Source organism: Quercus robur, chromosome 4 (assembly GCF_932294415.1).
Source record: "Quercus robur chromosome 4, dhQueRobu3.1, whole genome shotgun sequence".
Classification (NCBI taxonomy): Eukaryota; Viridiplantae; Streptophyta; class Magnoliopsida; order Fagales; family Fagaceae; genus Quercus; species Quercus robur.
In genome coordinates, this window is record NC_065537.1 from 25,002,878 (window position 1) to 25,124,773 (window position 121,896).

The window sequence follows — 121,896 nt, forward strand, 5'->3', positions numbered from 1 at the left end:
ATGTTCCTAATTGACACCTTACTCCAACAGCATGGTAACTCCCATTTGATAATCTAATGCATACTCTTTTGTTAAATTTGTTTAAGCTATTCTTAAGAAAAATTGACTAATAAATAATAGTTGAAAATTTGAAATTGTTACTTACATATAAGTTGTAGATGATGATTCTGAATCATCCCTCAGACTGAGTGAAGCCAATGATTCTGGTAGTGACAGCAGAGGATCAACTTCAAGATAACTACACGAGTCAATTGACCATCTCATTGATGTTAAACTACCTTTCCAACCAGATGATGAAACTTATGTAGTATGCTAACTCGATTATCAAGGAATATATCGAGGAAATTATGGCAATCCAGAATCTTCATTCGCTTCCCATTTCCAAAGAAAACCACATCTCCAAGCCCATAAGTATTCAAGTGACTCGATTTGTCACATTCTTTAGAAGCCTCTGTGTCACTTCCAAAACAACAGTATTAGTTGGGGCACATGTAAGTGTTTTCATTTCATTCTAAGCAGAGAATAAGAGCACATCAACTGTCTTGGTTTTCCCATTTCCCAGAGGGCCCCATATTAGTTTGACAGTATTCTGATGATTGCATTCCCTAGTTACCAAGCAGCTAAGAACTGCATCTTCTTGGGATTCATTTAAATCAGAAGAGCAGATTCTGGAACTAATAGCTGCAAAGGCAGCACTGCAATTTTCTTCAATAAGGAAGGTAGTACAATTTGTAGCATCCTACATATAAATAAAGGGAGGTAAAAAAAAAAAAAAATTATTGCCAATAAAAATAGCAAGGCCAAAATAACTGTTGTCCCAAAACTTTAGTTTAAGACCAATTTTAGTCCCTAAAGTTTGAAGTGATCACTTTTAGTCCCAAAAAAATTTCAAGTGGTCAATTTTAGTCCTTAACAAGCTTAAAGTGACCACTTTTAGTCCCTATGGACTGATTTCGTGTTAGTTTTTAATTTGGACACATCATCTAAAGGACTAAAAGTGATCACTTTAAAATTCAGGAATTAAAATTGCTAATGTACTAAAAGTTTAGGGACCAACAACAGCGAATTTAAGCCTAATATTAATATGCCATATGAAATAAGCAATCACCAAAATTCTTACCATAGAACTAGATTGCAGCACATTCTGAATGATGTTTAAGTTCCCACCTTCCAACTTAGAGTTCAAGGCCCTCCATATACGAATATTTGTGGTCATGTTTATCAAGGGAAGCATAAATAGTCTGTCTCTTCTTGTTCTTGTCATGTTCAAACAAGATAGGCTTTGAGGATAATATTGTCAAATACCTTTTGTATCTCATGCTCAGAACAATAGCAACAAGATAGGACCTGTTTGGTTTTTCTAAATCATCAATGCATTTTGGTCTTACATCTATTATGGCAATAATATCTCTAACTTCAAGTTCATAATTAACATGATTCTCAAATTTTTTCAACTTTCAAGTGTAACATGGTAAAAGAGGTCTTTGGGTGGTTTACATTTCACAGATTGCCTGACAGAAAATATTGCACGCATAGGTGCTTGGGATACTGTTGACATACTTCACAACAAGTCAGCATGAGTTTCTTCAACAAGTGGATCACAGAATGAGGTCAAGTACTCTGTGGTTGAGGTGAATGTCTCTGGGATCTTTCTTACCTAAGTGAAAAATTTTAATCAGAGGAAAGATAAGCACATGTAGAAATGTGATAAACATTACATGATATGAAAATAATTGCAGCACTATATCTCTTTATTAAAAATGGTAACATACAGAATAAATAGGTAACCAAAATTTTGTATCAAATTAGTTAAATCAAATCATAATAATTCAACTATTTGGTAAGGCTAACAGCTTGATGTCATACTATTTAGTCATAGCATGTTCTCCTTTCCTATCAAGATTTACTTGACAAGATATAAGGAACTAAATACAAAATTTGAATAAAAATGACCTATCTCACTCTTAGACTTAGTGTTCTACTTTATACTCCACCAACTAGGTCACTTTAGTCTTCTTTTTTCTTTTTTTCTTCTCATTTAAAACTTTAATTACTTTAGAAGGAAAAAAAAATCCTAGTATAGCATAAAGTGGAACTAAGATTTGTATTCAACAAACCTTTGTTAAGTCATGTAGTATTGGCCTCTCTCATGCTGTTTTAAATCCTAAATCAGCTACTGAGCAATAAGGGAATGACTAGTAGGGTCAGTGTAATTTTAGATTAACTTTATTTTTTATTAAAATAAAAAATAAAAAATACTTTATTTAATATACAAATCTACTTCTGGTCAGAGGTATTATTCCTTCTGTTATACATATGTGGCTATACAACGAATTTTAAGAATAAATCTAGGAACAAAACATTTTTTACAACTTTATTTTCAGAATTGCTCATAATGTGTATTGTGATTACAACATAATAAAAGTGGTGTCAGTGGTGAATCTTGGTAAAAGTGATATACCTATAATAGGGCACATTATAATTATTGAATTTTTTTTTTTTTTTTAAGAAATCAATATTACCCTTCCACCTGAAAACATTATTCATATCATATTAATCCACATGTGTTGAAACTTATCTTAATTAGAAAGAGGAGGGTGAGAACTTCATGGTGGACAAACCTGGTGTTTATGAAGATCTTCATTGAGAACATCCTTGAGAGACCAAGAGAATACCAAATCTACTAAGCTTCTACCTGGAATTTCTTCCTTCTTCACCTCAGTCTTCTCCACCATTTTAGTTTCTTATTCGCTTCAGTACAATCAATCATTGTCAAAAATAATAGAGTAATGATTTTCACAAATAGTGTGCATGTACACACAAGTTGAAATCATGAAATCGTATACACAATTTCACAAGTTGTGTAACTAGCTATGTGCAACAATAATTAGCAAAAATAATAATGACTCCATGTATTATTCATTTTATCATCCACATGTGTTGACATTATAAAAACAATTGCATAAAAATATAAAAGTAATATTCATATTATAATCTACATGTGTTTACAAACCTGTTGTTATTAAAGAGCACATTGAGAACACCCTTGATAGACCGAGATAGCAAACCTATTAAGCTTGTACCCTAACTTTCATCCTTCTTCAACTCGGTTTTCTCAATCATTTCGCTTCTGTATAGTCAGTCTATGTGCCAAAATCCCATGCCCTTGAAATACAGAACAATAAAGGTTCAATAAGCATGAAGGAACCAGCATGGAAGAAAATAAGGAAATAGTAAATACCATTTCACGTCCATGATGAAAGTAAGAAAAATTGAGACTACCCAAAAAACAAAAATATATTTGCTTAATAAGAGAGTCTATTGCAATATGGCACCCTTAGCCTTGGTTATAAAAAAATAAAAACAAATAAATACACAAAAGCATGTAAGAAAATATTAAAAGAATGACCGAAGTCATATTCAAACGGTAGAAATATGTAAAAGAAGAGGTTTACTTCAAGTCAAATGAAAACAGTTACCTTTACTTTCCTGCCTACCTTCCTTGAATGATGGTATTTTTTTTTCCATCCATACGACAATATACATGCATTGCAATAGGTTTTATACTTGTTTGATATATAAATTTCCAATTACTTAACCATTTCCAGGAAAAAGCATAAAAGAGAACAACAGTGTGAAGAAGAAGAAGAAGAAGAAGAAGAAGATGAGACTGAGACTGTTTTTACTTTATATTAGTAATTTATTGATCAATGTCTAGCAGGTTCACCAAGATCAACAGACGTACGAATTTTGGTCTTCAAAATCTTGTCTTTTCATCTAATTTTTATGTGGTTCAAACGAGTCAAATTCGAAAAGAAAGAGGTACCATTCACACTTACCCATGAGTGGGAAGAGAGAGAGAGAGAGGTTTGTTTTGGTTTGGTTTGAGGCAAGACCGCAAGAGTATTACTATTACGGAGTAGGTTTGCACCCGTGGTATGCAAATCTAAAATATACGACACAAAGTGAAGAACAAAACAAAGGATTTTGTCACAAGGACCCTAAAACAAATCTTTATTTAAACAAAGACAAGAAGCTTTTATATAGATACACAGACAATTATTAGTTGACATTAGTTTATACTAGTGTATAACACATGTATATGCACAATAAAATTAAAAATAATCATATACATATATATGTGTGTGTTTTCAAATTATACCTTTTTTTTTAGAAATCATTTTCAAATTATATCTAGTGTAAGAGTTATACTTTTTTTAAGCTATAGATATATACATAAGTTTTACCTTTTTTATTTTTTTGGATATACACATAAGTATACTCTTTTTTTTATTGGGTTTTTATGGTTTATTTATATTAGACTCTTCATCTTTTGCACAACATTAACTCATCTAAATCAAAAATTAAAAAAACTTAGATAGATAGGACACATGATGCAAAATTAGACAACAATTGAAATCTAACTTAGAATCTAATTGAATTTTTTTCTCAACTTTGACTTTAAATATATATATATATATATATATATTAATAGTACCTACCATATATAAAGCATACACTTTAGGCAAAAAATGTGACAAATGTTATCTACTTTCTTCCAATGTGGCAAATGCTAGACACATTTTTGCCTACAATGTACACTTTAAATGATAATATTCATGTAAACTAATAATTTTCCTAAGCACACATAACCCTTAAACACACACGGGCAAGTTTTGCCTTTTACACTTTTCCAACACTAGAGTTTTTATGAGACACACACCTGCTCACTTGAACTCACTTCACTTAGTTGACACTTATGAACACCCCATTTTAAGATATACTCAACATTAAAAATTTTATTTTTATATCACTTCATTTAAATATTCTTTCTTTATTCTTTTTTATCACTTTGTGCGACAAGAATGAGAATATGTGACTCCCATGGAATAAACTATTTTTTTTTATCACTTTGTGCTACAGTAATCTATAGCTAGTTTGTATAAATTTTTAAGTTTACCACCACCAGTTTAGCATGCTTTTTAATGTTTTTGGTACTTACTAATGTGAATGCCCTAAGGCTTTGTTTGGAAAGAGAAGAAGAGAAGATAAGAAAAAAGAAATGTTAGTTACATGACATTTTTCCTTGTTTGGTTGGTGCTAGAGGGAGGAAAAGAAGAGAAAACCGAGAGAATAGATTCCGTCTAGGCCCACATTTCTCATCCACCCCAATTGGGCAAAAATGAGGAGAAAGCCAAGTTAAAACAAGTGTAAGTTTTGGAGCCCACCACTAATGATATATAAAATTTCAATTTTGTCCACCACCTTTCACAACAACTCTTTATTTTATTGGGGTTACTAAGTAAAAATACATACGAACCTAGATTAAACATCTTTTCTTTTCCCTTTCCTCAATCTTTCTAAACATGCAAGAGAGAAGCATTTTATTTTCCATTTTTTTCCTTCAATCTTTTCACTTCTCTCAGTTACAACCAAACATATTGTAAAAACACTCAATTTTGTAAGGACACCTGAACACTCACACTAGGAATTTGTGCTTATGCTTCATACACCAAATTAGCACCACACCCCGTATTTCTACATGGATCAAGTTGGTTCTAGGGGTGAAAAAGTGGAAGGATAAAAAATGCTTTTATTTGGCTTAATAGAAAAATGCGATGATAGAAAATGGCATATGTAAAAATTTACTCTCGTATTCCTATTACATTATAAAAAAATATATATTTAAAAATTTTAAAAAAATTAAAAAAAAAAAATCCTACTATGGAGGAATGAGAGAGGCCAATAGGTAAACTCCCATCTAAGCCCTCTTTCTCCCCCCATTTTATCCCCAATTTGGTGAGAAAACAAAACACTCCAAAATGGTGGGTCCAAGGAGAAAATACTCGGTCCCCACCAAAATCAACCCCCAGCCAAACAAGGGCAATATTCAAAATTCCCTCTATTTTCCCCTCCCATTTTTCATCCCCCACAATCACCCTAACCAAACAAGGCCTTAAAATTACCTACCTTAAATGTTCTGGTACATTCTTTTACTAACAATAATTATCTTTCACCAAGCTTCCAGGCATCATAGAAATGTGTCTGAACTTTAATTATGCAGGGAGGCTTCTAGAGATAAAATGAGAATGTGCAATCTTATTATACACTTATTATTACACACATCGAACGCACTTTCTTTTGAAATTATTTTTTAAAAACACAATTTTAGTTAAATTGTGAAATTGTGTGTTTAAAAACATAATTTCAGTCCATGTAGCAATGTGTGTACAGTGAGATGAGTAATAAAGAGTGTATGTCAACTACCATTACTCAATGAGGAATATTTTGTAGAGAGCAGACAAAGCAATAGAAAGAAAATTTTGTAACGAGAGAATTTTCTGGAAAGAGATGCTGTGTTTTTTCTAATAGTTTGAACACGCAAGCATAGTTGCATTTAAACACTGTTTACTTTCTATTAATTATTATTTTAAAAATATTGTTTACTTTTATTAGTTAACTTAATTTTTTTTAATTTGAAAAATTATAAGAAAGTAAAGTTAATGGAATTTCATTAACAGAGACTTTAATTCAATAAGTTTAAAAATTAAAGGATTTAATTGAACAAAAGTAAAGTTAAGGATTCGAAATGAATTATGGTTAAACTTAGAGAGTATAATTTACATTTTTGCCTTTATTTTTTTTATCACCACACTTTATTTTATTATATAAGGATTTAAAAGTCAATCTAAATGGCATATGTTATCTTTCCTTCTCTATAGGAAAAAGAACAAAGGAAATATACACTCAGGTTTTTCTTTGCTCGCACTATTTTTCCCTATAATCAAATATAGGTGCATTTAGGTTACATTTGTTTTGTTTTTAAAAAATTTCTACGAATTAAAATTTTTTCAACTTTAAACTTTTCAGGGAAAACATTTTATTTTCATGTATTTGTTTGTGTTCTTAAGAATGCCCTACAAATTATTTTATGGTATTTGATGTAACGTAAGATAAAATAAAATAAATCATTTTTCATTTGTTATTATGGGAAATGTAAAAAAATTTGTTAACAACTTCAAAAAATACTTATTAATATTAATACATAACAAACAAATTAAGCTTAAAAAAATTTATAAGATATACATATTGAAAAATATTAATTTTTTTGATTAACGCATATACCTTTAAAAGATATACTTCCACATATTACATTATCCTGGTTAAAACATATGCACCTGTAACACTTAAAATAACCATAATATTACTACCATTAAATTTACATATAACCTTCCAAAAACTCTTTACATTATTCCATAACACATAACCATAATACTACTATATCATCCAAGTTTTAATAGATAACCATCTTAAAACACTAAACATTGATATATAATACTAACATCATCCAAGTTTTGGTTAATTTTCCTTTCCTCCCAATAACCTTTATTCTTTATTATTTTTTGCCTTTTTTCCCTCGGCTGCCGTATATGGTGTTAGCTTTGAACTAAGCCTAGCCCAAGCCCAAGCAAGGTTGAATTTTTTTTTTTTTCCAAAGTCCGTAAACTCGAATGCTCAGCTAAAACTTAATTGGGCTGAGTTTACGGGCTTTGGAAAAAAAAAAATCAACCTTGCTTGGGCTTGGGCTAGGCTTAGTTCAAAAATTACTTTATACTAATTTTAACACCTCATTTCACCCAAAATTAATTAAATATTCTTTCTTTATTCTTTTTTACCGGTTTGTACTATAGTAATGAGAAAATGTGATCCCACAGAATAAACTAATTTTTTTTATCACTTTGTGCTATAGTATGATAATTTACTGTAGCTAGTTTGTATAAATTTTTAACTTTACCACCACCACCAATGTAGCATACTTTTTAGTGTTTTGGGGTGCTAAAATAGTATTTAAACTATCTTATGACAACCAATGTGAATGCTCTAACTAGACCAAATTGACTAGAATAAAATTATGGATACAATATTTTCATAACAAAACTTAAGGGTCCATTTGGTTGGGGTGAAACAAGGAGAATAGCAAATAGAGGAGAGAAAAATGGAAAAAAAAAAAAAAATTATGAGTGTTTGGTTGGAAAGAATGGGAGGATGGAAAATTGTTGGGGCCTAGTTGTTTTCTCCCTTGGCTCACCATAATTTTATCTCACCAATTTGGGAAGAAAATAGAGGAGAGAGAAATAATTGCAATCAATGACTGAACTACCGTCTTCCTCTTACTTGTTGTATGTGCTGATTGCTTTTTTTTGTTTTGGGTGGGGTGGGGGTTGTGATGCTTTATTTGTTTCGCTCTTTTTTTTCTTTTTCTTTTTTCTTTTTTTTTTGTATCCTGTTGCGTGTTATACGTGCTGATTGCTTTTTTTTTGGGAGAAGGGGGGGGGGGGGGGGGTGTGATGCTTTATTTGTTTTGCTCTTATTAGTTATTCTTTTCTTTTCTTTTTTTCTTTTTTTTGGTATAAGTGGTGTGAAATTTTTTTTAAAACTTTTTTTTGGCATGATTTTTCTTTTTTTAATAAATTTAGCTGATTGCCTTTTTTATTGGTTGTTATGTCAATGATGGGCCAAATAAAAAATAATAACAAATTACCACTTAAAATTTAGTGTAAAATTATTGTGAAAATATTTTACCCATGGATTATGTTGGTGGCATTGCAATTGACGCCTGTACTACTGGGACTAGCTTTTGCCTACCCTATCGATTGAGTGCACATCTCACTGGGTGCCTGTATCATCCACTAATAATGGGGGCCCCTTTCCACCTCGACAAGCATAAAATAAATTGACACTAAAGTTTTCCGAACTCAATAGATAGCATACTTCTAATGCTTTTGACTTGAAAATAAGTACAATACTAAATGGGAGATGAATAAAAGTGGGGTATATGTAATTGCTGCAAAGGATTTGTGTCGGAATAAGCATCAAAGATGCCAATAGTTTCTTTCTGCATCAAATAGCGAATTTAGGTTTGGTTAATTGGTGCTTCTCAAACAAAAAAAAAACAAAAATGATTGGTTAATTGGACTTTTTTTTTTTTTTGGTGTGAATTGGACATGAATTACAATTAAAATTAAAGTTTAACCCCATTATCAACAGTTGCTTTCTTGTTCTATTGCTTTTTTTTTTTTTTTTTAATATATTACCTTGTTCGGTCGTATATGGTTTGGGTAATAAGGGTATTAAGCATTAGCATCTACAGATGTAAAAAAGTGTCTATTATATATACATCTTCAAAATCTATTTTATCTATTAATATTTTACTATTCCATTTTACAACTCACCCAACATTTTAGTTTTTGTTTTTACATATAATTCATTAAAATAATATAAACTATACCAACAAATAATATAAACAAATTAATGATCTCTCTCTCTCTCTCTCTTCTCTATTTTCCTCTCTCACTCTATTAAAATATGAGAAATGATATGTCCACAATATTTTTACAACAAATCTTAAGTGATAGGTTGTTACCGGTTGTTATCGTTGAGATAAAAAAGTAATCTTAGTGTTAGATTTAAATTTGAACCAATAACAACTAACCATTTGTAGTTTGTTGTGAAAATATTCTAAAAATATTGTGGACGTAATATCTCTCTTAAAATATTAGTTTTTATTTTTACAACCCATGAACAGTAAGGTTGTAGCATCTCTCTTAAAATACTACTTTTTATTTTTACAACCTGTATATATACAACCTTACTATTCATGAATGCTAAAAAAATTTACATACCCATACTCAAGTAATGCTCTATTTTAGTGTCTTGGTTACTAAAATGGCAATTGAAATTTTTTGCACCCCCAATATTAGTGCTCTTATTGCCTAAAGGCCTCAAATCAATCAACCTCATTAAAGTAACCATGCATGATTGATAACTTGCATATATAACTTGTCATGATATTTTTTTTTTTAATTTCTTTTATTTTTTAGGTCGTAGCAACTAGAGACTTTAGCAAATCTTATGTGGCGTTTGGTACAGGGAAATCCACATTACTCTTAGCATCCAGATTCTTAGGAATGTGATTTCTTGCAGTCTGGATGCCTAGGAATGTAGTTATTCCAATGTTTGGTTTCATTGGGAATCTTTTAAGATTCCTAGGAATGTAAGTTGATAATGTTTGGTTTATTCTCAGGAATTTTAAATGAATTATTTATTTTTCCCATTCTATCCTTAGATTTGAATGTAAACTACCAAGTCCTTTAAAAAAAAAATCTTCCTTTAAATAAATAATAAAAAATAAAATATAAACTATTAATAATTTGTTAAGCAACACACACAACAACAAAAGTGAATGCCTGGCAATAATGGAGGGTCCCCTTGAAACTTTTTTTTTTCCCCACACGTGAAACCTAAATAGAAATTTGTTAAAAAATATATCAACAAAGTTGTCTACTCTATTTATGTTATTTTGGAGGGAAAAGATAAAGACAAGAGAAAAGATATTGTTGATTTGTTTTATATTTTATCTTAATTGCTTAAATGATAAGGAAAAAAGGGTTAAGATTGTCAATTTTAAAAAAAATATAATTTTCTTTAAGTTTGGGAATCTGAATATCCACCTGTTGTAAAAATGAATCCACATTCTTACTGAGAGAGGTTTAAAGGGGATCCAAATTCCCCTGGCATCTGATTCCCTAACGTGATTTGCAACCAAACATGAGAATCTTTAAACATTCATGAGACACCTAAAATATTACCCCATACCAAACGTTATATTAGGGTTTATTGAAGCTCTTTTGCCAATTAAGAGAAGTTCCTAAAAAAAAAATTTGAAAATAAATACAATTGCAAAGTCTTTTAGGAAATTCTTAACTTTATGTTTTTAATTAGATATATAGTAAATTCACATGAAAACTTGAGCTAAACATTATTAGTAATATCTTCTCCAACAAAATACGTTATTAGTAAGAACACATCAACTGGTTTAACCAACCACTTAATATTGTAGTATTATAATTTACAGGATAATTTCATAAGCAATTTGCCACGTGTACGTCTTATAATTAATAATTAAGAAGGATAGACACATATGGTCAAGTCTTAATTAAGAAATTAAGTAGGCAGGTCAAACCAAAGATCTATCCAACTAATCATAAATTTTTTTCCTAAAGTTATGCAATTATGGCATTATGTTATGTTCGTCGGATATTTTCACGTAAGTGCACACAACGTTGAAAAAACCATTATATATGAATATAATAATAATGGCTTGTTCATGCATCTACCATCTATTCCAAATATCAAACACCAAGAACCGTTTGTTATTGTTGTTTAAATAACAATTTTCAATATTTAAACAATATTATATATTTTTTTACATACTTTTTTATCCATACGTATTTTCAAAAAATACAAATATATTACTAAAAATCTCTTACCAAACGAGCACCAAATGTGTTAGCTTTTTCACTACGCAAATTTTATTTTTCGGTTTCAAAGCTCTAAAATCTCATCTCTTTTTTTTTTTTTGGGAGGGGGGGGGGTGCCGGCGGCGCTAATAATAGTAAATTCTAGTTAATTCTAACTTATGTGTTGAATTTAACTTTTTCATAAGTTTTGGAACAATCTGTATTATTGTATTTTTCAAACAATATTCTCTACTTTAACTTTCTCAGCTAGCCCTACTAACTAGGGCTTGAATCTTACCTTAAATGGTAACTATCTTTTTGTTTATTTATTTATTTATTTTTAGAATCATCCTTTTGTTTATTTTATCAATGTACCAAGAATATATAAGAACCAATCCCAACGTTTTTTTTTTTTTTTTCGAAAGGAAAACAAAAAGATCCGAACCCAACATTGCACCAACATATGAGGCTTTCGTAATCAACTAGATTGTGTATAACTTTTTATTACAAAGATTTTGTCAAAATGAATGATATTGAGTGTAATTAAGGACCGTATTGGTATTAATTAGAATTCATATTGAGGACTTTTGAGAAAATTTTATGTGAAAGTTATTTATAGAAAGTTAGAAACTTGTTTTTAAGGATATCAATTTTTGTTGGCTTTCAAAATGAAAAATGTGTTGGAAATTCGGTAATTGAAAAAAAAAAAAATTAAATAACTTATGTGGATCCACCTCAGTAACGTACCTACCTCCTCCACTCCACATGTTGTTTCTGTGCTCTGTTTATTAACCTTAAATTAAACACCTGTTCTCGTGAATAGTTTCTGGAAACAATTTTTATATATTCTAAAAAAATGACCATGTTGTTGTATTTAAACAATTTTCTCAAGGTAGTTTTTGTTTGTTTCCAAAATGCCACCTCATACCTTCTAATTTCAATTGACTAAAATATCTTTAAAACCATTGAAATTAAAAAATATATATCCCTCGAAAAATTTTAAAATGAGCAATATTTCTTCAAACCTCTAAAATGACAAGTGTACCCTTAAAAAATGCAAAAATAACCTTAAAATATTCAAAATGATCAAAATACTTCCTAAATTTCTTATATTACTAGAGTACATTAAAACTCTTGAATTACAAAAATATGGTAAATTACACTGACCCTCACATAAGGTTTTTTAGTTATTACACTCACCTCCTCTTTGGTTTAGAATAAGATACTCACCTCCCCTAAAATGTAAACTATTTACATTGACCTCCCATAGCAAATGACTAAAAACTTTTTATTTTTTTTAAATTGAATTTTCTATTTTACCATCCACTTAAACTATCATTCACACTCCTTTTAATAGGAAATTCACTATTTATTGGTCTTATTCTTCATCTTTTTCAATTATCCTAGGAAATTCATTGTAAATAGTTTGCATCTTAGAGGAGGTGAGTGTAATAACAGAAAACTTTAGAGAGGTCAGTGCAACTTTCCTAACAAAAATACCCCAAAACCATCAAAATTATGAAAATACCTCCTAGAATCCCCAAATTTACCATGATATGCCTCAAAACTGTAGGAATTGCCTCAAACTTTTAGAAGTCAAACAAAAATAAATTAACATATACATACATATATATATATATATATGTTATTATTTATAATAGCAATATTATTTTATTTCATTAATATTATATATATAGACATGCGCGCACACATATAGTTATTGTTAACTATATAGAGGATTTCTATTAGAATGCTATCAAAAATTATAAGGGTCCTTTTAGATGTTCAAGTATTTGTAATAATGTGTTTGAATGTGTAATTAGGTAAAAAGCGGTGGGTTGGTCTCACTCAAAATAAATGGTTTGGGTGGGTAATGGGTATTATTGATTAGTTGATTGTTTTCATTAAAATATTTTAGTAATTTTGTTGCTGTTGCACTCTTATTTTGATTGTACTTATAAGTAATATTCAATAATTTTATTTTAATTGTGCTTACTTATTATGTTGATTTTAACTTTTTGTATTCATATTTTATAGTGGTGAATTAATGTTTCTTTATATAAAGATATATGATTTTTTTTTTTGGGTTATTTTTAGTACTTTTTTTTTTTTTTTTTACAAAATAGAAATTTTACTTTAACATAATCTAAATGTATATGTATGTGAAACTCCCTCTTAAATACTTGAACCCCAGTCTTGCATCTTACACCCCACAAACACTTATACTTATAGAGTGATCATCGCATCAAAGATGTGCGGTGGTATTTTTAGTACAAGTTAAACACCATAAAATGCTTTCCATAGCATTTTAAAAAAACAAAAAACCAAACATGAAAGAATAAACAATTTTTCTAGAAATCTGATAGAAAGCATTTTATGCTAAAACAAACAAGTGAAAACTCTAACATGAGATTTTGGCCGACGTCGTCTTTTAAGATTCCTATTGATCATAATAGGATTACAAAACATAAATTTTTTTAATATAAATTTAGATTTCCATAAACATTCATATTCATAAAAAATCCTCGCATTTATTGAACTGTAAATTCCCTCCAAAACAAGTGGTTATCCAGTAGTGATACCTTATCCCCTGTCCAATGAACACAAAAGGTCCAAAAACACAAGACCCCCAAAACATCAAAGCTAGATCTTAGTGAGCGCACGTACAGTACGCATGGCAGCCATGCATGGTCCAATTCAACCAAAGCTTAATTAGACCAAAAGCCAACAAATTGTTCAAAGAATCAAAGCTAGCTTAATTAATGTGCGATAAGTTTTGCCTGCTGCCTAAGTCCAGCCTTCACACATGCATGCATCCAAACCAAAATCACGTCTTAAAATATATGTCGATTGTGACTGAGAGACATAATCATTACTGACAAAATCACGTCTTAAAAGCTATATGAAGCAAGCTCTCTACACCTCAGTTAGTGGTCTAGACTCAAAGTTTCTCTAAAACAGTCAAATGCAGTGCATAACTTCAAGATGAAATGCCCTCCTTTCAGAAATTGTAGTAATTAATTAGCCCTATATATAATAGACCACCCACCTTATAGGTAGGCATGGTTTTAAGATCCTCTTTTAGTTAAGTTATTAATCAGTGGTAAGATTTATACTCTTGTAACACTTGGGGCTCAATCCTACTAGGGCTCCACCAAATTTAAACACACCCACCATGATAGAAGAATAATGTTGCCCATGCAGCTAATCTCGTGACCTTTAAATATTTCAAATAATAGGGTTGGCAAAAGTAATAGTAACAGGATAACTGTTATAATATAAATATTGTGAAGTGGCTAACACCTTTCTGACATAGAAAAAAATTCCTAAATCTTTGATAACGATTTGCATATACTTTATTACCTAACTTAGGATTGGAGATTTGTTATTCTGTTAGGCTTAGACTACTACTTTGTAATGTTAATTAGATGACAAATGGTTATTCACATCACCAAAATTATATGATTTATATGATTGGTAGTGACTTTACATAACCTTTCAAGCACAAAGACTTTGCCAGGAGGTTGGTTTGAAAAGTTAACATTTTTCAAGGCATTGCTGTTTGTAAAAGTTAACAATGTCACATTAGGAAAAAGAAAAAGAAAAAAAAAAAAGTCATCTAAAAAGTTGAAAACTTTCTCTCTTATATATAATTTATCTCTTTATGGAAATGTTTTTCTCTTAAAAAAAAAATCTACATGATCAGATGTTTGAAGATTAATATTCCCACATGCTAAGATAATGCATAAATAATAATAATAATAATCATCATCATCATCATCATCATCATCTATGTATATAATAATAGATAAAGCTGAAAGAAATTTAAATTAGAATTTCAAATTAGAGTTCTAATTTTGTGCCATGTGTCCTAAATAATTTTTCTTAAAGAGTTTTATTTCTTAATTTTAGAATAAAATGTGGAATTACATCATAAATATTCATCCAAGTGAGTTATTAAGTACAAAAATCAAAAAGTCTAGAATAAATGAATCGTAAAGAAAATAAGTGCATCACAATAAATTTTTTTTTTTTTAAATGGACAATTTACATTTTATACCTAATGATATCCTTATAAAATTTTTTAAAGAGTTAACAAAATATAAAAATGACTATTAATAGTATTTAAATTATATACATAGGAATTATATTATGCATTTTATTGTATATCTTTAAGTGTATCCATGCATATGTATGTGGTTACAAGTTAGTAACAATAAAGGATAATACATAATTAATGCTTGTATTGTAATAAAAAAATCAAAGAATCAAGCTCAAATTGAACTTAAATAAACTATATATATATATATATATATAATTAACTAGTTAATGAAAAACTTTTTTTTTTTTTTAAATATACATGATAAGTTGTTTGAAAGTTAATATTCGTACATAACACGTAAAATATGCTTGTATATATTGTTATAAAAATTCAAAGGATCATGATCAAGTTAATCTAATGTAACTTCTTATTTATGTTATATTATTTTTTTAGGGAAATGTTATATTAGTTAGTTACTTTTTATTGGATTAATATTTTAAAAATCATGTTATAGATTATATATTCTTTTTGTTCTTAACATGCACACTAAAGTTTTTTTTTTAATTAAATGTGTATACGATTTATAAAATTACGTCTTGTGTATAATTTCAAATGACAAAAACTTGAGTTTTCATTATTCTATAAATGAGATTCTCTTATCATTTTGTGTCTTGTAAATATGGAGGGTATAATCTAATAAAAAGTTATTAAGTATTGTAACTTTGGCAAAAATACTCTAGGTGTAATTTGAAAATAAAATGTTTGATATTTAACCTATTTTTGGGTATATTTTATATTTAACATGTTGATATTTAAAATCACATATATAGTATACGTGAGTTTAACATAAATTGAATAAAATGTATAAAAAAAAAAGATTGAATTTAAATGGATAGCTGTAAGACTACGGAAGTATTAAAATATGTAATTTTACATGCCAATTTTATTTTGGATTTTATTTTTGCTGATATTGACATTTCTCTCTTTCTAACACCATTTCCCCTCCCATAGTAAAAAAATAATAATTTCCTTTATCTTTCATCTTTTTCTCACAATATTTTATAAAAATGAAATTACGAAACCACACAAAAAATATGATTTGAAGTGAAAAGTGATAAATTAAATGATTATATATATAAAAAAGAAACCCTACAATCTATCTATAATTTTTACAATGGCGATTTCAAATTCTATTACGACATAAGCAAAAGCAACAAATAATTTACTAATTTCATGTCTACATACATCACAGATATTAACGAGGGAAAGATAAATCACTTAAAAGTAATACTTGCACAAAGATATATAACACGGTATGGAAGGTTCGGACGTGATTTCCTTGTGAAACTAGAAGTATAAAATAATTTGAAATTCAGTATCCTACACATATATGTATATATATATATATATATATATATATTCTCATTAGCTCATGTAAAATTTTTTGTCTATTTTAACATAAGAGTCTACTTTTTATATTTTACATAACCATTTTTCAAAAACATCTACATCAAATTATCTATTTTACATTATATTTCATTACAATATTATTTATTTATCAACTTTTTTATTACTCCATCTCTCTGTGTATATGAGTAATTAAGAAGCATTAAAAAATATATTTGCATGTGAATAGTAACCGTGTACATTTCCATGGTTACTATAGCAACAATCCAAATTTGCACAAGTTTGCATAAGTTGACTTAGGCGATTATTGAAATTTTTATTTTTATATTTGGTAGATAATTATAATTTGTTACTAACCTTGCAGCTCGTACCATTTCTCCCTAAACCCTAAGCACTTTGTATATAGGAAGGAAGGTGACAATTTAGATGTGTAAAATTTACCCATGAATATTGTTCCACATTGACTGATAATCATCCTATTATTGCCATATTTCCAATACATTATAGATGACAATTATTGCAGTAACAACAAGACTTTGAAATAAATTTTCAGAGTATCAAGTCATTGATGGAATGATTAAATGCCTACTTTAAATTCAAATACTTTTTCTTTTAGAATCAAATTCAAATATTCAATTAATGAATATGTCTAAATAAGTTCCGGTACTTCTACTGTTTTTAGTGTTGTACATATGTGAAAACTCCCTCTTCATCTTTTTTCCCCCACTCTCTTTCTAGAAGAATTGCATAAAACGTGTAAATGTGAAATTATTCAATATACACAATGTATTGATGTATTATATATTATCTTTACATAAAAATCGACTCATGTATGGGTCCCCACTTAAAACCATATAAAAGTCGGCTACAAATAACCTCTCTCTCACTCCCAACATGTGGATCGATACATGTTATAAGAGAGAGAGAAAGGATACATGTAGCTGATACATGATATACCTCCCTTTTTTTAAATAAGGTTGTACAAAATGTATAACCGTGAAAATATTAAATGCGCATAATGTACTATATTTTCTTTTTACATAAAAGTAGATCTCAAATTATATGGGTCCTACATATAAAATTTTTAAAAGATAAATATTATGTAAAACCACTTTTAGGAGGTGTAGCTGTGTAGCACACTGAATACGCAAAATAATTTATCATAAACTATGGTAATTTTTTTTTGGATAAGATAAATTCAGACAACTTAAATAAGAGTATGGTTAAGAGAAGTCAAGAGCTTTGTAGTTCATTTGGTTGTCATTTTTTGGTGTTCTAATGAAGATATTTAGAATTCAAATTCCCCATTTTCCATCTATCAAATTATATAAAAAAATAATTAGGCAAAAACTATTAAATATTTAAAGTTATAAAATCTCATTAATCATTGAAAATGTATTGAAGGTTGAAATTCAGATATTGTTCACATAATAATTATGGTAAATTTTGATCTTTAAGATATCAAAGTCATGATTTTAAAACTTATTTAAATCCTCGAACTCAAAGAAGAGAAAATAATTTTCTCAAAAAAAAAAAGAGAAATTAATTAATTAAAAGTATAGTATATAATATAGATTATCACCTTACCCACAAAAGCCTATTTTTAGCTCAAGCACTCGGCCTACAACACTGTAGCTACAGTCACATTACATAGCATTATAGCAATGAGTATATAAAAAGATCTTCAGCATATATATATATATTTTTTATTTTAAAAAGAACATAGAAAAAGACACCATTATTAATCCCTTATTAAAGTGGTAACTTAGCCATGGATTCATTGGTTTTTGTCTAGTTCCAGACAAATTCAAAAGTTCTAATTTTAATTTATTACACTATCAATTTATGAGATTTTTGGATTGTCTTAAGGATAAAGAATAAAATAATTTATTTATTTATAAAAATATTATAATTCGATATTATCACTAGTGAAGGGATGTTTGATCCTTGTATGTCTTAAAAAGACAATGCGTAGAATATTTATTTATTTATTTTTAATAATTTGATATTACAACCGGTATTAATAAGTTGAGTTACAAAATTATAGGGAATAAGTACAATAGCTTTGACAAAAGATTACAATACCACTACCTTATCTTAAAAAAAATCCTTAAAACTTTTTTTTTTCCTTAAAAAAAAAAAAAAAAACACTATTTTATGTAACGTGTTGGAATTCAAAGTTGGAAACATCCCATACAAGCACAAAGAGATTCATAAGAACTTGCACACAAACTTAAAGCAAAAAGGGAAAAAAGAAAAAAAATAAATAAAAAAAAGAAAGGTGAAAAACCAAAAAGCCCTACACTCCAAAACCACTTCATTGTTTGTGTTGTGCTCCCCATCTCTCTCTCTCTCTCTCTGTCTCTTTTGTTTCTTTTTCTTCTTTCTTCTTACATTCACATAGATCAAATTCAAAAAAACCCCTGAAAAAAAAAGGGAAAAAAATTTGGAATTTTTTTTTTTTTGGTTTTCCTTCATTTTTTGCATAATCTCTGTTGTTGTGTGTAATTGTACAAACAATACAAACAGACTTTTTTTGAGTCTTTTGAAGCTAGAAGAAGAAGAAAGATTGACACTTTGTGGTCTGTGGTGGTATTGGTGTTGGTGGGGTTTTGTTGTTATTTTGTTTTGTGTGTTTATTAAGTTTCTGGGTTTGCAAAGATGAGCGGTGGTGGGTCCAGCAGGGTTTCAATCCCAATCGACATAGAGAAGATGATCGCTGACATCCAGGAGATCACAGTGAATCCCAGTAGGGAAGAGATTTATGCAATGCTTAAGGAGTGTTCCATGGATCCCAATGAGACTATTCAGAAGCTCCTTCTTCAGGGTATCATTTTTTTTTTATTCTTACTTTCCCTTTTTGATTTTCTAATTGGTTGTTGGTTGGGGGCAGCTTGCATGGGTTTGATCCTGGTGATCCATGTGTTGCTTTTGGTGTTTTCTCTTCTGGGTTTTGTTGCTTTTGGCTTACTTTGTAATGGGTTTGATTTGATTTTTGGTTTTTTTTTTTTTTTTTTTTTTTTTTAATTTTGGTTTTGTTATTTTGGAAATGGGAATTTTTTTAGTTTTTGCTATGATGGGTTTTCACTGTTGGTGTACTTTTTGTAAGGTTAAGCTAGAGATTCCTATTTCATGTTTGTGTTATTGCCTCCTTTCTAATTCTGAAAGGGAAGCTTTTTTATTTTTATCCCCCTAATATTCTATATTATCTGGGAAAGAAATTTAGTTTTTGTTGGATGCTAGGAATCTTGTTCTATTTGATTTTCAGATAAGAAGGACTAAGCTATGAAATGGGGTCTTATTTCACAGTCATTGTTCGCTCCTTATGAATTGCTTCCAACTATGTATATTCTTTCCTAAGTTTATTTCATTTGTATCTCTTGCTCAGAAAACTTAGCATTGAAGTAAAATTAATTTAGGCATTTGTGTTTTCTGTCATTCTGGTCCCCGAGAAGAAGAAAAAGAGGTCAAAAGATTAGATTGACTAAGGCAAGTAGTTGTATTAGTGTAGTGTGAAGTAGTGAGTTTTGCATAACCAGTTCACGAAAAAAAAAAAAAAAAAAAGTTTTGGGTCTTTTTTTTAAGGTTTTACCTCCCAAACCAACAGCATTTTCTTAGCTACCCAAATGGGTAACACTCTGTATAGAATAGGGGGTTGCTATGGTATGTGGACAAAGTGACTAATACTTAGTTGTAAGCCATAATAAATCATGTTCAATATATTGTACGTAGTGATACTATGGAATAGTGGTGGTTGTCTATTATGTCTAGTTTAAAGATTTCTTTTTTTAGTCGATAGATTTTCAGTTTTGGTTATGGAGCATTTATTGCCACTTCTGGTGCTTGGAGAGAGTTCAATATACCAAGTGTGTTATGCAAGAGTCTGTATTGTAGTTATTTGGAGAAGTACTTTTTTCTAGTGGTATGGTTTAAACATTCCTTTGGGCACTTGTTAGTTCTAGAGATGTGGTTTCTGTTGCATATACAAAATGGTCATTGATAGGTGCAATCACCTGATTTTGGGCTTGTTGCAGGGCATTATTGCTACAGATTAGGACCATTTTTGTGATAGTAACTTATTAGAGAAGTTTTAATTTGGTTAAAATCATTTTATCCATCACTTACAATTTCTTGGCTCAAGCAAGCAGTTACAAGTCTTCCTGAAAATGTTTTTTTGATTTACTTTCCCTTTATGTCTACATGCAAATTTGCATCTGAGTTACTTTGTTATAATGTGAATGGTTTAGAAATTATGTTTACACTATGGGCCATATAATTGTTCTTTTTCTTGCTTTTTTTTTTTTTTTTTTGGCTTTTTATCATTTTTTGACCAAGTAAAGCTATGTTTGTTAATAAGTAATAAAGTAACATTTAACATGTGTGTATGTTGTTCCACAGATCCATTTCATGTGGTCACAAGGAAACATGGCAAGAGGAAAGAGGTAAGAGATTTCTATTGTAAGTTGATTATGGATCAGGGTATTTTTCAGTTTATATATATGAAGGTTTAGTTTTATAGGTTTCGACCTAAGGTATGGCTTTTATTTAGATTGGTGTGAGCATATGTTGGCTGTGCAGCCTTGCTTCATGTTATCCACTTTGTCAAATGACGTTGCTCTTGGATCTAAAATAATGGCACCCACCCTCCCCCTAACACAAATACACTCGGGAGCCTACTGTGGATTAAATTGCAAATGCTTGTACCTGGTTGTTATGATTTTTACCATGCATCAATTTAATGGGGTATTAGTGGACATACTTGTAAGATGTTAGTTAAGAGCACTTGTGATCAGATCAAAATTTAAATAATAAATGTGTGTAGGCCATTCAATCTGAATAGCCATGTACTGATTCTACAGAAAAGGGCTTCAATGGGTGGGTGTGTGCTTGATTTTATTTGTTTTGGGTTAGGTTCAATGGCAGAAGAATATTTTTTTTCTTTTTTTTTGGGGGGGGGGGGGGGTGTTATTTTGTTTTTAGTTTGCTTCCGTTTTGATTTCTTTTTAGGGTAAGCTGACGAGCAGGGGATTTTTCATTACATTCTATCATTTTGTGATTAAAAGCAGCATCTTGTTTTATATTTATGATGTGGTTTACTTACAATTGTTGGGATAGAGAGTTGAGTATTTGTTTTTTTTTGTGTGCTTCACACATCTTTTGAGCTCTAGTAATGTTTGTCCTTTATTGCTTATATCTTGCAGAATCCGAACAACAAAGAGTCTGCAGAATCACGGTGGAGACCTGGCACGCAGGGGCGAGGGGGTAGGGGCGGTCGGGGGAATTTTGCCCCTCGTCACACGTCACATGGTGAAAACCTATTTAAAAATAAAAATTGCTTGAGAATTATTAACTGGAGTTCTCTGTCTTTTTTTACCCAATAAACTTGGGTTGATCTTGTTGTAATTAAGTCTCTTTGTTTGTTGACTATCTCCAAATATAATTTTGCTCTAACCATCACTGGCTTGTGATAATTTATCATTTTCAGTAATAGGTCAATAAATTCTACATTTGCTTACTTTTTTGTGAAACACCCTTTCTGTACTTTTGGCATGTGGGGTTGAGAAGTTCCCCCGCCACCTTATATAGCTCTCTCAAGTTAAATGTATTATTGGGGTTGGACATAATGACTAAGCGATGCTGTCTCCTCTATACCTCTTGTCAGATGCTGGTGGTGGCAGGAATTCTGGCCCTGGAAAGGAGAATGGCGTCAATAAAGCTGCAGAGAAGGCTGTCACTCCAACTTTGCAAACCTCTCAGGACACAAAAACCAAAGATAAAAGTCCGGCAATAAGGTAGATACAGTTTATGATTCCACTCTCTTTTATACTTGTCAAGTCAAATAAAGTGTAGTTTTTCAATTAATAAATTAGTGAACTTACATACAAGTTATGCGATCAATATCCCTTGCAGCTCTACAACTGTAATTGCCAATGGTCCTGAAGTAATTTCATCTTCTGTTTCCATTAATAATTTGGGAAATGCACCACCTCCTGATGATGCAAACAAAAATTCTGTCATTACCTTTGGAACTGGGGACTCACACGGGCAGCCGACACTAAGCTCCAGTAACTTTTCGGCATCGACAACATCTTCATCTTCATCAGCAGTCTGTTTCTCACCTTTGGACCCGGTACTCGTACCATCTAATGATTCACGGCTCCCAGGTGCTGTGGGTGCAATTAAACGTGAAGTAGGGAGCAATCGACCTCCTGGTGAACCAAATGCTGTTGTCCTTGCTGAGAACAAATTAGCTGCTGGTCAGGACTCTGAAAATTGCATTCATTACATCCTTTTATTTTCTTATGATTTCATCAACTCAGTTTTGTTATTATCAATGATTAATGTAGCAGCTGCCGAGATTAGCTCTACCACACAAGGAAAGATGTCAAGCAAATCCCAAGGAGTTGGGAAAAATCTGCTTGCTGAGTCTTCACAACCCTCATCTACATTAACTCATAGTGGTTCTTCAGTTAGTCGGCCTTCATCTAATTACAATAACCGGCCACAACAAATAATTAGCCCTCAGAAAGGTATTTAATTTGAAATAACATTCTTTTGCGTCATTCTTTGTTTTTATTTATTTTTTTTTTTTTTGGGGGGGGGGGGGGGGGGGGAGATTGGGGGGTTGGGTATTGCATGAAATGTTAAGAGGTGGGACAGGTTTTTATGAGATTTTTATGAAGGATTAGTTTAAATGATAATGTAGACCCCCCCCCCCCCCCCCCCCACCCCACACCCCCAACAAAAATAAAAGCCAACATAAATATTAACATAATGGAACCTATTTTATTATGGCTATGCTACTGACCTTTTTCCTTCTGATACACTCTCCATGGATGCTAAAGTTGGTTGTTGCTGCCTGTATTCCTTGAATTTTTAAGTCAGTCCTTATGTAGTCCAGGGCAGATGATTTTTATTCTTATCTGGGGCATGTGTACTTTTAAATAAGAGTTTGTTGAATTGCTTATCCAATCTTTTTTTTTTTTTTAAATTTAAAAAAACAATGAGTTTGCTGATTTGTAAGCTAAGTTATGGTTGTAATAATTATCTGTATGTTTTCTGAACGTTGTACATGTGTTTTGCTACTTGAAAACTATAGATTTTGTCATTTTCTGTCTCTATTGCCTAGTTGATTCTCTTTTGAATGAATTATTGCCATTGTAGGCATGTGTTTCTGTCAATCTTTTTGGCTATAAATGAGGAAGTTAGAGCTGATTCGATCTTTCGCCTAATTACTTCTTGCTGTATCTACTAACATTTTACGGTCAGCCAGAACTATTTCTGTGATATAACACTGATTGTTTTAGTCTGAGTTATTAATGAAATTCTGATGACTTGCTTAATATTTATGAGTAGTTTATGATTTTGTCTTCAACAGTTGGTCCTAATAAGGAATGGAAACCAAAGCCAACAAATATTAATGTTCAAGATTCTGGAACAGCTGCTGCACCTGAGGCTCCTACTATTTTGGTTGAAGCCACTGCCCAGACACAGCACGACACTAGTGTCCTTGATATGGAAGAAGCAACTTCAAAACTGCAGAGGAAGCTGGAGGAGTTACATCTTCCACAACGTCAGCTTGTTATTCTTCCAAACCATATCCATGTCCCTGAGTCTGAAAGAACCAAGTTGAGTTTTGGAAGTTTTGGTGCTGATTTTGGAGTGACTACAAGCTATGTCAGTGGTCCTGTGAGTGACAAGAGCTCTACATCTCTATCTGAAATTTCACAGGGTATTGAAGAATCTGTGGATGAACAGGCCTCAAGGTTTGTTATGATATATATTGTATTAAATTTATCTGGTTTTCATCTACTTCTAAATAGTTAGTTTTCCTAAAGGTATATTTAGTTAGTTTTTTTCTAGTCAGCTTCCCCTCTCCTCCCCCTCCATCCAAACATAAAGTAAGGCTGCAAATGAGTCAAGACATTCGTGAGCAGCCCAAAGCTCAGCTCAATAAAAGCTTGTTAAGTTTGTTTATTTACTAAATAACCAAGCCCAACTTCCAAAGCCCTCTTTTTAAGTCTCATTTAATAAATAAGCCAAGCATGAACTAGACAAAGTTTGGCTCACTTAAGAGTCATGAACAAAGCGCCTAAACAAACTTTATATGGGGTCTATATGTGTGTGTACATCTATATTGAAAATCATTACATTGTTTTTATTTTTATAGCATATAAAAGTCTCCTATATCTTTGGTATTGCTCTCTTATGAGGTGGGCTTGTTATAATTTTATTTTATTATTAAAAATGAATTACCTTGATTTTCTTAGTTTATAAAGGTCCTCTCATTCTCAATGGTAATGTTCTCTTATAATGTGGGAGTTTGATTGATCTCATCATAAACACAGAAGTATGATGAGGCTTATAAAAACTTCCTTACTTTCACTAGTTACCTTGTTTATCATTATATGACTTGAGAACTACACTTTTTAGGGTTGCACACTGCAAACAATAGAGGAGCTGGTGACTTATTTAGATCTAAGGGATTTCCACCCCCCCCAACCCCCAAAAAAAAAAAAAACTTTGGCTATAAATTGGTCTACTTTTTTCCAACTTTGATTTGTTACTGCTGCAATGATTTGGTCTCCTACCTCTTGGGGCCATAGCTAGTTATTATAGTAAGGCTTTTGGCGATTATGGTTAGTGTTTTTATATTTTAAAGAGTTTATGAAAATGCATCAAACTGCTCATGAGCTCAACAAGCTTATCTCAAGTGAAGCTCAAGCTTGTGTTTAACAGCTCAAAACCAGTTAAATTCCAGCTTGAGCTGTAAATTTTAAAAAGCAAAGCTTGGCTTGGGTCAGCTCTTTTGTGGCCCTAAGTTTTTCTTGGAATGGGGGCTTGTTTTCTACTTCTCCTTTCAAGTTGATAATGAGAATTTAAAATTGTAATCTCTTGAGAAAAGAAAACAATAAGGGGAGTAAAAATAAGTACTTTTTGACTTGTTTTCCCAGTGATATAACCATAGTAGGTGAAGTGATTACAAAGAGCCCAATGCTTTCGCTGGGGTGGGGGAGGGTATGCTTCTTGGATTAAGTTTTTAAATAGTTTTCCTTATTTAACTGTGAGAAACAAACTGACTTCTAGTCCTTGCATTTCAACTACCAATATACTCTTGATGCACACATTCTGCCATAGTGTACTTCATTTCACTTCATTTTTTTTTAATATAAAAATTATATTGTTGGATCCAGCAATCAAAATGCATTGGCAACGGCCGAGGAGGGAGATTATCCTGATCACCCACAATCACCTACACGTGTACCCGAAAATTTATCATCTGGTGACGGTGATGTCTCATCCAGTGCTATCCCAGAGTATACCGAATCTAAGCAGGACACTACACTACCATCAGGAGGCCATCAATACTCAATGGTTCACACTTCTCCAACCTACGGTTTTGGTTTTGTCCCTCCAATGATAGGGAGTCAGCTTGCACCAGTTGAAAACTGTGAGTCTCAAGTGCGTGATGTTTCCCGTGTTCCAAGCTACATTGTGAGCCCTCAAACCTTTGGTCTTCTATCTGATATGTACATATTAAATTTAAATTTAAATTTGTGTGGTTGCCTGTTGCCAAATTTAATTTCAAGTGAGTAAAAAATATAACATGTTTGATTACATATGCCACATATTATGAATGATTTTGGCTTGTGATTTCAAACTTTGATCTAATGATGGTCATTGCTGATTGGTTTTACTATAATTTGGTTTACTCTATTTTAGTCTTTAAATGTAATTGCTGGTGGTTAATAGTTGCCTTTATGTCTATAGGTCCAGCAACCATACGATCCAAGTTATTATGCTCAATTCTACCGCTCAGGTGCTGATAGTGATGGTCGTCTTTCTCCTTTTGCTAATCCTGCAGCTGCCACCAAGTACAATGGTAATGTCGCTGTATTGCCTCCACCAAGTTCTCAGTCACCTCAAGAGGTTTGTGCAGATAAAGCACCTTAGTTTATCATTCATGTTGAGAGAAAAGTTGCTTATTTTATTAGTATGTTGCTAGAGAATATCAGTTTGTTAACATTAGAGTTTTTGGCCAAAAATAAGATGAAATGATAATTTTGGGGAGTGATCTCATGACAAAGGGCAAAATTGTTAACATCTGAGTTTTTGGACACAGTTTCCTTGAATAACAATCTCACGTGCTTGCTAGAACAAGATGCTCTGTAGGCATCACACACATTGGCACCTGCAGGTGCAATCTTGACAATGGTTATCAGTTCAACTGTAACCTTTGCTCTCAAGAAAATTATTGTGTTGCTCAAATAATGCTGATTAAAAGTCTTACAATCAACTTATTAAAAAGAAAAAAGTAATCAATAAATATAGTATTGGGAATAACCATTATAGTAATCAAGAATGGTTGGTGTCTTATTTATTATCATTGTATTTGTATTTTTGTTCATTTGGACACAAGACACATGGACACATATTTTGATATTTATATACCTTTTAAATCTTGATGCTATTATATTGCTTAATTGTCAGGGTGGGGTCCTATCTACAGCAGGTCCAACACCGCTGGCGACTCAGGCTGCAGGCCTCATGCAAAGCTCAATAGCTGTAACTCAGCAGCCAGTCCCTGTCTTTCGTCCAGCAGGGGTTCATATATCCCATTATCCTCCAAACTACATTCCTTATGGTCATTATTATTCCCCATTCTTCGTTCCACCACCTCTCCACCAATATCTGGGCAACAGTGCATTTCCTCAGCAGCCTCCAGCTGGCAGTGTATATCCAGCTCCACCACCGGCACCTGCTACAGGGGTCAAATACTCACTTCCACAATACAAACCAGGAACTAATACAGGAAATCCAGCACACATGGGAATGCCTGGTGGTTATGGGCCATATGGCTCCCCACCAGCTGGTTATAATCCCAGTTCTGCTGCAACCACAGGAAACTCAACCAGTAATGAGGATCTCAATGTGTCCCAGTTCAAGGAAAGTAATGTATACATTGGCGGGCAGCAGGTTAGCTTTTATTTCTTGTTTTTAATGTTTTTCCCCTCAACCCCCCACTAGTTATTATTATCATGTTGCATTTTAAATGGGCCAAGTAATTAAAAAAAAAAGTTATATAATGAGAAATTAGTTGAAGCTAGACCTTCTCACCTTTTTATGTATCAAATTTGAATTTCACAAAATAGCTGTGATGTTATGATGCTATAAACTAAAGTTATAGCAGCATTGGAGGTTGTGGCATTGTGGTGCAGTAGTTGACATTGTTGAGGTATAAGTCATTATTAGTACTAATGAAACCTTTTCTATTTATAGAAAAAGGTCATCATTAAGGAATTGCTGTGGAAATGGTGGAGATGATTGTGGTTGTTGGAGGTGTTGGTGGTTAACCTTTTAATGGTATTCTTAACTAATTAACCAGTCTGACAGTTTGACTTATTTAATGAGCTAGGTCAGCCTGAATATACTTACAGATTGGAGAATAAGTATTTGTTTGGAAATAGCTTATCTAGCTTTTTATTGAAATTTTTTTGCTGAAAATGTGTTAAAGTATACTTGTATCTTGAAAAATGTGAGAAAAAGTGGGAAAAAGTGAGGTTTTAAAAAGCTATACATAAAAATTAAAAGCTAAAAGCTGATCTCAAACTCACCCTAAGTGTTGAATTTAAAAGGAAAAAAAATAAAAACTCATCAAGTTGCATTTCCTTTTATTTTATAACTGCCGGAAAGAAAGGCACCATTTCATGATAGTTGATGGATTTATATTTTTTCAGAGCGAAGGTTCAGCTGTATGGGTTGCTGCACCCAGCAGAGATGTAGCCAGCTTACCAACAAGTTCATTTTACAACCTTCCACCTCAGGGTCAACATGTGACTTTCACCCCAACACAGGCTGGCCATGGCACCTTTGCTGGTGTCTATCACCCTGCGCAAGCAGTAACGGCAGCGATGGTTCACCCAATTATGCAACAGTCTCAGACCATGGCTGGAGCTGTTGATATGGTGGGACCTGGTGGCAGTGTTTATCAGCAGACTCAGCAAGCACAGATCAACTGGCCTAGTAACTACTGAAACAGGGATGGAGTTTTTTTTTTTTTTCATAAACAGCAAAACAAGAAATTCAAGTCCAATCTTGGGATTTTTTTAGGGGAACTCCAACAAGTTTGGATTGAGGGAAACATCAAGAAGATGCAGAATTGGCAGGATTTAAGTGTAAATCATCCACTACAGGTGGGAAAAGGTTAATAGCAATAGTATCTTCTGATTGATTGGGTTGAGGACATAAAAGGTGCTGGCCACCTGTAACCGATATTGACCATTTTTAAGTTAGTCAAGGTAGGCATGTGCAGGTCATCTCTTTCTTGCTGCCGCTATATGGTTTCAGCGTTTTCCCCTTTTCATAGTTCCAATCTTTTTACCCTTTATTTTAGATTTTGAAGTCTTTCAATTCTAGAGTTTACTGTTGAGTGGTGAGTATCTCGTTCATTCTTTCTCTTTGATATTTGAGGTTTTTAAAGGGTTTTTGGAAGTTTAGATATAGTTTGTTGGAGAAACATTTTCATCCCTTCCTCTTGTCTTACTGTTGTCTTCTTACCTGTAAAGTGAATTTTGATAGCAAGTTAAGGATTTACATAACTGTTGTATTGTTATAAGCGAAAGCATACTTGTCAATTGTTTCATTTTCATTTTGACTGATTTTTCATCGTTTATGTTTGCTTAGTAGCAACAATTTGGGGGAAAGTGTTAAGAACATCTTTACTTATTCTATAGACAATATAAAAGCACAAAACTGTGCTTTGGAGTTTCACACTTTTTGCTTTCTTGACTATCTTGTTCTTTCTTTGGATATTTTAGTAGCCCATTGGTATTTGAATTGGCCTGAAAGGTGTTCATGCAAATTATTGAGTATTTTTTTATGCTAGTATTGTGTTTGACAATATTTTTATTTAGTGGATGAGATTGCATTCCATTACATTTTACTGTGACGATTTGGATCCTAACGAGGCACCGAGTCTAATGTTTGGTGTGAAACTTATATATATTGAAATGTATTCCAATGCAAGACCTTGGGAACTCGTAGAAGGGATTACCTTGCCTTGGTTGTATTAAAATGAATGTCAATCTCAAGGGTTTGCATTACTTATGGCCGTGCACCTTTTCTAGAATAATTCAGCAGGCCTAATATTCTATGTAAATATGAACATTATTATACCTACAAAAGCTACATGACAAAAAAGGATGGGCAACGGACTCTTCATCACCAGCCTGCCTTGATGTCTTCTTTCATAGTTTTTAGAGCTTGACAAGATTTTACTATATTATCCCAATTAGTGGAAGCACAAACAGAAGTAAACTGCTAATAACCTCTTGAATTCACCGATGATGTTTTTCAAAAGTTTTCTTTTTTAGCACTAATCTGTGTAACTGAGAAAAAAATTGCCATACCCAACATGCTCAAGAAGATCCTCAAAGTTCATAAACTCAATCCTTTCCCACGTTCTGCCGTTTTGAAAATTGTCCATGCGGGTGGGAACGTAGAGTGCTACTACATGGCAATTACGGCAGCCAGGATTATGGAGAAGTACCCGAAGGTCTTGCTTGCTAGGCCGGAAGTGTTTAGGCGGCCATGGGATTCGGTGGTCAGGCCAGATGAGATCCTTACCCCAGGTCAAAAATTCTTTATTGTCCCTCGCCGGACTGAGGAAGCTACAGGAAAGGATTAGGAAACCCAAAATTTGTGTCAATTCTTTCATGTCACACTCGGACAATTCAAGTGAAATAATGTCCCTACAGAAGAAGGATGGCTTTTTAAGTGATTCAAGTATCCCCTCGTCCTGTTTTAGAGCTAGAAGAAGGAAATTTAGTGGTAAAACTAAAAAGGATGTAAGTTTCTATGGCATTGATGTCAAGCAAAAGGTTACTACCTCTAGAGGAGAGAAGAAAGGGAAGGAAGTGAACACTTCCATTTCTAGGAAGAGCTTGAATCCTCAGCCGGCGCCTCACGGGGAAAAGAGGAGGGTTCGAAATGCTGTGACATGGCAGCCATCACTTACAGCTATCAGCGAGAGTCTGAGGAGTGAGGAATGATGGAGATGTTCTTTCTTTCCACATATAATTTGATCATGCTATGCTAATGCTTCTATTTTAACACGTTGACATACATTATTTCCACACTTCGATTCATTTCAAGTTTTGGGTAGCCTTTAGTTTTTGCTTCTTTCGAAGTAATTATAGTTTCTTGGTCCCAACTTCAATGCATGTGTCATTATTTTTCATTTTCTTCAAAAATAGTACATGTTCTCTGTTATCCATATTGTAATAAACACAAGGAATTTGTAACTGTAATAAGATAACAACTGTTATAAGAAATGCTGGCATAAATTATACCAATTTTCTTACTGGTCATTGTTTCTCTCACAAGGAATTTGTAACTGTAATAAGACAACAACTGTTATAAGAAATGCTGGCATATATTATATCAATTTTCTTACTAGTCATTGTTTCTCTCACAAGAAATCATATTCTATTCCTTTTGTATATGTTTCTATATTCTAGTATATAAGTCTACGAAAGTTTTTGGTAAGCTTATTGGAAAATTCTTGGTCTTCATCTTCATCATTATAGAATAATTATCCAACCCTTGCACCCACTGTGATTCTTGAAGTTGAAACCGTGTATGGTTAAAAAAAAAAAAGCCAAAAGGACAAGTTCATTCATTGGTTGGTTGTCTTTGACATCTTCTTCTTGTCGTGTCTTGCTCGAGTTTGGCTCCCCAATAATTCTATTACACTACCCTTTTATATATATATATATATATATATATATGTATGTATGTATCCTCGAGATATCAGCGTAAAAAACGAAAATTAAGACCCAATTGTGGTGTATGTTTTAACCATGTGATCTTCATTTTCCTATACTATACTTTCCAATATAAAATTATATATTTCAACAAATTATCTACCCATTCCAAAACCTACCATGAAAAAGAATCTCAATGAGTTAATAACTTTTGTGCTTAATACGTAAAAGCATAACTTATTCAAATGTTGACATCTCAAGAAGTCAGTATAAACTAAAGCTCTTCATAATAATAATAATAACAATAATAATAATAATAAAGCTCAGTACTCCATAGAAAGAATGTCTTGTTAACAAGCTTTTGGCATGATGTCAAATGGTGGAAGATAAAAATTGAAAACCCAAATTATTTTATTTTATATATTTTGGGTTTATAATTTATTTAATAAGATTCAACGAAATTTGAGTTTCGTGGGATTCGTTATAATTGCATTTTAAATTCAGATTAAGAATTATCCCTCATTTGATATTCAAAATGAAAAGATATATATATTTTTTTAATAATTCAATTTTTACAAATGAGAGAGAGAAATTATATCTTGATTCTCCACATAAAATACAATAGATTGCAATGCCATGTAGCTATAAAATTTATGGTCAGACTTTACCAAGTAAGCGTAAAGTTATCAAAACAGTTTGGAGAATTCCTCTGATACCAATCTATTATGTGGTGATTGATAAAAATTATCCATGCCATTATTTTGCGGATTGTATTTTGAGACATAATTTTGTAATTTTTTATTAATGTATAGAATTATAACCTTTTATTAACACATAGTCAGTCAAAGAAGAGATAAAAAGTTTAGTCCTAAAATATATTAGAAATGTTTCTAAAAAAAAAAAAGGTTTGGAAATTATATTTCTTTTTATAATTATTTATAAACAATTAATATGTATTATTTAAATAAGTTATAATTTTGATAGTTTTTAAGGCCTTAAAATATTCATGAGATCCTGTATTTGAAATCTCATAATCGTACATTGAGACCATCTTAAAAGGATTATAATATCTTAATGGGTGTGACACAGGAAAATTACATATACATGAGAGAGACTGTATATATCCGAGAGAATGGTCGTTTCTAAATAAAAAAAAACCTTAAAACCGATTAAAAGCTGACACTTTTTTTTTATCTTTTTTTTTTTTTTTGGAGAAGTTATCATCAAAAACCGATTTGGAAGTAAACGACTAAACTCTCTTATTAAATGGTGAAAGAAAGAAACCGATAATAATAAGATGGAAAGCTAAAAAGAGAGAGAAAGAAAAGGCTCAACAGTCACAGTTAACAGTACACACACTCAGAGAGAGAGAGAGAGAGAGAATGGGACAGGAAGAGGAAGACACGGTAGGAGTGGAGGAGGTGAAAGAGCAAGAGCAAGAGGAAGAGGAGATTGGGACATCGTCATGGAACCAGAGGAAGCAAACCCAGATAGTGCAACTTTCAGAGAAGCTTATCCATGGGGATCTTGAATCCCAAATACAAGCTGCTAGAGATATCAGAAAGCTGGTCAGAAAGTCTTCTTCGTCTTCGTCACCATCTTCTTCTTCATCGGTGAAGACTCGTTCAAAGTTAGCAGCTGCTGGTGTGATTCAGCCCCTTGTATTCATGCTTGTCTCTCCAAATATGGATGCCAGAGAAGCCTCTCTTCTTGCCCTTCTTAACCTTGCTGTACGCAATGAACGGTAACTTCTAACATACATGTCTATGTCTATGTCTCTCTTTTATCTGGGTTTTTTTTTTTTTTTTTTTTTTATTTTAATTTTGGTGTGTGTATGAGCTGAAATTTGTGGATTGGATTTCTGGGTTTGTATTGGATTTTGGTGTTTCAAGGTGGGGGGGGGGGGGGGGGGTGTAATTTTGGGTATTAGGAAAGCTTGAAAATGGTGAAGTATGGAAATTTTGGTAACTCTGGAGGGTTTTTCTCCAATACAACTTCTGGGTATTGTTTTAATGTGTGAAATTTTGTTACTTTTGAAATCGAATTGGCAAGCTATATGGGGGGTTTTGTTGGTATATGCTGGATGTGGAAGTTGTTGATAATCATTTTTTATTTTTTATTTTTTGGGATGAATAAGTTTATTGGATTTTTTTTTTAATCTTAAGATGGGCATCTGAGTTTGGGGTATGTCTTGTCTGGTATAATTTCTGAGAAATGGAAGGGAAGGACAAGAGTGTGAGACTTTTGTGTTTTCTGGGTTTTTGTTAATTGACCTGGTATGTATTATCTTTTAATGTAACATTTCGTTCTTATGAAACTGAAATCAACACCTAAATGGTTTTTTAATTTTTTTTTTTATTCTGATATATTCTACTCTGTTATCTTTGGTTGAGACAAACAGCATAATGGTGACATTTTACCTATTTTATGTTTCCTTGCTGAAGCCTCTATATTGGATTTATTTATGAGTGTTGACATTATGTGGAATTTATTTGTTTGCATCACATTTTAGGAGAGTGACAGAAGAATTACGAAAATCTTGAATTCGTTGTCTGTTTTGTTGCTGTCAAAATTGAGGAAAAGGGATTAGGAATGAAAACTATAGGGATGTGATTTTGATTCTGTTGTTGAGTGAAATTTTGAGATTTTTGAAAATCAATCCAAATAAAGTATTTACCTGTGTTAGGCTGAGTTCAAGGGAACACAATGTTTCCTTTCATCCAAAATGCTGGAAATTCTAAACTACGTATTACTTCATTTGGATTTGGAAGAAATATGAATGAATGGAAAAGATAAATGCTTGAGAAGCTCAAAAGCTGAGCTTATTCCTATTCTTTTCTCAGCAACCAAAAGGGACTATAGGGTTTTTAATAGAGCATTTTTTTTTAAATTAAAAAAGAAAAAAAAGCATATTTCAACTGCTGAGAATTGGGGATGGATGTATTGTCAGTCAATTTTGAATGTGAGCCTTAATAATTTTGTTGGTTTATTCTCTTTGCTGGCTTTGGGATTAAGTATCCATTTGTAGGAGATTAGTTGCAATGGAGTTCATTTCTTCATTGTGATCTCCTCATCGTTTATATGATGGTTATTGGAGATCATTTTCTCTTAAAGTTTTTTTTTTTTTTTTTTTTTTTTTTTGGGGTATCTCTATGCTATTTGGTATCAAGTGGCTGAATTGGGGCAAATGCACGCTAAAGAATGCATGTTTCAAACACGATATTTCTGGGTTTGTTTTTCCAGACCTTGTTATATATCCTGTCTCCCTCTAATCTAGCACTAGGGCTCTGGTTTCAAGAGAGCAATATTGCTTGTTTTTTTTTTTCCCTTTAAAGAGAGGATCCTTTCAATTGTAGAATATATCAGTTTTGCTTGATGAATGGTTCACAATAATGATGCATTTTCATTATCAAGAGTGATTTACGTATCGGCTTAAAAAAACTTCTTTACTACAACTGATTTTTAATTTTCTGAATGTTGGCTGATATTCTTTTATTTCTTAGGGTAAATGTTTTGATTGGTTGATTTGTTTGATATGCTGTTGATTTTTCTTATGGAGTCAATTGAATATCATGCTTATCAGAAACAAGGTCAAGATAGTCACAGCTGGTGCCATCCCTCCTCTTGTGGAGCTCCTCAAAATCCAAAACAGCAGTATAAGGGAATTAGCCACTGCAGCAATCTTAACACTCTCAGCTGCTGCCCCAAACAAGCACACTATTGTAGCTTCTGGAGCTGCACCTCTACTTGTTCAGGTCCTCAGTTCTGGAAGTGTTCAGGGAAAAGTTGATGCTGTTACAGCCCTACACAATCTCTCCACCTGCCCAGAGAATTCCACTTCAATTCTTGATGCAAAAGCAGTTCTCCCTCTAATTAACCTCCTTAAAGAATGCAAGAAGTATTCCAAGTTTGCTGAAAAAACTACAGCCCTACTTGAGATTCTTTCTAACTCCGAAGAGGGACGAATTGCAATCTCAAATTCTGATGGTGGGATTTTGACCCTTGTAGAGACGGTTGAAGATGGATCTCTTGTCAGCACCGAACATGCAGTCGGAGCTTTGCTCTCTTTGTGCCAGAGCTGCCGGGATAAATATCGGAAACTCATTCTTAATGAAGGTGCCATCCCAGGCCTTCTGCGACTAACTGTAGAGGGGACAGCTGAAGCTCGGGAAAGAGCTCATACACTTTTGGATTTGCTTAGAGATTCTCCCCAGGAAAAGAGACTAGCTTCCTCAGTTCTGGAGAGAATTGTTTATGACATTGCTGCACGAGTTGATGGAGCAGATAAAGCTGCTGAAACTGCAAAGAGGCTGCTGCAAGACATGGTTCAAAGAAGTATGGAGCATAGCTTGAGCTGCATCCAGCAAAGGGCTGCATCTTGTACACCTTCAGATATTCCATCTTCATAATATAATCCTTTTTTCTTTTTTTCTTTTTTTGGGGGGTTGGGGAGGTTTAAGAAGATAGTTTTACTCGAAACTGGGATAGAGTTTTAATCTGAATATGTTTTCTTTGGACAGTTAAAGCTCTTGTACCCGGCTAGATGATTATTAAAACAAGTGGAAATCGCTGGAGTAAATGAATTAGATTTTACTGGAGTTAGCTTTCTGAGGGGTGATCTATTGACCTAGTGAGAGTGTTGTATATCTTGACTTTGATCATTTATGTATAGAATCTCTCTGTGCTATATTACATGTACATTTATTTTGATCACAAATGTAGGAAAGGTTTCACTGACTACTCTGTTGTTTTTAGAAACAGTTTCTAGATGGAAATCATTTTGCTCACCTGATCACCCCTACCTCTTGTATGATTGGGGTGAGCAACAATCCACATGTCCAACCTGATCTGCCCCTGAAAGGTCACGGAAAGAAGTATGAATAAAACAGGGTGTCTCTGGTTAGGTGGCAGGCTTGATATACCCCCGTGAAACTAGACTGACCTAGCTAAACTATACCCTTCTCTCTCTCTCTCTCTCTGGCATTGCTTCTGTTTACAAGCCTCCAAATTAAATAACTGCTTCCTTCACCACCCGATGTGTTCAGGTCAAATAATGGGTTGACTCTCGACCATGATTAATCTTATAAAGAACATTTAAACACAGAAGAAAAGAAAGGAATGGATACTGTCCTTTACGTAATATCTTGAATAGTAATTAGAAAATTGGTGTAAAAATGTGGCTTTTCAACTTAAGCCTTAATTTTGCAACACCCCTCTTTTGACTTTCCATTTCTGTTGGCTTTTAAATCTAAGGAAAGTTTATGGTTCTTTTTAGTACCAAGGTGCATTTTTAAGGTTGCAATGCAATTTTAGGGAAAAGATGCATTTTTTTAAAGTGTGGGTAGACTTCTCTCATTCTAAAGAGATTACAAGAAATTGTGATATTCTTTGTTTACTGTGAGTGTAATGTTATTATTTGCTCATATTACTTACCTACTTTATACTAATGTCCTTTTATTGGCAAATGGATTTGTATGTCTTAAAACAATTTTCTACTGACATTAGTATGAACCTTTTGGAACATATTAGGAAGTTTTTAATATTTGTGCATTTTATTAATGGAAACCACTTTGCTTATTTTGTTATTGCTAATGTCCATTTGTCCATTATTTAATAAGTGTCATTTGTTAGTAATTTCTAATTAAATGTCTTCCACATGATTGCTTTGAATAGTATTGTCTCAAAATGACCTGACCAACCAAAGACTATAACTACTTACAAAAATAATGTTTAGACTAAAGATAGAAATTTCAGGTATCAATCTAAATAAACTCTGTTATTCCGAAAAAACGTTTTGAAGCTTTCAATCCAAATAGGATTTCTGTTTTTTTTTTTTTTTTTTTTTTTTTTTTTTTTTTTTTTTTATTTCTAGAAAGTTTGTTTGTTTTTAACCTCATCTTGTCAAAAACATTTCTGACTTAAGAAGGGGAGGGGAAAAAAAATGAAATCTGATTTTTCGAGAATATATTCAAAAACCCCAACTTCTGGTGCTCCTGGTTCTCAATGCAGGTATGAATCCATTCCCTACCCTAGTGTCCCAATATTTATATTAGATTATTAGTAAACAAAGGTTCTCTCTGCGTTTCTTCAAGAGATTATATGAATTATTTCTTGATAGATCTAATAGAATGGAATGTAGGATTTTCATTACCCTGAAGCAAATGTTATGGTACATTTCTGTCTGGAGAAATTTTCATGTGCATTACTCAATAAGATGTAAATGAGGATCATCAAACTTGGACCAAAAGAAGGAAAAAAAGATCAACGTAGACCAAAATCTGGGTCTCCGATTCTATAATTAGGCGACAAGAATTAAAAATAAGTCTTTTTTTTTTTTTTTTATACTTAAAACAACCTTGTTTTGAGTTTATGATAAAATGTAGTTAACACCCTTAAGATTTAGGTTAATGCCAATTAGTTTCAAAACTTTTCAAAACATACTAACTTAGTCTCTAATCATTGTGAGAAATTTTTTTCAATGAATAGCGGTTTAGGAACCAAGTTGAAAAGTGTTGAACTTAGCTGAAATTAACAAAAACTTCAGGATGGTAACTATATTTTAGGATTGAGTTTATTTAACCACTAAAAAAGTAACATTTGACTAATTCAACAATAATGTGAAATGATATAACCAACTTCACAATTACCCCCATTTTCTAATCAAATTATTAGCTTATAACAATCTTGATATTCTTAGTATAGTTTCCTCTTCTCTATAATCACATTTACTCAAATCAATAAAAGTGCTATCTCATTAGGGAAGTAAAAATATCTTCATTTTACTTAAAACACCTTAAAAATCCCATTAATTGATGATATGATAGATGAAACTTGAGACTTCCAAATTTAAGGAACGTTCTTAAAATCCATTTAACCCATAGTCTGTCCTCAAAAGGTAATTGATCTTAGAGTTATATATAATTTAAATTCTTCCTCTTAATCAATCAATCTCCTTGGACTTCATTTTGAGTTAAATATTTTCAGATCTCTCTTAGAGTCTTGACCTCTTGAAGCTCCCAACATGGTCCCCATAAAACAAATATGTGATTTGTGAGATAAATGAGATCTGTCTTGCTACTATATAATTATATTACATGTTTGCCACTGTCGGTGTGTACTGTCAATGAATGCAAAATACCCTAATGTTGCTTTCTTTCTTCCACGTAATCTGTAATCCACGTGGAAGCATCCTAGCCTATAAGCGCATTGCACACCCTGTTCACTCTAGAATTCCCTGTCCAGACTGTTATAGTTTAATCATTACTTTCCTTTTTATTGTTTACTTACATCATTACATAGACTTTTGAGAAATCTTAATTCTTTAGGAGCTAGCTTTACACCAGCTCACACTCACATACTTGGACTTGACTTTTCAGTTTTCACAGAGAGACAGAGAGAGAGAGAGGGGAATGAGTTGTTGTGTTGTATTTGCTTGATCTGCGTCTAACAAAGGTAAGAAATTTTAGCATCACACACATATATTTCTTACTATCTTAGACTAAGAAGCTTTAAGATTTTCATTACTTTCACTGTCAGCTAGTCTGTTTATGTTATCTTACTTTCCACATTCATAGTTTCATAGATCTTAAAAAAAAAAACCCATCTTTATGTCATTCTCAGTTTCCACACATTACATTGCTATCAAGATCTGATTTTTTTCATCCATACCCATTTCTAAAACCCTAAATGTTCTGTCATAATTCATCTGCCATTTGATTGTTTGCTTATATTTTGGCCATTTTAGCATTCTGGGTATTCTTGTTTCTTTGTTGAATAGTAGATTTGGTTGACTTTAGAAGCTTCTGGTGCCAATAACTGATGTGGGTAATTTTTTGCTTTGTCTTGTTATAATAGTAGATTTGGAGGATTGTAGAAGAAGCTTTTGGTTCTTTAAAATGTTGGGTCGGTATTCCCTATCGAGAACCGGAAACTTCCGGCCGGAGAATTTAGGCCAGAATGCGCTGGCACTGATTGGAAATCTCTGCTTTACTATGTTTGTGATTGGTGTCTTAATCTTTACAATTATTGCTGCTACTTATGAACCTGAAGACCCTTTGTTTCACCCATCAACCAAGATCACCACATTCCTTACATCCAACTCCAATGCCACTTTTAAATCCGATAACACTGTTGTCAAGACCGGTGAGGATTTCATGGCTGCAAACCAAACTGCATTCGCCACTTTTATTAACATTACAGATGTTGAAAATATAACAGAAAATGCAGAATCAGATAGCAAAACCGTCGCCACTGCTGAAGTGACCTCGTGCGAGGGCAGTTTGGATAGCCCTATTGATTGCAAGGACCCGGAGGTGTTCCATATGATGATGAGGGCCGCTATAGAACAGTTTAAGGATATTCATTTTTATCGGTTTGGGAAACCGGTTCGTGGATCTAATGATAGCAGCTGTGATATGGCGTGGCGGTTCAGGCCTAAGGATGGGAAGGCTGCTGCCTTTTATAAGGATTATAGGAGGTTTGCGATTTCAAGGTCTGAGAATTGTACCCTAAGTGTGGTTGGGATTGGGGATTACCATACGGGTGGTAATGCCAGGAAGAGGAAGAAGAATCAGAAAGCTGGGTTTGAGAAAAAACCACAGAAGCAAGACCAGGGTATTTCGCTACCTGTTGTTGGGGAGGCTGTGAATGATACCCTTCCTGTGGTTGAGTCTGAAAGTTCATTTAGCCGTGGGAAGTACTTGATTTATGTGGGTGGTGGTGATAGATGCAAGAGCATGAACCATTACTTGTGGAGTTTCTTGTGTGCTATGGGTGAGGCTCAGTACTTGAACCGAACATTGGTTATGGATCTAAAAATATGTTTGTCTTCAATTTACAGTTCATCGAATCAGGATGAGGAAGGAAAAGATTTCAGATTTTACTTTGACTTTGAGCATTTGAGAGAGTCTGCATCTGTGTTGGACAAGGACCAGTTTTGGACAGATTGGAATAAATGGCAGAAGAAAGATGGTTTAGGTCTCAATCTTGTGGAGGATTTCAGGGTCACACCGATGAAACTTGCAAGCATTAAGGATACCTTGATTATGAGAAAGTTTGGGTCTGTGGAGCCGGATAATTACTGGTATAGAGTCTGTGAAGGAGAGACTGAGTCTGTTGTTCACAGACCATGGCATTCGATATGGAAATCAAGACGGCTGATGGACATAGTGTCAGCAATTGCATCAAGGTTGAATTGGGATTATGATGCCGTTCACATAGAGAGAGGAGAGAAGGCAAGAAACAGGGAGCTCTGGCCTAATCTTGCTACAGATACTTCACCTGATACACTTATCTCAACCTTGAGGGACAAGATTGAAGATGGGAGAAGCCTTTATATTGCAACAAATGAACCTGATACATTGTTCTTTGAACCATTGAAGGACAAGTATTCTACTCATTTTCTTAACGAGTACAAGGATCTTTGGGATGAGAATAGCGAGTGGAACTCAGAGATGACAAAGCTTAACAATGGTAATCCGGTTGAATTTGATGGTTACATGAGGGTATCAATTGATACAGAAGTGTTCCTGAGAGGTAAAAAACAGATTGAAACTTTCAATGATCTCACTAACGATTGCAAAGATGGTATCAACACCTGCAGCACTTCGGCCAGCTAAATCATCAGGACACTATATGTGAGGAGGTTTGAAACTTTGCTGCTAGCTACTTTTGGAAATATGAAACCACGTGTACTTTTAGCTATTCTATTATATGTTGCATTTGAGAAATTGTAAGCTTTACTTCTAAATTATTAGCATTGAGTAGCATGAATCATGAGTTTTGTACCTGTAAAAGCGACTATCAATGTTTAATTTACTTGGTATCTTTTGAGATCCTAATTGAACTTGGGTTAGTGCATGAATTTTATTTAATTTGTGTACTCAAGTCATATGGTAACTTTTCAGGATGGAATATGCTGCGTAGAATGCCTTGGAATGATTATTTTTTCTTTTGATAGTCATGCATCTACATGATGCTATGTTTATTTTGGCAATTCACTAATTTGTATCCCTCTGAGCAATGTCAGAAGTTGAAAAGTAGTTTCCATGTTTGCACTTGGGGCTGTCATTTCAGTGCATAAAAAGTACCATAATTATGGCTCTGTGAAACTTCTCAAATGCTACTGGGACTGGAGAAACAAACCAAATCATCCAAGTCCTCAAGGGCCATTTATCTACCCCTTTTTCTCAAAGAATTATTCGAATATATGATAGTGTGGGCGCCATGATAGTTTGAGTAACATGGTCCGGAAATTTCAAATTATTGGTCTACATTTCCACAATATATATATTAATTTCTTCATTATTCACTATATCACTCTGGGTTGACATTTGGGACCTAGAGCAAGAACTCCTAAAAAATGAATCCATTGTTAAGCATTATCAACCTCATTATAGCCTAGAATGACTCACAAGTTGCCTTACAGAACCACTGTTGGGACCACCCTAAACACACAAACTCAAACAAATAGGGGAAACGGGCTGACCAACAGACTTTTTTGGCAGGAAGAAGTATTATTGAAAATTTTTACTTTTACAATCCCAAGATTTAAAATTATTGAAGACTTTTCACTGTATCACTATTGTAGATGTATTATGAAATTTGAAATTATTACAGACAGTTATTGTGTGACATTGTTCACTTTTATTATTCACTGAATTATTACAAATTTGCTGTTCATTTTTTGGTTTTTTCACTTATTTATGCCTATACATATATATAATATATATATATGTTATTTGTATCAGTTGAATGAACCAAGCCTCAGATATTATCAGTCCCTTTGCATCAAAAAAAACCTTTCTGAATCCCTTATTAGTCCCCAAAATCCTTCATTGTGTTAGAAAAAATTATCCTTGTATTATTTTCAAGAATTTGAATGAGTGTCAGTGTTTTGAAATATTATTCAAGTAAGTTTTTAAGTTTTCCAAAACAGATTTTCATTATCAGCTTTTATATATTGTACTTTTATTCTGTTCTTGCAGCCCATCTCTTTCTTAATATCCATTTATATTATTCTCTTCATCCCCTTACTCATTGCATCCTGGGTTATTTATAGAGAAAATAAAAGAAGAATTACTTTCACAAAACCATCATCAGAATGAAGAAGAATTAGCAAACTCTCTTGTTACTCTACAATATTTTCAAGATTCCCAAAAACCATATGAAGATTATCAAGAGTATCAGTTTCTTTGAATTATTCTCAACAAATACTTTGGAATCAATTAAATTATTTCTAGCAAATGTATTGGTATCAGTTCAATTATTTCTAGATAGTACATGAGTATCATATCATTTCAAGAATCAGAATCACTTTGTATTAGTTCCACAATTATTTTATATAAAGACGAGTTTCTTCAGTAAAAGTAATAGTCTTGTGAAGCACAAGAATCGGCCTTATCTCTTCAAATCAAAATTATTCATTTTGGCATCAGTTATCTTGTAGAAGAATCAAAATAATTCAAGCTTTTTGGTATCATAAGAATCAGAATTATTAAATCTTTTCACTATTTGTTATCAAAAGAATTAGAATTATTCAATCTTTAAAAATATTTGGTATTAGAAGAATCAAGATTATTCAAGCTTTCCACTGTTTGGCATTAGCTTTGCAGAAGTATCAATCATCTTTTTTGGCGAGGAGAAGCATTATTGAAGATTTTTACTTTTACAATCCAATATAAAAAATTATTGAAGACTTTTTATTGTATCAATATTTGGATGTATTAGGAAATTATCTTTTGACAGTTACTATGTGACACTGTTCATCTGTCACTGTACCATTACTGTTCACACAAAGAATCTAGAATTGTTATTAACAGTTACTGTGTGGCACTGTTCACTATTGTGCAAAACTATTTACTCTTACAATTCACTGAATTATTTCAAATTTATTGTTCTTTTTTTTTTTTTTTTTTTTTTGTGTGTGTGTGTGTGGCTTTTTTCACTTTTGCATGCCTATATATACATGACATTTCTATCAGTTGTAAGAACCAAGCCTTGAAGCCTCGGATAGTATCAATACCTTTGCATCAAAAACCTTTCTCAGTTCCTAAAAAATCCTTCCTTGTATTAGAAAAAATTATCCTTGTTTCAAAAAATTATTCTTGTATTATTTTCAAGAATTTGGATGAGTATTAGTGTTTGAAGTATTATTCAAATAAGTTTTAAAGTTTTCCAAAATAGATTTTCATCGTTAGTTTTATATATTGTACTGCTATTTTGTTCTTGCATTGCATCTCTTTTTTAATATCCATATGTATTATTCTCTTTATCCACTCACTCATATTGCGTCCTGGGTTGCTTATGGTATAATGGGATGAGATTATAATTTCTGTGAATCAGAAGGAATAAAATATGTTGTCCAAAAAACCACAGTAAGATGGTTGCCAAACTTTATAGGTGATGATATTAAACCACAAATAAAAGAAGAGTTATTTTCACAAAACCATCATCAAAATGAAAAATAATCAGCAAAATCTCTTGTTACTCGGCAATATTTTCAAGATTCCGAAGATCCATATGAAGACTATCAGGTGTATAAATTTCTTTGAATTATTCTCAACAAACACATTGGAATTAGTTGAATTATTCCCAGCAAATATATTGGTATTAGTTCAATTATTTCCAGACCGCGCATGGGTACCATTTCATTTCAAGAATCAGAAATCAGAATCACTTTGTATAAGTATGTATGTGTGTCTATATATATATATATATATATATATAATTCCCATATCAGTTGCAACACTTTTGATTCAAAGGAGACAGACATCTACAGGGTTCCGGAATTATAATACAGATACAATCTCAAAAATCAAATAAACTCTAGTGTCAGAGTTTTGTGCTTCATACTTCATTTAGTAGTAGTAGTACATCAAAATGGGTAATATCATGGCTTACCAAGAAAATATAGGTCTGTTAAGAAACAGGAGATGTATTACATTGCCACTTGGTTAGTCTGTCTCTGTGGGGCAAAGGATCAACAAGATAGGCTGCTCGCTAAGCTGCTACATTTGCCGATCAAGATATGCTTTGAAATTTACCGTGGGTTATAGTTAAGTTAACCACAAGAGATACCTCACATGGTTTGAGAAATAGAAGTAAACTACTTTTCTGTTAGCTAACAAAGAACAGTGTGGTAAAGTAATTCCCTTCTGGATTTGCCAATTGCTGCCACTGTTAATCATTTGAGACATTTGCTCTTACATTTGTGAAAATTCTCAATTGCAAAGTGGGAGCCCTCTCTGAACTGAAAAAATTACAGAAAAGAAAAGAAAAGAAAAGCTATCCTTATATCTTCCCTAATTTCTTAACAAAAATGGTATTAATATGCCTGTTTGTACAGAAAACAGCAAGTTAAGGCTGGCAAAATTTCACTTTCCACTGGTCTTCCATTTTTTGACTGGAATGAGGGTGACTTTTTTGCCGGAATTGTTAGTCGTGGTCTCCGCTGACCTTAACCTAGAAATGGTGGCTTGATGCTGGTTTTTGTTTGCCTTATCATCTGTAAATGGTTTCACTTCAAATGCTCCCCTGGTGAAACCTCTAGCAACCTGACATAATACAGCTTTCTCAATTGATGAATGCTAAATCAAAGGTTGGTCTATAATTTCATCAGTTGTTTTATTTGGAATTGTATAATTTTTACTATCAAACACTTTCATGGAATTTTCAAGACAGGTCTCTAGGCATACCTTTAGAAGTATCCAAACTTTGAGGGAGCTACTCAAGATTGCAAGCCTTGTCCGTCTCCCTGAAGTTAAATAGTTACTCATGTGATGGTCAACCCTCAAAATAAACTTTGGCCAGGACTTGGGGTTTCCAGTGTCTTCTTTCTGATCCATCGTTGCCTGAAAAAGTTAATATCTATGGTGAAATAGGTAGGGTAAGCAATAACTATAACAGCACTGCATGTCAGTGGAACCCACTTCATATGTTCATTTTAACTTGGAAAAGGAGGTCTCTAAAGCTTCAACTCCCCCAGTAGCATGCCAGCATGGAAAGCTGATATTCTAAATAAGTGCCTTATAGTTACTGACTTACTACTGTTGTTCTTGTTAAGTGCTTTTTGAATGAAAAGCACTAGCAATGTGTTGTATCCCTCCACTATCATGGTCCACTTCACAAGTTTTTTGGTGTGTCATCTTTTTGAGCAGATAAATAGAAAAAGCAAAATACTTTTGAAACTATAAAACTTACTAGCAATCGACAAATTTCTTGTTCAATTTTCGAAAAGGAGGTCTCTAAAGCTTCAACTCTTCCAGTTGCATGACAGCATGTGCATGGCTCACTGATCATAAATGTCACACTAGGTCGAACCTGTCCAGCATTGTGTCACCATTCATTAGATATTAAAAAAGATATCAGTTGAACTCGTCTAATATTGTGTCAAACTTCTCAAATGAATATCTTGTGTGCAAATTATTTTTGGATGAATGATTTTGTGTGCAAATAAGATATTTAACGTTATGCGTTTGTCATTTCATGTTATGTCTTATAGCCAATTCCCAATAGTTGAGACAAGGCTGAGTTGTAAATCTTTCCCTAGCCATTGTAATGTAGGTTTTAAAGGATTCTTCAAACTGAAAGTAACGAGAATTTGAATTTAGCATTTAAAAGCCAATGAACATACCCTTTTTCTTGTTATTTCCATAAGTCCATGCCTAGATAATTCAGATACTTTCACCATCGACCTGTCTCTCTCTACAGCCTTCTTAACTTCTTCATAGACCAATCTCTTGTTTGCTGGAAGATATGATAGAACTTGATAAATAACTAGGTATAATGCCAAGCAACTTAAATGATAATCACAGCAAGCCTAGTACCTCTTTCAAAGTGCCAATTTCTTCAATACATAATGATAAACAATGTCATGTAAGAGCTGTTGATCTGAGTACCTCTTTCTAATGTGCTTTTAATACAAAACACTCACTTTATTACGTCAGCAAAACATTTCTAAGGCCACCCATAATGAGCCTTAAAGTTTGGTATAAAGATGATTGGGCAACTTTAAATCTCTTCTTTGTTCCAATGTCTATTATATACAAAGAAACTCGTGAAGCATGTGGTGCAAGTGCCAAGGTCAAGTGAATGCTTGAATTTATATTTGTGCTAATAATTTCTACAAACTTTACTAGCCAGTTATATGGTCCATTGATTGTATATCCCTTAGTTTTTGATACAATTTAAGCCTCACTCACTTTGTGAATTCTAAAGGTGGGTTTGCTAAATTGTAAATTTGTTAATTTGATATGGAGTTAAAAATAACCGTAGTTTACAAAATACAGATGATCATAGAACCTCTCCTTGCTGAAGAAATGAACATCTAATAGTCTCTCATTTGATCTGAGAAATCCACTAAAAATTGACAAACATCTCTGTGATTATTTTGTATGAGTAGAGACCAAAAGCAAAAAGAAATCTCAAGTAATTGCCCCTAATGTGAATAAATTTAATGTGTCAAGAACAAAATTGAACATTTGATGCTAAAATTTTTACAAATAACTATTGTAGGTTAATCCACCCCCATAAACCCCCCGGGAACACATGCACATGCGTGCATGCACTAGAGAGAGAGAGAGAGAGAGATTTCTAACTCACAGTCATCTGTCATATCAATGAAATCTACTACAATAATGCCACCAATGTCCCTCAGGCGTAACTCCTTTGCAATCTGAAAAAACATGTTATTTTCTTTTAACAAGTTGTGTAGCTCTAGTACCCAGATGGCATAATCAGAAAGATAAAAAGCAATTCACAACAGCCAAAAACAAAAACAAAAAATAAAGAACAAAAAACAAAAACAAAAAGGAGAAGAAGATTGTCAGAGTTTAACTGTTTAAGTGTGAACACAGTAACCTCAAAATATTTTACACCATATCCAAAGGATTAATGCTAAAATGATGTCCTACAGATATACATCTGGGTCCAACATGGAATATACTACAGAAAAAGAGCCTTGCTTGTAAAGTACAAATCTTTCAATTAGGAGTCAAGTGTCAACGCAGTAACCTCAAAATATTATACACCATGGCCAAAGGATTAATGCTAAAATGATGTCCTACAGATATACATCTGCATCCAACATGGTCAATATATTCTTCATCAGTCTTAGGAAACACAAGAAGTTCAGTTAGACCCAAGTGATTGCAGAGCAGCAGAAGTAAAAACAACACAAAGCAATGGCCAATATATTCTTGGAACAGATATGAACTTTTAATACGTTGGAAAAGAAACTAGAAAAGTAAAAACAGATTAATGTAATCTTTAGCAAGCAAGAAATATGAAATTTAGGACTCAAGATCCAGTTACTGAACAATGCAAATGAATGTGACTTATGAACTACACAACATGTTGCATGTAATGTGGTAGTAAGGGTTCAGCATCAAACATACTTGTTTTGCAGCTGCAAGGTTGACATCTAGAACAGCTTTCTCCTGTGAAGTCCCATGACCAAACACCCCATGTCCCCCATTAACATCGATAGAGACTAATGCCTCAGTTTGTTCAATCACAAGAGAACCTCCATTAGTAAGAGGAACCCTGAAAGGCAAGAGATGTTATCAACATGAACAAAATGGCAATAAATATTCAAAATATATAGTTTGCCAGCAATGATTAACTTGTAATCATAACAATTCCCAAAAAAAAGGGTAAAATGAATTTTCTAGAAACATTTTACAGTTTGAGGGAAAAGGTGATTGCATCAGTTGAGTCAAAAGAACACGACCAGTTGGGCCCTCCCTTTGGTAATTTAATGATTCTTCAATAATAATAAGTTCAACACTCAAGGCTAGTGCAAAAGTAAGTATTTTAATAGTTTTTAACATCATGGAACATATTTTCCAATGAACTTTAGTTCAAATGCCATTTCCTACTTCCCAAAGAATGTGTGGGGTGAGATTGTGAGTTCAAAACCCACTGGGTGCATTTGAAACAGCAGTTCATTAGATTGTCTTTTGTTAGGCTGAAATATCAGGGGGGTAGCAAACCCTTGCCCTTAACTATTAAAGATTTGAATCTAGTTATCTCTGACCTCATAACGTTTTATCTTGTGTTTTGAGGCTTCATGTCTATACTTTCTGTGCGTTCACATTTGTTTCAAAACCTAGTTCAATTTGGCATAAGCATGTATTTGGGAATGTTAATGCGTAGTATTGCATGATATACATTGTTGGCCCACTTCCTAACAACTTAAACTTTTTGAATTGATGGTTCACTAACACAGAGATCAAAACACATACATTTATGAACCTACAGCTACAGTGCTAGACAATGTGAAAACTCACAACATTAGCAATACTGACTAACCCCCTACCTTTTACTGAGGATATTATTGATCTCATCTTCAATGTCAAATTCACTAAAAAGAGGTATTCTTTTATCGTATAACTCTACTCGATCACAAAGATCAGGAGCAATTTCCTGAAGGTAATTGGTAACCTGAAAAATGATATAGCAAAGGTTGACAGAGGTTATGTCTCATAGCAAAGAAGATTAGTAAAATTGCAAATTAAATATGCAGAAAGTTAGTGACAATGTTACAGGCAACTAAAAAGAAAGTATTAAGTAGAAAAATTCTTTACTTACATATACCAATTTGAATGCCTATTTACCGAATAAATATGTATTATATCCTCTGGCGATCATACACTCATTAAATATATATTTCAACCCTTTAATTCTGTGGAGTATGGTACTGTGGGTCAGCCACATGGAGGCATGTACACAAATTTATGTACCACTAGAAGCAATAACCCCACTCTCCTCACACAGACTTGCTAGAAATGGAAAGAACGAAAAACCTAAAATATGATTATATGCATGAATCTTTTTTTTTTGGATAAGTAATTATACGCATGAATCTTGATCCAGTAACATAGTATTCTCGTGTATTTAGCTGATATCATACCTCATGATATGTTCTTGGCGAGTCAACTACCATTCTCCGAACCTGAATGTATATTATAATAAAGAATACAATAAGGGAACGAGATTGTGAGATTGTTGAGTTAACATAAAGCAATTAAAATAACATACATAAGGGAAGAATTGGAAGTTAGATAAAGAGAGGAATTCACCTGATTGTTAAAATAATCCTGGACAACTGAGAGTGTTTGACCCATTGCTGTATGGAGAATAATGGGAATGGCCCCTTCAACACCTTCGTCTGCAGCAAGGGCTGCAGATTTTGCATGTTCCATTATATTTTTCCAAGTTGAAAGCAAACCATCCAAGTCCCTGTGCAATTCCTCTAAAGACCGACCAGCAGCAACAGTCCTTACAGTTAGACCAAAACCCTGAGGCTGCAAAGTTTTTGCCATGACTTTTAAGCGTGTACGCTCAACACCAGAAATTTTTTTTGAAACTCCAATTCTATTGCAACGAGTTATCAGTATCTGCAAGCAGGAGAGTTCATTCTGAGAAAAAACAAACCAATGGCTGAATAATATATCACAAAGATAAAGAACCAGAGAATATCATACCCAGAATCTGCTTCTTAATTTTGGATAAGCGGTTAGTGTGGGACCTTTTGTACCCAATCCCTCTTTGACAACTTGTACAACAATTTTGGTGCCTTTCCGAACCTGGGCCCACTTCTTTTCGTTAGTGAAAGTATGCCTAGAATCCTTCTTATGTTGGAGATGAGAAATTTGCGAATCATTTGAACCATTTATGTCAGCAGCAAGGGAACCATTGATGGTTTCACTTTCAATATGATGTTCACTTTGATCCAAGTAGTCCTCATAATCAGCTTCCGCTTCATCATAATCGACTATACTACCATTTACATTGTCCTTAAGAACTTCTGAAACATCAAAATCATCCTCAACTTCAAGTTCCTCATAGTCATTGTGCATCGATTGTACAAAATCATCCTGAGAGCTTACTTCTGTACTATCACCATTGACTACAATATCATGAGCAGCTGGGTGCTCCTCAAGGGTTCCAATAACAGAACCATTGACTTCTTGTTTCTTTGTCCTTTGGCGAAATGGAGGGAATATAAATGGTTCCCTGTTTTGCTTGATGTCCATAAGAGAGGGTCGAGAATTTCCAATATTAACAAAAGCACCTCCCATATGGGGAACAAGTTTTGTGACCACTCCTAGATACACGCTATCACACTGCACATTAGTTTTAACTGGTTCCAGTAATAACTCAACCAATTTCCCATCTTCCAGTACAGCAATCCTTTGCATGGTGCATATTGAAGAGTTAATCAGAATAACAGTAGAAATGGGTTCCTTCGAAACAAGATTACTCTCTTCTTCAGGCAACAAATTTCTAGTATCTTCCATCTTGGTCACATCATCTTTTACAGTGTCAATACTTTTGGATGCATCAGACTGCATTTTATCCTCAGACACAGGAAAAAGGAGAGGTGATGGGAATAACCAGGGTTCCTCAACAGGCTGATCTCTTTCAGTGAAAATTTTATCAAAACTTGAGCTATCAGCTGTGACACTCATGGTATCCTCACTTTTATAGTACAATATATCCTTGATTGTGAGATCATTGAAGAATGGCTTTGACTCTATTGAGTCACTTTCAAGGCATTTCACTATCTCATATTCATCTGTCAAACCACTGGAAGCATTTGAGTGTTCAGAAACATTTTAAGGGAAGAAGCTGTATATACAAGTCTAAGCACATGGATAAATTACCTCTGGCTGGAGCTGATATTAAAGGTTTTATGGGAAGATATGTCTCCTCTATCCATGAATCCCATACTTGAGCTGGATGCCTTTTGGCATCATACCTCATCCATAAGTCCCTCACTACAACGTTTTTATCTTGTTCAAGAGGTTGAGGTACTGAGAGAGAAAAATCAGGACCAGGTCTCCAAATGATGTCACAAAAAGGCTGTGTTTCTCCCTTTATAAAGTAATTATACTTGAAATTTACACCGCAAGCCAACTGCCAAGCACAAAAGGGTAACTAGGGGGAATGTACAGCAAATACAATTATATAACTGGAAGCCAATAAAGTAATTGAAGTGTCTCCCATTGGTTTCATGTGAAGAGTAATATTCCATGTTCAAAAAATTATTTTTCAAAATAAGAAAGATCCTTCTAAGTCAAATCTCTTTAGAAACCAAAAGAAAACAACTGGTGGATTACACCATTCATGGGGAAACACATAAAATTTTTACCTATATCAGAAAAAAAGGGCGAGATGAAAAGACAAGAGCATACAAAATCCAATAGAAAGTCTCCAATAAATATTAGATTAGTAAAAAAGTTAAAACCTAACAGATTGACAGGCTTCTTCTAAGATCTGGCTAGGTAGAGGTAATTACTTTAATGTATGTAAAACTGGTTAAATCAACAGATGGAATTGACCACAGAAGGCAAATATTATACAGCACTTGACATCGCATTATATTGTATTATTACAAATTTTGTCAACATAAATTGCTACAATTATCACAGCTCAGTGAAATTACCTGGACTTCAGCCTTCCATAAGTTTGCATGTTCAGTTGGAGACATTAGTATAGCCATCTCTGGTTCCCAGCAGCCAAATACAACAGGATCCCCAGTTATGTACAGAAGCTGACCAGCCCTCAAATCAGCTTCTATAGTCCAGACAACATTGCATGATTCTTTCAAAGTATGGTTTAATTTTCCTGACAAAATCAGAATGTGTTAGATCCATCAGTTATTCACTACTATAGGAAAGAATTTCCTGAAAGGATGATGCAAAACATTAAGACCCATGAAGAAAATTTTATTCATACTTTAGAATCAAGTAAGAGAAAAGACAGAGAGAGGCTTTCTCTTGTAATGGTTAAACCAAAATTCAAAATTACATGACCAACTAATGACACATGAAAATACTGTTATATTCAGATAATAAGACCTTTGACAGGTCCCAACTAAAGTGGGAAACAGATTATATTTCTTGGCCAAAGTATATAATTTTATGTTCACCACATATTCCTAGAAATGTCTGATTGTAGACAACCATGTCTGAGTCAGTAAGTAGAAGAAACAATAATTATTAAGTTGGCATTACTTTCAGATAAAAGTCCTTCATTGAAATGCCAACCAATAAAGAATACTACCGTCAATTGGTAACAGCAAGAAAAATGCACAGCAGATTTACATAATTAAAACTTAATTCATACAGGAAAGACATATAATCACAATCATACCTGTGTGAAACAATATGATCAATAAAATGAGACAGCTAAGACTGAAGTAGGTATCTAAAAAAAACAAGATACCGAAGCACTGAAGCTTATGATCTCTACCATATCAGACTGGCAACCAACAATCACACCCAAATATTGCCCAAATATTCAAAGTCCCACGTACAAGAAGTTCAGAATGGTAATGTTAATTTACCTTTCTTTATAGCCATTATTGGGGATCTTCTGAAAGAATTAAAACTCCCTATACATAGTGTGAATCTGAACATATTTCCAAAGGGTATGTGGTGGCATATATACCTGTAAGAAAACTAGAGATGTATGAGTCATTATGCAAGAGACAGAGAGATCTTAGCCCAGTAGTCAGTCTTGACTCTTTTTTCTTTCTTTTTTTTTGATAAGTAGTAGTCAGTCTTGACTCCTAAGCTGATATGAATACAAATAATAATCGAATTCATTACATGCTTGAATTGCAAGCAAACAGTAATTAGTAAGCCTTCTGACAAGACACAAGAATTCTGGATTACCATAGACAACATATCCAAGTGAAGTCTGTCACTTGTTTAGTTGTTTGTGCTGTGTATGAATAAATATCAGATACTTTCAGAAATTAACTGGGCACACTATATTATCTATATTTTAAGAAACTTGATTTCATAGTAGAGTGTTATATATTTAGTTGATTAATGTCTATTGGATAATAAATAATTATTTCATGCATTTCAAAGTTCCAATTTACAATTACAATTTTTTTCTTCGGGGAAGGGGGTGTAGAGTAGAGGATTTCCAAAAAGATAAATGATATAAATTTGGTGAGACTGTGGGAATCCAGAGACTTAATTGCTTATATTCAACATGCAATAATGGGGCACATGGCAAAAATGCTTGGCTTCTAAATAGATTGGAAATCCTTCAACATATGTGAAACATACATAACAAAACATATTTTGCAGAATTAATCAAATTACAGTGTTAAAGCCATCCCAGCAGCAAAGAAGTTTGATTTGACAGTGCAACATAACAGAAGGACCAAAATAAAATGGGGGAAAATCATTCATTCATTCAAAAAAATAAAAATTCAAAGCTTTTGAAAATTATTCTAGAGTACACCCATTTGCATAATTTGGGGTCTAAAGCAAAAGAAAGAGAGATTGGTGGGTCATACTACATACAAACTCTGACATAACAGTGAAACTAACACTGAACTCTATGTGTCTCTGAGTGAATGATTGTGCAGTAAAATCAAAACCCATTTGAATTAAGACTATGTAAAAGCATTTCCAACAAGCAAAATTCAAGAAAGGTCATACATTCAGATACATAGAGTGCAAAGAAATCAAAACCCAATTGAATTGAGACTAAGTAAAAGCATTAGCCAATTAGCAAAATTCAAGAAAAATCATACATTCAAACACATAGAGCGCATAGAAATCGAAACCCATTTGAATTAAGACTAAGTAAAACCATTTCCAATAACAAAAATTCAAGAAAAATCATACATTCAGACACATAGTGCGCATAGTAATCGAAACCCAATTGAATTGAGACTAAGTTAAAAGCATTGCCAATAAGCAAAACTGAAGAAAGCACATATTCATTTCACATACGGAGACAAAGAGGTGTGAGAGCGGAGAAGCCAGGAGGAGGAAGAAGAAGAAGTAGAAGAAGAAGAAGAAAAGGGTCTACGGAGGTGAAGAAGGTCCATGAAGCTGCTGCTGAACCTGAAGGACCCAACATGAGCTTCAACTTCAGCCATGAGAGCAGGTTGAGGTCTTTGTTTCGTAAATTAGGAGTGGCTTCAAGGATAGTTTCGTCATTTAAGGAGTGAGTAGTAGTGGAGTGCTGAGGTGAGCTTCAACCTGGTAAAGGGGAGAAGGAGAAGGATAGAGATAGATGATAGGAGGATATCGGCTTGGCGCCTTGTATGCCACTGGCACTTGTGTTGAGTGCTAGAGTCTAGTAGTTTACACTTTACACACTTCTTCTTTTCTTTTCTTTTTTTCAAATTTTTTTAAGGCAGGGTTTTTATTATTTTTTTATTATAAATAATGTTAATTTATTATTAACTAGAGTATTAAAAATGGAGTTATGGAAAAATAATTTGGGAGAATAGTCCCGCTTTTAATTTTAAGCATTGAAATATCAAACTTTGTATTGAAATGTGTTTCTGAAATCCGATTTTAGTTATTTCATATTTTACACTAAAATTGTATTTTGAAAACATAACTTCAGTGTAAACATAAATACAAACACGGTTTTTAGTATAAAATTTGAAATTTCAATGCTTAGAATTGTATTTTCAAAATATGATTTTTAAAGAAAGACTATTCGTCTAAATAATTTCCCCACAATGCTATGTTTATTAATTATAAATAAAATAATAATTTTAAAAAAATGAAAAAATTTTATTCGTCATATAAATATATTAGATAATTGAAAAAAAAAAATGAATTCAGAGTTAAAAGGAAGTCTCAATTCAATAATTAAAATATATACATAATTTTAAACATTAAGGAACATTGGAAGCAAAAATTAAGCAGTGAGATATTCACATAGGAATTGAATTGCATTGAAAATGAGGAATAGGGAACCGAGATCAAGTGGGTTTAACTACATGAAAAAAAATTACAAAAAGAAAAAAGAAATTATAGGTGTATTATGCTTTCTATTTAAACAAAAAACTTAGTTTATTGCAAATTATCTCTACTTTTCAAGTATAAAAATGAGCAACAATTGAATTGAGAATGTTTTTCACAAGTGTAATGGTATAGACCCAAAAAAGTAAGGGCAAAACCCATTGACGAGATAAATTGGAATTATGTAGGATCCACACGTTCTGGGACAAAGCCAAGCGATGAGGGGATCATGGGCAGTTCCACCTGGAGCCCAGGGGGTTCAAATGAACCCCCAGTACTGAAACCCAAAAAAAAAAAAAAAAAAAAAAAAAATTATATATAAGTTCCGTTTGTTACAATAGAAAACCTTGTATAAAAATAGCTTTTCGTGTTTTACAGTGTTTGGTAGCATAAAAATAGATGAGTCAAAGGAAAACTATCTTTGGTCAACATAAAAAATATGGCTTATTTAGTTATTTTTAAACATTGTTTTCCATTAATTTTTTTTGGAAGACTCTATTTCACAGCAAGCTAAATAAGGGAAGTTACCAAACATTGGAAAATGAAATAGTTTTATATAAATTGCTTCTTGGAAAATGACTCATTTTCTAGCATAATATGTTTTACTCTTTTTTGGTTTTGACCCCTAAAATAAAAATTTGAACACCTTGAACCTAGATTTTTTTAAGCCCAGCTGAAATAAATTTGAATATGATTATCTTAACAATATCTTGGTCTTTCTAAACACAAAAAATAAAAATAAAAACCCAATTACAAACCAATTTGATATAAAATTTGGAAAAAAGAAGCTCAACAACAAAAGTAGAAATTTGTTAATCTTAAACCTTAGAAAAAACTCATTTAGATCTTAATAAATTTAAAACAAATCTACTACTAAGCTCTAAAAAATTGCTCAATGGTGTAGATATACACCACTCTACATTAGACAAAACTACACTTCAAAGCATCAAAATAGGTTTTAGCATCTCTTTCCATGATGACCTTGTAAAATTCTTCAACTTGCTGTTACTGTAAGGTCCAAAGTATGGCTGTAGCTTCTGCATGTACTGAGTCAAAAGGAACATGCTGCCTAGCCCAAGCAAATATAACCTCACATTTTTCATCTCAAGCCACCACAGCCAATGTTGTGAATTTATCCGTGACTCAGCTTAACTACTTCTGGTAGGGGAACTTTTCTTTGGATTTCTTGTCTAGGAACTCGGACTTGAGATTGTGCTAAATCTATAGCTAGTATACATTCTCTTGCCTTGTTGATGATAATTTGAATATTCATCTCTTCGTTTTCATGAGCAACAAAGTTCCTGAGGTCTCAAATGGCCTCAAGAATTAAAGTCATAAGCAAGGTACACTTTTGAGAATCTTCCTTTGACTATTGATAGGGGTGGCAATTTTTATCTATATCCATGAACCCACCCATTACCCACCTTATTTGGATAAGTTTTAACCCAACCCATTTGAATATTTGGGTTAAATGGGTAAAGACCCATTTGGTTATTTAATTAGATGGGTCTAAATGGATAATCCCACTAATACCCACTAAACCTATCTAAAATTTAAATAAACAACATAAAATCTAAATTTCTAGAAAATGACTAAAATACCCTTGAAACTTAAAAAATGACCAAAATACTACCAAAACCCAAAAAATAACCAAAATACCCCTGAAACCTAAAAAATGACCAAAATACCTCCCAAAACCTAAAAATTACCAAAATACCCCCCAAAACCAAAAAAATGACCAAAATATCCTTGAAACCCAAAAAATGACCAAAATACCCCCAAAACCCAGCAAATGACCAAAATACCCCCCCAAAACCTAAAAATTACCAAAATACCCCCAAAATCCAAAAAATGACTAAAATACCTTTGAAACCCAAAAAATGACCAAAATACCCCTAAAACCTAAAAATTACTAAAATACCACAAAAACCCAAAAACTGACCAAAATACCTCCGAAACCTAAAAATGACCAAAATACCTCCAAAACCCAAAAAATAACCAAAATACCCCTGAAACCCAAAAAAATGACCAAAATACTCCCAAAACCCAAAAAATGACCAAAATACCTCCAAAACCCAAAAAATGACAAAAATTACCCTCGAAACCCAAAAAATGACCAAAATTCCCCCAAAACCCAAAAAATGACCAAAATACCCCCAAAACCCACAAAATGACCAAAATACCTCCAAAATCTCTAAAATGAGCAAAATACCCCCCAAAACCTCTCAAATGTCCAAAATATCCCCAAAACCCAAAAACTGACCAAAATACCTTCAAAACCCAAAAAATGACCAAAATACCCCCAAAACCCACAAAATGAGAAAAATACCTCCAAAACCTCTAAAATGAGCAAAATACCCCCCCCCCCCCCCCCCAAAACCCAAAAATTACCAAAATACCCTAAAAACCCAAAAAATGACCAAAATACCCCCTAAACCTTAAAAATGACCGAAATACCTTTGAAACCCTAAAATTACCAAAAATACCCCCGAAACCTAAAAAATGACCAAAATACCTCTGAAACCTGTAAAATCATTAAAATACCCCAAGACCTAAAAAATGACTAAAATAAACCCAAAACCTATTACAATGACCAAAATACCCCAAAAACCTAAAAAAATGACCAAAATACCCCCAAAACCTAACAATTACCAAAATACGCCCTAAACCTAAAAAATTACCAAAATACTCCTTAAACCTAAAAAATTACCAAAATACTCCATAAACCTAAAAAATGACTGAAATACCTCTAAAACCTAAAAAATAACTGAAATACCCCAGAAACCTAAAAAAATTACCAAAATACCTTGAAACCTAAAAAATGATTGAAATACCCCCAAAAACCTAAAAAAAATGACCAAAATAACCCCAAAACCTAAAAAAATGATCGATAAAAACCCCTGAAACCCAAATTATGACCAAAATGCCCCTAAACATGTAAGATGACCAAAATACACCTGAAACATCTAAAATTACCAAAATAGAGGTTTCAGGGTATTTTGGATGTTTCAAGGATATTTTTAACAAATTAAAGGTTCTAAGAGTCTTTCATTCATTTTATAGGTTTTGAGGGAATTTCGGTAATTTTTTAGGTTTCGGGGTTATTTTGATCATCTTTTAGATTCTAAGGGTATTTTAGCCATTTTTTAGGTTACGAGGGCATTTCTATCATCTTTTAGTTTTAGGGTTATTTCGGTAAATTTCTAGGGTTCAGAAGTATTTTGGTAATTTTTAGGTTTTGGGGTATCTCGGTAATTTTTTAGGTTTCAGTGGTATTTTGGTCATTTTTAGGTTTCGAGGGTATTTCGGTCATTTTTCGGGTTTCAAGGGTATTTGGTATTTTTTGAGTTTCGGGGGTATTTTGGTATTTTTTGAGGTTTTGGGGGTATTTTGGTCATTTTTAGGTTTTGGGGGTATTTTGGTAATTTTTTGGGTTTCGAGGGTATTTTGGTAATTTTTAGGTTTTGGGGGTATTTTGGTCAGTTTTTGGGTTTCGGGGGTATTTTGGCCATTTTTTGGGTTTTGGAAGTATTTTGGTCATTTTTAGGTTTCAGGGGTATTTTGGTAATTTTTAGGTTTTGGGGGGTACTTTGGTCATTTTTTGGGTTTCAGAGGTATTTTGGTCATTTTTAGGTTTTGATGGTATTTTGGTAATTTTTTTGGGTTTTGAGGGTATTTTGGTCATTTTTTGGGTTTTGGGGGTATTTTGGTCATTTTTAGGTTTTGGAGGTATTTTGGTCATTTTTTAGATTTTGGGGGGTATTTTGGTAATTTTTAGGTTTCGGGGGTATTTTGGTCATTTTTTGAGTTTTGGGGGTATTTTGGTCATTTTTTTGGGTTTTAGGGTGGTATTTTGGTCATTTTAGTGGTTTTTAAGCATATTTGGTGATTTTAGAGATATTCGGGGTATTTTGGTCATTTTAGAGGTTTCATGGGTATTTTGGGATAATTTTAGAGATTTTTGGGATAATTTTGGATGTCCAAGGGTATATTGGTAATTTTGGAAGATTAGAGGTATTTGCATCATTTTAGGTATTTATGGGTATTTTGGAGATCAAGAGGGTATTCAAGTAGTTTTAGAGGTAATTGGGTCATATTGGGTTAAATGGGTGGGTTACTAATTAAATGGGTTGGGTTGGTAATGGATAATTAATTTATATATAAACGGGTCATAAATGGATAAATGGGTAATTATACACCCAACCCATCTATGACCCAACCCATTTATGACCCAACCCGCCCATTTGCCACCCCTAACTACTGAGAATGCCCCCTTAACCAAACTAGTTGAGTTCCCGCATGATGTGCAATGTAACTTATTATTAGTTTTCTCCAATATTTCAATAAATTTTTATAAGAATCTTGTAGCTTAACTAGTTGGCACCTCATAGTGTTTTCAATAGGGATATCTAGGCTTCAAATCCCCCACTTCAACTATTGATGTATAAAAAAAAATATTTAAAAAATTTCCTTGTAAGAAATACTAATCTTTAGTTATTTTATAGACAAAATTGAAAGACATCATAAATAGTATATAGTGATTTGATCATACTATATATATGTGTTTATAAATTGAAAATTGCATGATATAATGGCTAATATAGATAGGCATGTTTCATGTTTACTAAAAAATGGAAATATTTTTCAATTATTTTTCTACATTCTTGATTGCATGTTACTAATTTTTTTCCCCTTTTTGTTAGACATTGTTTCAATTGTTACAAAAACAACTAAATTTGAGGAAGAATACAATATTTCAAATAAATTGTTTCTCACATAACAAAAAATTCAATTGTTCCTTATATAAATCTTAGAAAAACGGTAGGTTCCAGTTAGCTTAACTGGTAAAGTCTCTGATAGTTGTATAAAAGATCTGGGGTTCAATCCCCGCCTACACCAAAAACTGATAGGTGTCTTGGTCTGATGATTTAAGAGCTATCATCAGGAGCGGATGCCGTATGTTAAAACTCTCTCCAAAAAAAAAAAAAAAATCTTAGAAAAATAATATTAAAATTTCATTATGCTTAGAATAATTAATATAACAAAATAAACATATTTAATTATTCTAATTATTTAGAATAAATACTACAATTTTAGGTCCACACACATATATATTCACAAATATTTAATTCTTTATGGCTTTTGTGTCAATTGTTAGCAACTAAATATGAGGAAAAATGTCATATTCTAAAATTATTAAGGGCTTTATATTCTTTGGATAGCTTAATTTGGCTTACACTAAATTGTGTGTGTGCAGCTATGTTTAATTGAAGCCCAAATATACGTTCTCCTCGCTATCCAATGCAACCTTTTATGTTGTATTTGGACTTTGGAGATCTACATGCATTCTCTGTTTTAATAATACTAATTAGGGCAGCACATGCAAGTCACGTGCTTGCCGTGGAAAAATAGTAGTGATTAAGGTCAATTCTATATTTTATTTGTATTACAAAACTATAAGGACTGAAATTGGATTGGACCCAATATAGGATTGGGTTTTAGCCCAAGAAGCCCAAATAATAAATTTGTAGAGCGTGGATGAAAGAACTAGATCTACTCCAGAAGAAAAACGATAAAATTTGCTAATTTAAGGTTATTAGACACAAATAAGATAAGAAAGTCTGTCCTCGGAGTGACCTGAGAAGTTTATATTATATTGTCTTGTTGATTAACAAAGTTACAAGAGTTCATAGTCTTATTGCAAAAATTGCTTGATTTTTTCTCCGATCCCTTTTTTAGTACATCTTCCCATGCTATATACCACAATCTTGATATCATCTCTACTATACACGTGTAGGTTAGACTCTGGGAACTCCTTCCTATCCCATCCAACACCTCCCAGAACCATCAACTAGTAGCTGTAAGGCTGCTTGACCATTGTTCAGGCATCACCTCCACATTAATGCGGCCAGAGAGTTAGTTGGGAGGTATTTAATGCAGAGGTATTTAATGCGGAGGTAGCAGCTTTTTGAAGATATTTGTTACCCTTCTCCTTTCTTACCCCTTGTCCAACGTCCAACTTTTAGTTGTGATGTAACTTTGAAGAAAGTCCATGATGATATGGCATTCTTACTGACCTCGGACCCTTGTTGCCGAGATAGCTTTTCTCCTCGGACATTCGTTGGACTTCTCTCATATTATCTCTACTTTTCTCTTTATTCCGTTCCCCTTATAATCTTATCTGGCCATCTTCGGATTAGCTAATGTCCTCGAATTGGGCCATAGGCTCAGTTAGTACAGCCTTAACAATACCTCTTGATTAATTGGCCCCCATAAAAACAAATATATAAATCATTTGATATTTAAAGTACATAAAGATTTACATTAATCAAAAAAGACATTAATTTTAAGAATTTTGATAATTACGTTGTAAAAAATTAATCTCATTTGTATAAGAATTTTGATCAACCGTAAAGTTAGGGTAACTATTTAAAATATAAATATCTATTTTACTATAACAGTTTTTTAGTACCTACTTGCTAAAGGTAATATATCCACTCACTAAAAACTTCTAAGAATGATAATGAATATCATTATCTTCCAATAATAAACAACTGAGTTTTGCTAATAATATATATATATATATTTTTAAAAATAACAAAAGGCATGTGTCATCAAATTTATCATTAGATAAATTATAAGTTTAAAAAATTTAAACCTAGAAAATGAACGTTCTTTAGATAATAAACTGAAGAAAGCATGATTCTGTAGGAGCATCGTATAAGTAGCATCCTGTATCTGCCACTCCGATCCTTTGCTTCAAGTTCTCCATTGTTAGGCTCAAAAAAGTTCTCTATTGTTGGCAATGTGTTGGCACCTATCCTGTTGAGTAGCATTTTGACCCTTTCATGGGTTTTAATCTTCTAAATTTGATTCCAAGGCAAAGCTTGTGTTGTGTTAAATTCTTGGTTCACTCTATAGGCAAATTTTACTGAAAAAATTGCCCTTTGAGTCCCCTAACCAAATCAGCCTATTGGGCTTAGGACGTATTGGAAGGTGGATTCTTTTGATAGCATTCAGAGTGTCTGTAATCTGTATCAAACTGTTCTGTCAATTTGTCTTGTTTCCAGCAATGAGTTGATGAGTCTATTAGGCTTGACACCATCAACGGATCCAATGAGATTGAATTAATCATCTCTTGGTCCAGGCATGTAGTCATCTATCCAAGGTAACAGGTACCCTTAGCTACCATCTTCTTAGCTTTCTCAACTGCCCTCCAAATAGGGGACACATTCTTGAGTCTTGACCTGAGCAACCTCATGCATAGACTATCTCTAGGAAGCGACCATCCAAGAGAGTTTTGTAATAAGAGTTCTATTGAACTCTTTACTTTTCTTAAACCAAGACCTCTCTCTTTCCTTGGTAGGCACAAATTATCCCAAGCTTTCTAGGCCCAAGTATTTTCCACTTGGGTTCTTTGGATTCCACCAGAACTTCCTTGTTTGAGCATCAAAGTTTGTCACAAATATTGGTACGGACTTCAAATTTGGACATTGTATAAGGTGAAATGTCTCGTAGGAACTTAAATCCCAAGGATGGCATTATCATTGAATTGTCATGAACTCCTTGAAAAGATTAATTTTGAAGATTGTGCAATTGAATAATATGAAAGCCCATCTATTTCGTTAGTTGGGCTTAGCCCATTCACAATAAAAAGAAAAAAAGACCTACGAAGAGATGATATAGGCTTTTCATTTTGTTCGGTTCTTTAATATATATATATTCAGAATAAAATTTTATCATTTCTAAATTTAGTGGGGTTTTAATTTTTCTCCCCTTTCATTTAGCGTTTTTAAATACTATCAGTCTATCATAATTCATAAATAAAATTCTTCCTGTAATCGAATTTCGTCCTAGTCCATAAGGGATTATTAACTTATTTTTTTAATCCAAGTTTTCAATGCTTTTATAAATTAAATTGTTTTTTTTTTTAGCTAGTGTCATGATTCATATATAAATTTCTTCCTGTATCTGAATTTTGTCCAAGCCCATAAGGGCTTATTAACTTATTTTTCAATGCAAGTTTTTAAGGCTTTTTAAAATAAGTTGTTGAATTATAAATTTTGTTATAAATTAAATTGTAACTAATTTTGTCCAAGCAATTAAGAAAACACGCAAAAATGATAAATAAAAGTTTGGATATGAGTTTTTCTTCCTCCTTTTAACATGGCAATTGAAATCTATTGAAGTAAGTGTCTCAATGGTGCTTGGGTTTCTTTCAACAAGATACTTGGAATATTTCATTACAGTGATTAGATTCATAAAGCTTCTTGAAGTAATCTTGCATGTCTCCTTGGGGTTTCTTTCAACAAGATACTTGGAATATTTCATTACAGTGATTGGTTTCATAAAGCTTCTTGAAGTAATCTTGCATGTCTCCAAGTTTGTTGTGGAAACAAAAGTAGTGTGATAAAACTTGAGTAGAAGACCATTAAAATTTGTTGATCATAGTGGATTGTTCGGAGCTCAATGGCTCAGTGTTGAACCATGCAAATCTTGTGTGCATTGTGCATGCCTTCTATATATTTTGTCTTAGCAGATTCTATATTACATATTTTGTTATATCTTGTGTGCATTGATTGTGCATGCCTTATTTTATTATTTGTTGTTAGGAAAATTCTTAGGTAATCCTCGAGTATAGAGAAATGGTGCTCACTTCTCTCACATTCATGGTAAACCCTACCATGAATTTAATGAGTGGACTCCACCATGAATGTGAGAGGAGGGAGCTCCATTCTCCATACTTCGGGAGTACCTAAGAATTACTTTTGTTGTTGCTAACTTTCTTAACCTTTGTATGGATAAATTCACATTTAGATGACAATATTAGTTGAAACTTTACCCTCACCACCGAGAATTAGGTATTTTTTCCAAATAGGTGCATTTGTATAAATTATTGGAAAATTGTGTTTTGATTTAAAATGAGTGTTTTTTAAAATTTTAAAAAAAAAGAAAAAAAAAAAAGAAAAAAAAAAAAGAAAGAGTAGTTGTGGTTGTACAATAGAGTTTTAAATTTTAAAAACTCTTTTAATCTTCCAAAACACCTAACCAAACAGACCCAAAGCTGGGACCATACACAGAATTCAGCTATCTGGTTTCTGGGGCTTATTGAATGGGGCAAATTTTTAGTTCCCAATCTCTTCCTTTTAATTCTTCTTTTTTGGGAACTTTCTTATCCAATTATTATGAGTTTGAACTCTTTTGGCAGTGCTTGTCCTTAGTTACAAAGTAGATATGGGAATATAAAAACTTGGCAACTTTGTACAATATTCTGGGAAAAAAAAAAGGAATATAGGCACTTCACCTGGACTCTTCATACAATAAAAAGTCTCTTGTACTATTTTTTTTTTTTTTTTTTTTTTTTTTTTTTTTTTTTTTAATTTTATTTTAAATGTACAATTTCTGACAGGTATAACTTATTCTTACTTGTTACGACTAAGATAACCACACTGGTGCAGTGGAGAAAAACATTACTCTTTAATGTTCCATTGAAGCACCTTAGGATTAGCAAATTAGAGTGCCAGTGGATTTTTTTAAGCAGGTGCAGGACCTTGGATGTAACCCAATTGAATCAAAACAGTCTCCCTAGTCCCTTTACTCATTTCACATCTTAATTTTAAATGACTTGCGCACTTGCAAGTTTGGTTGGGGACAACACCTTGGCTACTAGTATGATGGGTCTCAGCTTTGTATTAAAGAAAGGACGATAAAATATGCTGAAATCTGCATAATGATGATTAGCCATGACTAAAGGGAGCTGTTATTCCATGTCAATCAGGTAGAGGTTTTAAGCCGGATAATGTTCAAACTTTATATTAAAAAAGTGTAACAGGAGCTCCCTAATTCTCTGGCCAATACAGCAACATGGCAACAAAAGAAAACAAAATCTCCACAAAAACGCTCAAGCTAGAGTCTGATGCATATATAAGTGTAACATCAGAAACATCACAATATGTACAATATTAAGATTTTGGTCTCAAAGATGATTCATCAACATATCACACTGAAAACTCCTTGCATAACATGCGTATAACACTACAACCAGCCGATGCATATAAGCAAGTAACTGTACACTATGCTGTACATGGAATTCCCTGGACTTACATGAGTCAAATAACTTGTATATGCTCACCAAAGGCAAGTTGCTTCTTCCTCAGGCAATAAGGGAGTCCTACAGAGAGGACATGTAATGTTCCAATAGTCCAGCCACTTACCCAAGCATACTTTATGAAAAAGATGGCCACAAGACAACTGGTTTATCTCTGATTCAGGTTCAAACTGATTCAAGCAAACCGAGCATTCGTGTTCTGGCTGTTTATAGCTACACACTGTATCAAACCGAATAGCTGGGGTCCGGTTCTTGAACTCCTCAATGTAACTCTCAGAAGTATTACAGTATTCGAATGACTCTGGGGGGTTTTGAGTAGAATCTGTTGATGAGGGTGAAGCCGATGCTGATGTAAGATGGATACCAACAATATGAAGGATGGTTCGGACTATGCCTTTGACAATTGAGATGGATAGGGCAGTGTTTACCAGAAGTATACACAGTACTCCCTCGGATGGGGCTGGGAGGCTTGAGAGACCCATTTGGATCAAAAGTGAAGTTTTGGGGTTATAGAATTGTAAATATAAATGCACTTTCAGAAATACAAGGTGCAAGCTCAGCTTGGCTGAACAAAAGATTATTAAAAACAACAAAACGAGTAGAATTACAGAGGTAGAAGGTTGGCAATAGAGTGTTTTGTCAGTCTGATCAACCTGAGAAGAATGAAACAAGGATGAAATCTACTCGCTCCCTTCTTGATACATGAACTGAAATGAGTAAAGAGGATATTAGAATACTACATAAAAACAAGAAAAAATTATAAACAATGAATCAAATATTGAAAATTGAAATGAGTAAAGAGGATATTAGATTACTACATAAAAACTAAAAAAAAAAATGTTAAACAATGAATCAAATATTGAATAGAACTAATAGATTAAGCCCAGAGATCAAAATTCCACCAGAAGAGACCACTTATTCACATCCATATGAGAAAAAAATAACCGATAACACAGGTACTTTGTATAATACAGTGGCAAATATGAATATGCAAGTCAATTGGTGCATATCCAGTAAAATACAATGATATAAACTGATCTGTAACAAACACAATAGAATATAACAAAACGAAAAGGAGAAAGAAAGCAAAAAAAAAAGGGTTCTTTAGATGTTAATGAGATTGTTCAAAAAGGACCCTCACCATCAACCCTGTAAGCTGCCTCTCATGGAGAGATTGGGTGAAAATAGCAACAGAGTTATATCCCCAGTACCCAAAAATATAACAGTTATTAATTAAGAAAGGAAAAGATTTGAAGAAACTAAACCATGCAAGAAGAAAATTAAAAAATTTAAAGCCTAAAGAGTCATAAGAAGTCAAGAACACTAAAAGGTTTCAATGGAAATGGAATATACCCAATTAACATAGCTTCTTGAACATCAAGATCTAGCACAGTTCAGACTAAGAGAGATCACACCCACATCAAAGATGAGAAAATCAAACCAATATGAAACATGAAGAAAAAAAAAAAAATGCCACAACACAGCATAATTTCAATCTCCAAACCAAGTTTCTAATCCAGATACACCCATTTGAGTACATCACAAGGTGACAACAAGATCTAGCATTTTTCTTTCATATGATTCCAAGAAAAAGAATGTATTCCTTAAGGACCCAGAAAAGGAAAGTGAACAAATAAAGAGAAAGAACAAATTTTTACAACAGAAGTGAGTGTTGAAAGAGGGTAAACTTACACAAAGATAGCTTTTAGGACAGAGATTCTATCACCAACATGAACATATGAACAAAAGATTCATGGGATCATATACATATGTGCATATTGGTATTTTAGACAGTCTCATATGTGTGTATATATATATATATATATATATATATGTAGATTTATGAGTCTATAAGATACATAATCAATTCTCACCCACCTCCACGATTATTAGTAGCTAACCAGTGTTTCTTAACCATGGTTAGCCTTCCGTGTTTTCCGGCGTCTACAATAATTTAACCATGGTTACTTTATATCATGACCTTTTTATTTTTATTTTTTTATTTACTAGTAGCTTAAAGCTTCTCTTTCATGTCTTATAATTCTGAGTTTCACAAACACAAAGTGCTACTTTAATGCTTCACTTTTTTTGGTATACGTCTTCTCCTTTTTCAATCATCAAAATTAGTGGCATCTTTTAGTTACATTTCTTTTCTCGAGGGTGGTGTCATATTTTAGCAATGTCATGTCTAATAAAGTCTATGTTTTTGTCGGGTGATACTCATAGCTTTCAAGTCAATGATGTTTAAACCAAATCCAATTTACCCTCATCAAACGTGAATTTATTCTTGTTCATAAAGTTAGTGTCAAAAAAAAAAAAAAAATTTGTTGATGTAATTGGCTTCTAAATTTGAGACAAACAAAAAAAAAAAAAAAAAAAAAAAAAAAAAGGGATGGAAATGAGTAGAATGTTAAACTTATCTTATTGGGAAATTAAATAGAAAGGCAAAAAAAAAAAAAGTTTTATTTTTTTTAGGAGGAAAAAAATAGAAGAGAATAAAGAGAACATGCATTCCTCCAATATTTTTCTCAAAAATTCAATTTTGTATTCTCTAAATTTAATGTAATGGGATGAATGAAATAGAATTTTATAAAATTTTGATCTAAATTCTTATAATACCCCTTTATACTGATTTTACATTTATGTATCATTTCTTTTGTTTCTCTCTCTCACATAGAAAAATTGCTAATTCTTTTTTTAAAGAGAGTATAATGGTAATATTGTTCTAAAATTATTAATTTCCATTCATTCTCATGATATTTTCAAACAAAATCACTTACTTTTTATTCATTTCCATTTGTCTCTTTTAAAACATCTCAACAAGATAACTTAGTTCAACTTAATTTCATTCCTTATACTCATTTCATTTTATTCTCTTATAATTTATTTATTTCATTCATTTATGAACTCTCAAAACAGAGCGTCAATATTTAGCTATCATATGATTCTCAACCATCCTCATTCTTAGTTGCTACTAACTGGAGGGATTTCAAGATTCCCACCAAATCTCACTTTTATGGGAACACGGATTCTCTTTAAAAATTGAGAATATGCACATCCTTTTTACTTCGGAAAGCTCTAGTTTGATAATTATATACCAGAATTAACACTATTTGGCTAAATGAATTTAATTTTTTTTCTGATAACGTGCTTATGCTATGTATTTAATTTTTTCATTATAGTTATAGTCACTTTTAATAATTATTGTTGACTTTGATTTTGATTTTCTATTTGGAATTTTTTTTAAGAACATAAATAATTATGAATGACAAGGCATGATTCATGAAAGATTGAAATAATTTTTTTGGTCTTGCATGTGTTATTCAAAAATATTGAACTATTATTTTAGGAGATTTGATTTAATTCACAGCTCATATTATTTTTCCTATTATTAATTTATAGGAAGCCCTATAATAAAAATTTATGGCAATACAGTTAACATTATATTTAAAAACTTAAGAATATTTTGAGAAAAATAATTTTTTTTTTATAAATTCATAAAAATAAACCAATATAGTGATTTTACTTGGTTGAGAGATTCTTAATCAAAGGGTACATTCTGGAGCATCCAAGTTCCTAAAAAATAAAATCTAAATGGTAAGAGACGTACGTATTAGGATTCCAAATAAAATAAGAAGTGGAACATATATATATATGTTACATGTATATATAAATAATGCAACTTGCTTCATATAAATAACATTTCATTTATTGAAATTCTATGATCAGCCGCATGCAATGTAATATGCCACATGTTACCAGCGAAACATAGTACTCTATGAGATTGTGTGATTCTTTCATATAATTTTTTAAGTATGAATAGCATATATAGCAGTGCCAATTAATCGATAATGTAGTCAACCTTTGAATATATTGTAAAAAAATATTTCATAAATTAAAAAAAAAAAATTCCTGTCCAATAAAATTATAAAACATCAGGTAGCAATCTTTGCACTCTTTGGCCCTTTGCATGGTTCTTGCATTCCTTGTGAGTTAAAAATTTATTCATTGCTTTTACTTTGACCGGCAAAATGGGGTGTATTGTTTATTCCACCAAAACCAGGCAAAGAGTATTGCTTTTTTTTTTTGACAACGGCAAAGAGTATTGCTTTGAAGTGAAAGAGAAAGGCCTCAAATTATTACACTGTATCTAATTTTTATAGACACGGCTGAATTTTGATCTATGACGTTTGCTTCATACAAAATGATTGCTTTTTATTATCAAATCATGATATTATTTCAGTTGTTGGTGAAAGCGAAGTTCAAAATTCATCTCTTGTTTACTAGTCGAGCAAACTAGAATCTACGCACTATATTATGGTGTTTGCTTCATACAAAATGATTGTTTTTTATTATCAAATCATGATATTATTTCAGTTGTTGGTGAAAGCGGAGTTCAAAATTCATTTCTTGTTTACTAGTCGCGTAAACTAGAATCTACGCACTACATTAATTAGATATTTAAAGAACACTATGCATACCATTTTTTCTCTACAAAAGTATCTAGCAAGAGGACAATAAAAGAAAGTTATAGATGAGCTTGAACTGACAACATTTGTCGTCTTTGCAAAATTACCAATGAAAATTACTAACCAAATTTAAAGATTTTAAAAGGAAAAATATGACAAACAAGTTTGGTATTATATGTATTATATGTGATGGTAAAATGGGTTAAAATCCCACCTCATTTATATCCTACTTGTACAAGGGCAAGTGTCTCACATGTTTATTCTCTATTATTTTGTCTGTGACTATATGACACATCCGTGGCCATCTAGCTAGAATATGTGCATGCATCTCCAACACTTGATTCTGTGATTGTTTGGATGAAGAAGCATGAACACAATGTTGTCTGCAGTGTGGTAATGAACAATCGGTCCCACATCGAAACAAAATGGGGGACCTTTGCTTGTATTAATTTTTGTAACCAATCTCTTTACTACGTGTCATGCTCTTAACGGGCATGTAGAAAATGTCACAATAGTGTGGACCTACTGAGCAATTTCAGTCATTAATTAGCATTATTGTCCAGATGGCAAATACTCGCAAAGTGTGTTAAAAAAACTATTGTGACATTGCATTGAGTTCAACGTAACATGTATTATAGAATTATAGTGTTGTCCCCATCAGTTTGGATGGACTCTCTTTCATGGGACTTTCAAATAAATTAGATTCTTTTCCAATTTGAACTGTATAGAGGAAGATGAGGATAATGTTTTCCTTCTCAGTTGCACATTATTATGGTGTTGTTTACTCTCAGCTCTTCTCATCATAAGGAAAACAAATATCCTTGGTTGGTATGGGGGTTGTTACTATACAACTCTTGAAAGATGAAGATATAGGACCATGTTCATTATTACAAAAGATTTTTTTTTTCTTTTTATATAGATTTATCGGCAGTTTTATTACAATATAAAAATAAATTTAATAATATTTTTTTTATATAAAAAAATCATGTTTGGAGAATCGAGATACTCAAAAACAAATTACAGTCAAATCCAAACCAAGATTTTATGAAAAAACCAATATAATCTAGCCTACAATTCCTTTGATCTCTATTAAGGATTTAGGGTCGATTTTGGGTGAACCCAAGCAAAATGGAACTTAGCCCAACTAATCCAGGTTCAAAAGAAAAGGGAGTCAAGCCCAAAACTTACTAGCCTACGTTTGGATACCAATAAAAAATAAAAATTATTTCACTATTCAGTTAATTTTTGCTACTATTCATGGGTCAATTGCATTTTTTGGTATTATTCATAGGTCTCATTGTACTATTTCAGCTAACTTTTACCTTTATCTACCGTACTTTCAGCAATAAGTTTTTAGTTTCAACAAAATAAGCGGTATTCAAACAGATCTTATATATAATGATGCATGACAAAGTAATTGCCCAAAGGCATGACTCAAGAGGGAGAAAATAGATGAAACAATACTTCCACACAGACACTGCAGAGAGAGAGAGAGAGAGAGTATTCTACCCTTAATAGCCACTATCTCATATGGTTTTAAGTGTTTCAGTAGAATAAGTGTATTTGGTAAGATGGGTATTAATGGTTGATTAATGCAAAACTTATCTTCAAGGCTGCTTTATAATAGATCTATGATGCTCTAAGATCCATCTCTGAATAGGAGAAAAGCTTTTGCCTACTGCATCCATGAAACGATGGCAATGCTTCTCGTGGCTAAATGGGGTTATGCGAAATTTTCAGCCACATAGAGCAGCTTGTACAGGTATCCCTTTATGCCTAAGATTTATTCATAGGCTTTTCAATTTTTACAAGCGTCACCAACCCACTTGGTAATTTTATATATTGGGCCAATGTTAAATTCTCTTTCTCTATAAATGTACTAATTTAAAATAACCAAAATTTCATAAATCTGCTCCTCCACAGATCTTGTTTGGTTGCATTTGTTATTGATGTGGTAATCATCGACAAATGAGTTTTTCTTAACACGTTGAGAAATTATTAAAAAAATGGAATAAAATAAAATATAATATAATGTATTTTCTCTAATGTGTTTTGGAGTTTATAAAGAGAAAATATAAATTAAAGAAATATATAATTTTATCACTAGTATACTATTTAACTTTTATTTGTCTTTTTCTTGATAATATGGATATTTCATCTCATTTTATTAAAGGGATGAATATTCCTCCCACTTTTGAGAAGACTATATTTGTGAAAAAATGGAATGAAATGGATATTTCTTCATAATTATTTAATTTCTTCTAATTAAATTTTCAAAAGAGAGGATAGATGGAATATTATTTAAAGATTGATTCAATTCCTTTCCTCTCCCCTGATTGGGCTATAACAATATTTCTACTCCCTTATTAAGTAGCAAAATGTAGGCTAGAGTCTTTTTCTCTTTCTCTTCTTTTAAAATTTTTTAACTTATATTAAAGTGTTTTCATTTAATGTACTATCTTTTGCTAGTCATGTTTAGGAAAATTAATTTATTAAGGGATTATTATTGGATGTATAGTCTCCCAATTTTTTTTTTCAAAAAAATAGTTTCAAACCTATCATCATTAATTAAGAAAACTAATTAATTAATAAAGAGTATTAACTTTTCAAATAAAGGAAATGATAACTTAGGAAGTTATTAATATTATACATTTATAAAAATTTTGAAAGGGAGACCACATTTTGGAATATTTATGTGTGTGTGTTTTTTACTAAATAATTATTTTTATTTAGCATTTATGAAATCATTGATTCAACTATTAGTTGAACTGATCAAACTAAATAACTCAAAACGGCTTCCTTTTTCCGATTCCCTATCGAGTCTAGTATATAAAAGTTGGGTTAAATGCATGCAAAGTGACTCATGTGGTATTGGTCATTATCAAACAACACTCCTTGTGCAGTTGTGCTACAAAATTTTGTCTAATAATGACGGAGGATAAATGACTACATGAGCATCATGTGAGCCAAAAAATGTGGACAATGACCAATTCCTGCCTTGTAGATATGTTTACAAGAATTTTTATTTTATGTAATAGGTATATATAAAAACAATTCTCTCACATGGAAATGGATTTCCCAAATGTAGGAACCATATCATATAAAATAAACGTACGTTATATATCCCGCTACACCAAATATTACCTCAAATACCTGGTCATTGACTCATTGTCTATCTAATAAAAGTGAAGAAGTCTAAAAAAATATCAATTACATTATTTTAAATACCACAAAAGTTAAAAATATACTTTTTTTAGCACTTAAAAGATACTTTTTGTCGGACCGTGAGCTGTGTCATTCCACCTCAAAACCAATTGGTGATGAAAAAGACACACTCAAATTTTTTATGACATTCGATATCACGCCACGCAGGCCTATTTTTAGAGTGATTATAGGGAGTCAATTGTGGTCCCCCCAACACTTTTGAATTTGATAATGGTTCATGCTAAAGAAGTTTTTATGCATTGAACCCTTAAAACCTTAGGATCCGTTTGGATGGGGGGAAGGAGGGAGAGTAGAGAGGGGAGTAGAGTAAAATTGACTAAAAATAGGCTAATTTTGAACTAAATTTATTCTACTCTACTCTACTTCCCTTTTTCCTCTCAATCTAAATGGACCATTAGTATTTTACTTATGTTAAAACAACTTGTGGGGAGGGCAGAGGCTGAGGCACCCACTCAACAGAAAACAGTAGTTTCTCTTGTAGCCTAAACAAACGTACGTAGAAGAAGGCCACCTACGTATAGCTTAGTATTACAAATTATCCTTTCCAAGTGATAGGTTCTTCGAGCGTATTATTAAAAATTTAAAATGACTCAAAGCAGCATCCACAAATTAACATATAATATATCATAGACCACTTGTGAGGTTGAAAGAGAAACACCCTTTGATGTTTTACGATTCAAGAATGGAACTTTCAGTTTAAACCCTTTTTTTTTTAAATAAAAAAATTTAAGGTAAAAGATTTATAAGAGGCATGATTACAAAGGCACCACTATCATAAAAAAAAAAACTAAATGAGTGGTCACATTATATAGCGTGTTGACCAATAAATTAACCTTGAAGGGGCTTTGTCCATACAGTTCCTAAAGTAATGGAACACGCGTCTCAACTCTGTGCTTATAAAGCAGTAAATAAAAACACTAATTAATTCAAAAGGGTAAGGTTTCTGTCCAGTGGCCACTCAGAAGCTAAGTCCAATTCAAAATTGGTTAAACGGTTCACTGATTTGATCATGGAATGATTAGCAATGTTTCCTTACCATTGAAAATGGCGAAATGACAGAGACCATTATAGTTTATAAACAAATCTAACTTTCAAACTTCATGCTAAGATTTTTATTTTATTATTATTTTTTTATACAAGATAGAAATTTTACTTTATCTTAAACTAAGTGTAAATGTATGTAAAACTCATTTCTGAAGATTTGAATCACGGTCCTTGTCCCAAACCCCACAAGTATTTAAAACTTGTAAAATGACTATCGCGTCAAAGTTGCGCAATATAGTATGCTAAGATTTTTTAGAACAAACAAATTCTTGCCTCATCTTTGAAAGATAGTTAACTTTCCATTATGACTGACAGTGAAAGATACAAATATATATATATATATATATATATATACATTTAAAACTTGTAAAATGACCATCGCGACAAAGTTGCACGATATAGTATGCTAAGATTTTTTAGAACAAACAAATTCTTGCCTCATCTTTGAAAGATAGTTAACTTTCCATTATGGCTGACAGTGAAAGATACAAATATATATATATATATATATATATACATATATATATATATATATATATATATGACATTCTATTAGATTTCACAGATTTATAAATGATGGGTAACATTTAACTAGTAATTAATTAGTCCTAATCCATTCAAGGTCTTTAGTTATTGGAAGTCTCTAGTAATAATTCAAACATGATAATAAGAATGATAAGGTAACCAAAGTTGAAAAGGCCAGCAAGCCAGCCCATGGTTTGTATGGGAGACATACCAAACTTCTCAATTGTCCTAGTTAGCATGAGCATTGAAACCAAAGCTAGTGAATTGGTCACCAGCTAGCTCTTGCTTACAAAATTATTGACATGTCCAAATATAATAGTAGCAATAAACTAGCCACAAGCAACTAGTAGCTGGCAAGAGTTAAAAAGTCTGACAGGGACAAACACTTTGATATGGACAATTTAAACATGCGAATGCAATAACAAAGCCTGAAAAATTTATAGGATATATATTCAAACTCAAAAACTGTCACCATGCATGATGTGTTGGATGATGAATCAATTAGAAGAAAGAGCCAAAAGGCCCCAAAGCAAGGAGGCCCTGAGAGTGAGTTCATCATTAATAAGCAACCCCGATCGACACGACAATATAGAGTACAAGCAAGAAGACAGAATGCATGTCTGGCTACATAACTTGACTATGCAGAAGAAAATGCCAGCCATCCTAGCCTAGGTTCCTTGAATATGATTATGATGAATGAGAAATGCCCATGAAGCATCGCGTGGACAATCACGTGGCAACCCATTGCCCTTTTCAAACGTGTCAACGTTTTATTTGTAGGGCTATTTGACAGCACGAGTGTGTTAGCATGCTCCTCCGCAATTGTGTTCCTCTTCCCATGTAGCTAGTTTCTTTCTTTGTTTTTTTTACCTACTCTTCTTGTTGTTTTCCTCTTTCCTTATCTTTGTGTGTTGCTGTTTCTGTTACACGACAAGCAGTCTTTCAGATCTTTGTACACCATCAATGTTATATCCTTGTTTCACTCGTATTATTTAGAAGGGTTGTGTAAACAAGCACCACAAGCTACCCCATCAATGTTATGGCCTTATTTCGACCGTATTATTTAGAAGTGTTGTGTTAACGGGCACCGCAAGCTGCCCGTTAACAACAACTTTTTTTTTTTTTTTGACAATTTTTTTTATCTTATTTACATCTTTATGTTTTTTTTTTTTTTTTTTTTACTTTGTGAGTACTTTTATGTCTTTTTTTTTTAATCTCATTTTTTATTACGTATGACGTTAGAAAAATCTTAACAAGTCCCTTATTAACATTTCCCTAGAATTATATAATAACTAAAGAGAAAGGGTAGAGAGGAGAAATTATTAGATCCACCAAGAGGACTGCTGAAATGGTACTCCCTGACCTCTCAACCAATAAAATGCTGTTATTTATGCAAATGTGATATCATTTGGTAATTTTTATTTTTTATTCCTTGTATTGATTAAAAAGCTCATATATACATTTGCATAAATAGCATCATCTCATCGGTCAAAGAAGACCACATTAACAATTCTCCGGTATAAATAATAATTTCTCCTAGAACAAGAGAGTACTATTGATTTTTTTTTTTTGGTTTCCCACAGTATTTCCTCAAAGCTTTCAACCAAAAAAGGCCCAAGTTGACCCAAGGAGATGGGTTAAGAATGGGGCAAAAAAATAGTAACTGGCCCAAGCAATGGGCCGAAAAGGAAGAATGTCCTTCGAGAGTGGGAAATAAAACCCAAAGTTAGCCCACAGGCCCTCCTTTGGAAGAAAAGTAAAGCATAGAAGGTAACCATGGTGAAATGGACCCTCTTGAAGAATAAAGAAGGGCCTTAGAAGGGTCCAAAACTAGAGAAGCAAAATTGGGCAAGGCCCGGCAGAATCAAATAAATGAAGGCAAACAAAAAAAATAAAAGGGTCAGCATACCCAGTCCAATATGACAAGCCCAAGGAGCCCGTGATGCCCTGGCACGAGGGATAAAGGTGAATTCTAATTCCACAGGGAAGAAAACAGCAAAGCAATATTGTTGTGAAATTTTAAAGTACTAGCAAGTGCATAAACCGTATTGAAGTATAGTTTGACAAGAATAAGGTCGAACCCACAGAGACTTGTATAAATCTAAGAAAATTGATTAAATCTTAACCAAATTAATCTTAATCTAGTTTCATAAAAATTGGTTGTTTTGAAATTAGATGAAGTTAAGCAAATAATTATACTAAGCAACGATATTATTAAAGCAGCAAAAGGATGTAAACAATCAAGAGAAAGGAATTAAGGTTTTGGAATCCGTCTTCTTAATTCATATCAGCACAAATTCATGATCTTTAATTTTTCTCAACCACTACATGATAATCTATAAATCAATCTTGCAATCATGAAAAATATTATCATTAAAATCCATATTTGGGTAGCAACTACGGCGTAAGCTTTTTCTTTTTCTAGTCAGATTAGGGTTTTTTTTTTTTTTTTAAGGAAAAAAAAAAAAAATATATATATATATATATATTAAAGTTGATTTTTTTTTTATTAGTTGGAGTATTACACGGAAGAGGAGTCCTAATTGTTAAAAGTTGATTTACAATGTATTTGACTATTTGGAAAATATTTTCATTAAAATCTATATTTTAAAAAATCTAAAACATGCTCTTCTTTACTTCCTAAGTATAAAATCAAATCATCAATTGTATCCGTAGCCAAATAAATTACAAAAAATATCCAATTTTAAAACCAAACAATTATAAAACCAATCATTCAATTAATACAGATAAATCCAAAATCATGAGAAAAACATGATTGAACTTGTATTAAGAATCCTATCTTAGTTAATTGTAATGAAGCAAGAACAATTTAAATCATTAAAGAACAACTATTGTGAGAAATATTAAATCACATAAATAATACTTATAATTTTTAACAAGGTTTCATCCTCAACCTTAATAATAAATTTAGCCACTCATAGTAATTGAAATTAAACACAAAAATAAAATACTAAGCATTAAACTTAACAAATAAAATAGAGAAATAAATTGTTACAGTGCTGTCATAGAGAAAAGTTACAAAAAAGCCACATGCAGCCACCTTTGCCTGCTACACATTTAGCCCTAGCCAATGGCGCAGCAAGGAAATTTTGTTTGGAGAGCCGAATAAAATTTAACAAGAATAGATTTTCGTGACAAAATTCGTGATTATTAAAATATTCTCATATTAGTTGAAATCTACATCACATTCTAAGGAAACAATATTCAAACTTTTTAGTTCACTTTGAACTTTTTAAAAGGTTCAATATCTAAAGTTTCACGATTTGGGATGGAGGATTGAACAACTTTAATTTTTGAATGCTTTTTAAACTTAAAATATGCTCCAATAAATATAAATATCTAATAAACAAGCATTTAACAATGATTTAATTAAATTAATCAAATCACTATTATCAAATATAAATATCATAAACAAAACATCAAAACTAAATATGAAATAAAATAATAGAATAGTAGTAAGTTCCAGTTAGCTCAACTGGTAAAATCTCTTAAGAAAAAAAAATTAAAATATAGTTCAATCATATAATAGAAAATATTGTACACATATAAATACTAATATAATATGAGAAATGCTAATGAATGTGCATTAGTTAATAATTCATTTAAAAAAAAGTTTTTATGGGAAACGAAAAAAAACAATTAATATTTTAACTGTTTTTTTTTTTATTTTTCATAAAAATAGTATCAAAACTTTTCTAAAATGAATTGTTAATCAATATTCTAAAAACACTCATTAGCATGGTCTATATAATATTAATAAAACTTAAAGTGCAACTTGTAAAGCACAACTCAAGTAGATAGCCATGGTTATCCTTAGCCATAGTTATCCTTTCAAGTGCGCAGGTACTCATAATTTACTAAAACATAAATATAGAGCAAGAGAGAAACAGAGTTAGAGAGGGAGATTACCACTGCACTGATGATTGAACTGGACGGAAACTGTAGCTGGAAGCATTGAGTTGAGTCCGGCTTGGGTGGCAAGTGGCAACTACGGCGTAAGGTATTTTAATTTTTCTTTTTCTTTCTCTAGTCAGATTAAGGTTTTTTTTTTTTTTTTTTTTTGGTTTTTTCAAAGGTAGAATATATATTAAAGCTGATTTTTTTTTAATTAGTTGGAGTATTACACGGAAGAGGTGTATATTTCACTGACTATTACAAAATATTTGTGATTTTTTTTTTTTTTGATAAGAGAAATATTTGTGATTTTAAAAGTTATTTTCTCTCTTTTTTTAATTTTTTACTTTTCTGTTTTCTTCTCTATTTATAATCACCACAATCCGCTAATAGCAAGTGAGTTTTAGTTAGTTCGACTGATAAAGTTTTTTATGCTTGAATAAAAGAGTTAAAATTTAATTTTCGCCTACACTAAAAATCAATTGATGTTATAATATGATAATAAAAAGTTATTATATCCTCCCCCACTCCTAAATAATACAAGTTGGATTAGCCTTATTTTTTTTTTGTTTCTTTGTTCTGCGCCTTTGTATTCACACAAACACGTGATCTTGAGGCCTTTCTTCTCAAAACCAAAACAAAAGCGGCCCATTAAAAACTCTTTTCAATTTCGTTTGGATTAATGGATAGCCCATCAAATTAGGATCCTTAAGCCCTGTAGTTCCTTCTTATTTATCTTTTTTCTTTCGGATGACATGGATTTGGATTTGGATTTAGATTTGGATTTGAGGTGGCCCAAATCCAAATCCTTTGTTTGGATAAATTAAAAAAATGGATATGAATTTGGCCCAAATCCATGGATTTAAAATCCCCTCACAAACCCAAGAATTTGGAAATCCCTAGCCCAGCCCTCACGCTCTCTCTGCCAAGCTTTTCTTCTTGCTCTTTCTCGCACCAAGGTTTGTCTCTCTCTACTCTTTCTTCCTCTTTATCCTCTCTATTTCTCTCTTTCTACTAAATCTGAATCATAAAGGCTCTGGCGTTTTCTGTGGGTTTCTTTTTTTTTTTTTTTTTTGTGGGTTTGTTTGGGTTTCCTTTGATTTGTGTGTTTCGTTTGGGATTCGTTTGATTCGGTTGTGGATTTTGTTTCATAGTATTTTCAATGGTTTGATTTGAGGTTGTCTTTATTTTCTATTTCTATTTTCGTTTGTGGATTTGTAATGCAAATTATGTGTTTGATGAAATGCTTCTATGAACGGTAGATATACATAAATAGAGCATGATTTAAGAGAGATTCTGGGTTGTTGGTTTTTGTTATTTGTCGATCCATATATTGCTATGTAAGTACAATTTCTATGTATACACTTCAACTCAGCTTCAGTGATTCTTATATATGATTCTCTACCATTATACGCCTTTCTAGTTTCCTCCAACTCTCTTGCCAAATTCGACATGATGATGTAAAACTAAAACCATTGATGGGTACATTTTCTGATGCAAAAGTTTTGTTAATAATGGAGTTTAGTTAGTGTGTTTAACTGACATGAGGTTGTGTATGGTTTACTTTTGGCAAATGCCTTGCCCATGCCTAAAATCTTCTTTTTGTATTTATATTTTTCTTTGTACATATGAGATATCTCTGAACGCATATAGCAAATACAAATGACAATCGTGTAGTCCTTGCTTCTGGGCTGATTTTACTCAACTCTTACTATTCTTGCACATGACATGGAATATTGTCTTTCCCATCAATCTGTTCCACTAGAGTGAAGAATCTATAGTTAGTTAATTATTAGATACCTTGACTTGATCTTCATATAATCATAAATCATATAGTCTTTCTTCTTTCAATCTATTCCTCTCCATAGTACCTGTTATGTTCCAAGTTTTAATTTGTTTTTTGGTGTACATTGTCATAATGTGAATGGATAAGAAAGCTTTTCAACCCCTGACTTATAGAATAGCTGCAGCTATCGATGTATACCATTATTGTGATGTGCATGTAAGAACCACCTCATATTTATTTGTCTGGTTTAGGCAATGAATAACCGAAGTTATGCGCATTTGGCAGTACTGTTAATTTATAATTTTTTGATTTGTGGGAATGTTGACCCTGGTTTACTTGAGATCAAGACAGAAGGCTAAGAACACATGCTGCCTATCCATATTTTCACTATGTTCTAAGGAATATACCTGAATCCTGAAGAACTAAATTAATTTTTAGGACACTCATAAAAAATATACAACAGGGAAGAAATTAATCCATCATTGATGTTCAAGTGATTTGTATGGAAAAACGTAATGAAAACATAATACTATTTTTCTTCTCATTTCTATTTGTATGGGAATACCGTGTTTTTTGAATGTTGTGAAAAAAAAAAGAAGAAGAAAAAACCATGCATTTGGGTGTCCTCTTTAGTTGATATAAAATATTCTAGTTGTCAATAGCTGGCAAGATATTTTTTTAGTTGGCTATGACTAAAAATTTTTAATCATCATCTTGTTAATTGGATTATTAATATTATCTCATGTATTTAAAATTAAAATGTAGAATAATTAAGAAAAATAATAATTAAAAAATATATTTTATTAACCTTAAATCTAAATCCAAATCCAAATTTATGTTTCCAAACAATGAAATTTTAAATGATGAATTTCAAATTCTTCATTGTTTAAAAAGATCCAAATAAAGAATTTCAAAATCAAGGAATTTCAAATCAAGGCATTTTAAATCAATGGATTTCAAATCTAAATCCAAATGATGCCATCCAAACACAACCTTCTTTCCTTTGCTTTCACGTATTCAGCCTCCAGGTTTCTTCAAGTTATATAACACTCCATTTGGCCCAAATCTTATTGGGCTTAGCTCTGTTCTAAAAGTCTAAACCCGAGACACAGAGAGAGCCCACAGAACAGAAAAAAAGTTATCACAAAGCCGACAGGACCCGTTAACGTGTTTGTGAACTGTGTCTTCTTCTGAGTCTTCTATGAGTATGTGCCTCTCTGCAGTTTTAAGGTTTTGTTAAACCCTATTTTCACTTTGTAAAGCAAGAGCAGCACAAACCCTATTTCTCTTATAGTCTTGTTTTCATTCATTCTGTCCTTTTTTTTCTTTTTTCTTTTTTCTTTTTTTTTGATAAAATTCTTTGTCTTTGCTATCTGAAACCTGTGCTAGTTCTTTGATTTGAGCTCTGAGAAACTAGGCTGTAGCTGGTTGAAAAATCAGGAGGTGGGTTATGGCAGAGGAAACCCATGTGGCAGAGCCAGCAAAGGCTCAGAATAAGAGGCGGGTAGGGAAGAAGGGAGGCTCTAAGGGAAAGAAAAGACCAAGAATGTTAGAGGGTATGCCACAAAACAAGCCTAAGAAGATTGATAGGAAAATGAAGAAACTTTATCGGAAGAGGGCAAGAGATTACAATTCAGATGGAGATGATAATGATGAGGATGAGGAGGAGGAGGAGAGAGATGTGGGCAGTGGTGGTGAATCTGAAAAAGAGGAAGAAGAAGAAGAAGAAGAGGGTTTGCATGTTAATGGGGATGGTGGGAATTCTGATGAGGGTGAGGAATCTGGCAGAATTCAACCCGGAATCACCATGTTTGTGGAGGGTTCTAGAGCATTCAAGATGGCGTTCAGGAGTATTATCAAGAAGAGTGTGCCTGAGGATGCACTTGTAAGCTTAGACTTGCTGTTTGAGTATTTTTAAGGTTTTGATACATGGGATTTGTATAAAAATGTTTGCTTGATTTGCAGGGTCCGGTGTTGTCAGCACACAAGAAGCTCATTGCGGAGAAGCTTGCGGAAGAGGAGGCCGAACGAAAAGTCAAGGGGGAGGCTAAGAAGGAAAAACAATTAGTAAGTCAATCTCAAAATCAATTGTTAGGATATAAGCATGTGTGTTTTTTAAGTGTTGTCTCCACTTATCTGATTTCATTGGTAGCTTATGAGTTTTTAAATGTTAATATAGTTGGCAGAAAAGGGACATGTGAAACCTGCGAATTATTTGGATTCAAACGAAAAGTTTCTGATAGGGGTTGCTACAAAAGGAGGTACTGTGTTTGTGTTTGTTGGTTGAGATTTATGTGACATTGGCACTAGTGTGATCAGATTGATCGCAAAGTATATATCACTAACTTAGTTCATGTTTACCATGTATGTTGCTGGAGTTTCAGTGGTCAAGTTGTTTAATGCTGTAAGTTCTCTATGACTGTTGAACCATGTTCCATTTTGTCTTGAGATTGATTTTTAATTAATTTTTTGTTTTATTGTTTGTTTTTGTTACCTTAATATCTGAACTTCTGTCGTTGGTATCTTGTGCAGGTCAACAAGGCACAACATGCTCAGAAAGGTTTGGATCCTTTGAGATATAAAGATGCAAAAGGTATGCTGATAAATGGCGAACTAGATTTTGAGATTGCCTTACTACCATTTTTCTTAGTTATCTGCCTGTCTGCACATCAATATGAATATTTTCTTTAGTTACAGAATTTGAAGATTACTCTGTTTTAATTGCAATTAACAATTATTACCAAGTCATGTATCTTCAAATGCATACACAAATCCCAAGTTATATAATATATACATGTACACCAGTGTTCTGGGACTGCAATTAGTACTTTCATTTTATTTGTTAGTTGATTTGTCTATACCAACTTGTATCTCTTTGAACTTCCATATAAAGGATTTTCAACTTGTTCATGATATTTTTTAATATTCTCATCTGAATAAATTTCTACAACTTTGCCAATGCTCTCATTGTAAGAGCAACACAGAGGGGGTCAAGTTGAGATCATGGGTTCCAAACCCACTGGGTGCATAACCTACCAATAAAAAAAAATCAATTTCCACAGTTTTCCTAGATTTTTTTAATCCTTTTACACAGTCTAATCTTACATCCAAACGCTCACTCTTTTGGTCATTGTGCCCAAGTGTTCTCAATGACTGCACTTTTGAGAAAGATGCATATATGGTATTGTGATTGCTATTGAAAGTTGCTATGCAGTCCTCATATCTGCCTTCTTTCATGCCCTACCTCAGCTCACTTCTGCCAAGAACTGCAACTTCATGTGCTTTATACAAAAAAAGCAGATACTGCAATGCTGTCATATGGGTAATTTAGAGTCAGCAATTTTATACCAAAGAATCAACCTGTGGACTCATGAGATCCAAGACCGTGGAATCGGTCACCGCAGAAGTGCTCAAATGAGAAGTGGGGATGGTCATTGCTGGTGGAGTGATGTTGGTCACTGGTAGAGAAGTGGTGCCATTAATGGTGGTGGACGTTGGAGGTGGAGTGGTGCCATTACTATTGGTGGTCATTGGTGGATGAGAGGTGCTGTTGGTGGTGATGATAGTCGGAGGAGGCATGGTTGGAGACATTTGCTTCAAGGATTAGGCGATTTGGAACTCTATTCTATAAAAAATGAAGCGAAGATCAGTGAGTTGGAGGCGATTATATTAATCAAAGGGAGGTAAGGTTACTTTAATTAAAAGCACTCTCTCAAGTTTGCCAACTTATTTCCTATCACTCTTCCCTAGTCCAATGGATATTGCTAACCTAATAGTATTGAGAGGCTTCAGCAGAAATTTTTATGGAGTGGGATAAATGAGTCCCCTAAATTCTGTCTGGTTAAGTGGGCCTAGGTTTGTACACCTTAGCAGTCCGGCGGTTTGGGCATTAGGAGTTTGAGAATTTTCAATCAAGCTTTGTTGGGAAAATGGTTGTGGAGATATGGAACTGAGACAACCCACCTTTGGAGGTGGGTCATCGAGACTAAATATGGGAATGATTAGGGTGGCTGGTGTACAAAAGGAGTCTCGGATCCTTATGGTGTTAGTCTTTGGAGAACCATAAGACAAGGCTGGCCTGCCTTTTCAAAATCCATTCAATTTTGAGGTTGGTGTTGGTAATAGAATTAAATTTTGGCATCATGTGTTGTGTAGGGTTTGTACTCTCCGGGAGGCTTTTCCAGAACTCTATAGCATTAGTTGTAATAAGGGGTCTTCTATTGAGGATGTTAATTTTTCTAACCAGAGGCTTCATTAGGATCTTCAATTTTCTAGGAATGTCCAAGATTGAGAATTGGAACATTTATACACTTTTTTGGATTTTATTAAGTCTATGCTTCTTAATGTTGAGGGACAGTAAAAACTTTGTTGGAAACCGGCAAGGAATAAGAGTTTTAAAGTGAGTGAGTACTGCTCCCTTTCCTTGACTGCTCACAAGACCCATGTTTTGCTGCTGTGGAGTTTCAGCTTTCAAGTTTAATGAAGCAAATTGTCTTGTTTGTATGTTATGAATCCTGGTCCATTTTTGAGACAACAATCTAATCATTACTTTGTGTGTGTAGGGGAGGGGGGAGGGGGGGGGGGGGGGTGAATATTGGTGTTTGAGACTGCTCACAAGACCCATGTTTTGCTGTTGTAGAACGAACCAAATTGTCTTGTTTGTATGTTATGAATCCTGGTCCACTTTTTGAAACAACGATCTAATCATTACTTTGTTTTTTTTTTTGGGGGGGTGGTGGTGGATATTGGTGTTTGAGACTGCACACAAGACCCATGTTTTGCTGTAGTTACAAGACCCATGTTTTGCTGTTGTTCCACTTATGGGGTCTTTATTTGATTGGTCTCGGGCTTGAGGACTCACATCTAGTGATTTTCTCCCAATGCTTATAGATTCACTTCGTTCTTGTACATAGTTTTGAGTCTTTATTGTTTTTTTTTTTTTGGCTACCTCATGTTCTTTTCCATGAAGTAGTCTTTTTTAATGAAACTTTATCTTAGCTATCAAAAATAAATACAAGCTTATTCTGTGCCCAAATGGGCTCATTTATATTGCAACAGTACTTTTTTTATTTAAGTCCCACTGGGTGTAACTTACCAATCCAAAAATGTCTCATTATGTAATTGCTGATCTGATCTACATTTTACCTTCATATGGCTCTTGTCAAGTGATTCTAAGTGAATATTGTCTGAATATTGCCAGCAATAAGGAAGCGGAGGAAAGAAGCCTTCTTCTCAGCGTTGGGCAAGACATCAAAGCCAGCAGTTGACACTCCTGATAAGGTTTGTCTGGTTTTATTTTTGGACTTCTTTCATCCCTTTTGGTATCATTTTCTATAAAACTTCATTTACTCTATGGAATTATAAAGACTATCACTCCCAAAATTTGTCCTGGAAAACTATAAAATGCATTTACAAACATCATTGATCATCTATTTATTATGCAGTTTTGATGCTAATAAATTTGAATGACTTTATGGTTTTCTGGATATGCAGGGTCATACATCTAAAGGCGAGGTGGACGGCGAAGGCCCAGCCTGGGCTCCATTGCGTGACAATTACATGTTAACAAATTCTAAGTTGAAGGATTGGGATAAGATGCCGGTAAGAACTCTTTTTATTTTTACCATGATGAATGTTACTCTAGTAGAGGGTAGTAGCTCTCTGTGTGTCTCTATCACCACCCATCCAATCCTATTGTATCTTCTTTTTTTTGCATGCAGGAAACCACTGCAGCTGATGACTTTGGAAGGATGTCAGAAGATAGTAGTTCAGATGGTGATTAATGTTAGTAAACTCAACAAGGGGCACTAAGATAATTGGTAGTGTTTGTCAGGACACTAAGATAACTGAAATTTTGTTCTCGTGTTATTAGTTATCACTGCACAGAAAGTTAACTCATGCTCTGTAATGTGTTTTATTTATCAATGATCATATGAATGAATGCTTTAGGCAATATATGGTAACGTTTTTTTTATTTATTTTTATTTTTATTTTATTTATTTATTTTTATTTTTTACCATAATGAATGGGTGAGAGAGCATAGAAACTTGGTTAGATGATAATCATAGGGTTGACGAGTAGGAGTCACTTCACCCTTATTAGATAGATTTTTGGCTAAAATGCAAAACACCTACCTTCTAAGTTTCACCAGAATCCATTTTAGTCTTTTAATTTTATTTTATAGTTCGTTTCAATCTTTTGAGTTTCAAGTTTATTGAATTAAGATGTCCTTGTCAACTTCTATTAATTTTTTTTTTATAAAAGAATTCTTGAAAATATTTTTCAATTATTAATTGGATTTTTTAAATTTAAAATTCTCTTTTAAAAAATAAAAAATTTGGACAATTAACTGTAACATTAAATTTAATTGAATAAACTTGAAATTTAAAAGACTGAAATGAACTAAAACAAAGTTGAAGAATTAAAATAAGTTCTAATGAAACATAAAGAACCTTTTTTTATAAAAGAAAAAAAAGGGGTCTGTAGGTGTAGTCACTGCACCTGGTTCACTTAAACTCAGTCATGCATGACGTAGAACCACTCTCACAATAATGAAACTTGTCATTATTCTAACTGACAACTTCCAAAGCTGCATAGGTTACAAGGTTTCCTACCACTAAAGCTAACTGAGCCGGTGGTCACCCATTTTCTGATAAATAGACATATAGTAAATTGATTTGTGATACTTCTTATCCAAGGGTATATTCGCAGTTGCAATTTTTTAAGCATAAAAATTTCGTGCTGGACTTTTCAATGCAAATTGACACTAGACAACAGTGCGAGATATCGTACAGGTGCTGCAGAATGGGACCTCACTGTTTTTACCCCATAATATGGCTGGCTTGCCCATTGGAGGATGTTGCCATGTGACAACAATAAGATCTCTCTCTTAGATATTTATGAATACAATAAAAGATCCTTAGATATTTATAACGCTCTTAGATATTTTTCTATGGGCATAACTGGGATAAATTTATCCAGTACAACCGCCGACAGATACACTGTTTTTGGTTTGTAAGTACAGGAGAGTTCAACCACAGCCAATCATGATTAAAATATATCAATCATTTTACAAAACACACATTGCTAGCAAACTATAACAATCATTAGAACAAAATCCAACAAGAGTTGTTTAAATCACTTGTAAATACACGCCATGAGCTGCTTGATAGGACAGCATTTACAGGACTATAGTTAAGTTCAATCCATCCACATATCCCAATCAAAACTACATATTAAATCATGGACCATCTTCAGAGTAACTTTTAACATGAAAATCATTCATATTCCTGGCCATTTGATGTGAAATTCTGTCTCTCAGGGCAACACGCTACTTAAGCAGAAAAGTAAATTCGAAGCAATGTTGAGGTAACGACAATGGCAATACAATATAAATAATTTTTTACACTGATCTAGAGCACTACAGACTATTCCCTCTCAAAATCACATATAATCCCGTGCTATACATGTTCACGAAATGAAAGAGAAATGTACAACAAGCATTTTTGTCGGACCACAGAACTGTTTTCGACTAGACATCATACTCTCTTAAGAGCATATGTAAATCCTGTGCTATACATTGGCATATTAAAACTTACAAGAAAAGAACATTACAAGTGCTTGCTTTTTGGTTGGCCTGGCAAATGAGAGTACAGCCACCCAGCATACCATAGAAACTGCATTTGTACAAGTGGCCAGAGCAAGAGCAAGGAATAGAAGAGAGATTAATAATTGAGGTTTTATGGCTGGAGAGAACCCATAAAGTTCTTTCCCTAGAGAAGAATTGCGCAGAGAGAAGGAAACAAAAAATCCAGAGCTTAAAGTCAAGGGCGATCTAAATGGTCTTGTAAGATGATGATGGTGATGGTGATGGTATCGCAAGCGATCCATCAATCCCTTATATGATGAAGAATCAAAATTCTGCTCCTCAACTTAATTGGAGAAGCGTTGGAACCCAGCATTTTATATCCACCATTTTCTTCTCATGAAAACCAAGCCCCCTGAGATACAACCATACAGCTTGTCATTGCACACACAAATGAGTTAGTTTCATCCAATGTTTAGGTAAAAATAAGTGATTTTTCCCAACTAAACACGGAGTGATTCTTTCCTTGTATAAAACATGGTTAAAAATTGTACTCTCAATAGCTTCTGGTTTGGCTCAAAGGATCATAATCATAAATTTCACCAGCTTTGACAAAGCGTCCCTTCACACGCTTTCTTACATCAGCCCTTGCTTTGCGAGAGGCATACCTCACTCTTTTCTCAAACCTGCAATAAAATTAGACGTAAGTTAGAATATAAAAGACTTGAATAGTGGAAATCATCTCAAAAGCTTGGAAAATTATATAAGAGTTCAATGAAAATGCCACCATATCAGCTAAGGTCAAGTGATCACATTTGTAAGCATGTAGAGCACCATAATAGAATTGCGTATTACACACAGTCACACACATTGAAATGCATTAATTTAATCTTGTAACAAGTAAACCATCCAGACAACTTTAGAAGAAATTGAAGCACAGAGAAAATCATGCCCAAATTGTTTCAGTAGAGGAAGAAGAAATGGAACCATGAGATTGTTAACAAAGGCATATATCATATCCCAAATACTAGAAATGCTGGGAAGAAATACAAAGAGTAAGTAAAGCAATTAAAAGACAGTTGTCAACTTTACTATCAAAGGAGTTTCTTGGCAAATCATTATACAAATATTTATACGTATATGTATGAATTATTTATTTAATTGCACAAATCTTACTTGCGTGTCTTCTTCTTTTCCTTGTAACGCATAACAGCATCATTGCGGTTACCAGATTGGTAGGAGCTCTCAGGGCATGGAGAACACCATGGAGGCTCTCCCATGAGTAGCATTGAGGAAGCCCCACAATCTTGATAGTCCCCAGGGCTGCTCTCTCCAGTAAGACCAGAAAACGAAAGGTTTGATTGCCCTTGCATTCCCGTAAAGCAAAGTATTGGTTCGGTTTTAGTGCTGACTATAGAATCAGCAGACGCTGCATTGCTGCATGCTGGCTGCGTTGAATTGAAATGTCCAACTGAAGACCCCTATAGAAGAACAAGTAGATCTGATCATGAGTACATTCCACAAAACAAAATTAGAAAAGTTCAAAGAAAGATGGTGGGAAAAAAGAGTTATTTCTACCATTACTACTATGCAAGACAGAACCATCACCTGAGGATATCATGCACTTCCATTGGTCCACATATGCTAGCAAGTGTAATGTGTTGGTGAGCATTAATCTCAATTGATAAAAAGTGTTTTAAGTAATTAATGCTGGGTTCCTTATGGCCATAATTCTAAAATTTTATATCAAGTGAAATTGTAATGCAATCATATGATTTCTAAATTCATACACCATATGGTAAATGAACAAACAATCATGCATTCAAGCAAATACATTGAAATATGTCTGCATGACTAAAAGAACTTCTGTAATCTGTACTAAAACAAACCTTCTCAAGATTTCTATAATAACTACTGTGAACTAAAAATAAAAATTGAAGCTACCTTCATCAAACAAATTTCTCAGATAAACTAGTATTACCTTTTCCTTTAGTTAGAAATCCAACAAGAAAGATTGCATAGTTCAGTACCCTCTATACATTAAGAGAAATGAAAATCTCGGAACCAAACATTGACAGACTATTCAAGAGACAATAGATTAAGCACCGATAAATATAACATATGAAAGAGCAAATGCCAATTAAGGAGGAAGGAAGAAAGAAATAGAGAAGTGTGAATACCTCAGCAGCAGACATTTCCTTCATACCAAACAAGCTATCAATCCCACCATTCTCAAAAAGCTCTTCAGAATGACTGAGAGATACACCAAACAGTTCTTCATAGTTTTCAAAATTCAAATCCACTTCATCCATATTGAAATCATCATAGAGATCATTTTCTTCAGAGAGTTCAGTGTCTTTTGTTCCAGGACAGCATAACTGCACATGAAAAATGTGAAATTTGCATATTTCCTTGGTGAAGAAACTATAAAACTTTCAACATACGCCAACTAAACACACCAAGCTAGAATTTGGGATTTTTTTTTTTCAATTAGGAAAACTACATGGGAATTGTAAACCTTGACAGAGCATGAACCATATTGAACACCACAAAGACTAACAACTGTTTGATGTAAATATTATTTATTTCTTACTTTATTTAGATGCAAAGCTCAAAATTAAGTCCACTGATTCATTCACATCCATGAGAAAGCTTGGATGCCATAGAAATGATATTACTCCAAGAATGCAGAATAAGTAAAAAAGGAAGACTATTTTTACCTTGGTAGACTGAGATTTCTATTTTAACCCACTTTCAAACTAGCTTAGCTTCAATGTTAAGCTTTTCCCAATTTTATAGTGTTTGGAGTATCAATGGCAATCTAACTCCTTTGTCCAACACAGTGTCAGACATTTTGTGGGATGGTACTAAACCATAGCATAGACCACCACTCCTTTGCCATAGGTAGCATGCACACAGGGCTACACCAATGATAGTATGAATTCAAGCTAATAATCTATAACATCCATAATCAGAAAAAGAATCAAGTTTTAAGAATTTGAAGGTCAATGAAACGAATTGACCCAAGTACTACCAGCAAGCCTGTAATGTTTATTACTGTATTGCAGACTTGCTGTAGAGTATCCATCAAACCATCCACATTTCTCTACAAAAACTAATAATTACACTGCAGATATATATACCTTGGGCAAAGATGCATTTGAGGATCCAGCTGGCTGGTCCAGAATGTGAGGTGTAGAGTTAACTGCAGGCGCTAAAGCATTTTGCCTCATGTTGTTCTCAGTTAGGCTCATCAATCCCATTTCCTGCTCACAAGTTGATTCACCCGCAGAAGGGGAATCCAAAACAAATGACCAGATTGAAGAAAGCTCTGCAGCCGATGGGCAGCCCGAATAGCAATTGATTGTTTGTCTTTTATGTGATGAAGCTGATGTAGAAGCGTCATGACCCGTCCAATCACAATTCTGACAAAGAGACAGCTTCTCTTCAGCACATCTTACTAACGCAGGTTGTGAATTGCATCTTTCACATAATAGTGTTCTTGAGTGGCGTTTTGATAAGGCATTAGCAGAGTGGACATTTCGGTCACAGGACAAACATAAGCATGCAGCATCTGAACGGCAATACACCATGGACCTTTGTTCACCACAAAAATCACATAGGTAACCCATCTTTCAACTATGTTTTTTTCCAATTACCAAACCCCTTTTTGCCAAATTATATATATCAGCCTACCAAAAATAGCTCCTTCACAAATCACAATTCTTCCAAGTGTCTCTTAAACCTTCAAATTTTGCATACAGGAACAAAGAGAATCATCAGTTTACCTTAAGATAGAAAAAGCTTTTTTTTCTCAATAATGTGAAAAAAGGTAAATTTCAGAAGGATTTATCTAATCTATGAGTTCAAAATCAGAAAATTCACCTATAAATCTGTGATACAACAAACCCAAGGAGTGAAAAAAAAATTCAATTAGTTTGAAAATATATTTTTAGCTCCAGCAAAGGTTAAAGGAAAATGCTTTCATCAACTACAAAGGTGATCTATGAGAACAATAGATTGTATTAAAAAAAAAAAAAAAAGAAGACATCTTCGATTCCTGAGAATAACTTCAAAAGGTAAAAAGTTTAAGAGATTCCAGCAAAAAAAAATACTAACTTTACAAACAGAGAATTTTTATTTTTAAATCAAAATCATCAATTAGTAAAACAACACATCACTGGACTGTCAATCAATCAGAAAATATTAATACTAAATCCAAAATCAAATATGGAAAGAAAGGAATCAAATCTGCCGGGGACTTTGACAAAAAAAAAAAAAAAAAAAAAATCATCATTAAAATAAGCTACAAAGAAAATAAATAGAATAAAAAATTATTAAATTACAAAAGTTCCAAAAATTCTACCCATATACAAAATATATCACAAAATTAACTTCATGATTCAGAATCACAAGATTAACTTCATAACTATTTTATAAAAAAAAACACACACAAAAACAGAAAGTTCATAATTTTTGAAAAAAAATAAAGGGTACCCAAGTGAGTATTTTTCAGCACACAAACCATTACAGCCACACAGAAGAACAAGGGATAAACATAACAAATCTAGCTTTGTGAAAATTCCAAACTTTTACTTAGGATTTTATTTACAACACCCAGATTTTTTTTAATAAAAATTTTAAAAAGAAGATGATTAAATTAACCAAGCAAAAACACACAAAGTTGAGCAAACCCCCAAAAAAAAAAAAAGTAGAAGAAGATAAACTTACTGTATGGAAAAAGAGTTGAAAAGATCGGTAAAGAGCTGAGTTTCTGATTAAATATTGAAAAAAACACACAAAGTTGAGCAAACCCAACAACAAGAAGAAGAAGAAGGCCTTTCCAGAGAGTCTCTCTCTCTTCTCTATGTGATGGTAGAGAAAGATATGAAGATAGAAATGGGGTGGGTGTGAGAGAGAGAGAGAGTCATATGTGTATATATGAGGGTATAAGATATGTGACATCATGATACTGCTAAGCTGATAAAAAGTGCATTTTAGAGAGAGAGAGAGAGAGAGTGTGTGAAAAAAAAAAATGAATTAAGAGTGGGGTACAGATAGGTGGGACCCTGAACTTTTTGGTAGTGAAAGGCGTAGAAAATAAAAGTTGGCCTTCCTTTTCTGGGTCCCATTTTTACAAATAAAAATCAATAAAAATTACTTTAGCTTTCTCTCTCTCTCACACTTGCCTATTTCTTTTTTATTTTTTACAAACCAAAAAGTGCTTCACATACTCTCTGTCCTGCACGAATGCTTGTTCATTTGCTTCACTCGCTCAACACCTGTCCCTCTTTGTTTGGTTTTTCTATTGTTTTTATTGTTTTTAGTACTAAAGTTTTCAGTTTTACTTTGCTTTTCAATGCTTTTTACTTGCATGGTTAGGTACATTTTATATACGGTGCTTATTGGGTTTGAGTTGGGGGTTGGGATTAGTGCTCTGAGTATTTGCACCCAATACTGTTAAGACACGTGTTTAAAATTAACTGTGCGTCTCGTACCATGTCATGTCCAATGCACTAGAGTACTAAACAAAAATTTTAATTGCACCCACTTTTAGAAATCTTGGATTTATATTTGCACCTACATCGATTTAGATGCATGTTCGAAATTGATCATATGTCTATTTTATGTCCAATCTAATAGACTAGAATCCTAGAGAAAAGCTTTGGTTGTGCCCATTTTTGACTTTCCTGTTCTACCAACACTCTCAATAGTTTCAGATTCAATTGTACCATTAGGCTTGGCTTGGGTTTAGTGTTCCTTGTATTTGGATCCAACATGATTCAGACAAATTCAAATTGATCATGTGTACATGTCCCATCCAATGTACTACTAGCATTCTTACCCTGCCAATGTTCTCAACAGCTTCGAATCAAATTGTACTATTGTATTTGGTTTGGGTTTAATATTCCTTATATTTGGACTCAACACGATTCAAACATGTTCAAGATTGATCATGTATCATGTCTAGTCCAATACACTATAGTACTATATAGAAGCTTTGGCAACCCCTATATCTATCTTTCTTTCTCTGCCAATGCCCTCAATAGCTTCAAATCCAATTGCACTATTGGGTTTGGCTTGAATTTGGTGTTCCTTGTACACGATTCAAACATATGTTCAAAATTGATCAAGTCTCCACATCGTTTTTTATCCAAATACACTACAATACTAGACATTAGTAACAACCATTTTTAGCTTTCTTGCTTTGCCGGTGCCCTCAACAGCTTCAAATCCAAGTGTGCCGTAAAGTACAAGTTCATTGCAACAATATATTATAGACTCAATAAATTTCACAACATTTAAGAATAATATAGTATAAGATCACTTTATGCGAGATTACTATTAACATTATTTTTACTATACATATAACTTACCATTTGTGGCAACAGTTGAAAAAAAAAATTGTTGTGTTTCTATAATTATGAGTTCATGAGGTTGATGTCGAACGTGGCATTTAGATATTTGTGTCAATATATGCATATATATATATATATATATATATAGAGAGAGAGAGAGAGAGAATGTGTGTTTACCTACGTTTTGTGAGATAATTGGGTGTGTTTGAGCATTGAAGGTTTTATTTTAATTTAGATAGCCCGCCCACACTAGCATATGTCTGCCACGTTGTGATAAGAACTTTCCAAATAGTTACAAATCATTAGATCGATTATTAATGAAATGATGTCATTTTAGGAAACAACATCTTAATTAAACACAACAAGATTTTTATGTTCCTTATGTCGTAGTTTCAAGTATTCAATTTTAAATATCTCAAAATGAGTGTTCATTAAATTCTTTTTTACTCCTTTCTATTTTAATCTTATTTAAAATTCTTAAAATAACAATCATGTTACCTGTAATAGAAAATAAAAAATCCATTAATAAGACATGATCAATTTATTTTGTTTCAGTAAAAATCATACCATTTCAAACCAGACATATAATAATACTTCAGGGGTAAAGAAAGTATATTTTTACACGAAAAAAAAAAAAAAAAAAGTAAATGAGTATTGTAGTGTGGTTACTCTATATTCCGGGTATGTTTAGGATAGCCTATTTTCTTACCCTATTTAACTTTTTTTTTTAAAGTTGAACAAAGTATGAAGTGTAGAACTCTATTTATAGAAAATGAGATAAAATTTTAAAAACTTGTACCTAATAATTTTGTTTATTATTTATGTAATTCTTAAAATAATGGGAGAGGAATAGTAGTACACACTTCCCGAGAGGAAGAGGGTCAACACCTTATTTGCATAGATTCATCTTGGCCATTAGGATGACAGGTAAGATATGGCATTCTAATGAAATCAAATTAAATATTAGTGTATATACGCAGGGAAAGCACAAAGAAGCAAGAAGTCGTCGCATCCAAAATCACTGCTGCTAGATACGATTGGGTAGTAAGAGTTTTTATATCGCTTTACATCATGTTTGTAAGTGTTGAGTAATTCGAACAATAATATCTCAATGAATATGAGGTTGTTTGATAATGTATAGATAAAAAAAATATATAAAAATACGTGTAATATTATTTAAAAACTAAAAAAAATGTTACTTAAACTATCATACTAAACGGGCCTATATTACACCCACAATGTTCATAACCTTACGGCCCCTATAGGCTATATTACACCCACAATATTCATAACCTTATTAAAATCTCGGTAGTACACGTAGCACATGACATAACCCTATTTGTTTTTTTCATTGAGCACAAAGAAGCAAGAAGTGGCAATGAAAGAGAGCGAGTACCTTTTAGAGGTTGAAATATATGGCACATTGAGAATGAGAGATGAATTTGTGTTTTTTAATGAGAGAAAAAAAAATAAAGGAGAAGAGAGAAAAGAGTGAACCACCTCTCTATTAAAAAGTTGTTAAGACTATTTGTACAGATAAGGCACTCAGTACTACGTAATGAAGGCCCTCCCCTTAATGCCCCACTGCCCCACTTGATAGACAATGAAAGAACACGTGAGCTTCAACCCCACTTTCTCTTTCTCACCAAAAAAAAAAAAAAGTGTAAAACTTTTTCTTATTCTTTTGTTTATTGCAACAATATATATTTTTACCAAAACTATCCCTCATTCACTATTTAAATCATTGACAATTTGACTCCATCATTCATTCATTCATTCGTGCCCTACCAAAGTTTCAGCTTTCAACCCAACAAAAAATATCTTCATTTTTTCTCCTTGGACCAGTCTATCTGAAATTCCGGCGTAGGAATAGCATTTGCTTTTTCTTACCTTCTAATTTCAAATTCCTCCTAATAAGAAGGGATCGCTCTCTTCTTTCTTTCTTTCTTTCTTTCTTTGTTCTTATTTGTACTTTTTTTTTTTCATTCTTTTTTCCTTTCTTCTTTAAGGTCGGTTGTTATTTTTGTATGCATAAGGTGATTAAGACACTAGTGTTTGACTTTGTAATACGAGAGAAAAATCAACAAATATCTCTTATGGAACTATGTAAGAGAGAAAAATCAACAAATTAATATCCTTACATATGGTTGTCAATTTCTTTTTATCTATTATAAAGAAATTAAAGGGAAAAAAAGTAACAGGAGAGAGAAAGTTAGGAGGAGAAAAGAAATAGACATGAATCGGTATATGTATTATGACGTAGTTATAATTATATAAGTAGTAATTCTTTCTTTTTAATTACTTTTAATGGTAACATGGTAACACATGGAGCAATAAATCCACCATTTGTATTATTAATTAATTTTTTTAAACGTTAGTCTTTGATATGATTACATTAAAGTTATGTCAAATTGGTTTGGATTCAGATCTTCTAGAATTCCTAGAATATTCTACCAGGTAAAGTTTTTCAAATCTTCACCGTTCTTTTAAAAATAAATGGCTAAGATGTCGCCACATCATCAATCCATTAATAAATCCCTAAATTTATCTTTCAAGAAGAAAAAAAAAAATTAACTCCTATTAACGTGCCGCGAAAACACAAAATTCATCAACGCTTAAGCACTCCCATTTGAATCCTAATTCATCAAAGTTTATCTCTTCAATATTAAATCGTACGTGGATAGTTGTAAAGCAGTTGTTGCTTTGATCAACCTGGCTCTCAAGAATCAACCTTTAAAAAAAAAAAAAAAAATTATGATTACCATTCTATCTCTTGATTTCAAGAGAAGGGAAAATGAATCAAAAGCCCCCACATATGGTTTTCTTTGCTCTTTTGACAAACGGCGATGGATGATTTGATTTTACTTATATGGTTTATTTGCTCTTCCAATAAACATACATGGATGATTTGATTTTGCCCTTGATTCAGGTAGGACTGTAGGAGAGCTTTTGTGTTTGATGATTTAAATAAAAAAAAATTAAAAAAAGAAAAGAAAATAGAAGAAGGAGATTTGATTAGACTCATTTAATAATCCTACATTTTTTTTTTTTGAGAAAGATTTAATAATCCTACATTGATAGTAGTACTTTTTTTTTCTCCCCTTTTGAAAGACAAATTTAAGAATGTATTAATGGATTGATGATGTGGTATACTCTCAACCATTTATTTTTAAAAGAATGGTGGAGATTAAAAAAAAACTCTAGCTAGTAGAGTACCCTAAGAATTCTAGAAGATTTGAATCCGATTTGGTTTTGCTATGTTGCAATTTTTTTATTATTAACTAACAAGTTGCTTGCACAATGGGTAAATAATGCGGTAAGCTTTTATTTAAAAAGGTTTTGAAAATTATTTTACATATATTATAACATAAATGGTTAAAATTTTCATTACTAAAATAACCTACAATTATGGCAGAAACTTTAGAGTAAGTAGGCATACTTTGTTCCCTACTATCAGTTGATCATAAACCAATTAACCGCAAACGTACGTTGTGCATGTCAGGCTCCTTAAACTTATCCCTTGTCATACGAAATGTCTAACCAAGGCGTTAATCTTATCTTATCAAGCATCTACAGTAATATTTTAACTATAGCAATGTCAAGCTCATTTTAATTATATCAATGTCAAGCTCGCATAGTGATTCTTGTCTAGGTGTAGCAACAAACACACTTTGATCTTGTCAAGGCTCTTGTAGGCAGCCGTACATGATAGGTACAACAAAATGAAAAAAGTAAGCAGTTTCAATGATGGTTGAGTTAGAAATTGTTCAACATATTTAACAAATTTTTAACAAAGGTGTACCTGTAAAACATATTAAACAATTTTTTTTAAGACCAAGAAGCAGACATGTTTTCATACGAAGAGATTTTGAGTTAATGTAGATTCTAGGCTAAGACACCACATAATTTTTTCTACCCACTTGGTTCTTAATTTGTACCTTCGTGGTTCTCTTTGTTTCTTTATTTGTTTTTATTTTTGGTAACTGAGTTTCTGTCATTCAGTAGAACATATAGAATATGTGTAGATATTTTAAAAATTTGCTGTTAAATAATCCTTAACACAATAAGCAAAATTATTCACCTAAAAATAAGAACAACTTTCTTACCCATAAGTAAGTTAATTTGTTTCACTTGTCTCAATTAGAGGCTGATACATCATACAACCAAAATCAGCTTGGGCAACAATAAAGAAAACTCAGCGAGACCACCAATCCCTGAGAACCAAACAACACTGATTAATTAGCATATAACATGGGAAAAAAAAATGAACACAGGCTATGTATCTGCGCAAGTGCTTTAATAAACTTTTCTCAATTTAACTGTTTCTAATCCCCAAACAAAAAATACTGAACAAAAAAATATGAATGATAGGGTCATCAAGTCAAAAATAAAATTTATAAGTTTTCTTTCAAGCATTTTATCAAACACTATGGATTCAAAATAAAATATATAATTACTCTTGGGCTCTTTGCAATGCGAATCCTACAAAAGTTCTGCCTCCATTGGTGTTCTGAATGTTATCCAATCCATATAGATACGTGGGTCTGTGCTCCAATTGCATGTGGCATAGAGGAGCTTAATTTGCTGGAAGAACTGAAGAGTTAAGAAAGGGAAAAAAGTGAACTGATTTATATAAAAGCTACATCGTTTCAACTTCTAAGGTTGGAATGAAACAACGTTGTTTCATAGAGCGCTACATGACAAAACCTCACATTGACTAACTTAGAATTGATTCTCAATAAAAAAAAAAAATAGCTTCACAATATTATGGCAAATACAAATTTATTTATTTTTATGTTTACGGGTAGAATGTCATAGAGATTGTTAACCTATTCTTTCTTCTTCTTTTTTTATTTCAATTTTTTTTTTGTCACTTTAGGCATAGTAATAAGGTTACCAATAATAGTAACTTTGTCATTTATAATTAACTTACATCATTGAATAGTATCTCTATAATTTTATAGTAATAACACACATCACATTAAGTAGTAACTTCAAAATATTGTGGCGGCTATAATTTCTTTTCATTGTAGAATGTGATGGGGTCACAAAAGATTGATAATCTATTTATTTAAAATTTCAACTTGTCTAGTCACTTTAGAGAAATAGTAATAGTAATAAGGTTACCAATAATAGTAACTTTGTCCCATCCAATAACAACTCAGGTTACATTGATTAGTAACTTCATGATATTGTGTGTGTATATATATATATATTCTCTGATCCACCTTTTCCACCTTTTCTATCTCTTTTCTTTTTATTTTCTCTTGTTTGATTTTTCTTGGTTTCTTTTTTAAAGGTCCAGTTGGAAAGTTTGAAGGATTGGGGGTGTTTTGAAATTTGCTGGGATTTTTATCTTAGCTGAAGGTTGTGTGTGTGTGTGTATCCTTGGTGTAGATCTATTCAGAGGGTGGAAATTTGCGTAAAAAGGGAGAGAAAGAAGGGAGAGAGTGCAGATCTATTCTAGTGTTCTTGAGCCAAACATAGGTGATTAACTTCTAAAATTTTCACAAATTTCCTTATCCAAATCTTAATTGTTCTTTTTTTTTTTTTTTTTTTTTTTTTTTTTTTTTTTATATATAATGTTTTTTATGCTTTTAATGGTGAAAGTGATTAGGTGAGTAATGGTTGCATAATGGAGCTAATCTCGTGTGAATAAAGTGGTTCTTTTTAACCACGTGTAGGAAGCCTAGAATCGAACCTAGCTACAAGTAAGTAAATTGTAATTAACCCCAAGTATTAATAGGGAAACTCATGACACTAGCTTTGTCATATCCAATAGCAACTCATGTTACAGTACACGGAAACTAATTTCTAATGCAACTTTTTTTTTCATGGTAGAATGGGATTGTGTTATAAAAATTTGTGTCAAATACGAAAATTTACTTCTTGTTTTTTAGTAACTTATTTTCTGGGGGTAAATAACAATAACCTCTCTTGAGATTTGAAAAATGTCAAAATTATCTTTTATTTTTCTAAATGACAATCCACTCCTAAAGGTTATGAGTTAAATAACAAATAATCCCTTGTTTCCATTTATGTCTATCATAAATTAAGTCATAATACATATTTTTCAAATTATATTATAATATGGAATTACCTTAAAATAAGGTTTACTAATCACATTAGTTATATGATAAGGAAGTTTTTTTAAAAATTAAATTAAAAACAAAAACAACAAAGGGTAAGAGTCATTTTCAAAAATTGGAGGGGGGTTTTCAACATTCTCCAAAACGTTAAGGGAGGTGTGTGGACGAGGACCCCTAATCTCATCTAGGTGTTTTGCTGAGAAGATTTCCGAGGATGCCCCTCAGACTTCGGGGATGAGCACTCGTTGATCTGAGGGACAAGTAGTAACCATAGAAGACACATAAGATTAAAATATCACAAAAGGACTAAAGTAGACTTAGCACGGGTTACGAGGAGGGTGAGAAGAGAGGATCCATATCCTCTAGATTTCCTAGGGTACTCTACCAAATAAATTTCCTTAAATCTTAACTATTCTTTAGTAATTTAATGGTCTAGATTTTGTCATGTCAACATTCTACTAACAATAATCTTAATTGTTTTGTTTAAAACATTATTATATTCATTTAAGAGTATTATTAGTGAAGTGTTAACATGGCAGAATCTAGACTCTTAAAGTATTAAAGAATGGTTAGGATTTAAAGAAATTTATTGGTAGAGTACTCTAAGAAATCTAGAGCATCTGAATCCGAGAAGAGAAGGGAGTGGAAGCTATCCCCTCCGCATTAAATGCAAAACAATTACTTCTCTAACCGCATTAATGAGGAAACGACTATGAACAGTGGTAGCATAGCTTAAATTGTAAGGCAGAAGCTTACCTGTATGTTCTGGATGGGACAAAAGTCCTAAAAATGAAATCTCAACCCTCCAAGTGTAGCATGAAGATAATCGGTGTGTAAATATAAAAGGGAGATGAAGATCCTTAGAAAGAGAAAAAAAAAAAAAAAAATTTGTAAAGGAGAGAAAGCAAGAGCATTGATTTATATAAAAAGATCTTCCTCAGGTTGGACCGAGGATCCCTTTCTTTTTGATAATTGAGTGATCCTAGTCTTTTACTTGGCATCTCTTTTCATTGTAATTAATTTTGGCTTATCAAGTAGTCAATGTCCTACCCACTTCTTTAACAAATTCATTATAGTGGGTTCTTTGGGCCATCAACTGGCCGTTCTTGGGCATTAGGTCAGTTTATGACCTTACAGGAGGTTAGGTAATTTACACTCTTTTCTTCTTCTTCTTCTTCTTTCTTTCTTTCTTTTTATTTTATTTTATTTTATTTTTTAATTTTAGAAATTTTGGTCACTTTAGGGAGATGTTAACTAGGTCATAAATGATAGTAACTTTGTCGCATCCAATAGTAATTTACATCCCTTTAAGTTGAAACTCTATGATTTTGTAGCAATTGGCAAGCGGTAATAATAGGATAACACGTGACATTAACTTTGTCTCATCAAATGTAACTCATGTCACATTGAATAGTAAATTCATATTTTTATAGTAGTTATTATCGTCGTTATGTTAGATTGTGATAGAGTCACAAAAGATTGTATGTCTAGCTAAAGAATTATGGGAAGATTGTGTTAGGATCAACCATTAACATCCTTTCTTTTGAGGCCAAATAACACTTTAGGGTAAAATGGTCGTTTTAAATATTTTTAAAAATCTTTTTTCTTTTTTTCTTTTTTAGAATGAAGCTCCAAATATCATTATGAAAAAGGTTTTCATATTGGCTAAAATTATAGTATTAAGGTGTGGTGGAACATTATCCATCCACATAGAAAAAGCTATGACATGTTTAGCATGTCTAGCAAGGTTATGAGTTACAAAATTGCCTTGACGTTGAACATGTGAGAAAATCATATTACTGAAGGTTTTCTGTAAGTTTTTTTGCATCCCCAATCAGATGGCCGAAGGAAGCAAAAGAATCATCTATGTCTCACAATGAATTAATGACCTCTAAATATGCTTCGAGAATGATCGAGGTAATACCAATTTCCTTAGCAAAAATCATAGCTTCCACTGCATAGTTGGTCCAACATTAAGATCCATATCATATAAGGTCATCATGGAATTTAAGGGCAAAATGGTCCTTTTAGAGTCAAATTCAAGGTTTTAATTAGGGGTGTCCAGCAGACCCGGTGACCCGCTCAACCCGGCCAACCCGCCCGATTCCGACCCGCCACCACCCGATCCGACGACTCCGGCGATCGGACGCGGGTTCCGAACTGTCAAACCCGACCCCCGACGGGTCGGTTGGCGGTTTTGCATTTCAAAACCCGTGAAACTCGACCCGAACCGATACCTTTAACGTTTCCGGCGAAATATTACGCAACCCAAACCAATCTCCGATACCTTTAAACGTTTCCGGCGAAATATTAAGCAACCCAGACCAAATCTCCAAACCTTTAACGTTTTCGGCGAAATATTCAACATACCAGATCAAAGACGGCGAGATCTCGACGTTATCCGACGAAATCTAGGCCAGATCTCGACGGATCCGGCTAGATTTCGGCCAGATCTCGTCGAATCTGGCCAGATTTCGGCCAGATCTCGCCGGATCGGCCAGATTTCGGCTTCGGCGATGAAACCCGAAACCGACAAGACCCGAACCGAAAAATCCGACCAGTCGTCTGGGTCGGTTTCGGGTCAAATTTTAATCCACCCGAATAAATCGGGTTGGTTCCGGGTTGGGCACAAACCCGACCCGGCCCGACCCGTGGACACCCCTAGTTTTAATTATGGTTTTAAAAATCGATATGGTTAAAGAACTAGTTTATACCCCAATTCCTAATTCTACACGGTTTTTACCGATTTTGACAAATTTTTACTGGTTTTTAGGGATTTTACCAAACCAGACTGGTGCCCGGTTCCCAATTGAACTGGTTGAACCGACCGATCTAATATGGTTTTTAAAATAGTGGTTTTAACCAAGGTAATACAAAGCAATAATTTTTGTTGGTCCAAAAATAAGTTTATCTTACACAAATGTAGAGTATTAGGTAAGTTAATTTTAATTAATCCTTAAGGTGAATTAAAATATAACTAAAATCTTAATTTTTATTGGTTCAAATGGAAAATACTTAAGGCGTGAAAGTACAATTGTACAAGTTTCTAGAATTATTTAAACTAGTCGCTAACCCGTGCAATGCACGGGAAAGCTATTGACTATGAAAAACAAAATCCAACAATGAGTAAAGAATTTAAATTTATCTCATCATAGTCATAAGAGTAGTTACTTTGATGTGGCAGTGGTAGAATGTTGTTTATGCGTGAAAAATTATTTATAATAAAATCTAAGAAATTTAGAAATAGAAAATTGGGTTAATAATATGCATATTATAGACATTTTTCTAGTTAGTATTTTTTTTTAAATGAAAAAATATTTAACTTCTATGCTTTTCTCAATCCTACTTAGTCGTAGTAATAACAATATAGACAATTCAAAATATGAAACAATATTAAAATTATAATTCCTAATTCCATTATCTTGTATGTTGAATCCAAACAAATAATCAATCAACCAAAAATCATAGCTTTAATTAAGAAAACAAAAAATCACATGAACCCAAATAAAAAGCATTTAAGGTAAAGAATTAAGATCAACCTACTGAGACGCAAATACCAAAAACCCCAAGACTTTAAAACTTCCAAATTTATAGAATCCCCAAATTCTACTTCAAAACCAAATAAAACCCTTCAAATTCAACAAATTTATATATAACATACCAAATTAAAATTTTACCCTTGGCTGGAAGACATAGGTTGTAGTTTTGATTTTTCTCCAAAAAAAATAGAGATGCTTCATATGCCATATACAATATAAAATAATTAGTAGAAATTTCAACCCAAAAACCAAACCCACGAAAACAATGTCAATATAAATATGGAGATTAACCCAAATACTCAAAAGAAAATCAATTCTAAACATAACAAAAGAATAAGATAGAAAGAAAAACTCAGGCACATATGAGAGCAAATAAAAAATTCCACATAAAAGATAAAATTTATTAATAACAATATAAACAAATATCCACATATGTTGAATTGAAATTCATTAATAATAACAATATAAACAAATTCGACATAAAATTCATTAATCAAAGAAGCAATCACCTTTCATCCCGATGGAAGGACCCTATTTTCTGGTTGGAAGATAGTTTGAAGATTTGGAATGTCACTGTCATGTAGTTTAATGAAATTGTTTGAAGATGGTACCTAAACATCACATACATACATGCTTGGAAATTGTAGGTTTACTCATGGGAGCCGTTAATTTGTCATGATGCTGTTGATATGGGATGGTCAACACTTGGTGACCAATGCATTAATGACAAAAAACTTCTAGCTTGCTCATACTATCGCAATTCTATTAGAGTTTGGGTAGTAGATGTATCAGTGCTTTCTGATCAGGATGAATTCGTTATATATATATATATATATATATATATATATATGATAATGATGAGTTTGAGTTTAAGTTGGACTTGTTAAAGAGATAGAATTTCACTCGTTGCTAAGTTTGGACTAAACAAAAATAATTTTATTTAAAAAAAATGATAATGATTTATTTTTTAAATATTATGCTAACGTGGAAAATTGTGAGAGTTTCAAAGGTTTCAATTATATATATATATGATAATGATGAGTTTAAGTTTAAGTTGGACTTCTATTCAAAAAAATTTTAAGTTGGACTTATTAGAGAGATAAAGTTTCACTTCTTGTTAAGTTTAGACTAAACAAAAATAATTTTATTTTAAAAAAATGAAAATGATTTATTTTTTAAATATTATGCTGACATGGAAAATTGTAAGAAATTCAGAGGTTTCGGTTTAATATATATATATATATATATATATATATAGATAATCATTTATCTTTTATAAGATAGATAATTATCTTAATATATATAAATCATGGTAAGATATCAGTCGAAAAAGTAAAACCCATCATGACACCACTAAAAACTCATGTTTAATTCTTGGCCACACCTCCTCACACCTTTATTAATAAAGTTAAATACTGAGCATAGTCCTAAAGGAAATCCAGGTCTAGATGGAGCAGACCGAATGGATGCAAGAGTCTCGGGTTTTTCTCTCAACTTGGGATGGACAAGCAAACTTCATGCTTGAGACTATCTCAATTGATTAGGTTTACAGTTAGCATATATAGCATCTTGGTTACACAAATTTTGTAAAATGTTTTACAAAATTTGTGTGGAAATAAATTCTAAAAAAAAGTGTTGAAATTGATTCAATCTCAATTGAAAAATGAATTGAGTTCGAGACTAACTCAACTCAACCCCGTTGATATCATTTATTTATTAAGAAATAAGAGTATTCAAAGCTCTTCAAACACCTGACTATTCTTTCGAGTATGTGTACTTATTCCATCCCACACACACCAAATTATTACAGAGAAGAATCTCTTAGAGATGGCTCAAAGATGCTGACTAGAAGTTTCAAACTCAGAACCAACCTCAGTATTTATTTTTATATATGATTGCAAGTCACATATAAACCCTCACACAAATTTGTTGGGAAGAAAACAGGTGTGCTGATATTAGGGCTAATCAAGGAATTAATCAACAGAACTAGGACGTTTTTATGACACGTTCCCTACATTTTTGCTTAACTGTTTGTTTTGTAATTGTTGAGTGGACTTCGAGCTTGTCCTATTAAACCTTGCTTAGCTGAATTTAGTGACTCATGCGGCAAACCTAACTATACCATATACATATATGGTCTCTCACTCAAGAAAGCTATCACACATTTGAATGAGAGAAAAAAAACAATATTTCTGTTGTATTCAGGGTTTGGGTTTTTTGAGGGTTTATGCAAATAGTAGTAGTGTTGTTGAATTTGTAGATTATGATCATTGATGGATTATGTCTTCACACTATCTGGTTGTGTCATTAGTTGAAAATCGATTTTATAGTCGATAATTGCTTTGTATACTATAGAGGCAGAGTATATAGTAGGGACAAAGGCAATAAAGGAAGCTATTTGGTTAAAAGGTTTGGTTCGTGATGTTTGTTTGCAGCAAGATGATACTGATATTGTAGTGTTTTGTGATAGCCAAGATGCCATACATTTGATTAATAATCTTATGTATCATGAGAAAACCGAACACATTGATGTCAAATATCATTTCATTCATGAGATTGTATCTCAGTGCACCACGGTAGTCAAAAAGGTAGTAAAAAGCAAATAATCTAGTAGATATAATGACTAAGCCAATTCATTTGAATAAGTACATACATTGCATGTACTAGATTGGCGTTTGTAGTTTGTGAGAGCACTTAAGGGCTTTGGTGGAGGTGACGGAGAAGTTTCGTTTTTGCAACTTGACCAAATTCAAGCTAAGATGAAAATTTGTTGAGTTGGCACAACTTTTTATTTGGTCATATTGTCCTATCGATATTAGGATTTGTTTAGTGGACTTCAGTGATTCATGCAAGCAAACCTAATTTTACCATATATATGTATGTGCATGTGTGGTCTCTCACTCAAGGAAGCTGTGCCAAACGTTACAATTAGAGAAAAACCAAAACATCTCTAATTCTTGGAGAGAGAGAAAGAGAGAGTTCTTTGGGTGGGTGTCTTTGTGCCCCTTTGTAATCTTCCTATTTTCTTCGTGAAACTTTTTCCTAGATGTCGTTAGTGGACATAGGTTTAATGCCGAACCTTGTAGCTCTTTGTGTTCTCTATGTGATTGTTTTTTTCCTATTTTGCATAGACCTACTATTATTTTGTTACACACAACAGATAGGTAAAAAAAAAAAACTTTATTTTTATTTTTATTTTTTATCTAAACAAAAACATATCAAAGTTTTCTATATTAAGTGTAACTTGAACCAAACTCTTGTTTTTGAATAATATGATTTTTATATGAGTCTACCACTATCATCATTTTTTAACTTACCAATAATCACTTACTACATCATCAATAGTTTGTAAAATAATTTGTCTTTAGCATTTTCCATTATTGTTAAATTTGTACTGGTTTAATAATATATATAATTCTTAATTCGCGAAAAAGCAAGACAGAGAAAGAGGCCATTTTTGGACCTGAGGCCTGAACCCTAAACAACTAACGAGGACAACATGCCCTCATTTTATCCACTTGCTCCGCAATGTAGATGGACTGTAGAATATGCCATATCGAAATTCGACTTGATCTACGAACAATCTAATCCAAGAAACTTCAATTTCTGTACACTTCTCACCATCAAATAACAAAAAAATGGTCCTCTCCACACACATGCAACGCTATTAATACACACAAATATGGATATGCATACCAGTACATTTTTCCAACTAGACAATTTATGAATGAGAAAAATTAACTGATGCCCTAAGAATATTGATTTAGAACATATTTTTTAAAAAAATTTATGAAAAAATGGAAAAACAATAGACTATTTTGACAGTTTTTTTTTATATATTTCTCATAAAATTTGTATTCAAACTTTCTTAAAATGATCCATTAACAAATGTTTTAAGAACACCCGTTAACAGGTTTCTCTATCAATTTCAGAGAACACACAAAAGTTTGTAATTATTAGCCGGTCTTCTAATCCTGGATCAACCAAGTTTAAACTTTAAACTCCGGTGAGATTTTACTTCTGCCACATCCTGTAGTGACTTGAGAACCAACCTTGGCTATATCGTGGCATAAAGTAACCTTTGAAAGTTATTTTCCAGGAGAGAAACAATAAGAGAATATAGGAATAAGTGTAAACATACATGTGGGTATATCTATACTCTTATGCTGTGTTTAGATGAGAAAAGAAGGTAGAATTTTTATAATTTGAAATTTTCAAATATTAATTTCTTGTTCCAATTAACAATAAAGTGAATAAAAGAAATTTAGCATCCAATTCTCAATTTCAAATTCCATGAAGAAAGGTATAATTTACAAATTCTATCAATGTTGCTAATGTTATAGAACCCACTATTACTAATCTTATATTGTCACCTCCACAACTATCACCTTCACTATCATTGCATGTAATTGCCACCACCGCCACCATTGCTCTACCACCGCTACCATAACAATCACTATTGCCATTGCTACTACCTTCATTCCACTTCTGCCACCATTGTAGCTACCATCATCATTGCCACCACTCCTCCATCAACATCGTCGCCCTCATTGCCACTACCACCACCACAAACATCATGATACCGTTCTACCACGATCACCAACTATCACCTTCATTACCATAACTATTGTAACTACTACAATACTCTAATCGCTTATATTCAGACACTCATCCAAACAGTAAAATTTTAAATAGATAGGATTAAAACACAACATGATACCATTCCACCACGATCACCAACTATTCTTCATCCAAACACAACATTAAAGAACCATTAAGAAAAATTATTGGTGGAGAATGAATTCATAATGAACAAAAACGAATACAACTGAATTGCTCTTCAACTTTATCACATCTAAACTTAAAATTGGAAGGACAATCTCATTGCTTAAATCATGCCACCAAGTTCACTGTACAACCTTCTTAGTTCCTACAGATTTTGGTGAAAAGCATAACTCTGGTTATCTCCCGGTGAAAAATACGTGAGAAGATTCAGTCACCTGTACTGTAAAATCTACCAAAAGAAAAAAAACGAACATATTTCCCAAGTAAGCAGTCTGGACAAATTGAAGAGATTGTCAGTGCCACCTCTGAGCTCCCCCTGGCAACACTTCATCTGCAGGAAGTTTGCATCAGCTGAGAAACACACCTACAGAATCTCATTATCCTTGAAGATCCTGCTCTAAGATTCTCAGCTGAATCTCTTATTTCAGCTATGAGTGACTGAGGCCAAGAGCTCTCTGGCTTAGCAGTGGAAGCTTTCATTTCTTTTGGAAGGATCTCTGAAGGATAAACCCCACTGATCACAGAAAATGCAGTCAGACCAGTCAGTAATCCTTATTTTATTTTATATTTTTTAGAAGTCAGCGATCTTTAAATAAGAACATGTATCTACATGTGAAGCTCAATGAATAGCATAGAAGTCTATAATAAAAGAAACTGAACCCTAGAGCTGCAACTGAACACTATCTGGAAGCTGTTTCAGTCGACCTCACATTTGAGGTCTGGAACTGAAACTCATCAAGGTAAAAATATACTCATTAATGACAGGATCTATTATCTAAGAATTCTAAAAGTCAAATTTTTATGGGAAAATCAGATTAAGAGATGTGTATCCGCTCCATGCAGACAACAAAAGTTTCACTGGGAATAAAAAGAAAAGTAATTTCACTTTTCTGTTGATAATGACCACCAGAGCAAGTGTGAGTAGGAGAGATATCTATGGGGCTAGAATTATCGAAGTTACTTTTTTTTTTTGGTAAAATTAGTAACAATAATATTAATAATTCAGAATTATCAAAGTTACCTCAACAGCTCCATAGATATACTAATATCAATCCTAATATATCCATGATAAGAAATCGACAAACAAAGATATATACGACACAGAGCAATAACAAACACTTGCATAAAGAGAACAATAATAATAAACTCAAAGGTTATCACACATTAATTTTCCCAGGAAGCAAGAAGTTTTCCCTCACAAAGAGGGGTAAAATAGCAAACCATACAGGGATCAGTGATACAGACCATACAGTGACCACATGCACATAATTCATATATGCTATCATGCAACTTTGATATCAATCTGGACAGCATAAGTTACATCACTTCAAGTTCAACTAAACCTAATAGCACATTGCAGTGAATTCCTAAAACTTAGGATATGACTTTGCTTTGTCAGGTAACATGTATGCAAATCTATTAATAATAAGATAAAGCATAGAATTGTAGATAACTTTACCAATTCAAACATGTCATGTCAAGAGTCAATGTCACCTTCCAACCACTATAAAAATCAATGAAACAAAGCCGCAAATCAAGCTGCTCAACTGCAAATCAAAAATACCATATTCACAAAAATTTTAATTCTGCAACGTAAGTTTGAATACAATTCAGGCCAATCAGAATTAACTCAATAGGATTCCAACACAACAAAATTATTAAACATTATTAGAAAAGTTCTATGAAGTACAGCTATGTTAACTAATACTGATATATAAAGAGAAAATTGAAATAATCTTGTCCTTCCACTTAGGATGGACAGCCTTTATCTTGACTTGAGGGATGCATCAAACAAGTATGGGGGAACTAATTAATACTAGGCATGTCTTGGTGGGCCTACAAGCAAGTCACGTATTTAACTTGGAAGGGAAATGAGTGACTGCACTGTTTGCAGCCCATGCATGTATGGAATGTCCAAAAAATAATATAAACATAAAAGTTTTGCATCATCTTGCACTCATCATGATCAAGATGCTAATTTATCATGGTATGGGATGTCTGTGTACTGGAATAATATACTGTCTTTTAGTTAACCTTTTTTTTTTGGTAGGTGACTTTTGATAAACCAGCTTGAATGAAAACTACGCATGAGACTAAAGGACATAAATGGCAAGTCTGAAGCAGTAAGAGAAAATGAAAGAAGATATGCATTACCAGATGGAGAATAAAAACTTGTCTGGATTAGATTTCTAATCTCAATCTGGGTTGATTGTACTTCCTCGACCACATCTAGTAGCTTACGTAGACATGAACTGGTTATCTACATAACAACTTGGCAAAGTGAGAGGAACAGCCTTTAACACTGGAGATAGTTTATTCTCATACCATTTAAATATACTTTGCAACATGAGAAGTAAAAAATAAAGTGTAGCTCTTGACCTCAAATGGATTCCAAATCCAATTGAAAAAATAATAATAATTACAAACAAAAGGACCCAATGCTTGTGTGGGTTGCAGAGCAGTTGTCTGACAGTGACAATGAAAAGCAGGCTTTTGTGGTGTAGTATTTAAATCAATTAGTGTTATTGCTGGAGAAGAGAAAAGGAGAAAACAAAAGGATGATGAAGATGGACCGAAGGAACCAGAGATGTTATAAAGAATGGAAAAACATACTTGTGTCTCTTGCGCCAAACTTCTTGAACCAATATACTTCTTCGTGGTCTCAGCACTGAACACAAATGCAAATGCAGTGCAAGCATCCATGTTTGGAAAATTCTAGTTGACAAGAAATAATGGATTTTAGAAACATTAAATAAATAAAGAAATAAAAAGGAGTTTCTTGTTGTTCACACCTTTAAGATGTTTTCATTATTCAATTTGTTTGAGATTATAATGCTTGATGCTGGACCAGCATTTACTGTGAATCTGTATATATCAAAACAAAAACAACACTTTATATGATCATGTAAACAATGACATCTTTTATGGCATTAACCGCTATGGATCAGACAAAGAAGAAACCTTTGGCTGATGTAGCCCTGATAGTTGAGGAGAATATTGTAATGACCATTCCTACTCTCAAAATGATCAACTTCCCATAACTGACAAAATAACAGAGGATATGTTGCTCAGTGATGTAAGGCATTTTATTGTATACATTGATAAGAATTGAAGGTAGAGTTAAATACCTGTAAATCCTGTTGTATAAACCTGCAACACATTCTCTTCTCCAGATGATCATGAACTAATGCAATAGTATCAGCACAGCTTGGTTCTCCTTTCATCGTACAGTTAGAGTGAAAACATTTGATCAAACTCTTTATCTTTCCATCTAAAGCTTCAGACTCCTGCCTCATTGTGGTCACTTTGTCACAGGAAACCTGGTGCTGTACAACATGTGCTTTATCAGGAACCTGAGAAATCAACCCCATATTGTTGCTTAAATATCATAAAATCTACAAGCTGAAGACACATCATGAATAATAGGCCATGAAGAAAACAGCCAAAAAAAATACCTTCCACATATTGATGCCACCATTTTGTTTTGTTTGCATTTTAGTTAAATTATCATCATATTTAAGTCATTTTAGCCAAAAGACAATTCTGAAATGAGACTAAATTCATAAATATGATTTTTATAGCAATTTTGGAGGCCAAAGAACATAAATATATTCCTTGACATCTTAAAAAACCCCAAGATATACCTGTGTTGTTAGGAATTTATGTGTGCCCTCTGAATCAACTATAGACTGATTAATATGCTCAATTTGAGCATTTCCTGAACTATATTCAGATAGATGTTCAATTTTCGACTCCAACATTTGACTCTCCTGAATTCCAGAGCTCAATAGCAGTACTCTTTTCTGCATGCAAGTGTATGAGCAGATGACAAACTGTATGCATATATAAAGAAAGGAAAACACATGAGAGAAATAAAATACCAGAAACATGTCACGCTTCACACCCATTAATTGCAATTTTGCCTTTTCATACACAAGTTTATACAACAACAACCTTGTTTCAGCTACTCTGCAACAGATACACTAAAGAATGTCAAAACTTGTTACTCTAAAGCAGTTTCTAGAACAATAAAAGAACAAATGTCATCTACACCCATGATACTTTCATGCATAATGAGAAACCACCTTTTATGCCTAACATTACCGAGGTGGTCAGCTTTTATCTGTAGAAGGCAGATACAGCAGGGTTAGCAGGAAAATGGTTACGCTACAGTTATTATATAGTATGATGAAGCAATGAACTCATAAAGCTGTGATACACTGATAAGTACATAAAATATGAGAAATGAGATAGTTGGTATCTTCAGCAGACCTGAGACTGAATTTCTGAACAAAGCATCTCATATTTTTTAACCGTTAATAGGTGAACCAAAATATCTTCGAGCATGAAAATCTACACCCAAAAAGGAAAAAAAAAAAATTAGAATAAAGTAAAAGTAAAAGGCTAAACTTAAAGTGAAGAATGTTTATCTAATTCCATATACCGCATTTTGGTTCTTTTAGAAGGAAAGAATGGAAACAGAAGGGAACTTACCGATTTTAAATTTAGCTTATCAATGGATTCAGAAAACAGTTGTTTTGTATCACCTAAGAACTTTGCTAAAATCTGCAAGATGAACTCAGAAGTAAAAAAGAAACCCCAAAGATTTACAAATTCTAACAGCTGCCAGCATAACTGCCATGGAAGTTAAATAACATACACAGTGAAAAGTAGTACACTTACATCAACCCAATTCTTAGTATGGTCACCTCCAATCTTCTCTCCATTGTTTATTTCATTAGTGTGTTCCAAAATGAACTCAGAATTACAACCCTCACTTCCATGACCTTCTGGACTTCTCTGCAGTCTGGCTGATTTATGTATATGGTCTCCATCCCCAAAAACTATTTGTACATTTCTTCTTTTCTGTCCGGAATAATTATCAATATTCTGCACATGAACAGGACTCTGTGAAATATAAACTTCGTGACGGCAGTTATTGTCGTGTCTACTTGAATTGGACCTGGGTGATAGTACAGCTTTCCCGATGAAAGGGGGCATCATGTCACTGCATGATGCACTTGATGGATCTTGTATGGAGCGGCTTGGAGTTGACTCTTTCAAAGTAAGACTCTGGGCCAGATGTTTGCTGGGGGAACTCTAAGCACCAAACACAATGTCAAATTTTGTAAAAGTAGTCTGTGTGTAATCAAGAATACTGTTAACAATAGAAAGCAGCCTAGTGATTTCACCAAAGTAATGTATAGGGTGTTGTAAGAAAGGCAAATGTCAAATTTGAGTAGATCTTAGCCCAAAACCCTGCCTAATAAGGTCAGAGTTGATACATGAAAACCTCCAAGGACCAGCCCATGGGTGAAGCTGCATACAGACACAATTTACAACCAAAATATGCATGTGCATGTCTATGAAATGTATGGGTAAATATAGAGAAAGACTATGACCTTTTCAAGGGGCAGTTCATTTTCACTTCTATCACAAGAATATGACATGTACTGGGGTGGGTCTGCTCCAGCTTTAAGGTTCTTATCTGGGCTTTCAATCTGAAGATTCATAATGTCCTTGCCCCTGGAAGAGTTCTGGAAGTTTGTAAAGGTTTCAGATTCATTTTGAATATGGGAAAGGTTATTATCAATAACACTTTCTACTTCAGCAAACCCTTTGACATAATTAGTCTTTGAGAAGGGTGAGTCAGACTCAGCTCTCCTTTCAGATGGCAAGGAATCCAGTTTGTCACCTACCAGAGTAGAAAGGCCATTTCTAGTAACATTTTCAACAGAATCTCCATTGTGCCCTAAACCAGCACTAACAAGTTTATTATGCTGATCCAACTGCTTCAACTCATGGGACACGGTGCCTTGATATTCCATGAATGTTAAGTTCTGATCTAAACTTTTAACTGGAGAGGAAATAAATTTATTATGCTGATACAGCTGTTTAAATTGGCGGGTGACACTGCCTTGATATTCAATGGATGCTGTTAAGTTCTGATCTAAACTTTTCACCGGAGCAGAAACCAACTGATCAGATATAACAGTTCCTTTAGTTACTTCCCTGTTATCAAGTTTGATCTTCACCAATGAGGAATCAGTTCCAGAAGTAACCAGTGCCCTTTCTCTAGGATTTTCTGGCATCAAGAAATTTTGCTTCACTTTCCCTCCTGATTGAGTGAACTGAGATGGAGAAGCCCCTACTGTCATTAGCTTCTTAGGTTTATCTTTGGAAAGAAGGCCCATAGACATGTAATCTGGAGATACTCTATCTTTTGCAAGGCCTGCAGCCTCTTTATTGTGGCCCAACTTACCAATGCTTTTGGGGGACTCAATTCCATCACCATCTATGTTGATCAAATTTTTATCTTCTCCATTCTTCACATCAGCAGTTGACAAGCGCTCCTCTAAACAAGTAATGGGACTATGCAAATATCTGTATTGAAGTTCTCTACTATTCCCAGCTGAAGCAGTATTCAAGGGAGAGGGCATAGAGGAGTAATTTGATAATCTCTGCTTCAATTTGTCAATTCCCTCTATGAGACTAGAGGGGCGGGGAGAAGGGTCAGGAATATTAAACTTGGAAATGCTTTTTGGAAGGGAAGACAAACCTGCAACATGCCTAATCCTTTCCTTGCTTAAAAAGGAACCTGGTGGTTTTGAGGAAGGGGTCACAATCCCCATATGTTGGGTTGAATTAGGAGTATTCACAAATAATTCCCGTTGTTTAGAAGATAACAAAGGTATGTATCCATCAAAAGGAGATCTATATCGTTGGCCAGATTTCTGATCAATATCAGAGTCACATCTCCTGATTTCAGGAGAATTTTCTTTTACCCCACCTCCACTCAAAGGTTGAAATTCAGGTTCATGCTGAGCATAGACATCTGACTTAAGAACTCTACCATCCTCATTAGATGGGGTGCCTCTATTATCATCAGTAAACTGAAATATTGGCCTCCTTGTTCCAGTTGCATCTTCAGTAAATTCCTTACTCCCCTGAAAAAAAAAGTGATAAAACAAGCAAGTACACTTGCACCTTAGTTCTCTGGAAGAAACTAACAAGTATCAGTTAGAACTTTAGGTTTATTCACTAGAAATACTATGAGCATGTTAGATAATAGTTAAGCAGATTCAACAAGAGGAGCGATACATTTCATGCCAGCAGAAAGGATGTAAATACCACCTTTATCATCTAAACTGTCATTGGTCACAAGTCACAAACCACCAACCTCAATGACTAGAAGATGATGACACATAATTAAACTTATGCAATTTGTGTACAGAATAATTTGATTGCATTCATACTAGGAAACCATAGGTTGCAGCAACAGTAACTGTAAAAATGAAAAGAAATCGTTGCAGTGGTTGCTCTCCAGGCAGTCATTAAAGAATCACCAAGTGGATATACTTATAAGAACTACCAAATTTGAAGGAAACAAGAGCGGCATGGCAATGCTTCAATCAAATTCCTTAACATAAATTTTCATTTCTTACTTTATTGAACTGCTTGGGAGTCACGACTTGGTGATCATATATAATCTGATCAGTAGGACAGGACATAAAGCCACCATTTCCCTCACCCATCTTTGTACGAGCCAGATCCACTGCCTCAGCAAACATATTATGCATATCCTCGGTGCTCTTTAATAAATCCGAATCGATAAACATAGAATCAGAGACAGCATTCAAATCCTCGCTGCCGTCAGCCAAAAGTGCATCTAATCTGGGAGATAGCCTTCCATAATCAAAACTCCGTGGGTTTTCTCCCACAATACTCATGTCATTAGAATCTTTACCACCACTTACTTTATCAACAGGCACTAAAGACTGCAGACCTGGTTTCTTAGCCTTAGTTAGTACCATTAAACTGTCAGAATCAGTAGGCGTAGCATTCTGGGAAGGGGTTTTCTCTTCAAAGTCAAGACGATGCGCCGTTGGGGTCTTGGCATCTCCTCCTGAATCCGACCTTGCAAGACTACGGAAATGCATAGAAAATGCGGTTGAATCCATCGTAATATCATCAGATGCAGCAGAATCTAATAACCTTTCAGGTCTAATGAAATCTGCTGATACAGGACCAAAAAAGTTGTCTTCTGCACAAATGGAGGAGCAAATGCTTCATAAGCTTCTCCCAATATACATCCAATTACTTTCACACACAAAGATAACACATAACATAACAAGTGCCAATGTGCTAGCCTAAACAATACAAACAATATATCATTAACAACCCAAAAGCAAAACACTTTAAAATAGCTCACAGATAATTACATTTAATACACACAGTTTAAAAGTTGCAATTTTCTCACAAAATTGCCTTGCAATTGGCCAATGATTACTCTTCCGTAATAATGGAATGGAGCGTAAATTTCAAGACCCAATATAGCGTTTGCTTAACTTTTTAGCTTATTTGCTTATGTATAGCTTTTTTAAGCCTCATTTTTTTAGTTACAACTATACCTTAACCAACTTCCAACAAATAAGAAAAATAAGTTTTCAGTAAAAAGTTACACCCAAAAGCACTTGTGCATGTATAACTTACCAATCAAAAGAATTTTAGCCTTTTCTTTGAACTTTTTAGCTTATTTGCTTATGCGCAGCTTTTTAAAAGCTCATTTTTAAAGTTAAAACTCTACCCAAACTTCCAACCAATATGAAAATAAGTTTTTAGTAAAAAGCTACACCCAAATGCAATTACATGTATAACTTACCAATCAAAAAATTCATAGATTTTTCTTTAAACTTCTTAGCTTACTAACGTATAGTTTTGGAAAACCTTTTTTTTTTTTTCCAGTAGAACGAACTTTCTGTTTGTATAACTTACCAATTTTGATATATATATATATATATATATATATATCAACATTGTTGAAATCTCACAAATTCAAATCTCATTGTATATTCAAATCCATATGAATTTGTACTATCCCTAGCAAACAAACTACATTGTTTTTGAAAAATTCTCTCACAATTGTTAAAACTCACAAACACGTATATATATATATATATATATATATATAAATTGTTGAAATCTCACAAATTCAAATCAAATTGTATATTCAAATCCATATGAATTTGTACTATCCCTAGCAAACAAGCTACACTGTTTTTGAAAAATTCTCTCACAATTGTTAAACTCACAAACACGTATATTAACTTCATGAATCAAAAGCAAAATACAATGGCAAAAGCGTAAATAAGTGGAAAACTGGCAAGGAGCAAAGAGAGAGAGAGAGAGAGAGAGAAATGAGCGGAACTTGCCGTCGTCAACGGAGGAGGCGGAGGCAGCGAACGGAGAGGGAGAGAGAGAGGGAGATCCCAAAGGGCGCAAGAAGGGGTTGCGGTGCTGGTTGGGAGAAGAGTCCCTGAAATCGTCGCCGTCGACGAGGTCACTGAAAAGCCCTAGAGGCTTCTGAGGATGGCCGCCGGTGGAGTTGGGAGAGGAGGAGGAGGAGAGGTCTTCGTCGTCGCGGTTGAAGATGTGGACGGAGGTGATCTCCACGTCGGCGAAGCTCACGCGCCGCGAGCGCTTCTGCTTCTTCACGGCGATCGTCTCCTCCTCCGTCTCCGTGTTCGCCGTCGCTTCTTCCGACGCCATTTTTAGGGTTCTCCGATGAGATCGATCGATTGTACGGACTGAGTGTGGTGTGGATTCCTCACTGAGAGTGTGAGAGTGAGAGAGAGGTTTTGGTTTTGTGCGGGAAAATGATTATTTTAATTTTCTCATTTTTAAAATTGAATTGTATAAAATTGGGTTTTTATTTGGGTGTGTAATGGACTATTGGGGCGGGTCTTGATATAGTTAAGTCGATAATTATCGAGTTTATAGAATTGAAACTTATTACGACGAAACTCGGCGATATTGTTTGTCTTAATAAAAGTCATGACCATGAGTAAGACTGTAAAATTGTGTGACTTTTCGGGTAACCGTACAAAAAGTAAACTTACAGAAAAATATCCCAAACTCTATTTTTTTTTTTTGATAAATAGTTAAATACCAAATTTTATTAAAGAGAAATAGCACCATGGTCGAGCTTTCATGCATTCTTCATTAGGATTGGGTGCAATACCTATCCATCCCCTCACTCAAAATTTTTTTTACCACTTTTTAATTTTATTTTCTTTTACTTTTTTTATTTAATAGTTGAGGTTAATTTTTTTTATTTTTTTTTAAACTTTCAATCTCAGCTATTAGAGACTATTGCATTAAGTGGAACAACATGATATCAATTCTTTTCATAAAAGCATGGATGGAAGAATAGGGCTGTTTTTCCTATTAGGGCAATTTTTTTTAAAAGATGTTATTTGGGCTAAGGTTGGTTTTTCCTTCTAAAGTTTCTGTTTCCTCAATAAATTTATTTATTTTTCTCATAAAAAAAGGGGTTGTCTTTATTTTATATTATATAAGTTGAAACGTAATTTAAATCACTTTTTCAATTATAAATCAGTGTAAGTAAAATACATGGTATGGAACAAGTTTTTGCCCATTGCAAATTAAATAGTTATTAGTATCAAAGAAAAATTTTGTCATGTCAAAAGTCTTATAATTCAACTAACACTTCTTGATATTTTCAATGAAAATATTTAGTGCTCAAATCCTTTCACCCCCAATTATCGATGTATCGAAAAAGAGTGAATATTTGGCCATTGCATGGACTATACCATTTAGTTTCCTTTTAACTAGGAGTGTAAACAGTCCAATTTGGTTGGACAAGTGACCATCTCAACCTATTTATTTTTTAATAGTAATTTGATAGTTAGAAATGAAGAATTTGAACCCTAAATGTCTTCATTTTTAACAATAAGAGGTGTTGGTTAAGCTACAAGCCTCTTGGTTTTTGTTTTTCTTACTTTATATTTCTATATATACATTAATAAGTTTCTTAGTTACATGTGCTTATTTATCTATGAGTGTCCCCTTTTCCCATGTTCTTTATCTCCCCCAATCCCCTCCCGTGTTTAGGGATTTTTAATTAGGGCTTTCATTATGTCAAGTCACTTTTTTTCAAATTAGTTATTTCATTCTATGGACATTTCTACATCAATTGTAGAAATGTGAAATAGTTGATGTAAACTAATGAAAATATTGACACTCACTCCAAAAATTGAAAGACTTAAATGGTTTTGGGCCAAATTTGTATTACTGGAGATAGAAATAAGAGCTGGAAATGATTTGAAACCCTAGGTAATAAAAATTCAAAAATGCATTAGCTATACCTACATAACTACTGTGAAATATTCTCACATCTTTAATTAGCCCAAGTATATAAAAAATAAATAAATAAAAAACAAACAAACAAACAAGATCATCTAATTCCAAAACTCACACAATGATTAAATTTTAATTTCTAAAATTCGTAAGGATATCCCCTAGATTCTCCTTAGGGCTTCTTACAACATTAAAATCTATAACAATCCACCGAGGTAAATTATTAACAATATCCTTAAATATTTCTAGTTCGACCCCTTTTTTTTCTATTCCAACATTTGTAGCATATAAAAAAGAGAGAATTGGTAATCCATTCATACTTTATTCCAGAATACCCATATTTTCCCTAAACATTGATTAGATATACAATATTCTGATTCCCATCTAAGCAGCAAGAAGTCTTTAATACATTAGATGTTATTTTTTCTAATTTTAGTTTCCTCCAATCAAACAAGAATAAGATTAAGCCTTTTCACAACTCTGTCAACTTCTCATTGCGTCATTAAGACCCCTTGTATTTCAAATTAGCCAATTCTTACCCCCACAGAAAGGAATAAGAGGAGGCCTATCCTTAAACATTCATGATCCCCGAAGTTTGTATCAATCCCCTCTTCAAAGTATTCACCTTTGTTTAAGTACTACACTTTAAGGCTTCCTCAATGATTTCAAGAATAACAATCTATTATAGGAAGCAGTAGATTTTCTTTTAGATGCCTTTTTCATTTCTTGTGTTTCTCTTTCAAAATTAATCTTTTCCTCCACCATCAATTTCTATAGTGATTGCCTTGTTTCCTTCTTATTAGGCATCCACTTTTTTCGTACTGGACTTCCTTGATCCAAATGTAAATTACTGCCACAATTAGTTATAGAGTAGCCAAACATCTTGCATTTAGAACTTTGAATTGGAATTCAGGGCAATCAATACCAACCATGAAGGAATCCTGTCACCCATACCTACCTCAATTTTAGTCGGACATTCACTATTAATATACACATTAACCAAGACTCATACAACCTTTTATTTGCCTCTGTGATACTATTTGCATAACGAGACCTTCCAACCCCACTTACTACATGACCCAGACAAGTAGGATTCCAATATTCTACGAGAAGAAATAGTATCTTGATCTAAAGAGGAATTGTTTGGAAAGACAATTTTGAGTAATTGCATCTTGCAACCTTGCAGGTGGGAGTTGCCTTTCTCTAGATTCGAGCCTCAAGAATATGTCCATTGTTTCAAATTGAAGAGATGGTGATAAAAGGAATGGTTTTTAAGGAATGCATGTACAAGATGTTGATAAAAGAACTAGATAGGAAGAGTAATTAACTAGTCAAGTTGCCGCACAATGTGCAGTACACTCATGTCATTACCTTGTTATTAGTTTCCTCCAATATTTTAATAATTTTCCATGTAAAATATTATAATTTTCTATGTTCTATTATATAGAAAATAAAAATAAAAAGATAACAAAAGTGATGTAGTGATTTGAATATATCATCATACTATATGTGTTTACAAAATTGAAAATTGCATGATAAAGTGATTGATATAGATAATCATATTTTATGCCTACTCAAGAATGCAAATATCATTTTGAAAAAATAAAAATGCAAATATCTTTCAATTATTTTTTTTTTATATTCTTTATTGTGTGTTACTAAATTTATTCATTTTTTGTTGGACTTTTTTTCAATTGTTACAAAAAAATAAAATAAAATAAACCTGAGCAAAAATACCATATTTAAAATAAATTGTTTCTCATATAAATCATATTGGAATTTTATTATACTTAAAATAATGAATGCATTGCTCAAAATAATTAATATAACAAAATAAATGTATTTATTATATTAGTAACCTTTTTAATATAACAAAATTAACACATATATAAACGTTTAAGATTAAGTTTAGTAAACTCACAACATTTATTTTTGGATGGTTTTTTTTGTCAATTGTTAACAAAGCAATTAAACATGAAAAAAAAAATCTCATATTCTATA

The 121,896-nt window shown here is 32.9% G+C and overlaps 8 protein-coding genes and 1 non-coding gene across 19 annotated transcripts; 5 read left to right on the forward strand and 4 right to left on the reverse strand.

Moving 5' to 3' along the window:
* Positions 1 to 19,033: 19,033 nt before the first annotated feature.
* LOC126720968 (GBF-interacting protein 1) lies at positions 19,034 to 29,520 on the forward strand. Of its 2 annotated transcripts, none has more exons than XM_050423903.1 (11): positions 19,034 to 19,576; positions 21,148 to 21,191; positions 21,951 to 22,056; positions 22,412 to 22,541; positions 22,660 to 23,006; positions 23,097 to 23,279; positions 24,128 to 24,515; positions 25,944 to 26,244; positions 26,521 to 26,679; positions 27,241 to 27,726; positions 28,488 to 29,520. In XM_050423903.1, exons 1-11 carry the CDS (start codon positions 19,411 to 19,413, stop codon positions 28,782 to 28,784), a joined length of 2,607 nt encoding a protein of 868 aa, XP_050279860.1. In that variant the 5' UTR covers positions 19,034 to 19,410; the 3' UTR covers positions 28,785 to 29,520. The 2 variants fall into 2 exon arrangements, with proteins under 2 accessions (XP_050279860.1, XP_050279861.1); XM_050423904.1 differs by having other exon boundaries at positions 19,035 to 19,576; positions 23,100 to 23,279.
* Positions 29,521 to 32,764: 3,244 nt separating this feature from the next.
* LOC126720969 (U-box domain-containing protein 4) lies at positions 32,765 to 36,201 on the forward strand. The gene is made up of 2 exons (XM_050423906.1): positions 32,765 to 33,258; positions 35,098 to 36,201. Exons 1-2 carry the CDS (start codon positions 32,897 to 32,899, stop codon positions 35,921 to 35,923), a joined length of 1,188 nt encoding a protein of 395 aa, XP_050279863.1. The 5' UTR covers positions 32,765 to 32,896; the 3' UTR covers positions 35,924 to 36,201.
* Positions 36,202 to 38,796: 2,595 nt separating this feature from the next.
* Positions 38,797 to 41,353, forward strand: LOC126720970 (uncharacterized). 2 transcript variants are annotated; one of them, XM_050423907.1, is made up of 2 exons: positions 38,797 to 38,966; positions 39,369 to 41,353. In XM_050423907.1, exon 2 carries the CDS (start codon positions 39,410 to 39,412, stop codon positions 41,129 to 41,131), a length of 1,722 nt encoding a protein of 573 aa, XP_050279864.1. In that variant the 5' UTR covers positions 38,797 to 38,966; positions 39,369 to 39,409; the 3' UTR covers positions 41,132 to 41,353. The 2 variants fall into 2 exon arrangements, with proteins under 2 accessions (XP_050279864.1, XP_050279865.1); XM_050423908.1 differs by having other exon boundaries at positions 39,372 to 41,353.
* A 3,300-nt stretch (positions 41,354 to 44,653) lies between these two features.
* On the reverse strand, positions 44,654 to 54,617 carry LOC126720971 (ribonuclease E/G-like protein, chloroplastic). 3 transcript variants are annotated; one of them, XM_050423909.1, is made up of 14 exons: positions 54,278 to 54,617; positions 52,867 to 52,970; positions 51,964 to 52,145; positions 51,182 to 51,434; positions 50,000 to 51,093; positions 49,595 to 49,912; positions 49,426 to 49,467; positions 48,832 to 48,956; positions 47,909 to 48,056; positions 47,115 to 47,187; positions 46,147 to 46,259; positions 45,714 to 45,833; positions 45,209 to 45,364; positions 44,654 to 45,067 (listed from the first exon to the last, which is right to left on the reverse strand). In XM_050423909.1, exons 1-14 carry the CDS (start codon positions 54,424 to 54,426, stop codon positions 44,888 to 44,890), a joined length of 3,057 nt encoding a protein of 1,018 aa, XP_050279866.1. In that variant the 5' UTR covers positions 54,427 to 54,617; the 3' UTR covers positions 44,654 to 44,887. The 3 variants fall into 3 exon arrangements, with proteins under 3 accessions (XP_050279866.1, XP_050279867.1, XP_050279868.1); XM_050423910.1 differs by having other exon boundaries at positions 52,867 to 52,981; positions 54,278 to 54,423; XM_050423911.1 differs by lacking the exons at positions 51,964 to 52,145; positions 52,867 to 52,970; positions 54,278 to 54,617 and having other exon boundaries at positions 50,000 to 51,104; positions 51,182 to 51,403.
* Positions 54,618 to 60,505: 5,888 nt separating this feature from the next.
* On the forward strand, positions 60,506 to 60,651 carry LOC126724619 (small nucleolar RNA snoR136). The gene has a single exon (XR_007655060.1). It is a non-coding gene; the product is annotated as a small nucleolar RNA snoR136 (small nucleolar RNA).
* Positions 60,652 to 65,194: 4,543 nt separating this feature from the next.
* Positions 65,195 to 67,269, reverse strand: LOC126720972 (probable E3 ubiquitin-protein ligase XERICO). Of its 2 annotated transcripts, none has more exons than XM_050423912.1 (2): positions 67,107 to 67,269; positions 65,195 to 66,121 (listed from the first exon to the last, which is right to left on the reverse strand). In XM_050423912.1, exon 2 carries the CDS (start codon positions 65,894 to 65,896, stop codon positions 65,435 to 65,437), a length of 462 nt encoding a protein of 153 aa, XP_050279869.1. In that variant the 5' UTR covers positions 65,897 to 66,121; positions 67,107 to 67,269; the 3' UTR covers positions 65,195 to 65,434. The 2 variants fall into 2 exon arrangements, with proteins under 2 accessions (XP_050279869.1, XP_050279870.1); XM_050423913.1 differs by lacking the exon at positions 67,107 to 67,269 and adding an exon at positions 66,768 to 67,075.
* An 11,291-nt stretch (positions 67,270 to 78,560) lies between these two features.
* On the forward strand, positions 78,561 to 86,333 carry LOC126720974 (uncharacterized). Of its 3 annotated transcripts, none has more exons than XM_050423916.1 (9): positions 78,561 to 78,698; positions 81,768 to 82,263; positions 82,344 to 82,445; positions 82,558 to 82,639; positions 82,763 to 82,782; positions 82,911 to 82,971; positions 85,579 to 85,658; positions 85,872 to 85,979; positions 86,099 to 86,333. In XM_050423916.1, the coding sequence occupies exons 2-9, from the start codon at positions 81,829 to 81,831 to the stop codon at positions 86,159 to 86,161; spliced, it is 951 nt and encodes a 316-aa protein (XP_050279873.1). In that variant the 5' UTR covers positions 78,561 to 78,698; positions 81,768 to 81,828; the 3' UTR covers positions 86,162 to 86,333. The 3 variants fall into 3 exon arrangements, with proteins under 3 accessions (XP_050279873.1, XP_050279871.1, XP_050279872.1); XM_050423914.1 differs by lacking the exon at positions 78,561 to 78,698 and adding an exon at positions 79,399 to 79,551; XM_050423915.1 differs by lacking the exon at positions 78,561 to 78,698 and adding an exon at positions 81,373 to 81,583.
* Positions 86,334 to 87,741: 1,408 nt separating this feature from the next.
* Positions 87,742 to 92,892, reverse strand: LOC126720975 (zinc finger protein CONSTANS-LIKE 9). 2 transcript variants are annotated; one of them, XM_050423919.1, is made up of 6 exons: positions 92,695 to 92,892; positions 91,107 to 91,708; positions 90,144 to 90,341; positions 89,140 to 89,444; positions 88,518 to 88,649; positions 87,742 to 88,378 (listed from the first exon to the last, which is right to left on the reverse strand). In XM_050423919.1, the coding sequence occupies exons 2-5, from the start codon at positions 91,593 to 91,595 to the stop codon at positions 88,520 to 88,522; spliced, it is 1,122 nt and encodes a 373-aa protein (XP_050279876.1). In that variant the 5' UTR covers positions 91,596 to 91,708; positions 92,695 to 92,892; the 3' UTR covers positions 87,742 to 88,378; positions 88,518 to 88,519. The 2 variants fall into 2 exon arrangements, with proteins under 2 accessions (XP_050279876.1, XP_050279874.1); XM_050423917.1 differs by having other exon boundaries at positions 87,742 to 88,649.
* A 15,821-nt stretch (positions 92,893 to 108,713) lies between these two features.
* LOC126720976 (uncharacterized) lies at positions 108,714 to 118,420 on the reverse strand. 3 transcript variants are annotated; one of them, XM_050423921.1, is made up of 16 exons: positions 117,948 to 118,420; positions 116,181 to 116,779; positions 114,138 to 115,682; positions 113,419 to 113,835; positions 113,230 to 113,301; positions 113,008 to 113,088; positions 112,821 to 112,858; positions 112,617 to 112,704; positions 112,380 to 112,538; positions 111,864 to 112,061; positions 111,697 to 111,776; positions 111,528 to 111,600; positions 111,349 to 111,450; positions 110,890 to 110,995; positions 110,195 to 110,282; positions 108,714 to 109,249 (listed from the first exon to the last, which is right to left on the reverse strand). In XM_050423921.1, exons 1-16 carry the CDS (start codon positions 118,282 to 118,284, stop codon positions 109,063 to 109,065), a joined length of 4,170 nt encoding a protein of 1,389 aa, XP_050279878.1. In that variant the 5' UTR covers positions 118,285 to 118,420; the 3' UTR covers positions 108,714 to 109,062. The 3 variants fall into 3 exon arrangements, with proteins under 3 accessions (XP_050279878.1, XP_050279877.1, XP_050279879.1); XM_050423920.1 differs by having other exon boundaries at positions 111,864 to 112,088; XM_050423922.1 differs by lacking the exon at positions 110,890 to 110,995 and having other exon boundaries at positions 109,101 to 109,249; positions 111,864 to 112,088.
* Between the last annotated feature and the right edge of the window lie 3,476 nt (positions 118,421 to 121,896).

Excerpts from the sequence above, each read along its gene's own strand:
- LOC126720974 (XM_050423916.1), top strand. The coding sequence starts at position 81,829 with ATGGCAGAGGAAACCCATGTGGCAGAGCCAGCAAAGGCTCAGAATAAG. Across the intron at positions 82,640-82,762 it reads AGGGGTTGCTACAAAAGGAG|TGGTCAAGTTGTTTAATGCT; the intron begins GTACTGTGTTTG and ends CTGGAGTTTCAG. Across the intron at positions 82,972-85,578 it reads GAGATATAAAGATGCAAAAG|CAATAAGGAAGCGGAGGAAA; the intron begins GTATGCTGATAA and ends GAATATTGCCAG.
- LOC126720972 (XM_050423912.1), bottom strand. The coding sequence starts at position 65,896 with ATGGGTCTCTCAAGCCTCCCAGCCCCATCCGAGGGAGTACTGTGTATA.
- LOC126720971 (XM_050423909.1), bottom strand. The coding sequence starts at position 54,426 with ATGGCTGAAGTTGAAGCTCATGTTGGGTCCTTCAGGTTCAGCAGCAGC. Across the intron at positions 49,913-49,999 it reads AATTAAGAAGCAGATTCTGG|ATACTGATAACTCGTTGCAA; the intron begins GTATGATATTCT and ends TCCTGCTTGCAG. Across the intron at positions 48,057-48,831 it reads AATAATATCCTCAGTAAAAG|GGTTCCTCTTACTAATGGAG; the intron begins GTAGGGGGTTAG and ends CTTGCCTTTCAG.
- LOC126720969 (XM_050423906.1), top strand. The coding sequence starts at position 32,897 with ATGGGACAGGAAGAGGAAGACACGGTAGGAGTGGAGGAGGTGAAAGAG. Across the intron at positions 33,259-35,097 it reads CTTGCTGTACGCAATGAACG|AAACAAGGTCAAGATAGTCA; the intron begins GTAACTTCTAAC and ends CATGCTTATCAG.
- LOC126720968 (XM_050423903.1), top strand. The coding sequence starts at position 19,411 with ATGAGCGGTGGTGGGTCCAGCAGGGTTTCAATCCCAATCGACATAGAG. Across the intron at positions 19,577-21,147 it reads TCAGAAGCTCCTTCTTCAGG|ATCCATTTCATGTGGTCACA; the intron begins GTATCATTTTTT and ends GTTGTTCCACAG. Across the intron at positions 23,007-23,096 it reads TGAGAACAAATTAGCTGCTG|CAGCTGCCGAGATTAGCTCT; the intron begins GTCAGGACTCTG and ends TGATTAATGTAG.
- LOC126720975 (XM_050423919.1), bottom strand. The coding sequence starts at position 91,595 with ATGGGTTACCTATGTGATTTTTGTGGTGAACAAAGGTCCATGGTGTAT. Across the intron at positions 90,342-91,106 it reads CAAATGCATCTTTGCCCAAG|TTATGCTGTCCTGGAACAAA; the intron begins GTATATATATCT and ends TTTCATGTGCAG. Across the intron at positions 88,650-89,139 it reads GAAAAGAAGAAGACACGCAA|GTTTGAGAAAAGAGTGAGGT; the intron begins GTAAGATTTGTG and ends ATTTTATTGCAG.
- LOC126720970 (XM_050423907.1), top strand. The coding sequence starts at position 39,410 with ATGTTGGGTCGGTATTCCCTATCGAGAACCGGAAACTTCCGGCCGGAG.
- LOC126720976 (XM_050423920.1), bottom strand. The coding sequence starts at position 118,284 with ATGGCGTCGGAAGAAGCGACGGCGAACACGGAGACGGAGGAGGAGACG. Across the intron at positions 115,683-116,180 it reads CTCCCAAGCAGTTCAATAAA|GGGAGTAAGGAATTTACTGA; the intron begins GTAAGAAATGAA and ends TTTTTTTTTCAG. Across the intron at positions 111,601-111,696 it reads CAGGGCTACATCAGCCAAAG|ATTCACAGTAAATGCTGGTC; the intron begins GTTTCTTCTTTG and ends TGATATATACAG.